At 40.9% G+C, this 110649-nt stretch overlaps 2 protein-coding genes and 1 long non-coding RNA gene across 13 annotated transcripts; 1 reads left to right on the top strand and 2 right to left on the bottom strand.

The window, feature by feature from the left end:
• Window positions 1-23316: 23316 nt before the first annotated feature.
• On the bottom strand, window positions 23317-46821 carry SGCB (sarcoglycan beta). 4 transcript variants are annotated; one of them, XM_039540381.1, is made up of 7 exons: window positions 46651-46821; window positions 45977-46194; window positions 32314-32523; window positions 30850-31035; window positions 30533-30724; window positions 27923-28054; window positions 23317-27267 (listed from the first exon to the last, which is right to left on the bottom strand). In XM_039540381.1, exons 3-7 carry the CDS (start codon window positions 32491-32493, stop codon window positions 27067-27069), a joined length of 891 nt encoding a protein of 296 aa, XP_039396315.1. In that variant the 5' UTR covers window positions 32494-32523; window positions 45977-46194; window positions 46651-46821; the 3' UTR covers window positions 23317-27066. The 4 variants fall into 4 exon arrangements, with proteins under 4 accessions (XP_039396315.1, XP_039396316.1, XP_039396317.1 ...); XM_039540382.1 differs by having other exon boundaries at window positions 45977-46035; XM_039540383.1 differs by lacking the exons at window positions 45977-46194; window positions 46651-46821 and adding an exon at window positions 39509-39593.
• Window positions 46822-46908: 87 nt separating this feature from the next.
• SPATA18 (spermatogenesis associated 18) lies at window positions 46909-81922 on the top strand. Of its 7 annotated transcripts, XM_039540374.1 has the most exons (14): window positions 46909-47564; window positions 54006-54111; window positions 54227-54342; window positions 56053-56171; window positions 61070-61165; window positions 64563-64646; window positions 71326-71460; window positions 72224-72461; window positions 73584-73742; window positions 74323-74498; window positions 76943-77066; window positions 77423-77512; window positions 80105-80150; window positions 81013-81922. In XM_039540374.1, the coding sequence occupies exons 1-14, from the start codon at window positions 47478-47480 to the stop codon at window positions 81018-81020; spliced, it is 1584 nt and encodes a 527-aa protein (XP_039396308.1). In that variant the 5' UTR covers window positions 46909-47477; the 3' UTR covers window positions 81021-81922. The 7 variants fall into 7 exon arrangements, with proteins under 7 accessions (XP_039396308.1, XP_039396307.1, XP_039396306.1 ...); XM_039540373.1 differs by lacking the exon at window positions 81013-81922 and having other exon boundaries at window positions 64584-64646; window positions 80105-80232; XM_039540372.1 differs by lacking the exon at window positions 81013-81922 and having other exon boundaries at window positions 80105-80232.
• LOC120406089 lies at window positions 58164-91363 on the bottom strand. Of its 2 annotated transcripts, none has more exons than XR_005599084.1 (4): window positions 91246-91363; window positions 85784-85975; window positions 72195-72422; window positions 58164-58190 (listed from the first exon to the last, which is right to left on the bottom strand). It is a non-coding gene; the product is annotated as an uncharacterized LOC120406089 (long non-coding RNA). The 2 variants fall into 2 exon arrangements; XR_005599083.1 differs by lacking the exon at window positions 58164-58190 and adding an exon at window positions 70873-70951.
• Between the last annotated feature and the right edge of the window lie 19286 nt (window positions 91364-110649).

Genomic DNA, 110649 nt, shown 5'->3' with positions numbered 1-110649 from the left:
GGGATATGTGGGTCCCAAGTAAGTGAGTTTGTTCCTTCATTCCATGTTGAATGCTTCTAAAATGAATACCATGTATGGTTTTCTTTCAATCCTCCAGAGTTTTCAGTGACACTTCAAAGAGCGGTTCAGTAAGATCATTAGCTTTTGTTTTAATACTATAGGATGAATGTTATCTGGACCTACTGATTTGTATATGGGTAAATGCATATTTCCAAGCATACCCTTCTTTTCTTTATCCCTATTTTTACAAGAGCTATGTTTTAATTGTACAAGCTTAGTTAACAAAAAACAAAACAGATTTTATGTATAAATAAATAAAAATAAAGATCTCTGTACTAAAAAGGAGGAAGGCAACCAAACAATGCTTTACACTTTGAGATTTTTGAATGAAACATACTAAGTGCTTTAGCAACTATTAATTAATCCTAATAGCAACCCGTAAGGTAGGAAAGTACCCTTTATAAAACAGCCAATTAAAGATGCCATGGAAAAGATAAGAGCTGAAAAAAATCATCTTTAATTTGTTTGAACTTATTTTTATGTTATTACCAGTAAAACTTAAAATTGCTATATTTAGAAAAGATTAAAGGGGAAAAAATACCTTCCCCAGTTTTTTCCTTTGTTCATTTGACAGCATAGCCCCTTCCACTGTTTTTCTGTTGGTTTGTTGCACTTCTTTCATGAACAAGGATAATATAACTTTCATACAGTGCTGTAGCCAGACCTCACTCTTGTGCTCTTCCCTAGGCCCTGCAATAAATTCACTAGTAGCAGCAGCAGCAGCAGCAAAGCTGTAAATGAAAAAGTAAGTAAGGAGGGAGGGAGGGAGGGATGAGCCTGAACATGCTTGAGCTGTTGCTTTCAAGCCTGCACACCCATGTCTCCCTCCCCAAATCCACCCAAAACCTACCACCCTAAGCATTAACCAGGAAGCAGAAAAACCCATGGTTGCAGCTCTAGCTGAGCTCCCTCTTGAGAATACTCAACACGCTGCTGTACTAGACCTAAATCCTTGGATCCCATGGGCTTTTAAGTTTGCTGAGTCTGAGCAGTGTTTATACATTCTCTCCCTGTCGGTATACAGGGAGAGAATACAGACTCTGTCATACTCCTCAGGGAATTCTGTGCCAAAAAATAAATTCTGTGCACAATATTTTAAAATTCTGCAAATTTTATTTGTCAACAAATAAGTGTGGAGGCTCCAGCATGGCAGTGGGGAGCACAGGCCACTGGTGGCACGAAGGTGGGAGATCACCCTGCAGCCCTCCCTCTGCCTCTGGGACATGGACTCAGCGATGAGGCTGCACCTAACCCTGACACAGTGCAAAGACTGGGCCTGGCCCAGAAACAGCCTGGGGCCCTGCCCTGCCATGCCAGGTGCACCAGGTGTGGGTAGGAAGGTTCAGCCCGGTAGGATCCAAGTGTGGAGCCAGGGGCTCAGTGTGGGGAAGATCCAGGTGTGGGGTGAGAGGGTTCTGTATGGAGAAATCTGGTTGAAGGCAGCTCACTGAGGGCACCAGTGGCAGAGGGATCTGGATGCACAAGGGCTTATTGGGGGGTTCTGGGTGCAGGGGCAATGGGACTGAATAGGGGGGTGGTTCAGGTGAAAGTGATTGAGGCTCAGCAGGGTGGTCTAGATATGGGGGCCCCAGGAGGGAGGGGCTGGGTGCTGGGGGAATTCGGTTTGGTGGGGTTGGGGGTCCAGGTGCAGCTGAATGGTGCTCAGTGGGGTGGGGTTCTGGATGCAAGGAGCTCATCTGGGTGGTCCAAGTGTACGGGGGTGGGTCTTGTCAGGTGGAGATTCTAGTGTGGAGGGGTCAGCAGGATATGGTCTGGGTGCAGAAATGGGGATCTGGATGCAGGGGGTGAGGCTTGGTGGTGTGCAGGGCTTGGTGGGGAGTCTGGGTATGGGGGGGGGGTCCAGATGCACAGGAGTTGGGAGGATGGGGGAAGCAGCTTCTTGTACAGTAATCTCTCCCCTTAGGTTGTGGAGCAATGATGGCAGGAAACGGGAGGGGTGTGTGTGTGTGTGTGTGTGTCACTTCCCGCAGCCAGGGGAAATTTCTGGAGGTGGGTCTGACCCGGCCCTGGCTGCTCCTTGCAGGGGAAGAGGAAGTCCTGCCTGCCCCCAGCTCAGCCACGACTAGCAGCTGAGCCCAGCGCAGAGTAGGAGCCACTGGCTGGGCCGTCCCCAGCCCTGCCCTCCCCCCATCAGTGATTTACCTCTCTGATGCCTACTTCAGGTGCCCAAAACGATATGCGCTGCTGGAGAGGGGGGTGTGACGGCTTTTGTGGTTCCCTTTGCTTCCCCATCAGAAAGTCATTTTTTTGAGGGGAAGCAAAGAAATCTACAGGGACATGAATTCTGCACGTGCAGTGGCACAGAATTCCCCCAGGAGTAACGTCTGGTACAGCTTCCTGGGATGTAGGACCCTGTTTGTCCAACTGCCCTATTCCCCAAGGTCAGTCCTGACCCACCTCCCCCCAAGTGTACCCAGTGGCTTTTGCACACATTCTCCAGCGCTACACCCTCATGTGTACTCTGGATTACTGTTTTACCCTTCAGGGACTTTATGAGAGTTAAAGCAAGAGCCACACAGATAAAAAGTAATTTCTAAATCAGGCATACTTTATTCATAGACAAAGCATACAAGATATAAAAATGTATGGAAACACAACTCCGTGCAAGCAGATCTAGGCCCATTACTAGATGGTAATGGTAAAATTGTTAATAACAATGCAGAAAACGCAGAAGTGTTACATATTTCTGTTGGTGTTTGGAAAGAAGCAGGATGCTGTACTCATTTCACGTAAGGATGATGACATACTCCAGCTGTAATGAAGAAGGATATTAAACAACATCTCACAGATTTCAAGGCCAAAAGGGACTTCTGTGATCATCTAGTCTGACCTGAATAACACAGGCCATAGATGGACTCAAGGAGCTCAGTCATTCTCATACATGTTTTCTAATCATTTAATCATTCTCTTGGCTCTTCTCTGTACACTCTCCAATTTATCAACTTCCTTCTTGAATTGTGGGCATCAGAACTCAACACATTATTCCAGTAGCAGTTGCACGAGTGCCAAATACAGATGTAAAATAATGTACTTGCCTATTCAAAATTCCCTTTTTAAGCATCTAAGGATTGCACTAGCCCTTTTGGCCACCATGTTCTTCTGGTTGTCCACCAAGATCCCCAAATCTTTTTCAGAGTCACTGCTTCCCAGGATAGAGTATCCCATCCTATAAGCATGGTCTACATTCTTTATTCCTAGATGTATATGTTTAGACTTAGCTGGATTTAAAAAATCTTATTTGCTTGTGCCCAGTTTACCAAACTATCCAGATCACTTTGTATCAGTGACCTGTCCTTTTCATTATTTACCATTCCCCCACAAGATTTGTGTCATCTGTAAACTTTATCAGTGATGATTTTGTGTTCTCTTCCAGGTCATTGATAAAAATGTTAAACAACATGGTGCCAAGAACCGATCCCTATGGGTCCACACTAGAAATACACTCACTGGATGGTTACATACTGAGACCTATCAGTCAGTTTTTAATTCATCTAATGTATGACATGTTCATTTTGTATTCTAGTTTTTTAATCAAAATGTGTGCTACCAAGTCAAAGGTCTTACAGAAGTTTTAGTATATTACATTGATACTGTTACCTTTACTAACTAAACTTGTAATCTCATTTGAAAAAAAAAAAGATATCAAGTTAGTTTGCCAATCTAAGAATACACATTTTAAAACCAGCAGGCCTGGATAACTTGCACCCAAGAGTCCGTCCTAAAAGAGTTGGCTGAGGAGATCTCTGGCTTGATGGTGTTAATTTTTAATAAATCATGGAGTACGTGGGAAATTCCCAAAGACTGAAGAGTGCTAATTGTGTGCCAATATTTTAATAGGGCAAGCAGGATGATCCAGGTAACTATCAGCCAGTTAGCCTGAAATCAATCTCAGGCAAAATAATAGAAAAACTGATATGGGATTCACTTGATAAAGAATAGGAATATAGTTAATGCCTGTCCACATGGTTTTATAAAAAATAGGTCTTGTCAAACAATCCTGATTTCATTCTTTGATGAGATTATAAAATTGGTTGATAAAGGTAACTGCATAGATATATTTAGACTTTTGTAAGGTGTTTGGCTTAATACTTCACAACACCCCGATTAAAAAATTAGTGCTATGCAACAGAACACACATTTAAATGGATCAAGAACAGGCTAACTGACAGAACTCAAAGTAGTTAGTTAATGGGGAATCATGATTGAATGAGGGAATTTCCAGTGGGGTACCTCAGAGGTTGATACTAGGTTTCATCAACATTTTCTCTAAAAGGGATTTAGGAGGCATAGTGGACAAGCAACTCAACTGAACACGAGCTCAGTACGATGCTCTGGCAAATAGGGTTAATGTGATCCCTCCGTACATAACCAGGAGTAGTGTGTAGGAGTAAGAATGTGATTTTACTTCTGTATGCAGCATTGGTGAAACTGATACTGTAATACTACATACAGTTCTGGCATCCACATTTTTAAAAGGAGGTTGAAATATTAGGGTGCAAAAAAGAGCTACAAAAATGATTTTAAGGCTGTAGAGAATGCTTTTGAGTGAGAGACATAAATAGCTCAATCTGCTTAGTTTATCAGTAAGAAAATGTGAGAGGCGACTTGATTAATATATAAATATCTTCATGGGGAGAAAATACAGAATCCTAAAGAGCCCTGTAATATAGCAGAGAAACACGTAATAAGGAACAATATCTGGAAGTTGAAGCTAGACAAATTTATATTTAAAAATTAAGCACAATTTTTTAACAGTGAGGGTGATTAACCATTGGAACAAACTACCAACGAGAGTGGTGGATTCTACTCTGTCTCCTCTTGATGTCTTCAAATTTAGACTGGGTGCCTTTCTGAAACATATGCTTCAGCCAAACCAAAGTTATTCTTTAGTCAAACACAAGTTAATGGCTCAATACAGGGGTAACTGGATTAAATGTAGTGGCCTATGATATACAGGTCAGACCAGGTGATCTAATGATCCCTTGTGGCCTTAAACTATGAAGATCCTGCCTCACTTTCTTTAGCTCTCCTGAAGTTTAATAGTGTTCTTCCAGGGAATCCAGAGAATCCTTCTGCCTCATTCACTTCTTGGCCAGTCCTATCTTCTGTTTTGGGTCTGCTGATGGATGGCTGGTGAGAGAGAGCCAGCTCAGAGCAGAACTTGTCCTTTTATAAAGTTCCAGTCTCTTTTGTCAGATGACCCTCACCCTGCACCTTTCCTTGAGTGGCTTCATGGCTGTTCCAGCCAATCTGAAATCCAAACTGGCAAAACTGGTTTCCCTGGACTGCACCCAACTCATTATTCTAGGGTGCTTTCATTTGAATGGAAGACCATCCACACTGATGACTCTTGATTGCTCTCTGTTGTTAGCCATCTGCTAGGTGCAAGGATCTCTCCTGACACCTCTTGGATGTTCCAGCTCAGGTTAGAGGCTGGAGGGCCAAAAGGCACAAAAGAGTTTTACCATCAAAATGACATTCACAGAACATATTGGGGTTTGCAGATTTATATAGAAATATGCTCTATTAAATGTGTTTTTAAAATTCTGTAATTGCTATTGAAAATAATGCTTTGAAACAGCTTAAAAAATCAAGTTGACAATGTTCATTTGTCAGGCAAAGGGGAATAAAGGATATTTTACAAGGAGACAATTTCCAGGGGGAAATATCTTTTTAAGGTGCCTTAGTATCTAAGCACCAATACTAAAGAGAAAATAGACCTACTAAAATGAAGCAAAGAGAAAATTAATCTAATTTTGAACGTTATTGTATAGTCGCAGCTACTGAGTGGCGTACATGTTTGAGAAGGCTATAGTATATTATTCCACTGAAACCATTTTGCTTACTAAAGCTGACTCTAGTTCTATTTGTTTTGAATAAGAATTTTTCTCAAAACACACTATTTTTGCCAAAACACATGGCTCTTTGGAGATTTGTGATTTTGAATGGACATAGCCAAATACTGGCAAATCAAAAGTGAAATATGGCTGCTTGTGATGTTCTGCTCAGGACCCACAGAACTGTAAGCCACTGTGTTACCTCACAGCTTCAGCAAGAGTCAGTTGTGAGGGGGGTTAGACTGTGTGTCAGCTCCCTGTCATGTCTGTCTATCTGCTTCACCAGCAAACTCCTCAAGCCTCTGCCAGTCTAAACCTTCCTTTGCAAGTAGCAAGCAGTGAATCCCAGCTCTCGAGTTCCACTCAAGATGCCTCTTCGTAGTGTCCAGTCCCTCTCACTAGACATTCACAAAAATTAAGTTTGCTGCCTCCAAAGAGACAATATACACACCAACCAGTTTGGTTAGCTGAAGACACACTTCACTTTAATACACAGCATTGAGATGGCTTTGTAATAAAACAAGAATAAGTTTATTAATAAAGAACAGAGATGTAAATGATACAAGGCAAATGAAAAAGAGACAAGTTTGGTTACAAACAAAACAAAATTTGATCTCTACTGTAAAATTTAATTTTAGCAAGTTATCTTTGCCTAAGCAGCTTTCTCAGTTACATCCAGCTACCAGCATCTCTAGACCTCCTGGCCAGGGGACCCAACGTTCACAGACTCAGAGGGTGCTGTAACCTATGTGCCCTAAGTGATGGATAATTAACATGTCTTTTTGTTCCTAAAGTCCATTGTCTCTGCCTTAAGAGCCCGGAAGACTTCATTGGGGTGTGGACTCTACTACTCTACTCTAACTACTGCTTGTTAGCTTGGTTGCTTTGTTTACCTTATATGTAAATGTGCTTTCATTTTCCTCTGCTTGTAATCAAGTCAGTCAGACAGGGGAATACATATTCCTTTGCTAGGGCATGTTCAATGTATGTACTGCCTCCCAAACACATTTTAAACAACATACTTCCAGCACACATAACTCTTTGTACACAATTCATGCATGTATCAGATACTGATTTTGGGGGCCAATTTACCTGCTTACATATGATACCTTACATGATACCTTTTAGATACATATTATGACAACAGTGTGTTGGGGGTAGTGAGTGTGTCAGGCTTGATATGAGTTACAATATAGCAGACTCTTAGGGTCCTACTACTGACATCCCCCTTCATTTTTAAAATAGTTCGACAGCATGGGTTTCCGAAATAATTCAGGGCAAATAATTATGCTGAGAAAACTGGGCACAATGGTTGAATGGTTGGGGTTGTTTTAAGTTTAATATTCAATATTTATCAGTATATATATAATTTAGGAACCATACTCCATCTTAAACTAAGCACATTTTGACATTTACTTGGGTACTGTGTAAGACTGTGTATCCTTAATAAATGTTGCAGAGAGTCTTAGTACAGTCATTTAACATCCTATGTCTTATTTTGTGGAATCCATTGTTCTGCTTTGTAGAACACTTACAAAACCATCAAAGGCTTTTTTCTTCTTAACAAAAAAGCTGCCCTCCGTTAAATGCCGCCCTCTTGTGGCTTCATTTTTTTTATCAGGTATTTCGCTTGAATTTTGGAGGATTGCATCTGCCTTAGAATTGTTGTCTAATTCTGCCAACGAAGTTTCATTCTCAATCTCACTGGAATTGGTTCTGTTGGTGATTGTATTTCCTTGAGCAGTCTGTGACACCTTATATAAACTATGTTGCACATTTTCATTAAAAAAGCTCTGGGGATGTGTTGAGAAACATACATTCTCTTCACTCTCATGATCAGGTTGTAAGTATTTTTCTTCACTGAAAACTGATTGCATTGTCTCAGAAGAGGTAACACGGCTTGAATCTGTGATAATATTGTGAAACTTCATTTCTGCTGTACACAAGCTAGAATTGACTTTATCTGTTCCAGACAAAACTTCTTGCTCTGTGTATTTATCACATTCCCTTTCATTAAAACCTCTGTGCATTCTTTGTGCACAAGTCCCAGACATGTCCATATGCTGCTGCTCTTGCATGGATGAGCCCTGTCTCTCAGTAACATTTGGAACAGATTTTTCATCTGTGCTCTCCGAATGAGACTGAAGAAATGGTTCACCAGTGGTTATACTGGAATGCAGAAGTGATGCTTCATTAGCAGCACAGTTTGACCCAAAATCAATAGAAGTGAATATAAAATTATTGTTCATATGAGGAGTGTTAATATTTGCTATATTGACTGTAATGCCATCTTCCCTGTAATTCTTCAGGGAAGAACTCTGAGCTATATGATTTTCTTCTGTATTGATCTCAGTAACATTTTCTTTTTGATCACAGGGGGTGGATCTGTCAAAATGCTGAGTTAGAGTAGAAAAGTCATAAAGCTGCAAATAAGTGTTTTTAGAAATAATGTTCTCTGTATCTGGAATAGATCTGGGAGAATATTTTAATGGTGGTAATGTTACATAATTCAAATTTATATTTTGTTTGCAGACAGGATTAGAAATTATATTCTGGGCTGGTGAATTTGGGCTGGTGACATACTCAAATGTACCAGGAACTTCACAACATGGAGGATTATTTGTATTTGAATCTGACAGGGTTACATGATCATCAAACTTATCAATATGAGATGTGTCAGATATATCAATGTGAGATGAATCTATATGAAGAACAGATGAATATGTTTCAGACATGCCAGTACCTGATCCAGAAATAATAGCTGTTTCAGAATATGTTTCATTCTTATTTTCATGTTTTTCCATAATATCTTGAATTCCAGTAGTAATGGTAGGACTCTGTAGCAATGTGGTGAACTTGCCAGTACCACTGTTTAAGCTAATCACCTGCGCTGTTACTGACGGGTTGGTCAGATGATGATCATCACCAGCATTAGATTGCCTCAGTTCACTGTCTGTTAAAGAACTAGAATCACTCAGTGCAAATGCAGACCCTTCATCTGTGGAACTGCTGTCATTAAACATGTCCACTGGATTGTCTTTATTTCTAGTATTTTCTTCTTTACAGTTAAACTCTTGAATACTAGCAGAATTTTTCTGTGTTTGGTAGGTGTGTGAATTCTCAATATTTATATCACTTTCACAGCTAGAAGGTAAAATAAAATTCTCACTGTTATTGAGCATATCTATGTTGTCCTTTACATCAAGCTCTTTATCACAGTTATGCCTTTTGAGCATAAATTGTTGAGTATTCAGTGGCTGAGTGTGGGAAGTCATTTGTCTCATATTCTCCTGAAGAGACGCTGCAATTTCAGACTGCAACAGATTAGATCTGTTGTTTACATCACTGTATTCAGAACTCTGTGCGTTTGTTTGTATTTGTGCTTCAGAAAATGGAAAGTTAGTTTCTCTTGCAAATAGTGAATTTAAATCTGAAGATTCAATGTGGAGTGAGTAAGAGTCCATGTTAAATCTATTCGCTATAGGAGAGAACCTGCTTTTTCCTGAATCATTAAAAAGGTATTTTGAATCATCACGTGATGAAATGTCATTATTTGATAACTCTCTTTGAAAGGCTTTATTGCTACACTGATGATCTGACATTGCAGAAAAAATGTCATTATTATCAATGTCTATATCTGCTTCACCAGCAGAATTAGTTGCTTGGCTATTCTGAGACACCTTTTCTTTCTTTACTTTGATATAGCTGCTGCTTTGATCTTGGTTTGCTTCTTCTGTATTTAGTGCAAGTACACTGTTGTGAAGGGCAACTTTCTGCAAGCTAGTAGCTTCCACAATGCAAGAGCCTACGTTTCTTGAAGAGTTTCTGCTACAAAAAGACAAATTTTGCTGTACGTTTGTTTGTGTGTTTGTAGTGTTCTCGCTTGTCAGGGTTTCAGCTGAAAATCCTTGATTAGAAAATGTATTTTCTGAAGCTGAGCTTTTCTTTCTGCATATTTGTCTCCACAGTCTGCCAATGTAAGGTCTAGTGAAAGCACCAAGACAAAAAGCACAAACAAATGTAATGAGTACTGAGAGACAGACTGCCAAGGTGAAGTCTCCTTCTGTTCTTCCTTGTCTAATAACAGCATTGATGTCTCTGGCATTTCTAACCAAGGATGGTGAATATTTTTGCTTCACATATATGTCATAGATGAGAGATTTCGTCTTCATTCTGTTACGAATACATGCATATAGACCTTCTGTAGTTTTCCCAATATTGTATATTATTAAGTTTTTCATTTCATCCTGTCTAATATGAGGAAGCCAGTTATCCTTGGAAATTCTGCCACGGGGTGTCCACCAATAGATTTCTTCATTCCCTGAAATTAAAAAAGATAATGAAATACATATTTAAAAATGTAAATCTGTTGCTTCTTAAGGCTAAATATTCTTCAGTGTGGTAGCCATTTCTATACAGAAACTATATCTGATATATCTTTAACAGTTTTAGACATCATTAATTCTTAAATATTAAATAAAGCCCATTTTCTATTTATCCCCCAACAGTACCCCAATACTCTGCCACCTCACTGTTAGACCACCATACCTACTCATCCACACTTCCAGTTTGGACCATAGTCTTTCAAACTTCCATACTGTAAATACTATAAAAATAGAGGGGGAAATTACTGGAGTTATATCAATATTCTTTTGGTTCATATTGGAAATACTTTACTATTGAACTATAGCAGTATCTTCCTGACAACCACTTGAAACGTCAACTGGTGCAGAATGTGGCTGCTTGCTAATTACTGGCATACCTTTCTCGGGATCTACTTATGCATCTGTTCCAGAACCTGTGTGGGCTTTTACTTTATCTTTGGGTGCAAGCCACTGTATTGATTTTGATCTATATACACTTTATGATTTGGGTTCTGCATGTTTTAGAGATGGCCTTTCTCTTTGTATCCAACCTTGGAAGTAGATATTGGCTGGCATACCTGACAGTTCCTATCCATCCATCCATCCATCCATTTGGGGTAAAGAATTTCAAAAGGAGGGTCCAGAACCCTTCAATTTACTTTCCCATTAGTCTGTCGGAACCCATCTTTGTTGAACCTTCAGGACCATTGCAAAACGTGTTTGTTTATTGGGCCCTATCTTAGAGAGAGGGCTAAGTGGGAAAAGTCTTAGCCCTTATGGATGTTGTTAATATTGAGAGGGGTTAGTGTTGATTAATGAGTCAAGAAGAATTTGTTTACAAAGTGAATTATTATGTGTTAAAGCCTGAGGTAGCCACACTTATAAATAAAAACAACCCTTTCCCTTTCACACACATGTTACAGACCCAAATAAAAACTCACTTTTACTTTACCTAGTGAGAACAAAAATCACTACAGTGTTACCTCTCATTTCTCTACAACCAGTCCGGAAACATTGTCCCATAGTCATCGCTCTGGTAAGGATGGCAAAGCTTATTCTGCCTCCACCATCCTCCAAAATATGTACTGATTTATAATTCACCACCTGTTCTTAACTTCCTGGTATGACTGATTCTACACCATACATTTCTTGGATGAAGAGATGAAATATGATATCAATATTTTAAAATAACTATTCAAATGTTTGAAAGTTAAGTTCCCAAAAACTCTTTTAATCACAACATTCTAACATTTTAATGTAACTGAAATCTATTTATTGTACAACTATTCTTAATGAAGATTTTATCTGAGGAATTGTTCCCTTTATTGTGAATTAAGCTTGATTATCATCCTACATATATTTCACAGGAACTGAAAATGTTGGATGGCTATAGTAATTATTACACATACCACAGGTTTTATCCAAGCCACAGTCTAGCACAGCTGTTTCTCCTATTGGGACAGCAATTTTCTTAAATGAAACATTGTTTATAGGCATTTCACAGTTTAAATGAAACCTTTTGAGAGACAGCAGAGGTTGACCAGAGTTGCTGACCAGTTCATTGCATAAGATACTCCCCTTTTTCCTCAAGGATTCAGAAAGAAAACTAATGAAATGTTTGAAAGCAATGAGCCTGCAGTCACATATCCAGGGATTGTTTGATAAATCCACTTCCCATTGAAGTATGTTCAAGTCAATGAATATCGCTTTTAGAAGGGTTGTCATAGCATTGTTGCTGAGGTTCACAACCTATTTGAAAATAAGTTACTCAAAATTAATTTATAAAGAGCTGTATAGAGCAGAGGTTCTCAAACTGTGGTCCGTGGACAACCAGTGGTCTGTGAGCTCCAGTCAGGTGGTCCGCGGATAGTTCCCTCTAAGATGTGTGCATGGGCAGCTGCATACAAGAGAATGAAGGGCCATCCACCTAATTAGTGGAGCCGTGCAGGCGTGGCTCCACTAATTAGGTGTCTGGACCCTAGAGAAGATGCACATGTAAGATGAGGTGGTGGCATTGGGGAGAACACGGGGTAAGAGAGAGGGGGCAGTGGGGTGTGAAGAGGGAGTGGGGGAATTTGGGGTGTTCAGAGCTGCAGTGGCTAGAGAAAGAGGCAACTTTCCTCAGCTCCAGGGCTGCGGCTGCTGCGGAGAGACCCCGCTCCTTCCCAGCCCCAGCTCAGGGGCTGCCATGGCGGGGGGGAAGGGCACATCCATCGCATTAGACAGGTAAGACTGCTGATATTAAAATATGAGTTGTGTGCTTTTATTTGTGGAACAAAAATATGTTAATTATTATTAAGGGTTTTTTTATATAGCGCTTTTATCCAAAGTGCTTTACAGTAGTTAGCTAACGGTACAAGCAACATTTAGAAAGATCATTAAGTGGTCCGCCGAGACCCTCAGCAATTTTCAAGTGGTCCATGGAAAAAAAAAGTTTGAGAACCACTGGTATAGAGCGAATGGTGTCCAACTTCTGCATCATTAGCAATAACAATTATTTTAATAAACCAGTTTTTATGTGCTAAGCATTTTTAAGGAAGCAGGCAAAATACCTCCCAAATGTTCTAGATGTAACTGTACTAAAGCACTGTTTATTAAGTGATTCAAAGATATGGAAAATTCCAACGTTAAATTAAGAATGAAGGTTTTTGCCCACAAAAGATGACAGTATCTTTAGAACTCTTTGATCCTCGATGTGACTAGTGCTGCACAGGGGCCTGGAAGCTTCATGGGGTTCTTTCCATGAAGTTTCTTCCATAGTGTAGAATTGTATCCCTCCTTTGGCAGGGAGAAGTCCTGTCCCTTCAGTGGTGTTAATTTCAGATGCTTCAAAGGAAGGTAGTTTTCCAGTATTTTCAAATATCTTCCTGATCCAACTGGTAAACAGTTTATGCTCTGAAGAATGAGTGTTAAGTAGCTAGGGTTAAAATTATAAGGGTAACTGTATGTTAAAAATAATACATCTCTGTTTTCAGTGTACAGTTTTTAATTTCAGAGGGCCTCTTTGCTGTTATGTTAGGGGGAGAAATAAGTAACACACCCTAGCTAACCACCCCCACCCTAGATACCATGGGCTGATTATTTTATCTATTTCCCTCATAGCTCTTTCTACTCGTCTCCTTTCCAAAATAAATAATCTTAGTCTTTTTAATTTCTTTATCTGTTCATGAAGCAGACATTGACAGGAAAAAAATCCTGAGATAATATATGCACTGAACTGAGGGCTTAATTCTGGAAATACATGGGTTGGCCACTAAGGCTACGTCTATACTACCCGCCCGGGTCGGCGGGTAGCATTCGACTTCTCGGAGTTCGATATATCGCATCTCATCTAGACGCGATATATCGAACTCCGAACGCGCTTCTGTCGACTCCGGAACTCCATCACCGTGAACGGCGGTGGCGGAGTCGATGGGGGAGCCGCGGACTTCGATCCCGCGGCGTCTGGACGGGTGAGTAGTTCGAACTAAGGTAGTTCGAGTTCAGCGTATTACGCTATTCGCGTAGCTGAACTTGCGTACCTTAGTTCGACCCCCCCCCCCAAGCGTAGACCAGGCCTCAGATGGGTGTGTGTGTACATATGCTGTAAAAGCAGTGTTAAAATACATCTATATTCTGGTCAATACTAGGCCCATGCACATTGCTTGTGCTTTTAATCTGCACCTCAGTGTGTGTGTACAGGCCTTTGCCATGGTTCATGTAGCCTAAGCAATGCCTAGTGAGGGATTCATACAGCAGAGAACCGGGACTAGGAGATCTTCTGTGCTGCATGCCCCCTGTTGTGCACAAAGTGCCAAAGCACTTTGCCTCCTGTTAAATTTGGTCCAAATTGCAAGTGAACCCATAAAGGCCCCTGTTCTGATACTTGTTTTCCACTTAATTTAAAAGGAGCTGTGTAACATGCACACTCATTTAAATTATGCAATTATTGATATTCTATCACCTTGAAATTGGTGTGTAAGCACATGTCTTAATAAGGGTTAGGAAATATATAAAGAGTGGAGTTAGCCCAAAAGAGAAGATGAAAGGCTTGCCCTTAAAAACTAGAACACTTACGAAGGTTTACAAGAAAAAATAATCTGCATATTTTACAACTCCCCCCATATAGCTATGGTTTAAAGCTGTTGTCACAAGACTGTTTGTTTGAGGATTTTTTCAGATATACCCCATTTCCTTTAGATTAACGTTTACACTTGTCTACTGATGATTGTGGATTAATATCTTATTGCTTAAGAGTTATGACACTTAATGTCCTTAATAAGTATTCTATGCACACCATTTTCATTTGGAAAATCATAATGTAACATTTACAACCTGCAAGTTTTTGAGATTCTTGAAGGCATCTGGATGAATTTTGGTTATCTTGTTGGTCTGTAAGTAGATGTTCTTTTGTTGGGAACAGTTCTGAAAATCACTGTGATCAATCTATGATATCTCATTGGATGACAGATGCAGACTTTGTAAAGATTGCAGCTTCTCTAGTCCTGAAAATACAAAAAAATTGTCTAACATACTTGTTTAACATACACCTAAAGCCCAAAGTGCTTTCTCAATGTTTCACCAATTTTGCCTGGTAAAAATGGTTTTCTGTTTTCTTGACAACTAAGTTTGTTTTAATTACTGGATATTACAAATGGTTGCTATAGTTTTTGGTTTTTCATGCATATTCTATTCAGCATTCTTGTCTTATTTTTAAACGGGTACAGAGTATCAATACCATCATTTTAATCTTTTGGCAAATCAATAACATCTGAAATATTCTTTCCAATGTGCGAGTTCATTAAAGTAGTAACATTCCTTAGTGCTGTCAAAAACATGCATATTTCCCATCTGCTGCCTGCTGTAGCTTCATGCAATTTATAATTTTTAATTTACCTAGTAAAACATAACTAGTTCTGGACCACCTGAGCTCCAAAAAAAACCCCAAACAACTTTTGTGATATCAGTCTTAAATTTGTGTGAGTGTGAATAGGTTACATGAGTATCTCTGGCTTCAAAGAATAAGCACTCAGTGGCTTCAAAGGGATGCTTAAGTTAAGATGTGCTCCCCTGCTTGGAGCACAGAAGGGATTTAGCTCGGGGTAAAACTTTCCAAAACACTAAGTCCAATTCTCAAAAGTGACTTAAACACTTAAGGGAAAGTCTACACTGGAGCCGGAGGTGTAATTCCCAGCTCATATATATATACCTGCGCTAGCTTTGATCCTAGCATGCTAAAACTAGAAGTATAGCAGCTGTGGCAGGACAAGTTAGTGGTTCGAGCATGAACCTGAGGTTTCAGATGGGATTGTACTTGAGGCAGCTACACTCTATTTTTAGTGTGCTAGCTGCATCAGAAGTAGATGGGTATGTCTACCTGAGCTGGAAATTATACCTCCATTTGCAGTGTAGAGACACCCCAAGTGTCACTGAAAGTCACCGGGACTTAGGCTCTCCTACATGCCTGAGTAACTTCTGAAAAATTCACCCCAGAGCTCATACGGCTCATTGGACCCCTACATGAGAAAACCCTTGGGCTGGATGAACAGTTGCTCAATCCCACCCTCTGGAACCATTGTGAAAAATAGTTCCATTCCTATCCAGGTGCTGACTTGTCCATTCCTGCAGTAAAGTCAACCAAGTCTTGTCATTGGTATCAAAGGCTCTGTCTTATTTATAATAATTAACATGAACATTTGAACCTTTGTCCTTTTGATAAGAGGAAATCTTCAAATGGAGAAACGTACATAGTTTCCTTCCTGTACTCAGGTCAGAAATGCAAGGCTTCCAGAAATGCTGCCTCATTGTCACTTTCAGTAATGTCCCTATAGGGCAGATTAGAATCAGGGCAATAACTTATGTGTTTTCTTGAACAAGACAAGAGATAGTGGGAGGTTTTCCTGAACAGAGCCTAACAGCTTTTAATTAAGCTGGCACCCTGCCTTCCTTAACGGAAGCATTAATGATGTCTCTAGCAGTAGACACTATATCTCCTTGCTCATGTCCACTAGCCATGAGGAGCATGTGTCTGACTTACAGGCAGTGGCCTCTACAGGGATTTTCAGCAGTGCTTAGGGTTGGCCTAAATCTGTTCCCAGTGAAGTTAATAGAAATTTTACCATTCATTCTATCATTGACTTCAATGAGAGCACAGTTAGGCCAACCCTAAGCACTGTTGAAAATCCCACCCGGAAGCTGTCCTACCACTTCTAGAACCTGGTTGGATGAAACGGGCCAAAACTCAACCAGAGAGAAGGTGGACATGGCATTTGTCCCCACCAGATATGAGGGGTGCCTCAACTGAAATGGCCAAATCAGTCTGATTATTATTTTAACTGGGAAGATAGAAAACTGTTCAGAGTAAGAAATGTTCACAATATGTTTCAAGGCAAAAGCAGCTCTGCTACTTCAGAATGTGCATCACTTGAAATAGTTTGGTTGAGCAAGATCCTCTGGATCAGTGGTTCTCAAGTTTTTTTTTTTAAAATTTTATTTATTTATTTATTTTGCAGACCACTTGAAAATTGCTGAGGATCTTGGTGGACCAGTTAATGATCTTTCCAAATGCTGTTTGTACCGTTAGCTAACTATTGTAAAGCTGGGGCTGGGAAGGAGGGGGGTCTCTCCCTCTCCCCCCCCCCCCATGCAGCAGCAGCCTAGCTGGGGCTGGGAAGGAGGGTGGTATCTCCCCCACTACAGCAGCCACAGAGCTGAGGCTGGGAAGGAGGGCCATCTCTCCTCGGCAGCTGCAGCCCTGGAGCTGGGGAAAGTCGCCTCTTTCTCTATGCAGCCTTGCATGTCCCAAATTCCCCCCACCGCCTCTTCTCACCCCACTGCCCCCTCCCACCTACACCCTGTTCCCCCCTCCGCCACCGCCTCACCTTACATGTGTGTCTTCTCCAGGGTCCAGGCACCTAATTAGTGGAGCCACACCTGCGTGGCTCCACTAATTAGGTGGGTGGCCCTTCATTCTCTTGTGTGCGGCTGCTCAGACACACATCTTAGAGGGAAATATCTGCGGACCACCTGAGTGGAGCTTGTGGACCACTGCTGGTCCACGGACCACGGTTTGAGAACCTCTGCTCTGAATGATATATTGAAGAAGAAAATTTTCTTTGCCTCAATGACAGTCACAGCACAGAATTTAAAATATCCATTCAAAAAGTATTTATCCTCTGAACCGCAAATCCTAATGACACTAGTGTTCTGAATTCCATCTGCTACATTGTTGTTACTATGCCAAATTGTAACGTCACTACACATTCAGTGCAAATGGTGTCAACCTGCAGACAACCTCTTATCTGTTTCTATCCAGAAAATCTGTAGGACAGCCACTTGGAATTCTCTGTGCAACTTTATGAAGAACTTTATTGTTTGGTTACCTCCTTGCGGCCATGGTTACCCTAGAAACTTTTCCCAGTATAGCACGTCAGTTAGGGGTGTGATTTTTTTGTGTGTCTTTGACATTGATATGCCTACAAAAGCCCTACTGTAGATGCAGTTATACTGGCATAAAAGTGCATTTGCTGATATATGCACTTTTATGCTGATATATGCACTAAACTAGGGAGGTTTTGGCAAAGCTTTTCTAGTGGAGACCAGACCTCTAATAAGAATTAACGCTTAGCCTCTCCTACTGCAAAATCTACTTATGAGGTGAGAGATCCCTAGGTCTACCCTCCCCCATTCACCAATTTTATTTTTAGGATGCCTTTATTTTGTTTTCTGTTTATTGAGAAGTTCCTTGGTCTTCTCTATAATTAAAAATCAATTTTTAATGCTTGTCTTTTTAAAAAAGAAGTTGTTTCTGTTTATGGTGTATTTACTATGTATCCCCTGCTACTTCCAGTGATATTTTCAATGTTCCAATATTGCTATTGTTTGGATGTTTATATTTACAGAGAAATATGGTGGAGCAATTCAGGCTCCAGGCTAGTCAAGGCTCTTAAAGTACTTCTCTTTGAAGAAAAAAATGCCTGTAACTAGTTCACTGATCACCACGTGCCCACCTACCTCTCCTTCAAGCCGAAGGTTCCATACCCACTTTTTGTTGCATCTTTTTAAACAAAGATTTTCTTTAGTTTGTATCCACCGTTTAGCTTGAAATGAACTGATGACAGCATGCAGTGTCCCCGGCTGAAGCTACTAGCTCAGAGATGAGCTATGGGACTTCCCTATCCAGTCTGTAGCACATTGGCCAAATAGCAATCTGCTACAGTTATGTATTTTTGGAGCAAGACAATTAAAGGCCAGTAGTTATTTTGTCTTGATGTCTTAAATATCAAGCTTTAACGCAACATTGTTACTGCACATTTATTATTTAATTCAGGGGTTCTCAAACTGGGGGTTGGGACCCCTCAGGGGGTCATAAGATTATTACATGGGGGGTTGCGAGCTGTCAGCCTCCACTCCAAACCCTGTTTTGCTGCCAGCATTTATAATGGTGTTAAATATATAAAAAAGTGTTTTTAATGTATAAGGGGGGTTGCACTCAGAGGCTTGGTATGTGAAAGGGGTCACCAGTACAAAAGTCTGAGAAACCTTGGTTTAATTATTTGTAATGCAGTAGCACGCAGAGGCCCTATTGTGCATTCACTTTGCATACACACAATGAAGACAATTGCTGCCCCAAAGAGTTTACAATCTATGTATATTCATATTTATGCATTTATTCATGTGGAGAGACTTGTAGCTTCCACATGCTTATCTGAAGGACACGGGCACAATTCCCCTTCAAATCACATGAATCAAGCAAGAGCCATGTGTGACAAACCACCATGTAGCCACATTCTCTGTAATATTAAATATTCTATTCAGGTAGAGGGCACCATCACTGTGCTCCTTAAGTGTGTGTGCGCTAGCTGCCATTCATTGCTGCTGTCCCATTGTTAGGACTGGGGGGTTAGGAAAGGGGAGAGGAGCTGGTGATACAGTGTGAGTTACTTGTTGCAAAAGTTGCAGAAAAGAGGTAATCACCCTCCATGATGAGTACTAAATTTGTACTAGGACAGGTCTAGTATCAGATCAGAAATACAAAACTATAGTTACACAGCCCTCTTCCTAGTGGTTATGTATGAGAGGGAATTGTTTTATCATTTATAATTTATGACCCTAGAAAGGATTTTCAGACAATAGAATAGAAACAAGTACATTTGGTTAGCCCATTTGCCAAACTTTGGCGCTCTACCATCAGTAATGTACAAGACGTGGTCAAATTTTACTCTCAGGTTCGCATGCATAACTTTTATTGAAGTAAAGGGTAGCTGCATGCATATATCTAAGGATATAATTAGTCAACAGTTACCTAGCTTTAACTTCCAGCTACTAATAAATTGCACAATCCTGTCCTTATGTAAGTATCATTAATTTCAATAGTTTTTGCAAATATCCCAGAAGTGCAAAACTACATTATATTCATGTAAATCATGACAAAGTTCCTCTCCTGGGCGTTTTGTATTTACCATACACTAAGAATCCACTATGATCTAATTCAGCGGTTCTCAACCTGTGGGGTTTCCATGGAGTCACCAGAGCTTGTGTTAGACTTGCTGGGGCCTGGGGCTGAAGCCTGAGCCCCACTGCCTGCAGTATAGAGACACCCTAAGTCTTACTGAAAGTCACTGTAGCTTCAGTCCTGGTGGCAGGGCTCAGGTAACAGCCCCCCATTTGGGGCGTTGGGCTTTGCCTCCCCCCCAGCCCAGGGTGATGGGGCTTGGCCAGGTTCAGGCTTCAGTCCACCTTCCTGGGGTCGTGTAATAATTTTTGTTGTCAGAAGGAGGTCGTGGTGCAATGAAGTTTGAGAACCCTGATCTAATTTATATATGTTCTAAATTGTAATTCTATGCTAGTGAGTTTTAGTACTGCATGCCAATATTTTCATCAAACCAGTGTTCCTCTGTGCAAAGGACAGCCAGAGCCTCTCTCCCATTTATGACAGCTTATCAGGCATAAGATTATGTTTACCTAGCAAAACAATCAGTAAATAAACCCAACAATGCATGTTCTAACACAAGCTGTGGCTTGTGTTTGGAATCAGTTTGGAAAAGAGAAGACTAAGGGGGGACATGATAGAGGTATATAAAATCATGAGTGATGTTGAGAAAGTGGATAAGGAAAAGTTATTTACTTATTCCCATAATACAAGAACTAGGGGTCACCAAATGAAATTAATAGGCAGCAGGTTTAAAACAAATAAAAGGAAGTTCTTCTTCACGCAGCGCACAGTCAACTTGTGGAACTCCTTACCTGAGGAGGTTGTGAAGGCTAGGACTATAACAATGTTTAAAAGGGGACTGGATAAATTCATGGTGGCTAAGTCCATAAATGGCTATTAGCCAGGATGGGTAAGAATGGTGTCCCTAGCCTCTGTTCGTCAGAGGATGGAGATGGATGGCAGGAGAGAGATCACTTGATCATTGCCTGTTAGATTCACTCCCTCAGGGGCACCTGGCATTGGCCACTGTCGGTAGACAGATACTGGGCTAGATGGACCTTTGGTCTGACCCGGTACGGCCTTTCTTATGTTCTTATGTACAGCCTTCACAGAAAAGCCTGATTGGTCCAACAAGATAACAATGCAAAACATCTTCCCACATGCTATAGAACTGTTTGGAGATAAAAGGGCAGAATAGTGGAGTGAAAATTAACACACTTGCTGCTGAGTAGTTGCTTCTTCATGTGCTGAAGGATTTGTAAGACTTTAGGCTTGTTTAGCCTTCTGGATAGGGACTTTTCCCTATGCACGTAAATCTTTTTCTCTGCAGACCATACACTGATTGTGGCTAAACTGCATGCTTCTTTCAGCTGCTGTGGTGACCATCCCTGGGTAGTCCCCTCCCCTTGCATGGGTGTGATTAGCAGTGTAGATTGAGGCATGGCTTTAGCAGTGAAGACGTACCTGAAGGATATGGGTATGTATTTGAGCACATCCTGTATGCAGCACTCGATTCGCACAAGCCAGGCCTCCCTGTCTACAGTATTTTTAGTGGTGTGGTGTCTTACTGCCTCCTCGCTGCTGGAGTCTTTCCCTGGAAAACTGGCAGTGGGGAGGCATCAGGGAAAGGCTTCAATAGCGCCTCATGCAGGGGCTCAGCAGCAAGAAAAAGCTCTAGCAGCAGGGAAATGTTTGGGATGAGGGCGGGGTGGGGGGAGAGGGAAGGAAGCTGCTGAAGCCTTTCCCTGCTTCCTAGCCTCTGCCAGAGGGTTTCGCTGAAATGAGTAGCTACACACCACAGCATGGATGCAGTGCACTTTTCACTGCAGCGTGTAACTACCTGTATCCTATACTCAGCCAAAAGTGTTGTGAAGTGTAGACATAGCCTTAGACACTAAAGTTTGTGAATCTGAGAGCATGATCAGAAAATTGTGTCCAAAAGACAGGCAAATTAATTTTTCCTTTTCTTCAACACACCAGGAGCATCATGAACAACAATAAGTATATATATTCTTCTTAGTTACTTGCTCTTGGGCTCTTTAGGGTGGGGGTTATTTTTGTGTCTGTATGGTGCCTAGCATATTTGAGTACTCGGTGAATAAATATAGCTGCAGTAAGTATCTGAGCATTAAATCCTTCCCCTCCTAACCACAGTTGCTAGTTTGGTTGAACTTTTTATTGAACTGCATTAATATACAGCTAAGTGTTTGGCAAAATATTTGTTTTGAAAAAAACTCACACTTTGCCTGTTTTTAAATTTGTGAAACTTTGAAATTATTGAACTATTTAATGCAAAATTTTCTCTATCTCTTAAAGTATTGTATTATAAAATTCCTCACCTTTCTCCACTGATGTTCTTGTGAATAAGGTACTGGACTAGGACTCAGGAGAGCTGCATATTGTTCCCAACAGCTTGCCTCAGTTCCCTATCTATAAAATGGGGGACAATAATACTTCTGTACCTCACAGCATATTGAGGATAAATTCATTAATGTTTGAGGCATTTAGCTACTACAGTGACAAGGACCATAGAAAAGCCTGTAAATCTTGTTCTGATCTCTTTGTGCATGAATCTTTCATGTCCACTATGTATAAGACAGAATTAAATCAGATTCAGATTTACATAACACAATCAACTAATTAAAACAATCTATAAAATTATATATTTGAAGTCAACTCTCTTAGGTACTACTCACCGCTTGGAATTGCAGTAAGATTATTTCTCTCAATGGACAAGACTTTTAAAGAAGGAAGGAGATCGTAAGTATGAACTTTTCTATGTTTATCAGTCCAGTGTGCAGGTTTATGTATATCCAGTGTGATGTAATGGATGGTATTACCACTGAGATTTAGAGTTTCTAAAAGTGGTCAATTTCTAAAGCTATTTAAAGATAGCTCAGAAATCAGGTTATTACTAAGATTCAGATATTTGATATTCCATTTTTCATCTCTCCAGTTAGACCAGAGTAAGGTAGTAATATTATTATAACTTAAATCAACTACTGTTACTGTTTGATATGTCTGTGGGGATAGTAGATTTTCCAATGAAAGGACAATTAATCAAGAACTTCCCATCCCACCAGCAGTCAGAATTGTAATAGATACCAACACCAGTCTGCTGTGATTTGGTCTCTGACAATCCAGTAAAATTCAGGCAAAGGACCACAACTATGACCTTCACATAAGGCTTCGCCATAATATCTAGAAATAAATATGCAAAATTATAATAATTAAGGACCAAAGATAAATCAGAAAAACCTTAAATGTGTTTCTTTAAAGAAAAAAAAACCCTCACTCCCAGTTCATATTAAACATTCTATTTCATTAAGAGAGTCACAATTACTTTGAAAAATGCACATTTAGTCTGAAGTTGTTAACAACTTATTTTCAAATTTTCTTACTTTTCTCACAGATGATCAGTCCATAGCGCAGCCACTCAGAAACTTGTGAACTACTAACATCAGGGACTTTTGAACTCCAATTTCCTCTGCTGTACATACTTATCAGCGAGCAAAGTCTACCAGTCATAATCTGACACATAGCTGTGGAATGATTCTTATGTTTTTAGTTAATAAAATACTTGTATCATCAGTAAACCAACAACATATTTTAATCTAGAGTCTAGATTTTTAGAATTTATTTGTTTCACTTCAAAAACATATGGATTAAAAACTCAACACTCTGTTTTACATATTGAAACAACAATCAATAGAAATGCTGAGAATAACTTTCTTTGAGAACAAGAGGTTTTGGAAGTACGTAACACTATTTTACACAGAGGCATGTAGTGTGTACAGAGGCATGTACTTCAATATTCCTAGAATCTCAAATGTATCTAGTAGTTAAATAAATACAGGAGCACATAAGATATCTTCAACTTAAACAAAAACATCCAGAAAATATAAAGGGATGCAGTTAGAAGTTAAACCACACATAAATGCACAACATAGGGTGTATATGGCATCAATATTTTTTCAATCTCTGTAAAGTTTATGGAAAGCAACTATTATTTTTGCTAATTTTAAATTACAAATGGACATTTTAAACAAATCCAAATACATAATTTAACACTATTACAGGTTTTGAGACAAGTTCTTTCAAATACAGTTTGCATTTAGTACCTCAGTGAGAAGAACTCAACATCCAGGTACTGTATGCAGCCATGTGGTCACGCACATAACTAGCCAAAATTATCAATATTAACCATATAATGGCCACAATGCGCCCATACAGATTTCATATATACCTTTGACAGAAAGTGCTGCTGAAAACTTTTTAAAATGAAACGTCTATAAATTGAAGCCCACAAAGTATCAATCTGCCCTTCGTAATATGGAGTGAAAATACTAAAAGCTTTTCATTTTGTTTCTTTGCCATGTTGAGCATATTGAGAACACACAAGTTCTATATATCAATACCTAACACAGCAAAGGAATTTATGTTTCAGGGAAATGTATATTTTAAAGAATATTAATAAGGATAACAAATATCCACTTCTGTAAAGCAATTTAAGCTCCATGAATGTAATGTGCTGTCTATGTGCAAAATGTTATCAACATTTATTCCATGTCTAAAGTGAGTGAGACAATTACTTTCATCACTATTATGTTTTTTTTTTTTAAACTAAACCCCTGGAGTAAAAATCATCTTGCTGTTGCCATCATTCATCCTAACACCATCTCCTCCCTCCTGTTTGACACACTCAGTTGTTGCATCATGTCTAAACTAAGGCCCCAATCCGGCAATCAGCTCCATGTAGGTACACTCCCGCATTCATGCAGAGTCCCACTGACATCAGCATGGCCCAGTGCAGGACTGTGATGATCTTTTGTGACGTGCCTACCACACCTTTGGGCACTGTCAGTCAATAAAACTAGTTTAGACTTTATTTATCTTTTCATAAGTACCACATTCAGTGGGGAAGTTAATGTGTAACATTTGTAAGCCTATTTGTACTAGAAATTCACTGTCTAGTACAGCCTGTTAATAACCATGCACAGGAAATCACTTACATGGCCTCCATTATTAAGATCACTAGTGGCTATTAGAAAACAACACTATTTCTAACTAACGGTAACAAGTATAAAAGCCTTATAATTAGCAAGTTTATCTTTTACATTGGAATACATTATTCTCTCTCCAAAAACAGTTAAGAGGGTTTTAGTAAAAGCTGCCATCATTCTCCAAGTGCAAAGGTTTCATTAACACCCCAATTCATCACGATACATAAGAACTTGCATAACTTTTAAGCATGTATTAATTTTATTGATGTTAAATTTAGGCAGATGCTTCCATACAGTGCAGAATTGGGACCTAGATTACTGTCATGTTTAGAACTACAGAACATTTTAGAATTTAAATACCAGTTTACTTAGTAACAAATTTATATTTCTAGTCATTGTAAATAGCTACACTTTTTTTTTATTTAGAAAAGTAATGGTCTAAATCACTATAGCCTACAATAGTGTTGTTACAGTGTTTTGAATCCTCACCTGTAGAATACCATAGAATATCTTTTATTAAGGTACCCGAGAAAAAACTGTGTTCCCCTAATATAGTAGAGGAAAGCTAATATCAATACACCTTTGAAACACCTCACTTCAGCAACATAAATAAAATATATTATAAATACCTTATATAATTTAAAAATGTAGCATAACTAGGTTGGTACTTAGGTATTATAATGCTGGGAGTTCAAGAAATACTTCTGATAAATTCCAATTTTCAGAATTGCCAACTCAATGTTTCAAACATGAAAAAAATGAATGATTCTGCTGAAACAATAAGTATGAACTAATGTTGATGTATGGAAATATATTTCCATGATAATTCTGAATCTAGAGAATTTTTTTTTTTTAAAAAACAGACACTGAAATGCATAGCAGAAGCAATTGAAAATTAAATAGGATTCTGCTGTAGGCGCTTTCATTCAGGATTGCATAGCATATAAATGTTTGGGGAAATGGTCAAAATGCAAGCTAGTATGATATAAGATTTTCCCAATCATCTACATCCATTGGCCTGCTATTGATACTGCTATTCCCAGTAGCAGAATTGATTCCATCCACAATTTTTTTTATAGCTACTTAATGGCTTTCTATTGCTTCCTAAAAGTTTAATTCCCAATTTCTTCTCTAAGCTTCTGGTTGAATAAAGTATGGCACATCCTTACAAAGAAGCAACTTATTCTCCTAAAGAAAAAAAATACATATCTTAACAGTTGGGCAGCAGCTGCCATCTTTACTGAGTCAAATTACAGATGTGCTCTGAAGCCAGAAAATGTATTATCCTTTGATTCCCATTAAGAATTTGTTACTTTTGTTTCTATCTATATGAATAGTTATTGTTCAGCTTTCTGCATTAATTTTATATTTACTACTACATGATCATGTATTTGAATACATGCTGCTTTGCTACCCTCCAAAAAAAAAATAAAAAATGGATCTTCAAAGTAGAATACAAGCTTCTAAATATCAAAGCAGATACAGTACAGTAATTGACTGTCCCAGTTCTGCCTAAAATGTTGGGCACAGATTTTTCTTAATGCCTGAAGGATCAAATAAGTCAGCATATGCTTGTCTCTAATTAACTGAAAACAATCAAAAGAAAATTGTCTAGAGTTCATATTAGAATCCAACTGCCAATATGCATCAACTGCAAATAAAAACCGAATCTATTTGAATAAAGATTTCACTGCATTTATAGGGCTACAGTTTTGAAAGCTAGCCTCTGTTTTTGCATCCAAAGTGTGAGTATGGCTATTTGGAGATGGAGAAATGGTTACTTGGATGTCAGGTACAGATTGTCGCTACAAAGCAGTTATTTAGATGACTGACCTTTACTGCACTCTAAATAATTACTGGTGCAAAAATGAAGGTCTGGCTGAGGGTGGGCTGAAAATCAGCATATAACATATCTATATAAAAGAAGTCAGACTGCCTTTTGGCCCCTTCCAGTAGGGTTTATCTCTAAAGAACTGGAAAGATCCTTCCCAATTATTCCTTTGTGGCTGGTTTCCTGCTACTGCCACAAAGCTTGGCTCCAGTGAAGCCATGTTGCCAGAGCGTCCCTCTTACCACAGTTATCCCATAGTCCACTTCTTAAAGAATGATCTGCACAACAAAAAAGAGGCTCTATGGAACAAGTAACAGAGATGCAAACAGTATTGCTTTTTCCAAGGAATCTCTGCAGAGCCAAAGGTGGAACAATGTGCATCCTCACAACTCTACACCTCACTCCATGCAGATTGCAGCAACTATAAATATTATAATAAACTGTTGTAAAAACAGAATTGGCATGCAATTGTTTTATACACACAAATGTAAAAACGTAAATGAACTTTCATGACTGCTCTTGTCCCAGTACTTTGCGTTTAGTGTGTGGTTCCACAAGGATTGACTAAGGTTTGACAACCCATGTTGCGGGTCTTTACTTCAACTCGGAACAGAGTTCCATCTGCACACATACAGAGCTTATAGCGCAGCCAGTCAATATTATTAAACTTTTCCCCATAAGAACTTGGCAGTCGAGATGTGCTGAGCATCACAGTTCCATTTAAGATAATGCTGTTTTCCTAATAAAAGAATAATTGTACAATTTGTTAGTTAACAGAAGTAGGATGTTTATTTCCAAAAGAATGTAAACCAATAGCTTATTTTCAAAGCTACCCTAAAGATAATAACAGGTTATTAATTTTGTTTACATCTAAAGTCTTTGCATAAGAACTTTATTTAAAAAAAATCACGAGTGAATGTAGTGCTCATACATCTCAGTTCTGACCCGTTGCATACCTTGCTATTCCACTCATAGGCCAATACTGAGTACACTACTCATTCTGTGGTAGTTAGATGTGGATGCACAATACAATGAGCCCACCAAGCTTATCTTCACTTGTGAACCAGAACAAACTAGACTTTAAACATCAATCTTCTAAAATCTACTATTTTTCCCTCTTCTCCACTTCACATCATTAACATCACATCAAAAAGCATACAGTATGAAATAATTACTAACTCAAAGTTTTTGAGTCACCATTTCAAAAGATGAATAATAAAATTATTACATTTGCTTTTATAATGCTACAAATTAACTGAACTGCTACTAAACTATATTTTTATACTGAACTTACAGATTTGAATCCATCCAAAAAAATGAAGAAGCCTAATTTTTTTCTTCTTGGTTTTAACATGGAACTATTAGAAATAATTTTGTCAATTTAAAATACGTACTGCCTTTAGTTCCATATCACCACCCATGCGAAACTCAATAGTTTTGCCCATGATGAAAACACCTTCATTTCCACGAACAATGGCACGTCCGTCAACCTTTATATTTAGGTCACTGGTAGCATTGCTGGTAATCTTAAAGGGAAAAAAATATGCAAGAAGAATGAAATAATGGTAAATACCGTTTTATAAGTTCCATTTTTGCTTGTCTTTAAGTAGTTTTGTTAAATTAGTTCCCTCAATAATAGCCACACTGCTAAAAATTTGAATATAACGCTGTCAATGCATGTTGCATATCCCTCTCCCTGTGCCTTTAAAGTTTCTTCGATTTTTTACCACTCTGAACAATCAGTCATGTCTAGAAACAAGGATTACCTATCCTGGAAAATTTGTGTCGCAGTAAAAAGTTAAACTTTTTAGACTGTCAGCTGACTTACACTTGCATATCACTTGGCTAGGATTAAGTACAATAAGAATTTCAACCATTAATACTAGAGCATGGGTTCCCAAACTTGGTTTACGGCTTGTTCAGGGTAAGCCCCTGGCAGTCTGCGAGACGCTTTGTTTACCAGAGCGTGCACAGGTACGGCCACTTGCAGCTCCCAGTGGCCGTGAATGGTGAACCGCGGCCACTGGGAGCTGCGAGTGGCTGTACCTGCAGACACTTTGGTAAACAAAGCGTCTCACGGCCCAACAGGGGCTTACCCAGAACAAGCCACGAACCAAGTTTGGGAACCCCTGTGCTAGAGAATTTAGAGGAACATCTAAGTAGTTTAGGTGCCAAATTTAATCTACCTTGTAAGTCTCTCTTATTTTGAAGAGTGATTATATAAAAATGATTCCTCCTTACCCATCAGATCTGTTCCTTGTGTGTATTCAGAGTTATAGCTGTTTACTTAGGTTCAAAAATAAGTTTACTTTTTATTCCTGTTAGTTCTGCAGAGTAAACATCACAGAGAGAGTGAGCTGGATTCTGTTCCTTCTTGTACATCATCAACAATTGTTCACTACATTCTAAGTACACAGCCAGTTACCTGTGTAAACCTACTGAAGGCAATGGGGTTTGTCTTAATGTGGCCTGCAGAATCTTTATTACAGATGGTGATGTGCAAGAAAGAAAACTCAGAGCTTGATTTTCAGATCCCATGTTGAATTTGTAATGCTGGCACTTGGAAAACATCATCTTTTTTTACTAATAAACAAGGCACATTTGATCTGGAAGTCAAACTGACAAACATGGAACCCTGCAATGCCATTGTTGTTCACTTTTCAGTTTAACTGCACATAAAAAATTGTTATGTGCTGGATAATGTCATCTGATTATTACAAATCTATTGCCAAGGAAAAGAAAGCAATATGTACAGCAGGGGCGGGCAAACTTTTTGGCCTGAAGGCCGCATCGGGTTTCGGAAATTGTATAGAGGGCTGGTTAAGGGAGGGGGTCGTGGCCCCCACTCCTTATCTACCCCCCCCAGGACTCCTGCCCCACCCCCCCATTCCCTGATGGCCCCCCCAGGACCCTTGCCCCATCCACACACCCCCGCGCGCTGTCCTCTGACCACCCCCAGGGAACCCCTGCCCCGATTGCCCCCGCCACCCCATCCAACCCCTCTCCTTCCTGACTGCCCCCCCCCGGGATGACTGCCCCCCCGGGACCCCTGCCCCCATTCAACCCCCCTGTTCCCCGCCCTCTGGCCACCCCGACCCTTATCCATACCCCCTCCCCCTGACCCCCCCCGAACTCCCTTGCCCTCTATCCAACCCCTCCAACCCTTCCCGCTCCCTGCCCCCTTACCGTGCTGCCTGGAGCACTGGTGGCTGGCACTGCTACAGCTGTGCCACCCGGCTGGAGCTGGGCACATCGTTGCCACCATGCAGCACAGAGCACTGGGTCAGGCCGGGTTCTGAAGCTGCGCTGCCCAGAAGCTTGCAGCCCCACCGCCCAGAGCATTGCGCTGGTGGCGGAGCGAGCTGAGGCTGCGGGGGAGGGGGAACAGCAGGGGAGAGGCCGGGGGTAGCCTCCCGGGCCAGGAGCTCAGGGGCCGGGCAGGAGGGTCCTGTGGGCTGGAGATGGCCTGTGGGTCATAGTTTGCCCACCTCTGAGGTACAGGTTGTGTGTTATGTGCACTCACGTGTGTGTGTGTGTGGTATTTTTAAAGAACCGAGTTTTTTAAGAAAATTTGAATTTCCCACAACCTCTGAACAGTAATTATACAACAAGCTATTTCTGGACCACTTACTGTAAAAATCAATAATGCTGGCGCATGAACAAACAGGAAAACTCCAATGGCAAACAGAAAAATAAATTTGGGTATTCTGGTCCTGAAATGTTAGGATGGTTAATTAAAGCATTTTAGTTTATCTTAACTTATTCTCTTACTTGCAACAGTGTACAACAAAAAGAACATAGTTACTACGACTTTTCTTCAGGATTTTACTGTTTACATTTTGCGACAGTTACTTCATGACAAAATACTTTTTTGGTTATACTTCTGTATTTACTTGAATATGACCAAGTCACAACACAAACTACATTCCTACTTTGCAATAACAAACAATTCCATAATCAGCCTTTATATAACAGAAAAAGTGAGCTATTAAAATAGTTCATACCCTCTCCGTAGATGCCTTCTGTACATTCAAAATTTTTACTCCATTTGGCAAATGAAACTCATGAGTCTCATAGTCTGTGCTGAACAAAGTATTTTGTGTCCTTGGGTCAATAAATTCCATACCAATATCACTGGTAATGGAGGTTTTGTCCTTTTCAACACTAAGTTTTGTTGTTCCTTGCTGAAATACAATCTACAGAAATAATTAAAATTATTTTAAAACATGACAAAAACGTTTCTACTATAGTTATGATTAATAATAATAACACAATTCCCCATATTGTTAACCACATATGTTCAACTCATGATGTAACTTACAGGCTGGTTATTTCCAGTGATAACCAAATCTTCATTACGCCTGCCTCCTACTGTACTTTTATATAATGGATGTATAACTCCCATGTCGGATACTTGTTTAAATCGCAGTAAGCCGCTCTCATGAAACTCCATGCTGTCACAACCATTGGGCCCAATACGAATCACAGCCCAGATGACAAGTGTGATCTAAAAGAGTAACACAAACAAAGTTTCATATTTACTGTAATACTACAGATGCAGGAAAAACAGAGTGGTCAAAATACTTTTTTTTTAAAAGGAGTGTTTAATTAGTTATTACATTTGAAATAACTTCAAGCATACAAATTATTTAAGTGCTAGAGATTTTTACAATGGGTGTGTGAAAGTAAGTTTGTTTTAAAATATTTTCCTTTGCTTTACTATGTTTATCCTTTCTTTCCACTGAAAACACAGAAATGCAGTTAATCACAATATATGGTTATTTGTAAACCATCTGAAATATGATCTAAAATAGTTTGTAAAATATTATAAAAACCTACATTCTCCTTACACTTGAACATTTTGAAATTAAGTAATGTGGATGATGGTTTGAGACATCTTCCTGTTTGAGGTACTGTCTGTATCCTAAGCTAAATAAACTCAAGGGGAAAGGTGTTTGTTAACCCAGGACAGGACACAGTCAATCTTGAATTAAAAGAAAGGACCCCTCAGTGTTGATGGTATACTGAAATGCCTAACTATGAGGAGATGAGAAGCAAAGGTGGGTATTAAAATAGTGAATTGCAGTAGCAAATCAAAGTGCAGATTGTACAGGATGAATTCTGAAAACTAATGTACAGTTCAGTTAGTAACTATACAACATTTCTGTGATCTGATGGGTTGAGATCACTTCATTGCATACATTAATTAAGAATAATTGTATTGAACATTGCACTGGTAATACTTTGCAATGTTTGTCATGTACAGCTCTGGGTGTGGGAATAACCAGAAGATTCCTGATCCTGATTAATATTGGGGGCACAGGTTCGGTTGTGGTAGTGATACATGTGGCCTCTTAGATGAGAGGATATAAAAATAAGATTTAGCATTTAAGCTCTTTGTGGAAGGAACTGTCTTTTTAATCTCTGCAAAACATCTTGCAATGTTATGATGCTATTTTTAAAAACAGAGAACTTTGGGAAAAAATGGAGAAAAAAATCATTGGTCTGTTTAGTCATACTAAGAAAAAGAAAAAAAAAAGATTAAGGACTTCTTGCTAATAAAAAGCCCACAACAAAACACCTTGAAATAATATTTTTGAGACTAAAAATAAGCAGGAAAGATAGAAAAAAAATTAAAGTAATCCTCCTTAATACATTTTAAGATTGTGCTTTCCAAAGTATTCTGATCTATGCTGGAGAAGGTTTATATTTATTTAATAAATACTCAATAAAAAGTAAAACAAGCATGCCCAAATATCACTTGCAGTCTAAGTGTTATACTCACAATCAAATTGATAACAGCCAAAATAAAAAGGAGAACAATCACACAAATAGCCAAGTTGCCTTTCCTGCCTCGTAAGCCTGTTTTATGGAGACGGTCTTCATCAATTGGGATATATCCAGCCTTAAAGTTACTGTTGTGTTCTTTATTAATGTTTCTCCTCTCCACAGCCTTCTCACGCATAGATTTCTTCACGGGGCCATTAGAACTTTGCTACAGCATGACAAAATGCATGGATAAACGGTTATTTTGCAGGTAATCAAAATTTATAACAAAAGTAAGAGTTTGAACCAGTGGAATATTTGTCTGCTATCCCAATGTTTAGTTTATCTATTTTTAAATAACAACAATACAGAGGTACTTTAAAACCAATTATAAAGAATTTTAATAACAGTATCTATCAATCAGTGATGCTGTTGCAGTAACCAATTAAATTTCAGTTGTAAAGAATTTCATTATGTATTTACATTTTGGGACTGATACAAGATGTGCTCCTTATATCTAACTGGATTATTTACAGGCACCCAAACATTTATTTTTTAGTTCCCTGTGAACTACATGTGAGTCTCAGTGGGTTTACCTAAGAATGTAGAAAAGAGTAATGGTACAAGCCATAAAGTTATCTCACTGGTTGTCCCTAAGACAGAAATCCAAAAATATTTAAAAAAAAAATGTAAAGGGACACCATCAATTTAAAAACATCATACTATTTGTTTATTAATTATATGTAACAAATAAGATTGCTCTAACTAAAAGAATACAGAAACAAATCTTTCAGGATTTGTATTGTGTACATTTGACAGCATTTTGTGCATAGTCAGTTTCTGTTTCTGGGGGTCTCACTTCAGGAAAAGGGAGGAGAAAAAACATTATAAAACCACAAAAAACTGGTAGGGAAACTCATGGGCATGTATAACTAAAAATAGTTTTAACTTATTGTTTTGAACTGACTATATCTCAAGGTGACAGTATCACTTTCATTTATATTACTGGAGGGCAAATTAACAGGTAGGGAATGCTTTCATATAAAGTATTCTCAGGGATAGAAAGTGGAAGGGTTATAAGACTCCCATATTTTTAGAGCTTTGTACAAAACCTTATGGTACTTTGTTCTTCCTATTTTTCTTCTCTTTCAATACAGCAAGATGCTATTTTGAGGTCTAATCCTGCAAACATTCTGCAGATCAATTTTACTCACATGAGCAGTCTAACTTGAACATAATAAATGTTTTACTGCTGGGGGCCTTCTGCACCTAAAAAAAAAAAAAAAAAAAAAAAAAAAATCAACACACATTTTTAAAAAAAAAAAAAATGCAATTTGTAATTGTATTTGTCAACACAACACTATCATAATTCATTTTTTTTTTTTTTTTTTTTTTTTTTTAAATAAATACAAGTATGTCTGTCTGTAACATTACAGACACACACACAAATTCCCCCAGGAGTAGAGAGTTAAAGAAACCCCTATGACAACCCTGTTCCTGTCTCTCTGCCCCCTTCCCCACCCCCCTCCAGAGCCCAGCTGGGGGGGGTCAGATGCTTACAACCCCTCCCCTAGAGCCCAGCCACATTGCCCAACCCTCCCCTCCAGAGCCCAGCCATGGGGACACCCAGCCCAGATACCTGCACCCTCTCCCCCCTGAGCCCAGCCGCGGGCCTCCCCCTTGCCCAGATACCCACACCTTCCGCCCCCAGAGCTAAGCCATGGCTCCCCCAGCTCAGACACCTGCCCCCCTCCGCCCCAGAGCCCAGGTAACCAGGGGGAGAAACAGCCTGATGCTTGGTTCCAAGTTTGCATGGAGTGTCCTGCATACCACTGTCTCCTTCCCTCAGGGCGTGCTGGGAACCCTCTAGCTCTCTCTCCCTCCCACCAGCTGTGTCTTGTATGTGTGAGCTGGGCTCTGCTGGGTCCAGCACATTGCTGTGGGGGAAAGGAAAAATATTTTTTTTTAATATTTTTGGATTTCTGTCTTAGGGACAACCAGTGAGATAACTTTATGGCTTGTACCATTACTCTTGTCTATATTCTTAGGTAAACCCACTGAGACTCACACTCACATTCTGCGTGTACAATGTTAATTTCTGCAAAATTCTGCATTGCACAATGGCACAAAATTCTCCCAAGAGTAATGTTGCAAGACTGGGCACACAGTGACTTCTTTCTCTATTCAGGCCACATCTAATGTTACTTCCATGGATGATGAACTATGAGGGCATGTTTCTCTCCCCTCCCTCATCCCCTTTACCTCTCAGAGACAGATGATGACACTCCTTAGATCATTTTAGCCTCCACTACACTGAGCGAGAATTCAGATAACCAGACTGAAACTTAGCCTAAGTCATATTTAAACATGGTCAACAAACCACCGCACTAGTACAAAGTAAATAAAATGAAGCATATGATCACAATTCTATTTACAATAAACTACATTACATAGCTGTATACTGATTTATAAACTGTGAGACTGAAAGACATTTTACTCATATGTTGAGGTGTTACAACAAATGTACACTTTATTAACAAAATTCAGACTGTGAATGGGAAAACCTCCCTTCCCTATTACATAAATATATATACACCATTCCTATAGGTGAATCTGTATTCCAATGTACATTTTTAATGAGTATCTAAATTTCTGTCATTTACCCCTACCAACAGCTGGCACTATATATAACGAAGTTCTAGTCTACCATGGCAAAAAGCTATTATTTTTCTTGGCTGCACACACTGTGAATGGTCATCCTTAGTTTTTCAAAGAAATTTAATGTGAGAGGCTTAATACAAAATGTAGTTCTTTCACTACACTTTAAATCAGTCTTGCCTGTGCAAGTAGATGGGGACCTTAGAGAACTCAGTAACCCAACTGCACAATGATAATCAAAACTTTTCAAAGAATCAAGATCAATTAAAAATAGAAGTGAAAACTTAAAAATGTGTAGTCCTTTGAAGAATATTTTACTACAAACTGGAGTCCCTTTATAAAAAATCTTGTATTTCTAATATTTTTAGAGGTATTTAAGCAAGGAGGTGAGGTGAGGTGCGGGGTGGGGTAGTGTTAAAAAACCTTCCAGACCTTTACACATAATAAAGAAGCAAAAATACCATTAAAAAAAAAACCCAAATACCGCTGCCAACTGCAAGCATTCAAAAATCAAGAATCAGGTCCTGTAAAATCATGAAATTTTAAAAATCTAATTATTTTAAGCCAATCAATTTTTCATTATGTTATTTGTCTTCTGAGTTCAGGTTTCCAAGCTATTCTCTGAAACCATAAGGACTAGAAACTTACTTTAAAAAGAAAAAAAAGATGAGATGCTCAAGAAATCAGAGGACTCCAGAAGCCTGGGCTTTTAACAAAACCCCCAAATATGGCAAGTTTGCCGTGTTATAACCCTACTGATCCCAGTATATGAGAGAGAGGTCATGGTTTTCAAGACTGAAAGGCAAACTTGTCCCTTCCATCAACAGGAAGATGGTCCAGAAAAAGATTTTACCTCACCCACTCTCACAACTCTGAAACCTTTTCAGATCACCTTGAAAGGAAAAGGCAACTGTGAAAGGGTTTGCTTGCAATGAAACTCGTCATAAATCTGGCACTCTGAATTTTTGTTTGATTTTAGTATTTGAGTAACAGAGAATCAATGTGCAAAGAAAAACAACACCCCCTCCAACCTCCCCCGACACAACCTCGCCGCCACCACCCATTGATCAAATGCCAAGGGCAGCAACTTTAAATACAGACAACTGTCTGGGCTGTAATCAGCTTCTCCCCTCAGCCGGTTGTCGCTATCCCAGCCCCGGTTTTTAACACCCGGGGGAGGGGAGGGCACAGTGCAGACGGGTTTCGGGCCCAGCGCCGCGCCCACGGCTCCTTCAGGCTGCCCGGCGCAGACCGTGGAGACAGGCGGCCGCTCGGCGCTGGCTCTTCGGCTCCCGCAGGCGCAGGGCTGCGGCCCGGTGCTCGGAACGCTGCGGGGGAGGCCGGGCTCGCACAGCGCGCGGGCGGAGCAGGCTCGGGGCCGGGCGCTCCTCTGCGGCCCAGGGGGCAGGCTCCGGGCCAGGCTGCAGCGGCCTGGGGGGTGTTTATGCCGCTGGGGCCCCCACCGGCACATACGGCCGGGCTGAGAGCTCGGGTCCCCGAGGAGCCACGGCTGGGGGCGGTGCCGGCACAGCCGCCTGGGAGGGGCTCGTCCGCGGCCGCTTTCCCTGGGGCCCGGGCTCCGCTGGGGCTATTCCGCCCATGGCGAGGGAGCCCTGGAGGCGGCTGTCCCCCGCGCGCCCCGCCGTGTGGGGGCCGGGCACAGACCTGCTCCGAGGCGGCGGCTGCAGCTCCTGCTGCTGCCGCCATCTTCCTCTCCTGCCGCTGTGCTGTTGTTGTCCCGCCCAGCGTGGGGAGACTAGCGCCGCGCCAGCCGCCTGTCGCCGCTCCCTGTCCTGGGCTCGGCGCCTCCCGCCGGGCTGGGCACCCGGCGCTGCTCGTGTCCGGCCTGAGCTGTAGGGGGCAGGGTCGGGAATTCACCCTGCCGCTCCCCCCGGGACTCCCAGAACAGCCCCCCCCGGGGTGACCCTGTCGGGGAGTGTGGATGAGTCTGGCACACACCCTGGCACCCCGAAGTGCAGCCCCCGGGCCAGTGACAGGGAAGACGCATGAGCTTGTGCTGAAGGGCTTGTGGAGATTGGGAGTCAGGAAGTGTGGGCCAAATTCCTTGGTCTGCCGCAGACATTGGGTCACTTTCCCTCTTTGAGCCTCAGTTCCCCATGAGTAACCTGCACCACAGATGGGAGATTTTCTGTGGCAGTGCTCAGTTGGGGCCCGTGTGCTCAGTAGTTGTCGTGCAGTGCCATTGGCACCTCATGTAGTGCCTGCACCACCCAACCCATTCAGTTCCTTCTCAACCGTCCTCGGCTGTAGACGGAGCTCAGTGGCAGTGCTGCCTCTTCCTTTTTTCTCTCTATAGAAATATTTAGATTAGTTGTAGTTTAGTAAGTCTAGTTTACTTAGTTAGATACTGTTCTTTCAAAAAAAATTATTTTTTATCTTCCCCACTCTGTTGGGAAACTTTTAACGGCCACGATGCCTGGCTCGCCTGGGTTTGTATGCTGTGACTCTTGCTGTGAGGCGATGCATGTCTCCGACAGCTACTCGTGTGTCTGTTGTTTGTGGGGAGATTCATATCCCTCAAAAATGTGTCCACTGTAGCAACCTGTAAGCCAGGGTATGACATGACAGAGATCATAGAATCATAGGACTGGAAGGGATCTCGAGAGGTCATCTATTCTAGTCCATCTCCTGCACTCATGGCAGGACTATATTATCTAGACCATTCCTGACAGGTGTTTGTCTAACCTGCTCTTAAAAATCCTCTAATGATGGAGATTCCACAACCTTCCTAGGCAATTTATTCCAGTGTTTAACCACCCTGACAGTTAGGAAGTTTCTCCTAATGTTCAGCCTAACCCGCCCTTGCTGCAATTTAAGCCCATTGCTTCTTGTCCTATCCTCAGAGGTTAAGAAGAACAATTTTTCTCCCTTCTTCTCCTTGTAACAACCTTTTATGTACAGTAACTCGCTTAACGTTGTAGTTATGTTCCTGAAAAATGCTACTTTAAGCAAAACAATGTTAAGCAAATCCAATTTCCCCATAAGAATTAATGTAAATGGGGGGGATTAGGTTCCAGGGAAATATATATATACATACACACAGTATAAGTTTTAAACAAATGAATACTGTACACAGCAATGATGATTGTGAAGCTTGGTTGAGGTGGTGGAGTTAGAGGGTAGAAGAGGGTGGGATATTTCCCAGGGAATGCCTTACTGCTAAATGATGAACTAGCACTCGGCTGAGCTCTCAAAGGTTAACACATTATTAATGTAGCCTCACACTCTACAAGGCAGCAGGAATGGAGGGAGGAGACGCAGCATGGCAGTGGCTGCAAACATTCCCTGTGGAAACTGAACGTAATGAACCCACGCTATCCCACTGGAGTGCACCACTACCTCCACTTTCCAAAATGCGTGGGTGGCATGTGTGTGTGAGATGGAGACACACTGTGTGTATATGTGTGTGTGAGAGAGAGAGAGCCAGACACAGTGTGTGTGTGAGAGAGGGAGGGAGAGACAGAGACACATACTTTGTGTATGAGAGAGAGATATGTGTATTGCCTCTTTAAGTATGCTGACCCCACTCAAATACACTGCCTTTTTAAGTAGATCAGCAAGTTGAGACAGCTGCTGCTGCCAGCAAGCTTCCTCTGTCCTGAGCCCTGTCCTGTCCCCCCCCTCTGTGGAGATGGGGTACATAAGCGGGGGGCAGGACTCGGGGGGAAGCGGCACACCCTGACATCAGCATCCCTTTCCCCCCCACCCCCGCACAGGAAGCAGGAGGCTCCTGGGAGCAGCTCCAAGGCAGAGGGCAGAAGCAGCACATGGCAGTGGGGGAAGGGATACCTGAACTGCCCCACAATTGATAGCCTGCTGGGCGGCTGCCACACAGGGAACTAACGGGAGCTGATGGGGGGGCCGCAGGGGGGCTGCCGGTCCACCCTGGTTCCAAGCCCCCACCAGCTAGCTCCAATGGGCTGCTCTTTCTGGACAAAGCATGCGGCTGCCAAACAACGTTATAAGGGAGCATTGTGCAACTTTAAATGAGCATGTTCTCTAATTGATCAGCCATGTAACAATAAAACAATGTTAACCCGCACAACGTTAAGTGAGGAGTTACTGTACTTGAAAACTATTATCATGTCCCCTCAGTCTTCTCTTTTCCAGACTAAACAAACCCAATGTTTTCTAGACCTTTAATAATTTTGTTGCTCTTCTCTCGACTTTCTCCAATTTGTCCATATCTTTCCTGAAATGTGGCGCCCAGAACTGAACACAGTACTCCAGGTGAGGCCTAATCAGTCCGGAGTAGAGCGAAAGAATTACTTCTTGTGTCTTACTTACAGCACTCCTGGAGATCTCTTATGTCTTGGTCTTTTAGCCTAGCTAATCATTAACTGCTAGGAAATATCTAATATTGAAGTAATGATTTATTTTATAAATGATTTATATTGAAAAGGGGCATAGGTTAAAAAGAATATATTTTAAAAAAACAAATGCCCTTTTCCATGTAACTAGTATTTTAGAGGATTAAAAGTGAAATAATTTTAAACAATCTAAATTGCTATTCCCAGTCAATACTGTTAGCTCGCTTTTTGTGCTTCACTTTGGACAATGAAAATTAGTCAACCCTTCAAACAGCTCACTGATGGATGGCTGACTTGGGACATCAGAGGTAAACTGCTTCAATTCCATTAATATCTCATTGGACAGTGGGATTGTGACATCAGAGGTAAATCAACCAACCATCACTCTTCTGTCCTTTTGTCTCACTCTCCCCAGTGAGATTGTGATAGCAGAGATAACAAGACATCTTCCTTTCTCTTCTCTTTTCCATATTCTTTATCCTTCTTTAGCTCTTCCCTTAATACATTTGCATAGTGATGTTCAGACTGCATGCCTCATTTGCCTGCTTCTTCCACAACCACCTCAGGGCTTTCTTCCATCATTCATTCATTCATGCCCGTCACCCCAACCGGGGTATGGGCCGCCAACCACAGATCTCCATAGTCTTCTATCCTGGGCCATTCGCTCTAGCTGGTTCCAGGTATAGCCCATTTTTTTGCTATCAACCTGAAGGTCGCGTCGCCAGGTATTTCTTGGGCGGCCTCTTTTCCGCTTGCCTTGGGGGTTCCACTGCAGTGCCTGTCTGGTGATGTTGGTTGGCTGCTTGCGTAGTGTATGTCCTATCCAGCCCCACCTTCTCCTTCTAATTTCTTCCTCTGCTGGGAGTTGATGGGTCCTCTCCAAGAGGTGGATGTTACTGATGGTGTCTGGCCAGCAGATCTGGAGAATCCTTCTGAGGCAGCTATTAATGAAGGTCTGGATCTTCCTGGTGGTTGTTTTGGTTGTCCTCCAGGTTTCAGCTCCATACAGTAAGACTGATTTCACGTTGGAGTTGAACAGTCGAATCTTTATTGCCAAAGACAGCTCTCTGGAGCTCCAGATGTTCTTGAGCTGTAAGAAGGCTGCTCTTGCCTTACCAATCCTTACTTTGATGTCTGCCTGTGCCACCCTGCTGGTCGATGATGCTACCTAGGTAGGTGAAGGACTGCACTTCTTCCAGGGGGCTTCCATTCAGTGTGACTGGGTCGTTGCTGATGGAATTGATCCTAAGGATCTTGGTCTTGTCCTTCTGGATGTTGAGGCCAACCTGTGATGACGTGGCTGCCACTACGTTGGTCTTCTCTTGCATCTGCTGTTTACTGTGCGAAAGGAGTGCAAGGTCATCGGCAAAGTCCAGGTCATCAAGCTGGGTCCACAATGACCATTGGATTCCATTCCTACGCTTGTAAGTGGATGTCTTCATAATCCAATCGATGACGAGAAGAAAGAGAAGTGGTGACAACAAGCATCCTTGTCTGACTCCGGTTCGCACCTGGAAGCTGTTTGTGAGCTGCCCTCCATGGATCACTCTACAGTGTATGCCGTCATATGAATTCTTGATCAGGTTGACCACCTTTGCTGGGATGCCATAGTGCGAAGGAGCTTCCAGAGGGTCTCTCGATCCACGCTATCGAATGCTTTCTCATAGTCAACAAAGTTGATGTACAACGAGGAGTTCCACTCCATAGACTGCTCGACTATGATCCGGAGCGTTGCTATCTGGTCCGTGCATGATCTGTTCTGCCGGAAACCTGCCTGTTCATCTCGTAGCTGTGGATCGATGGCATCCTTCATTCTCTCTAAGAGGACTCGGTTGAAGATCTTCCCTGGCACCGACAGGAGTGTGATTCCTCTATAGTTGGCACAGTTGCTGAGGTCTCCTTTCTTGGGGATTTTGATGAGATATCCTCTTTCCAGTCAGCCGAATCACTTCTTCTTCCCATATTTTCTCAAAGAGGGGTACAGCATTTCCACTGAAGCATCCAGGTCTGCTTTCAGGGCCTCTGCTGGGATATCGTCAGGTCCAGCCGCCTTCCTGTTCTTCATCATGGTGATGGCTTTTCTGATCTCGTCTCTGGTTGGTTTATCGCAATTGATTGGGAGGTCCTCGTTGGCTGGGTCGATGTCTGGTGGATTTGGTGGTGCTGGTCTGTTCAGGAGTTCCTCAAAGTGCTCCGCCCATCTGTTCATCTGTAGTTCTATTCCTATTATAGACTTTCCCTGCTTGTCTTTAACGGGACGTTCTGGCTTGCTGAACTTTCCAGACAGTCGCTTGGTAGTATTGTACAGCTGTTTCATGTTACCGCTGTATGCTGCCTGCTCTGCTTCTGCTGCCAGTCCATCCACATAATCTCTCTTGTCCTTCCTAATATTCCTCTTCACTGCTCTGTGGGCTTCAGCATACTCTTTTTGAGCTTTGGCCTTTGCTGCTCTAGTCCTGCTGTTGTTGACTGCTGCCTTCTTCTTCTTTCTGTCTTCTATCTTTGTCAAGGACTCTGCTGTGATCCACTCTTTCTGCTGGTGTTTCTTAATTCCAAGCACTTCCTGGCATGCTGACCTAAGTGTGTCTCTCACTTTCTGTCATCTGTTGAGTACACTGTCTTCCTCTTCCTCAGACCGATCCTGTAGTACTGAAAACTTATTCTTCAGCGTCAATCCAAAATCTTCCTTGGTCTTATGGTCCTTCAGAAGGTTGATGTTGTACTTCACTCTTCTGTCTGACGCGTCTATCCAGTTCTTCTTCAGCTTCAGCTTCAATCTGGCCACCACTAAGTGATGGTCGGACGCCACGTCTGCTCCTCTTCTAACTCTAACGTCCTGCAAGGATCTTCTGAACTTCTTGCTAATGCAGACATGGTCGATCTGGTTTTCTGTCATGCCTGCTGGCGATACCCAGGTACTCTTGTGGATCCGCTTGTGAGGAAAGATGCTGCCTCCTATGACCAGGTTGTTAAGTGCACACAGATCCACAAATCTCTCTCCATTCTCACTCATCTCTCCCAGAGCATGGGTCCCCATGACTTGTTCGTATCCTGTGTTATCAGGTCCAATTTTGGCATTAAAGTCTCCCATAAGGATGGTAATGTCTTTGTCTGGGAGAGTCTCTAATATTTTCTGGAGTCTGTTGTAAAAGTAGTCTTTGTCCTCCTCTTCACTGTCATTGGTTGGAGCGTAGCACTGAACAACATTCATCTTAATCCTCTTCATTTTAGTTCTGAAGGATGCTGTGATGATCCTGGGACCATGTGCCTCCCAACCAATCAGTGATCTCTGTGCCTGCTTGGACAACATGAAGCCTACTCCCTGTGTGTGGTGTGCGTCGCTCTCTTCATGTCCTGAATACAGCAACAGCTCTCCTGTCAACAGTCGTCTCTGTCCAGCTTGCGTCCATCTTGTCTCGCTAATGCCTAGTAGGGTCAGGTTGTTGCTCCTCATCTCTGCTGCAACCTGCGCCGTCTTTCCTGACTCGTACATGGTCCTCACGTTCCATGTGCCGATGGTAATCCTCCTGGCTGCAAGAAGGGTGATCGGCTTAGTGGCTTCCTCACGGCTTTCACCACCCAGCGTCATGCATCTTCGAGTTGAAGACCCTTCTTTTTCTAGGCTAAAAGTCTCTGTTAACTCTATTGTTGGCGTTTCTGTAGCAAGCTGATTTTTACAGGGTGGAGTTGCTAGCCCCACGCCCAACCCTCCTCCTTTACCCTGACTTGGGACAGGCAGATGGCCCCAAAGGACCTCTCTGGTGGAGTTCTTTCTTCCATAGCCTTCTCTATTCCTGGATTGCCCTTCCTGAGCTGGTTCACCAAGCCACTTCTCCTAACTTAGATCTAGGCTCCTCATTCTGTCCACATATCAGAAAAAAAATTGTTCTAGCATGCTGTGCAATAGTTTTACTGAGCAACTGCATAATCATGCTGATGTTGTCCCTATTCACCAAGTCAGTGCATAAAGGCCATCAAATAGTAAGTTTTGGTCATTACCAACTTGGATCTGATTTGAAATAGTTGCCTAGAGATGCCATTCTGCCCTTTTTGAAAAAAGAAGTGTTGCCGGCTCAAAGAGCCCGAGGCGGAGCAACAGCAGGTTCGTTGCCCGGTGTGCGTCGCACTAATTATCACACCAGGGTGGAGAAGCAAAAACCAGGTTTATTTGAGCCCAAAGAAAGGTGCCAGGGAGAAAAGCATTCTCAAATCCTGCACACCCACGCGCAGGCGGGGTCCCAACATTTATACCCCCCTTGTTTGTGTAAGCCTTTTGTTCGGTTTTCCCCCTCACCCCTCCCTTCCCAACAGCAGTTACATTAGGCATTACATTTCAGCGTGTTAGAAAAGTTCTCATCCACAAGCTTATCTTTGGCCTTCACAGCACAAACGCATACAGATTTTCCTCCCCCCTCTCCCCCTCCTCCCCGCCGCTTCTGCTGTTTCAAACTCCTACATTTGCAAGCTGAGACAGCTGATAGTTACATATTTTGCTTGCAGTCTGTTAACATCTTAGGCTGGTTAAAGTTCACAGCATGTAAGAACTTTGGTTCACTTCAGGCCCAAAGTCACAACTTTGGTTTACTCAGGCCTAGTGACACCAACAGAAGTGTATAAAGCTAAACTGTTGTCTGTCTGCATATGCTCTGCTGGCAGCTGGGTTCAGAAACTTTGGGTCACATGCTGTCCTCCTAGGAATAAGTCCATGGGAGTGTAAAACATGCCCCAAACTCTGGTTTAGCACCCACAGTATTAAAGGGACATCTTAGCCTTTGGGGAAGGATGTGGGTCAGGGCAAGGGAAAATGGGTGCCTGTAAAACCAATAGATCCATTAGAATGGTGATACTCAGACTGAGGATCCAAAGCTTTGAGTGGTTCTTTTATGTGTCTCCTGCAGCTCCTTGCAGCACATGATATTAAAACACTGTGTGATTGGTTAATAATTAAATCAGGATGCTTTTACTATGTTGTTAACCAATTATAGTTGATAAAATAATATTTGGTCAGTCATTTTTCTGTGAGAATTATATATATATATAAATAGCAAATGAAACAATGAATTCACTCTACCGATGGCTCTTTTGGGTAATGTTGATTGCTAATTTGGCTCCTGAACCACTGAGATCTGAGTATCACTACATTAGAACTACTGGGAAATCTATGCAGACCCACCAGGATCTTAGCCCATCCCTGTAGTAGGCCATTTAGGGCCAGAATTCCCTTTCCTTTAGTGGTATATAGCTGTTAGCCAATGAGAGCAGAGTTTGCCTCTTGCACTTTACTCTCTTTTCAGAGAGTGGTTTCAGAGACAGAAGAGAATCACACAGAGACAATTCCTATGTACATTTTTGCTGGAAAATCCATGCCCTAAAAAGGGAAGCATGTTATGTCCATTCTCTTTTAGACCTCACAGATGTGCAAACCAGTTTAGGAGACAGGGGGCACATGTTTTGGAGATACAGATTAACGGTACTCTCTTTTTACACAATGAAGGCTTTTCTCCCCCTTTTTACTCCCTTCCACATCCCATAACAGCAAGAATCATATGGCTCTTTATTTTCATATACATTACATTTTATTACTGCTCATAAGTGCTTATCTTTTTTAACTTTCTTGGGGCTGAGCAAAATGGATACAAGTTTTTTAAGTAATATGAAATTTAGTGGAACAACATTGTGTGTCCCAGATTAAAACCAAGTAATATTTATCTCTATTTTTAATCCCATTCATTGCTGTTTGTATCCAAATTCTCTGATAAATGTCCCAAATCTGTATGATACAGTACATCTGTCCTGTTTCTGTTACTATTTGCATGTGAATAGCTGAATTAGTTGAAAGATAAGTAAAATCATCTCCCAATTGACTACACATCTATAGAGACTTGAGAATGCTAGTAATTACCTCCAATGTGTGGAATAAATTACACTTAAAAAGTGTGCTCTAGATATTTTGCAGGTGGAAAAATAGATAGAATTTTTTGTGAATGAGGTGTCAAAATCTTCCACACCCTGTTTTTAAGCTATTCCATTGCAAGGACAGTACACATAGTTCTGTGTTAGCACACTTTTTGAAGGATAACAGGATTCTGGCAGAACAATAGTTTAATGCAGAGGCTACTCTAAGTTATAATAATAATTAATATAAATATAATTAGGAAAGCACACATTCCTCCATTTCTCAGATCTTTAATGTGAAGATCTCAAAACAGAATCTGGCTCAATAGAATAGCATTCAACTTGATTCAAATGGATAATTGATTTGTTTCTGATGCTACTCTGCTCTCCCAAATACACACACATACTAATTCTTTGGTGAAGGCACACCGATTGTGGAAGTCTGCCATTCCAAGTGCAAATCTACTCTTTATTGTTCATGAACAGGAAAATGCTGTCTGATGGAAGGCCATAAAACATATTTCATTCTTCCAAATGTTGAAGATTTGCAGTGTGGTTCTCAGGGATGAATTTGGCTCTTGAAATAGACTTATTAAAAGCTGGGTTTTGTTTCATTTAAATCTGTATATGTATAAAATGAATGGAGAAGATGGAAATTTACATGAGCCCTTGTTTTCTAGCCCCTTCATAACAGAAGTGTTTCATTTAGTGTACTGAATCAAAGACGATGGGGTTTCAAACTTTTTCATATTGTAGACCACAATTTAGAGAGATTGTTACATGGAGGATATTACATACATTTGCAATTGTGGATCACCTCCTGTCTCATTCAGGCTTCTGTGACTTTCTAATGGCAACTACAATTAGGGAAGTAATATTAAGACAACAATTAGCTATTTTAGCTGTCTTTAAGTGCAGTAGGATCTTGTTCTTTCTGAAGAAAGTTAATCACAGGTTTACTTTTGCTCTTCATTTCATTTCCCCTCCCATCTGCTCTGTTTTGGGTTTTTTTTCTCCTGGTGGAAATAGGGAGGAGAGCCATTAACACTGTGACCAGAAGTGCTTTGCAGACCACTAGTGGTCCAGTGACTACAGGGGTGTGTGTGTGTGTGTGGGGGGGAGCTCTGTTATATCCTGTCTGCTTAATCTGTGATCCATTTCCTGTGTGTCTGAGCTCAGTTTTAAGCATCAAAAGCACAAGGGAGGAAAGTTTTGCAGAAAATTTTCTTTGCCATGAGAGGCAATTTCACAGTGTTCAGAAAGCCACCAGCAAAGAGTTCTGATACTTTTCAGGCAGCGAGTCCTGTCTGGAACACTTTTTGAATGAGCTGATCCTTTTATTCTCAGTCTCAGGAGATCACAGTTTAGGTTAGGGAGATAAATCCTGAAATCCTTTGGTCAAGTTAGAGCGACTTCAGGGCAATTTAAGTGCCAGGCAGCGGAAGCAAAGGCAGCAGCTGCTGCTCACTTACTTGGTCTAGAGGACATACACATAATTGACCAGAATTCATTCTTTGGGGAATTTTCTTGCCGGATCATCCAGGCCGGGTGTGAATGGGAGATCTGCTAGCGGAACGAGGGGACAATACGCCCATTAAAAAAAGGCCCCAATAGGGGTTTGTTTATCAAAATGAAATTGCATCTCTTATGCGTAATAAAGGCCACTTTGTTGTCTTGCTGCGCCTTAAAGGCGCCTTGAACTGAAACAAGCGAGAGTGTCTCCGCGGGGGAAAAGAGGCGAGGAGACAGGCTGGGGAGGGAATGGCGGTACCGGGTGGGTCCTGAGGAAACTCCTCGCCTGCACGTCTTTGACCTGCCCCTTCCCCAGTGGAAAACATCCTCCTCCTCCTCCTCCCGCCGCGGAGTTAGTGATTAGCTGGAGCCCTCCCGAGTTAAAGCTTCTCCGCGGGAGGGGCGAGGGCTGGGCAGAGGCAGGCGGGTTTACCGCGTTGCTACAACTAAAAAGTGCCCCCTTCGCGCAGTCGTGGCGTCCCTGGCATCCGAGCACAGCAAACGTCAGTTTGTTTAACAATCGCGGAGTATAAATGCTCAGATTAGCGAGGCGGCTGCAGGAGGAAGCAGCGCTGAGCCTCGGCCGGAGGCGGTGGCACCTGCAGCCGCGGGGATCCCCTCGCTGCCCTCTCCCTGGTTAGTGCCCTGGGGCTGCTGATGTAGAGTTCCCAGGGGGAGGATCCATCTATGCTGTTAGTCCCGTAGGAAAAGAAACAACAGCTTCCCCTTCCCCTCGCTAGCCCAGCCCCAGCCACGGTCAGCCTCGGCTCTCCGTCGCTGGCTGACCATGGCCGACAGCTTGCGGAGATTAATCAACAACGAGAGCTGCAGGATTTTGCAGGAGAAGCTGGAGAGCTGGTATAAAGATTACCACGTGAGTATGTGTGCGATTCCTCACAAACGTCTTCTCGGCGTTCGCCGGCGCGAGCCTGTCAGCGATTCGATTCACCCGGGTTTGTTTTGGGAGTCGAAAGATGCTGCTCAAGCCTTATATCATCTACTCGCCTAATGTTCCACCAACGGTGTTTTGCCACGAAAAAAAAAATCTTCCACCCACCCCAGATACTGGGGTGAAAACGTGCTGCTTCTTGTCTCTACTTTTGTGTTTTCAAAGGGATTTTGTAGAGTGAGCCAGCTCAGGAACTGACATTTCTACTTTGTCCAATTAATGGGGGAAGAATACATAGTATAATGGTGGCTGTTTCGGAGTGTAAATTTAGGCTACGGGAGAAAGACGGAATCTGTGTGAAGGGGGCTCCGCTAAGTGTTGGATAGCTCGAGTGATTTCCCGGGAAAGCAGTAACCAAGGACGCTGGTTTCCAGACACTGTTGTGGTTGCTATAGTTACTGACACCCATTGACACTATAAATGCAACATATCAGGCCAGAAAGAATTTGCAGCAGAGACTGCTGATTTCCCTCTCATCTCCTCTTGGTGTTTTGATACACACATCTGATCAGATTAAAGTAAAAATCAGTTGCCAAAATGCAAGTTCACATCTCTTTGCAAACTCACCAGGGCCACCTACTCTCTTTCACAGTGAATAATACTCCATCAAAAATATATATTTTCCCAGAAAGGATAACAGTGGCCTCCATTTGATTTTATAACTTCTTATATGTGTAAATATTTTTGAAAACACTTTGTGTTAGATATCCAAGCACAATAGCTGTACTGGAAACTGCTGAGTATCATAAACATCAAGGAAATAAGAAGACCTTTAAATACAGAGAAAAGTTAGACAAGAAATATTTTATTGCTTGCAACCAGACTGTGCACCAAGATAATATAGCTTGTACTGCTAAGGTTCTCAAAGGGCTCTGGTGAGACTCTCCCCATCTCCAGTTGCTGCCATGGAAATGGAATATGTGGTGGGTTTTTTTTTTTTTAGTTGTCTTTAAAATTTCTAGATATTTTTCACTGTTCCTGATAATAGTGTCACGCATTTGAGGCATATCAGTTTGAGAACTATGAATGCCTATTTTAAAAAAAAAATCAGACCCATTAATAATGGTTAGAAATTCAAAACTAGAACAAATTACTTATTTTCTGAAAGCAAATTCAGTTTACAGCTATTTCACGTTTGAAACATTTTTGTTAAACTGCTTTTGTTGTATAACTGAAAAGTTACTGCAATTATAACTTAGTACCAAAATGAAGTTATACCTTGCAGATAACATAACTGTTGAATATGGTACTGAATGTTCTTTGTAGCTGTTCTATTAAATGTTACCTGTGGTACTGTGACAAGTTTTGCATGTAGGTGTGGGGAAATAAGATACACCAAAAGAAACATTTGTTGACCTGCATGGCTTTTTCTTTTTTCTTCCTAAAACTTTTTTATTTTATTTTTATCTTGAATGGAGCCATAATATTTGTGGTTTTATTTTATTTCAATATTGTGCATTCTATTTTTATTATAGTACTGTCTGTCTGAGAATGGAGTGGCTTAGAGGGTTGCTTTATTTTATTTTATTAGTACAGAACTGTGTTTGAAAGCTGACTCTGTACAATAACCACAGCTGACTGAAGTAGCTGACAGGGGGACAAGGGATTTGACTTGGTCTCTGGTCACTTAAAGTGTGTGCAATTTCTTTTATCAAATAGAAACAATTAACCTAAAATATGTTACACATCAGCAGAAGAGCAAAGAAACCACTAATCAAGCTCAAATATTTAAATACAGATGTTTTTGCCCTTAATGTACTACAACATCTGATCTTGCAACATTACAAGATATTCTAATTGTAAAGTTACATATATTACCCAAACTAAGAGGAATATGTGTGGTTCTTGCCTGAGTAAGGGTGGTGTGACATAGGAGAGCAATTGTGAAAATCTACTAACTGGCTTAAATCTCCCAAACTATTGACTGGCTGGCTGGCTTGTCATTGGCAGAGATGGAGCAATTAAAACTGTGATATAAACTACAGAAACCTTAGCAGATGGTAACTACTGTTTGTAGCACATTTGAGATAAAAACACATTTTCAAGGAAATAGTCAAATATAGGGTGAAATACATTCTTCTTGCTGCTAGTGTTCTATATTCTAATCTCTGGTCTGTTCGTCTGAAAACCATTTATTTATAATTTGTTTTGCAGAGGAAATATTTATACATACCATAATTTAGTGCTTATGTACCAAAGTGATATATATGAGCTTAAAACAGATAAATGCATGGTGTGGTACAGACATTAAAAAGGCAAATTAGACAAATATAGAAGATGAAAGTAAGACAAAGGAGGTGGACAAAGAAAGTAGGGCTGAGAGTTAAAACAAATACAAATAACATGAATTATTATAGCCTTTCTGTAAGGTCTAATATTTTAAAATATAGACTTGAGAAAAGAAGGAAGAAGCAGATAGCTCATGAGTTAACAGTGAGAAAGCAAGGTCAAAGAGAGAAATTTGGAGGAGGAGAGTGAGGATACTTGGTGCACAGGAAGTAGGATGTCATTCCAGGTGCTGGAAATTGTTCATTATGACTGAGCCCTGATAATGTGCTTGATACAGAACACAAAAATGAAGATAACCCCTGCTCCAAAAATGTGCAAATCTTAGACAGATGCAGAAAAGTAATGTTGCTTTGGGAAACCCAAAGAAGAGGGTGGATTTCTCCCCCCCTTCCCCATTTAATTAATAACTTACTTTTTTGTGGGCCTCATCGGAGGAAGTGAGTTTTTAGGAGTTTGGGGAAATGCTACAGGGTAGTAGTTTGGTGAATCATGATTGAGAAGACATTCAATGCATAGGGGGCTGTGTGGGGAAAAAAGGCATGGAAATAGTGGCAGGAGACAAATGAGGCTGGTGTGGTTGGCAGAACAGAGGATGAGTGGGCATGTTTTAAGAGACAAGGCCGAGATGCATATTGCAATAGATTTGAAGGAAAGAATGAGAAATTCAAACTTACGGTGGTGGACAAGTTGAGGACACTGAGGAAGAGGAAGGCTGCTGAGGGAATCAAAATCAAAGAAGGAGGAGGGAGGATTTGGGTAGGGGACAATAACATCCACATAGAGGAAGAGGGGTGAATAGAGTCTAACAGTGCAGCGTGAAGAAGGCAGTGAAGTTGTCAGGGATTGAAGTGAAGAAGGCAGGGAGGGAGGGCTGGAAGGAGGAGGAATATGAAAATAGGATGTCAGTGCATTCGAACTTCTCTAAATAGAAGCCTAAACTGATTGGTGCCGCAAACCTGGGAGGCGGGAGAAGTGAAGCAGCCGTGGTGTTCTCGGGGTGGAGGCGGGGCAGGAGTGAGCTGCTTCATTTCTCCCACCTCCCAGGCTTGCAGCGCCAATCAGCTTAGGCGCCGCAAGCCTGGGAGGTGGGAGAAGTGAAGCAGCCACGGCGTGCTCGGGGTGCTCATGCTCGTGCGCGGAGCAGGGGTGAGCTGGGACGGGGGTGTGCCTCAGGGTGGGGGGTGGGGAGCTGCCATGGGGGGGGGCTCAGGGTGGAGGGGGGGAACTGCCATGAGGGGGGTGCCTCAGGGTGGAGGGGGGGAGCTGCCGTGGGGGGGGCGCCTCAGGGTGGGGGCATGGGGGGGGCGCAAGGTGGAAGTTTTGCCTAGGGCGCAAAACATCCTTGCACCGGCCCTGTCAAGACCTCTGTATTTTTTCACTTCTGCATTCAGATGCTTGAAGAGGAGAAGGAGGTCATGATTCCAGGTATCCATGTATGCTTGGCAATCTGGTCTGATCACTTCTGGCTTCATAGCATTCTTTGTCTTGGTTATTGGGTGCAAGAAATCTCAGTGCAGTTGCAACTCTGCACCAAAATGTACTCTTGCATCGCAAGAGTCAGTGCTCCTTGGGCAAGTAGCTCTGGCCTTCACACTGACACCTCTTGCATTGGGAACTCTAGTGCCAACAGTGTCCGTCCTTCCCAGAACTCTGATGATACTCCAGGCTCCCTGATTACCTGCATAGTTCCAGCTATTGGGGCAGAATCAAGCTAAGGATCAGAGTGATGAGATCTGGTCTTTGCATTTAGATTAGCCAGAGGACTCTCCTGATGCCAAATACATCTCCACTATGAGAATACCAAGACAGTGACTTTGCAGCAGAAGATCCTACTTTTTTCTCAACTTTTAATGAAGTTTTCCATGACCTCTGATTATTTCTGACCTGGTTTTAACTGAAAAATATACAAAGATCATGGTTATACGGTAACTGGACAGGAAACTGCATCCATCCAATAGTGTTGCTATACCCTTGCATCCTATTTTTGACAAGTTGGTGATTAAGCTGTGGCAGATCCCTTACAGAGCTGTCCCAGTCTTGAAGAAAGTTAAGTAAATAGTACACCCTTCCCTAAGACTGCCCCGGGCTATGTCTTCCCCACTCCCACCCCCATGCCTCCTGGAGCTTGGTGGTGGAGGCTGGACACACTTAGGGTATTGTACCCAGAATCCTCAGCTGCAGTGCTGGGATTCATTTAAAGAGAAGGTGTGACTGCAATCCTCCAAGTCATTCACTACCAGTCCTTCATGACTAAGAGTCAGGAGGAACAATGGTTGCTTTTTCTTCCTCAGTAGAAATGCCAGAAGCTTAAGAAGCTGATCATAAGGGCATCAGGTATCATCTGCAACTTTTGATGCAGATGATACAATGGTGAGGGTCACTTTCTTCAATAGTGGATGCCTGGAGATCCAGAGAGCTTAAGGACTCGTCTTACTTTATAGACAACTTGTTTGGGAGCAGATAGTGGCTTCTATACAGAAGACAAAGGAGACAAAGGCCACACTGCATTATCTTGGGCCTTTATCTTGTTCCTTGGGTCCCTCTTTCGAGGGAGGGAACAGAAAGTCTCCATTTCAAAGGCTGGCTTTCGTGTCAAGAGCTAGCTTTAAGGGAGCTCAGTATCCACCATGCACTTGGTGTTTGGCCTCAGAACCCCAAGAAGGTAATGGTCCTTTCAGCAAACACCAAAAACTGAAGGATTTGAAAGGTTTATTAAAATCCAGAACATTTCAGTTATCATAAAAATCCATATAATCAATTTTGGTAATTAATTCATCTTATTGGTGTCCAACTCTTAATTTTGGTTCACAGACCCCTACCCCAATCTCCTACCTCCATGCTAATTGCCATGGAGATGGGAAACCTGCATGACAACTTACGGATATGAACATGGAACATTGTGGGGAAAAACACTCTTCTCACTGATAACTTTTTTCTGAGAGAAAATTGAAAAAGAGTCATACCACTCCAAGGTGACATCTTATCAGATCTGAAAATATAGGTTGGATCAGTCCAGGTAATTAATTGGTTGGAGAAAGCCCTTGCACTATAAAAAGGGAGGATTCTTCTTTGAATGATTGTGCACACATACATTCTACGGCAGGCGTAGGTTGCAGCTTGCATGCATTGGGCACACATACACCTGCAAAGGAATGTGTATATGTGCAACACATCTCAAAGAACAACAGTTAATACATAGGTGAGTAGCCATTTGTTTTCTAGTACATTGTAGTCCTCTTTCTGAGGCAGTACTGTACCAGTACCCCAGTATAGTGTTGGGGCACTGTACTCGTGGAGGTACAGTTATTTCAGATTTGATATGTAAACAGAAATTCTGATCACTTGTCATTGTTGGTAAAGACACTTTAGAGCTCTTCCTGACAGATCTAGCATCAGCGGTAATGTCCTGGACAAATTCCAACTCCAGTAATTCCATGAGATAGCTGATAGTTTTCCGTAATTTTTTTTTCTGCTTTTTTGTATCACGAACATAATGCTAGTTTCTTCCTGTTCTTGAACACTGTTTGTTTCAATATGTATTAAAAACAGATAAAATCACATGTAAGCTATGTGTGACTATTGACGGTGCAACAAAGTTACCTTATAAGTGTGGTTTATTTCAGCTAGTCTGTAGAAATATATTTTGCACTTATATTGGACTTTTCATTCAATGATTTTATATCACCTTTTAAACATTAATGAAGTTTCATGCCACTTCCATGAGGTAGGTAAGTGTTATTGCATCTATTTTATTAATGGGGAAAGCTGAAGCATAGAGAGGGTGAATGATTTCTTTCACCTAGTAAGTCAATGATAGAATTGAAAATAGAACCTTGAATTCCTGACTCCCAGCCCTTTGGTGTAACTATTAACATCTTGTGTTATTTTTTTTCACCCTTTGAAAGTATCTGAACATTCCAATGGCGGTTTAGGAAGCTGTAATGAAGTCATAGACAAAATTATAGAAAAAGCTTTTATATCATGTTCAATGTACATCATAAACATCATCATTTAGAAAAGTCAAAACAAAATAAAACTAAACCCCCAAACATATGTTTTAATTCTTCTGATTTACAGATTAACTCATGTGATCAGAATCTGAACCGATGTTGTGAAATCATAGAAATGAACTCCATGATTCAGGGGCAACTCTTCACAATCCTCAATCAAACAGCTAGAGAAGGTGAGAATTTTCCATGTCTCTATGGTTTGTATCACCTCCATTTTCTTTATAAGTGCACTCTAAGGATTTATCTCTGCATTTTTCTCACATGTACCTGGTTTATGTATTCTCTTAGGTGGGCATTATGCAGGTGTAGAGACAATAAAATCTCGTCTCCTGCCCTGGCTGGGGACTTGTTTTTCCAGTACTACTTCGGGAAGGCCCTTTGAAACCAGTCTTTCTCTCATTCAGGTATGCTGAATGCTATTTTTAAGATGATAAAAATATATAAATCAAAGACTTCCTGCAATTAAAAATCAATGGGTTTTTTATTAACTAACAGTGTTTTCTGACCATTTGCCATCTGAACTATTTCCATCATTGTTAACTGTGACCGGTTTGTCATTCCAAAAAAAAAAAAAGCTTTAAAAGGGGAATGAAAGAAGTCATTGAAGTTAATTTGACTAAATTAGCTTAGCAAGCCTAAGATCTTTTGTCTTGTCCAAGAAACTAGTTTCTTATATAAATTTTTAAATCAAGGTAAAGAAATTTGCTAATTATAAGTTTGCTGTGATATCACCCTAAGACTTATGCAAGACCTGCACTGGAAGAAACTTAGTGTTGTGTGAAACTCTTCATGTGAACTGAGGGGTGCACATAAGGTCCCATGCCCTCTAACTGTTAGTTTTCGTTCTTCTGAAGCTTGGGCTCTAGTACATGTGTTATGAATTTTTTTTACAGGAAATAAATATAAATCATGATACCATCATGCACCTAACTTTGAGGACTAGGATAGCAGTAGTGTGAGTTCCTTTTTCTCTTCCACTGCATGATTCATAAGTTTTACAGAAGGTGCTGTTTACAATATTTCAGCTGGAGATGCAGACCTTCTGTGACACTCTTGTATGTTTTGGGAAAAATCAGTAGTGTTAGCTAGTGAGGAAATGAGAGGAAATGTCTTCATGCTCTCCCTGATTTCTCACTTTACATTTTTTTTTTCAAAAAAAAATCACTGTTTACAGTTTAAATAAACTATTTTCCCCGGGTAAAATGACATCTGACCATATGGACTAGGATTAATCTGACTAGGGTCTGTACTTGGTACAGGGAATAGAGCAGTTTTCTCTTAATTTGTTTTTACAAATGACAACATTTTAAAAAGGTGCAGTGAAAGAAATAATCTATATGATAATTTATGGGTTTTCAACTGCATGTGCAAATGAAATGAAAGCCTTCAAACACTGAATTGAATCCCAGTGCACAATTACTAGTTTGCATACCCTTATAAAATTGTAAATAATGTGGTATTAAAAGCAGAGTTGCTTGTGCTGTTCTACTAGTTGTTTAATTTGCTCTTATGATTTCCCCCCATTATTTTGCATGCCCAGTAATGTGTAAAAAGTTAATACAGGAAGAATTGTTGCCATATTTAGTTCTAAGAGTTTACTAGAAAGGAAAAAATATGGACAAAAGTAGTGTGTGTTTTTGTGTGCATATCCATATGTATATCTATCTATCTTACAATGAAATAGTAAAGCACCATTATATGTAACTTTTCCCACAGTGTAATTTTAATCTCTCTCTGGCTGTTTTGTGCGCTCTCTCTCTATTTGAACAAGTACAATGTTTTCTTTAAGATCAATTTAGAATTATTCTTTACTGCATCATTTCAGAAATGAACAGCCTGTCATGAGACATTCTAAGGCAGTGGTTTTCATTTGTGGACCCCAAAACATTTTGAATGGATGTGTGACCCCTTTGGAAATCTTAGACTTAGTCTGCGGACCCCAAGTTGAAAACTACCATTCTATGGTAACGACAACCTTCCACAGACTCCTTAGACATAGTCTGCGCACCCTCAGGGGTTTGCGGACCACGGGCTGAAAATCACTGTTCTAAAGAAATGTTGTATAACTTTCAGGCATAACATTCAAAAAGTGTGATATTTGTATTTCACTGTAGGAGTCAATTGAGAAAGAAAGGCAGCTGAGGGAATTTGCCAGCACTCGGAACCATGAACTACAACAATTGGAGAAAGAACTGAACTCAACTCGTTTACAACTCACCTTAGTGCAACAAGAGTAGGAGAATTATCTGTGTATTTTTCAACAACAAATTCATTTTTCTTCTCACACCTCACTTCTAATAGAGATTTGCAAAATGTTTCACTTCTGCTTTGAAATAAGAATTTAAAATGTATCTAGACTCTGGATTTTCTGAATTTGAATGATGTGGGACTGTATACCCAAGGCATTAAAAGTCTTCTAGTAAGTAAGTTAAACCTTGGTTGGTTGGTTTGTAAAATTAAAATTAAATTAAATTAATTTTAAAAAACCATATTGGCTGCCTGAAAGACAATACGCCTGGCAGAAATTAAACATTTTGCCCCGAAAACTTTTTATCATAATACCGGTAGCTTATTTAATACAGATTCTGTACTGCCAGTTGCACAGAGGGAAATTTTCATGCCACATATGGCATTTGACACATTTTGGATATATCCAGATATGTGGTTGTTTTTGTTTGTTTGTTTGTTTGAAGTGTTGTTGTAGTTGTGTTGGTCCCAGGATATGCGAGACACAAGGTAAGTATGGTAATATCTTTTGTTGGACCAACTTCTGTTGGCGGAAGTAAACTTTCGAACTACACAGAGTTCTCCAGGACTGGAGAAAGAAATCAGAGTGCCTGAGCTAAATATAAGTTGGGACAGATAATTAAGCAGATCCACAGGATCTCTGCTGTGTCCCAGCTTTTAAATAGTCTTTTGGAGGAACCACTCTTTTGTGACAGACCTCCAGGAAGCCCTTCTTTTTAGCTTCAGGGTAGGCCACCCAGTCTCACCATCTTCTAGACTGAACCTCTGGGCTCCAGCACTCCTGCTTCATATTGTGAGATCTGTCTAGTGAGTCCAATTGAGATAGACTCGTGGTAGAGACCTGTATACTCTTCAGGGACTAATGCACCTCAGCAAGTATTTGCAGTGACTTCAAAGCACAGTAGGATTTATTACACAGCATTGGAAGTCCTTAGGCTAGCATAGTGAAATAAAGGTTCAAGCATAGTTCATTCCGGTCAAGCCAGAGTAAACCACTAGCCAAACTGTAGTGGATTCCATCTTAGGCTCTGTCTCTTTCTGACTCCTTAAGAGAGCTTAGCTATCTGTCCCCACTTGTACTTAGTTCAGACATTCTGATTTCTTTCCCCAGACCTGAAGAACTTGGTATAGTTTGAAAGCTTGTACCTTCCACCAATTATAGCAGGGTTCAAAAAGAACTAGGTAAGTTCATGGAGGATAGGTCCATCAATGGCTATTAGCTAAGATGGTCAGGGATGCAGCCCCATGCTCTGAGTGTCCCTAGCCTCTGTTTACCAGAAGCTGGGAGTGGATCACAGGTGATGGATCACTTGCTGATTGTCTGTTCTGTTCATTTCCTCTGAAGCATCTGACATTGGCCACTGTCAGAAGAGAAGATATTGGGCTAGATGGACCACTGGCCTGATCCAGTATGACCGTTCTTATGTTCTAACAGAAGTTGGTCCAATAAAAGCTATCAAATTACCTACCTTGTCATATTTTGGATTATGAGAGAGACATTTCATAGATAAGATATGGTTGAAAAGTTCTTATCCTTCCAATTACTTACAAATATGCTTCTTAACAGCTAGGAACAGGTAGGTCTAGCTAGCAATCAGAGGTATGACTGCAGCATGTGTAGATGTACCAGAGCTAGTTTTGATCTAGCTAGCTTGAATAACAACAGCAGTGAAGCATAGTTTATACAAACCCATCTGGAACCCTGGATATCTACTATTGAGCAGCTAGCGTGTGCTTCTTCTCATGGTGCCACAACTTCATTGCTATCATTATTAGAGGTAGCCAGATCAAAGCTAACTCAGGTATGTCTACATGTGCTGTAATCACACCTCTGACTGCAGTGTAGTCATACCCAAAGAAAGGGAGAAAAACTTTGCATAATTGTGATCTTTATCTATTAGAAAGATTTCTGTCTTCCTTAAGTAGAGAATGAGGCCGCTCCTGTACATCCAGTGAGCTATAGCATCCAAGCACTTTTCTGGGGTAGATGCTGAGGTAGCGGGTTCTGCAGGGCAAGAGATGTATAGTTATATATCACCAGCACACTAATACTCTAGTGTTCAGAAATTATGACTGCAATCCTGCTCCCCTTGAAGTCAGTTCCCAAACTCCCATTGAAATCAGTGGGACCAGGATATGGTCCTGTCTCACCCAGGGCCTCCTTGTTTGTATCAAACAGCATATGGGTAACAAAATAGATGCTTGAGGGACACCATATTTTAGTTCCCTTAGTAATGACATGTAGCCATCTATTACCTCCAGTTGTCTCCTGCCTTTTAAGTGTGAATGGGGGACAGTCATAACAGTAACATATTTGGATAATTAAATTAAGCAAATAAATAAAGGTAGTACATGAAGATTAATATCTTAGTGTTAGCTAAAACTAAGCTATTATATTTGCTAAATATAGCAACATATTATTTAAAAAGAAAATAGCAATGAAATGTGTGTAGGAACAGCGATATATTTCCTGTAATGTTTTCATTGTTGTCATAGGCAACTAAAACTTTAAAAAAAGCTGCTAGGAGTGAAACTCTCTGCACATTTATGTTTTAACCGCTTAAAAGTTCTTGTTCCCTTTAACTTGAAAGTCTGTATTTCACTATGAGCTGTGCTCAAATAGCCATTTTCAAGAAGAAAACCCTCAATATTAAAAGCAGCTGAGTTTACCTCATAAAGTTCCTTTCTCATTGTCCCTACAGTATATCAGAAATGTTTCGTAGGCCTGCCAAGATCAAGTGGCAGGAGGAGATGAAACTACACAGATTTTCTTAGAATTATGTGGTTGTGAGACCCCTTTGTTATACCTCATGCCCCCTTTCACTTCTGGCAGTACAGTAACTCCTCATTTAAAGTCATCCTGGTTAACGTTGTTTTGTTATGTTGCTGATTAGAGAACATGCTTGTTTAAAGTTGTGCAATGCTCCCTTATAACATTGTTTGGTGGCTTTGTCCACTGCTTGCAGGAAAAGCAGCCCATTGGAGCTAGCTGGTGGGGGGCTTGGAACCAAGGTGGACTGGCAGCCCTCCTATCAGCTCCCCGTTCCCCTAAGTTCCCTGTGTGGCAGCCGCCCAGCAGGCTATCAATTGCCAGCAGTTCAACTGTCTCGCTCCGACCTATGCCTTTGAGCTGCTCCTGGGAGCCTCCTGCTTGCTTTACAAGGGGGGAGGGAAGACAGGAGCTAATGTCAGGGTGTCCCCCTCCCTCCTGCTCCTGCACCCGGCTTACCCCCATCTCCATAGAGCGCGGGGGAACGACATGACAGGGCTCAGGACCGAGGGAGCTTTCTGACAGCAGCTGCTGTCTCAACTTGCTGATCTACTTAAAAAGGCAATGTACTTAGAGTGGGGTCAGCATACATACAGTGTGTGTCTCTGTCTCTCTCTGCCTTCCCTCCATTCCTGCTGCCTTGTAGAGTGTGAGGCTACATTAACAATAGGTTAACCCTTGATGGTTCAGCTGATTGCTAATTCATCATTTAGCAGCAAGGCATTCCCTGGGCAATATCCCACCCTCTAACTTCACCACCTCAACCAAGCTTCACAATCATCATCGCTGTGTACCCGTATTACATTGTTTGTTTAAAACTTATACTGTGTATCTATATCTATATAAAATATAGTCTTTTGTCTGATGAAAAACATTTCCCTGGAACCTATCCCCCCTCCCCTCTGTCCCATTTACATTAATTCTTATGGGGAAATTGGATTCGCTTAACATCGTTTTGCTTAAAGTCGCATTTTTCAGGAACATAACTACAACGTTAAGCGGGGAGTTACTGTACAGCTCACTAAAGAGTTGTGCTGACTTCCTGTGGGCTGACCCCAACACTGAATAACAGAGGAGATTAATGCTGAAACTGTCAGCATTGATTCTTGTCGGTTTGCAGCGGGATGATGCCAATTAGAGTAGTTAGCCTCCATTTTTGCATCCTCAATCCTCAGGCTCATATGTCCACCCCTTATCACACTACTGAGCACAGTGATTAGATATGGTCGACATTTTTCATCCGGAACTTTGTCTCCCCAGAAAAGGCAGATTTGAATCAACCAAAACATTTAGGGAAATTGTGGAGATTTTGGTGAATTGTTTCAGTCAAAACGAACAAAGAAAAAAAAGTTGGAAATGTTGAAACAAACTACTTTTCAACCAATTTTCAATTATGGTAGACAGTGAGGCATAGACATAGGGAGGCCAGATAACAGGCATTTCAGCAAAAGCTTCTGTATGAACAAGAAGAGATGAGAAGGGAGTGAAGTACAAAGAAAGGTCCATTATGTAGGCTGGAGCAAATCTGCAGAAGACTTAATACAAAAGAAGGCAATTTTGAGCTGGATCCTGTAATAAATGGGGAATCATTGGTAATGATACAGGATGATGGTGGTGTAGTTGCATTTCTTTGTACAATACATGTATGAAAGTGGGCAGCAATATTTTGTACATGTAGGAGTCTAGAGAGCAGGGACTTGGGGACAGAGATGTGCTAATTAAGTTAAGAAGAAAAGTGAAGGAAGATTTTGGCGATGATGCTATAAAGGCAGTGGAAAACAGGCAGTGTTGTGGAGCTGGAGATGGGCAGGTTTGCTCATGTTTAGAGATTATGCCAGATTATGATTAATGGAGACAAATTGGGGCATCTAAATTAGGGACGGAGATGGAGTAACTGGAGCTGTATAAGATTAATAGTAATGGGTTACAGAACAGTAATTCTGCTGGTATAGTTTAGTCAGATATGACTTTTGCAGACTATGCATGCAGGTGACCTGCAAAAAAAAAAGAAAGAAAAGTCTGCTAAAATATTTGCTTTGTCATGCAAAATTCAATGTGAGAATCTGTACCTTTTAATTTCAAGGTATATTTCTGGTTATTAATTTCTCTTGCAGTCTGGCAGAAGCCCAGATGGCTCTTGAAGACACAAAGACCAAATCAGCCACTACCCTTTTGGCAGCAGAGGATGAAATTGTTCATCTAAAAGCGGCGTAAGAAAAATGTGATGTACTGTAGGGCTATTTGTGGCAGTAAGGCAGCATGCAAAGACACAGTTTGTGATTTGTTTGTGTTTTGTTTACATTTTTATAATGCTCAATTCCCCACTGTCCTATGCTACCCCAAATAAAGGGGAATAATTCCTCCTACTAACACATGAGACCAGGCAAAGCTTTTGTGATGTGTTGTTCACCTTTATAAAGTTGACTGGCTGATCCTGATCAGTTGTCTTCTAGACTCTAGCAGTTGGATACAGCTCTTTTGGCTGGATAGGCTTTGAGGGTTTTTTTCCCCTCTGTGTTCTTCTCTTCAGTTGTCTGGGTTTAGTTACAGTTATTTATGCAGGGCTACTTTACTAATAATCTCTCTTTTCTTTTTTTTTTTAACCTCACTTTTCTCTGGAGCATTTAGAGATATGGCCCATTAGTTGCAGTGGGTTTCATTATCTCTCTTGGCCAGAGAATACCCAACAAAAAAGGCATGGTTTGGACACATCTGGCTTTCTCTTAACAGCCAGCTGGTTAGAGCTTTGGCTCTGTGTATAGAGAGGCCCTGTGACTTAGTGGAAGTAGATCCAGGGTGCAAGGTCCCATGTTGATTGTATGTCCAGTGTGAGTAAAGCATGTGTGAGAGGTCCCAGGAGTGTCATTTACAAAACCTGAGGTGTATTAACAGGAGTGTTGTATGAGAGACTTGGTAGATAATTGTTCCCCTCTACTTGCCATGGGTGAGGTCTCAGCTGGAATACTGTGTGCAGTTCTGGGCACCACAAACTAAGAAATATGTGAACAAATTGGAGAGTGTGTCCAGAGGAGAGCAGTAAAAATTATAAGACCTTTAGAAAGCATGACCTCTGAGAGAAGTTTGAAAAAATAGGACCGGTTTAGAGAAAAGAAGGGACATAGGATCACAGAATATATGGAAGGGAACCTCGAGAGGTCATATAACCTATTCCTGTGCACTGAGGCAGGCAAAGTATACCTAGATTATCCTGGCAGGTGTTTATCTAACCTGTTCCTAAAAATCTACAATGAAGGGGATTTCACAGCCTCCCTTGGTAATCTATTCTAGTACTTATCTATCCTAATAGTTAGAAATATTTTTCTAATTTCTGACCTAAGTCTTGCTTGATACGGATTAAGCCAATTCTTGTCCTGTGAACACAGAGAACAACTGATAACCATCCTCTTTATAAAAGTCCTTAACATATTTGAAGACCATTCTCAGGTCCCCCTTCAGTTTTCTTTTCTTAAGACTAAACATTCACAGGGTTTTAAAAAAAACTTTTCCTCATAGGTCAGGTTTTCTAAACCTTTTATCATTTTTATTGCTCTCCTCTGGATTCTCTCCGATTTGTCCACATCTTTCGTAAAGTGTGGCTCCCAAAATTAGACACAGACTCCAGCTGAGGCCTCAGCAGTGCCAAGCAGAGTGGAACAATTACCTTCCACATCTTCCATATGACAATATACTCCAGAATGATATTAGCCTTTTTCACAACTGCATCACATTGTTGACTCATATTCAATTTGTGATACACTATAACCTTCAGATCCTTTTCTGCAATACCACTGCCTAGCCAATAATTTCCCTTTTTGTGTTTTGATCTTTTCCTTCATAGGCATAGTAACTTTGCACTTGCCTTTATTGAATTTCATACTGTTTATTTCAGATCAGTTCCCCAATTTGTGGAGGTAATTTTGAATTCCAATCCTGTCCACCAAAGTGCTTGTAACCCCTTCCAACTTGCTGTCATCCACGGATTTTATAAGCATACTCTTCACTCATTATCCAAGTCCATTAATGAAAATGTTGAAATGTACCAGACCCAGAGCAGATACCTGTGGGATCCCACTAGATACCTCACCCTAATTTGACAGCAGAGCACTGATAATTACTCTGAGTTTGGTTATTTCATCAAGACCACATTTCCTTAGAGGTGACAGCTTAGTTGACTAGGTCAATTCATCCTTCTTATCTCCAGGTCAATGCAATCTTTTCACTAGCAGAAAAGAAGTTTTGATCTAACAGGATGTAAGATTCTTCTGATATTTGGCTTTTCAAAAGAGGTGATTTAGTCATGCTTGTTAAGCAAGATGCCTGCAATTTAAATGTAAATGGCAGTGCTCCACTGCTTGAAAAGAATGGGGACCTTATATGCCTAATAACACTGTAGGAAATGGTGTAACTTTTCTTCAGTTCCTCTTTTCATTCAGGACATTTAAGATAGAGAGTGGACTGTTCCTGACAAGAAACCAGGCCATAAGCTTTTAAATCATGCCCTGCTCCCTCAGAAGAAAAGCCTGGTGGGGTTTTTTGCAGCCCAAAGAATTGATCCAAGTATTTCAGGGATGATTAAGAAGTCCATTCTTCCAGTTAACTGGTCCTTATGCAACTGATGTACTGGGAAAAAAAAGTAGTGTTCTTGATCTTATGAACATTCCAACATTTCCATGCTTGGGTAGGTAAGATTTACCCATATATCTTAGATAATTATAAGACACCTATCAGCATGGTATGTAAGTACCAAGAGGGACTAAGGTGTTCTTTCCTAATCAATGGATTGTGCGGCTGAGTCATGTTTCTGCCTTAATCCAGTTGGCTGTGTTTATCTAATATATAATCTCACCTGATGCTTGCAGGATAACAGTAATTGGCAGAACTCAGCGATGGATTCCCAAATGGGTTCTGGGAATAGATTCTCAGATACTAGCCTTTTGAATGGAGTGCCAGCTTGGGGCACAAAGACACCCATGCTTATGGTCTTTCATAAAGATGAGCTCCCTTCATCTATTGGATAGAGTCTAGATTAGGCAACTCATTGCTTCAACCTGGAGTTTAAAGGCCAGGCAGTAGGGATCCAGATATAGCATACCAGCGTCAATTGAGGTTTGAGGCTAGAAAGCATAAAGATGAATGTGTGAGGACCTAGCCCACCAAATCCTGTAGCAAGAGAGGAATTTTCTACCATTCTCAGTCATTCATGGGTATAGTAGCCCTGAATTTCATGGCAGTCTGGCTCATTTAATCAGATCTAGTTAGAGGAATTGGAACTGTGTGAGTCCTTATTCTTAATATGTTTTAAATGACCTTATAGGTTCCTAAATAAAGTGCAAAGTAGTGAGAGTACTGTTTTTCATATTCTGAGAATCATTGCCTCTGAGGCTGAATACTTTCATCTACAGATACTTCTCTCACCTATGAAAGGATAGCCTATTCAGCAGTCATCTCAGATGGTCACATATATACACTCTGAGACAGATACTTTGTTCCATAAACCTGATGGTCATGAGGCTCCTGGTCACCTTTGACTGTCAGCCTGGTTCTGGAGCAGGTGGGCAAGAGGAGTTTTTAGGATGGTTATCTTGCTTTTCCCCTATGTGTAAGCAGGTTATATGTTCCACATCTCAGGTCCTGTGACTCTTTGATCAAGGCTTACTCCACACAAAAAATCAACATCATGATCTCTAACAGGTGATACTTGTATATCTTTCAGATCATTACAGATTTGAGCATTCCTCCTTTGAAAGACAGGTCCTGTATGCTGTAGTTCATCCATTTTCTCATAGAAACCCAGACATCCATTTGCTGTTATTGTTGTGTCTGGATTTCAGATAGTTGTCCTGGATTTTTTTCTTAATTTTCTTTGTAGGTTTTTTTAAGCTGAAGTCTTATTGCTCAAGAAGATCCTAACTGATCAGAGCCAGGCAGCCCATTTTTAGCGAGAGTGATGTCATAGAATATCAGGGTTGGAAGGGACCTCAGGAGGTCATCTAGTCCTACCCCTGCTCAAAGCAGGACCAGTCCCTAACTAAATCATCCCAGCCAGGGCTTTGTCAAGTCTGATCTTAAAAACCTCTAAGGAAGGTGATCCCACCACCTCCCTAGGTAACCCATTCCAGTGCTTCACCACCCTCATAATGAAAAAGTTTTTCCTAATATCCAATCTAAACCTCCCCCCCCCAAAAAAACGTTGTCTTTTTTCTTTCTCCATCTGCTGGAAGGAAGTACTTGTATCCACTTATCTGGTTTGGTATAGTGGAACTTAAACAGGATAGAATCCCAATTGAAAGCAATGGGAGTCTTTCCACTGACTTCAGTGGGAGTTGTATCATGTCCTGAGACAAATACATGATTTCCTCCTTTCTTTCCTACCTTCACTGCACTGTGGGTTGTTTTTTTGTTTTTTGTTTTTGTTCTGTTTTTGTTTTTTAATGATATTGAGAAATTATGCATAAAAGAACAAGAGAAATTTGTTCTTTGGTTTTATGGCCCACAACAATTGAACACATTCAGCAACTGAACATTTTCTAATACATTCATATATGGTATATTACTCTGGGTCTGGATTTTTCTTTAAAAGAAAAATGCCAGAATATATCTGAAAGGACTTAATTTTTAATGTATATTTTCAGCCCTATGAAAGAACTGAAACTGCTCTGATCTCAGCATGCTTTCATCAAAATTTTTCTCCAGATACCCTCTTATTATCACTGTGCTTCTATGTCAGTAGAGTAATAATTAATCTGGATTCTGGCATTGTGTGTCTGTTTTTGCGGGCTTCTAAAACTGTATTTTAATCCTATTCAGTCTGTTATTCTTTTCTTGAAATTTTATTGCTGGGCTATTTATTATTTTGTTCAATTGATCGTAGTTAAGGCTATTGACTGTTTAGTTTGGCCTCTTTTCCAATTGTATTCCTTTTTTATTTAAAAAAGTCTGATTATTTCATAGTACAACTTTTAGTTCTTAATGTCCACTCATTCTCCCACTCCAGAATTGCCTCTCATGCTGTAATCAGCCAGGCACCATTAGTATGTGTCTTAAAAACTCCCTCACTCGCTGATGCACTTCTGGAAATGACAGAATTTGAATGGGTCATTTGATGAAAGTGGAACATCAATAAAGAGAAAGTAAAAATCTTACAAATTAAGATGAAATGGTCAGCTGGAACAATTTACAATAAGCAGAACAATCAAAAGAGCAGAGGACATGCATCCATTAGTTAGAGGTAGAGGCTACCTAGTGTGCTCCATCTAAATAGAAGGGAGTCAAAGTTGGTTAAAAGATTAATGGGTTTACCTTAACAGGCTTGAATAAAACTGAATGAAGGAACAACGTGCTAGCCTTTATAATATGCTGTATTTTTATATAATAATTAATCATTGATTTAAATAATTAATTTGTAAGATTTTTAACTTTTTCTGTATTGATGTTGCACGATTCTCCTCAAATGACCCACTGAAATTCAGTCATTTCCAGAAATGCATTGGTAAGTGATGGAGTTTTTATGACTCATATTAATGGTGCCTGGCTGCTTACAGTATGAGAGGTAATTCTGGAGTGTGAAAAAAGAAAATTCATAACATTCTTTACAAACTAATTTATGTGAAAACTTAAAGCCTGAAGGAAGCTAAATACTAACAAAGTGTTAAGGGGCCAAAAAACTGATGAGGTATTATGAGTGATTAAACGATGATGATGAAGATGAACTATTTGTAATGCGGAAGCACCAAGAGGCCTCATCCCAACGATGCTAGGGGCTGTATAAACATATAAAGAAAAGATGGTTGCACCCATGTACACCAGTGCTGAATTTGGGCTACTGATACTACAACAGAGCATGTTTGAACTGCTGAAATTGACATTTGTGGCCTTTTTGATTAAACACTAGTTTTCTGGGTCTTATAACTCTGGTGTTGTAATTTGCATTAGCTTTAGAAACTTCACACAGAATTTCTTAGGCTGTGACTTTTTTTTTTAAAATTAACTTCCATCAGTTTAAGTTGTCCATTTTATTTTTAAATAACATATAGAAAAGTTTAAGAATCTATGGTAATTTTTTTAACCTTTTAACTGAAAAGTTCTTAAAAACTGCAAATTAATCAGCAAGTAAGCATGAATGTGTGGTAAACTGGTACCTTTTTAAAACAGATGAATTTTTAAGGCATGCACATGGACGTCCATAGCTGCTTTTCAGAATGTTGTGATTTTTCACAGAACATGTTATTTACCACCATTTGTTCCTATTAATGATTTAGGAACACCCACAGACCCAATATCTCCTACAATCCCCATAATGGTCAGACCTTTTTAGTGTCAGTGGGAAAACTGATAATGTTCTACTGATTTTTGGATCAGTAGTTTTATAGAGACTGTATGATATTTATTAAATAAAAAATTTAAAACAACTTAATTCTCACTCACGTTAGACTAGCAATGAAAGGGGATAATGTCAAGGCTTTCAAAGACTAGAGGTTGGTCTACTGTATATGTCCCATAAAGAGGGTCTTTTCTTCTAGTGCCTTGTTTTTCTTTTCTATATCTTTAAAAAATTAATCCAATATGTGGTGGCTTCTCTTTTAAATTTGTGATTTAGTGTGGGATTATCAGTGAACATAGCAGGGTACATGTACTCTAACTGGCTTTAAGCTAGAACACATGTGACACTGTTTTTTTTTTTTTTTTTTTTTTTATGAGCAAGGTTGGCACCTCTTTCAGTAGGTCTCTGAAGGTGCAATAATTATTTGCAATTATTATCTGCAGTTGTGATAGTTATTTCTGATTAAAAAAAGATGGAAACTCTTCAGCTCTATATAGAACTACAGATGAGGATCATCACATTTTGTACTTAAACATCTTGACGGGTGTGCTTGTGAATAGTGTTAATTGACAAAAGGCAGGAAATACTGAATTACTTTTTCCTTGTCTGATTTTGTTGTTATTGCAGACACCCTGCATTGCCTAACCATGGTAATTGTTAAGGACAGTGTGGTAGATGAACTGCATGGCACTGTGTTCCTTTTTACTACTTATCAGAATATAAAAATGGCCTTACTGGGTCAGACAAATGGTTCACCTAGCCCAATATCCTGTCTTCCAACAGTGGCCAGTGCCACATGGTTCAGAGAGAATGAACAGAACAGGGCAATTATTGAGTAATCCATCACCTGTTGGCCACTCTCAGCTTCTGGAGTCAGAGGTTGTGTCCCTGACAGTCCTGATGAATGGACCTTGATGGACCTATCCTCCACAAATTTATTTAATTTTTTTGAACCATTATACTTCTGGCCTTCACAATATCCCCTGGCAACAAGTTCCCCAGGTTGACTGTGCACTGCCTGAGGAAGTACTTCCTTATGTTTGTTTTAAACATTCGGCCTATTAATTTCATTGGTTGGCCTTGGTCCTTGAATTATGTGAAGGGGTAAATAATACTTTCCTATTTGCTTTCTCTACACCAGTCGTGATTCTACAGACCTCTATTGCATGGGTGGCAAGTTTGTAAAAATGTTAGTGGTGCCCAGAACCCGCCCCCCAACTCCGCCCCCCCCAACTCCGCCCCCACCTGCCTAAGGCTCTGGGAGGGGGCTGGACGGGGGAGGTCTGGGGTGCAGATCCTGGTCTGGGGATTAGGGTGCAGGAGAGGTGCAGGGTGCAGGCTTTGGGATGGAGTTTGGGTGTTGGGTGCAGGCTCTGGGCTGGGGCAGGGGGTGGGTGTGCAGGAGGGGGTGAAGGGTGCAGGCTTTGGGACAGAGTTTGGGGTTGGGAAGGGGTGTGTGGGAAGGGGGAGGGAGTTTGGGGATAGGAGGGAGTGCAGGGTGAGGGCTGTGGGGCTGAGGATGAGGGGTTCATGATGCAGGACGGGGCTAAGACAGCAGTTCTGCTGGGAGCCCTCCGGCAGCACAGAGCAGGCAGGGACGAGACGCGGCGGGGGGGGCAGGCAGGGGGGCGGCAGGCGGGGGCTGAGACCTGCTCCAGGCAGGGTCGCGGCAGCGCGGGGAGACCTGCGGGGCCCGGGGCCTGATCCAGGCAGGGCCAGGGGAGAGACCCAGCTCCAACTATTGCTGGAGCAGGGCACCCGGCCCTGAATATTCCTGGAGCCCGGGCACCGCACAAATATATAACCTGCCGCCTATGCTCTATTGTACTCCTCCGTAGTCATCTCTTTTCTAAGCTGAACAGTCCCAGTCTTTTTATTTTCCCCTCGTATGGAAGCTGTTCCATACCCCAGTTCCTAATACACCTGAATCTTCCCTCCCAGAACCATTGTCTCATTCATGCAATGAGACCCTGCAGTTCTAACTGGCACTGCGTGTGGAACTGGGTGCATTTCAGAGAATGTTACCATGAAGGTCCTGGACTTTAGTCTCTTACCTAGGAGCCAAAAGTTGGCCTTCAGGACCCCTCTCCTGCCTTCTCAATGTCATTGGTACCTACATGTACCATGACTAGGATTCCGTGACTTTCTGTGACCTTTGTGACTTCTGCAGTGGCCAGTGTGGCTGACCTCAGGCCCACCCAAGCAGCTGGCTCCGGGGACAGCTGCTCAGGTGGCCCTGGGGACAGCCATACCAGCTGCCCCTGGAGTGGCCCCAGGGATGGCCAGAGCAGCTATGGTCCACAGCCCCCGGGCAGCAGTCCCCGCGCGGACGGATGGCGTGTCCATGGCCCCAGGGCAGTGGTCCCCAGGTGTCTGGATGGAGTGTCTGCAGCCCTCAGGCAGCAGTCGCTGGGTGGCTGGCCGGAGCAGCCGTGGTCCACAGTCCTGGATGGCCAGCCGGAGCAGCCATGGTCCATGGCCCCCAGCAGCAGTCCCCAGACGTCATCCCCCAGAAACCCGCTCCCCCACAAGATTTAGTCACAAGTATTTTTAGTAAAGTCATGGACAGGTCATGGCTGTGAATTTTTTATTGCCCGTGACCTGTCCATGACTTTTCACTAAAAATACCTGTGACTAAAACATAACCTTAACCATGACCCACCAGCTTCTCCCTGCACTGCACATAAGTCTATCTGGATGTCTTGAGAGGTCTGTACCTTTGCACCCAGCAGGCAATTCACCATGTGGTTGTCCCAGGCATCACAAACCCAATAATATATATATTTCTAATAATGGAATCCCCCATCACTATTATCTGTCTTTTCCTAATAACTAGAGTCCCCTCCTCTGGAGGGGTATCCTCAGTGTGAGAGGATACCCTGATGTCATATTGGCCTAAGTTAGGAGCATGTTTGTTAGGCGTATCTGCCTCTCGCATGCCCTTGCAAAACTCCCTGGTTTGCTGCTCCTGTTTGTTAGCTCCTTGGTCAATTAGCAGCTGGCTTTTTAAACCTCTTTTCCCTCTGAGTTAGCCATTCCCCCTGTCAAGGGATTATGATGCATAAAAGTTTTCCTCCTCCACCCATCTTCAGAAAAAAACCACTAGTTTTCTTTCCTGATTATTTATTTAATTAGAAATATCTGCTCCCCTCTTGCCTCTCTTTGCTGGAATTCCTTGCTGTAGGAATTGCAGGACTTGACTAGTGGTCACAGGAAACTAAACACTATGGGCAACTTGTCCTCATTTGAGGCAGGAAATTCTCTTGCCTTTGCCACAGTGGCCATTCTTACATTACATGTAGATCTGTCCTCCCTCCAGTGGAGGGAGAAAGATCTGCAGCTCAGGTGGCAGCCTCATTTGGTATCTCTAGTCAAGCCCTCCAAAGATCTCACCAGTAAAGAAAGGGAAGGAAGGACATAGAAAACATTCAGAGTTTTGTTTGTTTTTTTGGAGTGGGGAGAAGCAAAGGGGGAAATTTTGAGACATCTCATATATATAGTAAAGAAGCAGTAAAGGGCAATATAAATGTGTATAAAATTGCTTTGCAGGGCATCTAACAATGTTTAAGAATCATCATTATCTCTCCCTCTTTTGGGGTGAGGGAGGGCTTCAGTAAGGTTACAGCCTCATGTGACATCATTATTCAGGGCCTCCAAAAATCTTGTCAAGGTACTCCTGCAGAGAGAGGAAAAGGAGGAACTGAAAACAACCCCCTTTTTTTAGAAAGTTTGAGACTCTAATTAATTTGTGACACACAGGAAAGAGACTGATCTTGTTCACCTGACATGGTCCTGGAATACATAAGAGTAATTAATATCCCATGTCACATGACAAGAGTCTGTATACACAGAGTAGCAATTAAGGGGGGAAAACAATTTTGGGCTGGTTTTGCAATTCATTGCTAACTATGGAGTTCCCTGTGTTTCTCTCTAGAAGTTAACCACCCCATTATTTTTACAAAGCTTTTTGTATTTAATATGGATTAATATATAGGGCATTTAGATTGGTAGAAGGGCCCCTTGTCACCAGTTTTATGTTGTTTGATTAAGTCTGAAGGCTTCTCAAGCACAGGAGGAGAGCGCTTTGAGGAATCTGGATCGTCTGAATGATTATGAGCAACAGGTTCAAATACTAAAGGATGAGATTGCCATCCTGGGTGCCCAAAAATCTGTTCTTCACAGCAGGTATGAACCCTAATTTGACAAATCTTTAAAACACACATAGGAAGCAAACCAAAAACAGAATTTAGGATCTCCCAAGCTAGGACAACATATGTTGAGCTGCCACTGAAGAGGAAGAGAAATTGCAGATACATAGTTTTAGATTGAAAAGAAAACATAAACTAAACCTCCCCATCCTATAATGAAGCAACATAAATGTTTTCACCACATTTATTTTGAAGGAAGAAAGGGGGGTAATGCGCGCACACATTTTCATTTCAGCCTGTTATGTTGAGCTTCAGGAAATGTACCAAAAGGACAGCCTTGCAGAACGTACTGAGAAACTTCTTATGGGCAGAAGCAATATGTTATTTCTTGCTGTAGGGCTTTTGGAGCACCGCACCACACCATTCCAGTACAAGACTGTTTGCTAAATGTGCCATTAAGTCACTGTACATTGGTAATGGAAGAGGTACAAATTCCAAAAGTTTTACTTTTTAAAATTCTGTTTCTCTGGTACAAAGTGCTTCCCTCCACACACTTTTGGAACTGCTTTAACTATATTTATTTAGAAACCAATTTATGGGAATAAGCTATACTGGGAAACACAACTTTATTCTGGTATAACAGCATCCATACTGGGGCTTGTACATCTTTAACTATATCAGTATTAAACCACACCCTTAAGCAGAATAGTTAAATTAGTATAAACATTGTGTGTAGACCAGACCAAAACTTTCTAAAGGTAATGAGGTGACCTTAAAACGACTTTTCATCTCTCTTTTAGACTTGCACGGAGTCGCTCTCCTTCTCCAAGGCGCTGCCAAAGTAGATCACCTAGTCCTCTTCCGCTCAGGAGCTGCTCACCTGGCCGGGCCAGGCTTACGAATGCTGCACGTCATGCCCACCTGGTGGCTCGCTTTAGTGAGATTTATACTCAAGAACGCTTGGATGCACAGAACCTTCTGAGGACTTACATCGATGATCTGGAGATAGTGCAGAGGATAATATATGTTGCAGCTGTGGTATGATATGTTTACAGTATTTTTTTCCATTACAGTTTGTGCACATACTTTATGTAAAAATAATATAACCTGGCTGGATTACAACTTGCTTCACTTGATACATTTTTGTTGTTGCTATTTTTCATTTCAATTCCCGCAATTTAGTATCCTTTTTATCTTTTCCCTAAAACATGTCAGTTCCTGGCTGCCGGGCCCATTGTTATTACTCTGGATCACATCACTTCATTTAAACTAGTTTTAAAAATGAATATTTACAAGCCACTAAGACCTGTCCATATGATGCTTCACATTAAGTCACATGAGATATCTAGATGCATGTTTTCTGAATGTTCTGGGTATCGTATAAGAACCTAGGTAGGTAGGTAGATAGAGCAGAAGACTGGGAGTCAAGAGGAGTCCTTAATTCTATTTATGGCTTTGCCACAGCTCACTTTATGGCCTGTGGCAGGTGGTTTTACTTTTCTGTGCTTCATTTTCTCCCTCTATAAAATTGATGTAGTACTTAGCCATAGCAGAATCTTAACATCCTGAGAGGGGTTGAGCACCTGCAGCTTCCGCAGATGTCACTGGGATTTGTGAATGCTCAGCACCAAGCCTTGATGGCAAGCATTGCTGTGTAAATGCAAAGTGTTATTTTTCCCTAAACTAGCATTTTTCAACCACATTATACAATCAAACTACAAATCCTCTTACTAACAGACAACGTGTACTGCTGTAGACATGTTATGCTATAGAGCTTAAGATTTTAAGTTCAACATCCTGTCCACTGACATCTTTGAATGGGTTCAACTGCAGTACTTGATTTTGCAAGTGTTGGAATCTTATGGAAAAATAGAAAGTTCTAGCTAGAAAGTCGAAGCATTCTAATCTGATTTGTCATCTGGAATTTTAAAAACAAGTGTGTTGTATCTGAGAATACCCTCCCTAAGGTGTAGTGTTTCTAAACACCTCCATTTTAATATGAGAATTTTTCTCCCGAGGAAACTATAAAGACATTTGGCCAAAGTTATCCCTTGATATCAGTGAGGTTACTCTGGGAATGTATCTGGACCATTGTTTGAAAATCAAACCTATTCTCTTGTTCAGGGTTATAAATATAACTGGCTGTTTTAACATTTGCAGGAGTCTTTCCATGCAGCGAAGATGGCCTTCAGACAATTCAAAATGCGTGTGAGAAAGACTCTGTCTCTAACTTACTCAGGGCCTGAATCACTTGAAGACACTGTCCTGGATTATATAGTTCGCCATGAGGATCTATATGATGTTCAAGCCAGTGTCAATGTAAGTCAGAGGCAATGTGAAGCCAGACTATTCATATTTTGTACAAACCTGAAATTCATCTTACTTTGAAGTAGTTTTACTAGAGAGAAGTTAACAGCATTAATTTCATTTTGTTGTAGCAATACATTTTCTCATACAGTAATATAACATGCTAGTATTTGTTTCTGTTTGATATACTTTTATTTGTGACTGTAGTGTCTGTGTTTGCAAAAGTAATGCCATTTGCAAAATAAAAATCTAGCTACAGTAAATAAGACAATTGTATGATGCTTTCAGTGGTAGTCTAGGAAGCACTGTACTGCACTCGAAATCAGTGTACCAGTCATAGGACTGATGCCAGCATTACTGCTGATATTGTGATGTCATTTCATAAATACATCTTTTAGAGGTAATAGTCCCTGAAATAACATAAGACCGCATCTTTGGTATTCTGTGTACCTTTTATTAAAGGGGGTTTTGTGGTAGTGAAAGTTAGGAGGGTCAAGTGTTTCCGTATCGGCCCATCTGTAATTACAAAGCTTTGGTAAGCTCAGATTCATCATCACTAGTGAGTAACTAGATATGTTATGTTTATTTTCAGGAAGTAATTCGTGCCATGAATATCAATCCTAAAATTTCATTCCCACCAGAAGTTGACTTCATCATGATCAGCAGTTTGATTCGGGAGTTGTGCCGTGTAGCTTTTTCAATGCAGACCTTGGTTCCTCCCCTCGATATTGCATTTGGTGCAGATGGAGAACTTTTTAATGAGAGCAAGTAAGAACTCTGAAATATTCAGTAATAGACTCCTACCCTAGAAATTAGAGATGGAAAAGACCCATCAGGCCACACAGTCCATCCTTCAGCCAGTTCAGCCTATTTAAATTAAGGTTTAAGATTGCTGGTAAACGTTACTTGTTTAGTTTGAGTTCTATTTCCCTACTATGTAGCACATTTAGTAGATAATTCAAGGGTTATAGTGGAATATGTATGCAAAGCATGCAAACTTTGGGCACTATATTTCACTTATTAGTCACTTTTTCAACCAACAGGAAAACAATTTTATCCATAAACTCCAGTCTCAAATGTGTATTTGATTATAAAACCTTTACTAAAAATATCAAGAACAATCTTCCTCTCACTGCCAAATTCCCCTCTGTCTCCAGTGTTTTAAAAAGATTCTTCTTGCTACCTCCTCCATTGTTACTTGCCCAATTCATTAGAAGCAAAGCTCCAGTGAGCTCTGACAGATGGTGCCTGCCTTCGAGGGTCTCACAAATCTCAGGATTCTCTGCACATCCTTTCTGGCAGCTGTTCTGTGGATTCTGAGCTCTTTGGTGCCCCATCATCACTTGTTGCCACAGCTCAGTATGGAAGGAGAAGCCACTTCTTTGAGAAGTGAAAATCCTTTGTAGAAATGGGATTTTCTTTAACATTTTGTGAACTAGGGTTTAAGGGCTCTTTCAAGGCTCAGAGTTGGCTGCTGTGTGAACTGATAGAGAATCCTAGAGCATTTCTGAGGTCTTCCAAGCAGGCACCAGAGGCCAGAGCTCAAAGGAAATTTGCTTTCAAGGAGAAAGAAGTTAAATAAGGGGAAGAAAAGGAAAGCAACAGCAGCAAGAAGGCTTAAAATAATTACTTTAAAACTGGAGGGAGGCAGAGGGGAACAGGTGATGTAGTCATGGGGAGAGAGGAGGAAGGTGAAGCTTCAACAGGACAAAAGCAAAATCAGACATGATCAGAAGATGTGGATTTAGCCAGTTGCTGACCAGCCAGCTGTTTTGGCTATACTAGAAGGGCAATGGCCCCTAACTGTCTTTAGTGTTCTCACCCTTTCTCAGTCAACTAGATGTGTTTGGCCTTCAAAAGACCAGGGAGTGAGACAGAAGATAGAACCAATACATTTAAAAAAAACCCTAAAAAGTCCAAAAATAGTTTTTCTAGACTTAAAAATATCACTTTTATAGGCCATTATCTCAGGATCTTTAAGGGCAAGGAGGAAGTCATGTATCCCACTGGAAAGGTGGAACTCTCCAGTGCCTAAGGGTAGATAGCTCCTGTTTCTAGCCCTCATGAATCATGAGATACCAGACCTTAAATATGTTTTTAGTCAGGACTGACCATTGCCCATCCTGCACCTAAGACCAGGGTAACTTTGGGAGTGGAAATGTTTAAATTTTAATTATTTAAAAAGGAAGAATTGCAGCAGTTTGAAAGTACTCAGAGGTTTTAAGGTACATGAAAAGTGCAATTTATAACATGGCCCTGCAATTTATTATATGGCTATCACCAATAGACATGTGATGTAGATAGCTGTGTATGTGTTGATACTATGCAAGTATCAATAAACAAGTGTGCTGACAAAACTGTTTTAACACAATGATAAATTTTCTCTTGTGGCATAAAATGAACAGCTTACTGTTGCCATCTGTGGCTTCTGACAAAACGAAATATGGAGGGTAACTTTGTGATGCTACTGTGATTGACCTACCTGAAACCCATGACGTTGGGGAGACTTTTGGTTCATAGAAGAAGGCCTCAAATTGAGGGAAAGTCCTATGTTTAACATGGATCGGTGGGGAACTGACTGTGGGCATTGGTCAGGGAGGGAGAAAAAAGATGGAAGGGATTTGTGGGGGATGTGCAAAAGAGCAGCAATTACTGGGAGGAGGAGAGATTGAAAGGATTGGTGTCTCCCAAGGTAACTTTGCTGGGCTCTCAGAATCCTAAATCTGGCCTTGCTAACTAGTGTGCCCCAAAATCCTTTAAACTGGCTTCTTTGAAGGAAACCGATATTGTCCATTTAATATTTATTCCTAATTCATTTTTATTGTTGTATCTTTTATTTAATCTTTTTTTTTTTTTGACAAGCAGTCCCAGGAAGATGCAATATGCATTGATTATCCAAACACTGCACTTCATGTTGCCTGTCAGTGATGGAAGTGCCCTTGCTTGCACCTGGGCTAAGCAGGTGTGCAACTGATGTGAGAGATTATTGTAACAAAATTTCTATTGGTACTGGCAGACCACATGTGCCTATGTTAGATGAGTTTCACACAAGTACATTCCTTTTTTATACTTCATTTTTACCCGTACCTTCGAAATATTATTATGAAACATATTTACAAGCTATAATAAATATTCTGGCCTTATCAAGTGTAGCCATCACTAGTTTCTTTTAGCATTGACATGGTAATATTCTCTTTGCTGTGTTTGAACAGATACCGTCGCAGCTATGACTCCGATTTTACGGCTCCCTTGGTGGTCTATCATGTGTGGCCTGCTCTGATCGAAAATGATTCTATTATTGTGAAGGGAGAGGCAGTCTCAAAGAGAGGTGCTCTGGTACGTATCCTTGGACTTGCTAAGGAAAGTCATCCTATTTAAATTTTCATGCAACTCTACTACAGGCAGAGTTATTGTGTATCAAATCTCAATATTTATTTAGGGCCTGATCTTGTCAACCTTACCATGCATTTAATTTTGCACATATGAGTAGTTCCATTGGCTTCAACATGCTGCTCATGTGCTTAAAGGTTAGCATGTGAAGTATTTGCAGGATCATGGCCTTAGTTAGGGAAATATTCTTCTATTCATATAGTTAAGCCTTGACTTCAGCAAAATAAGGCTGCTCCCAAATTTAGTTTGAATGAATGCACTTTTCTTAATATAGATGTGTGTCATACTGTGTTTTATCGTAGTGGTCTCGCAGGAGCAGGAGTAAAAGCAGAAGCAGAAGCCGCAGCATGAGCCCTATTATGTCTCATTCTGCAAGCCCCAGCCGCACCTTGGTACAGTATAACACATCAGTCATTTTACACTCAATATCATTAACAGAATCTAGGCATTCAGTAACATTACAAGCCATACGCACTTGTTGAACATGGGAAATAAGCATTCATATTGACAATCTTGCATGGAATAAGATGAAGCATTATACTTACATCTGCTACATACATTATACTGTACATTATGTACATCTGCTTCTGCATGGTGCAAAATAGGTGTTGTGTTACCATTTTAGTCAAATATGTAAAATTTGTTGATAAATAATGTGGTCAATTGCTTGACCACACTTTGGTTTTTTATGAAATATATTCAAGTGGCCAAAATTAATGTCAGTCAGGTTTATTGCTCTAAGCCAATAATGACAGAGTAAAGGAAAATGGTTCTATGTGATACGATTCTCCAGGAAGTCGTCTTGTGCAGCAATGTTACATTCACCTTATGCAGAAGGTGGGCTTCCAAAGTTCCATGATTCTGTTGGCATTATTTATATGATGATTTTACAAGTTACACATCTCTTGATATATCACTGAAATCCAACCCATATGTTCCAAGCTCCTTAACTTTTTGTTCTGTTCCTTCCTTATCTTTGTTTTGGATATTAGCATTTGAGGTACTGGTCCATGAAGGTACTTCCCTAGCTTGTACTAAGACACACAATAAATGTATCTTGATTTTTGACAAATTTCCTATTTGCTCATGGCAAATGTGTACTTTAGCAAATGCAAGGAGTTATGGGATACTTACCATAATCCTGTTCACTTATGCCAGGAATCTCCAACGCGGTGCCCACAGGTGCCATGGTGCACGCTGGGGCATCTAAGTGTGCCCACGTACTGGCTGGTGGACGAGCATCCACCGAAATGCCGCCGACAAGCTGCATCATCCAGAGGCATTGCCACCGAAATACCACAAAAAATCAGCGGTATTTTGGCAGCGACGCCTCTGGATGACGCTACTTGGTGGCATTTCAGCAGGAACACCTATTGACGTTGCTGCTTGTTGGTGGAATTTCGGCGGATGTTTGTCCACCGCCACGATCCTCCGTGGCTCGTTGTCTGGCTCCCACCAGATGGAAAAACGTTGGGGACCACTGACTTGTGCTATAGGTGAGTTTAGGCTACCTCACTATTACAATATTTGTACATAATGTTATTGGTGCTTAATATATACTTATATGGTGTGGTATGTGTCTGTGTGTGTGTGTATATATATATATATTGGGGGCTCACCTTCTGCATAAGGTGAATGTAAAATTGCTGCACAAGATGATTTCCCAGAGAATGGTATTACTATTACATTTTCCTTTACTATGTTTGAGTATTGTACATGGCGTGTGTGTGTGTGTGTGTAAAACTGTATGGTAAACTATATACTGCAGATCAAGTATAGACTAATGAAAGTATTGATAGATTGTTGGTCTTATGTATATTATTTGCCGTCCTCCCTGTCCAGTTCCAAAAGTCTCCTCCTTCTCCGACTTCCAGTCTCTCCTAAATTATCAAGTACAACCACCCAGAAGAATTTTAGGGCTCTCACACTATATATAAATAACACATTGTCCCTGCTTCTTAGAATTAGAAGTCTAAATTTACCCTCTAATGGAAGGCAGGAGCAACAAATCAGTGAGGTGGGGATAGGTGTCTGAGCTCACAATAAGAAGATTATGGGCGTGAGCAGCAAAGTTTTTATGCAATTTTTGAATTATATTTGAATAGTTATATATCTAATTTTAAAATTGTTTAATCATACTATATATTTTGTGTGTGTGTGTATCTATTGTTAAGGTATTAATATTATATAAATGGAGTGTATTGGGAGGTGGTTTATTTTTATATATAAATACACAAACACTGTGTGTGTGTGTGTGTGTGTGTGTGTGTGTGCGTAAAAATGTGTGGGTGCATTTAATAAATAAATACCTTATCATTAACAATGTCTTGATAGACTCACTACTTGTGGGTGTCATGAAAGAAGAATGAGAGGAGGTAATTTGCTGAATTAAGCTTGAAGGTGGTATAGAGAACCCTCCTTTTAGTTGCCTGGCTGGTGGGTCTTGCCCACATGCTCAGGGTCCCACTGATCACAAGATTTGGGTGGGGAAGGGATTTTCCCCTAAGTCAGATTGGCAGAGACTTTGGTTTGTTGCCTGCCTTTGCAGCATAAGGCACAAGTCACCTGATAGGATCATCTGGGCTTATCCTACTTAATCAATTCCCTATCATTGAGGGGCTGCAGGCATTGCTAGCATCTCAGTCTCCCCTGTTCTCTGCCTGGGGCACACAATGATTTAGTCTTCTGAGGACTGAAATGCTTTAGTCTTACCCGTTACTGGGCTCAGTACAGGGTATCAGGGTGAAATGTAATGACCTATGACATACAGGAGATCAGACTAGATGATTTAGTGCTCCTTTCTGGCCTTAAACTCAATGAAATCTCTGAAATCCATGCCAGTGTAAGTTCCACTTTGCATCATTCGTGTAGTTACATCAGTGCAAATTTTCTGAATGTAGATAGACCCTGAGATGCTTGTCTGGAGCATAATGCCTTTTATTGAACCTGGTCTGCTGACTTGCTCTTTGCTGTTTGCCTTGCAGTTACCTCGAAGTCGCAGCCCTTCCCCAATAAGGAGCGGAAGCCCAAGTAAGTGGGCGTGTTCAGTATACAATGCCTCTTGGTTTTCACATTAAGTGCTTGAAAGATTGAGTAAAGAGATCAAATAACACTGTGCACGTCTTTGTCTCCGACACACTCGTGGTGTTTTTAAAATGAGTGGCCCTTCACTTTTTCATTTTGTGAAAAGGCCGATGTTTCAGACTTTTGTAGGGCGCCTTTTTTCTTATCGCTTCCAAACCATTATCACAATGTCTCTGACTGCTGGTTGCCTTTATGCTATGGCCAGCCAAGTACCTCCACAGCCTCCTACAGAACTGTCCTATAGTAAGTACAATTTGGCCCCTCTTCCATGAGGGGAGCAGGCAACTCTGACTACTGGCGCTATACCTACAAATTCCAAATGGACTGGCTAACTGGCCAGGGTGAAATGAGGAATTTTTCAAAATTTCAAATGAAGTCCCTTCTTGATTCCACTCAGTGTAGTTACACCACTACCCCGATATAATATGACCTGATATAACATGTGTTTGCATATAGCATGGTAACCCGGGGCTCCGGCAGTGGGGCTCAGGTGGCGCTTTAAAGGGCCCAGGGCTCTGGCTGCTGCTGGGAGCTCTGGGCCCTTTAAATTACCATCGAAGCCCTGCCGCTGCTGCCTCGGGGCTGCGGCAGTGGGGCTTGGGTGGCGATTTAAAGGGCCCAGGGCACCCTGCAGCTGGAGCCCCGGGCTCTTTAAATCACTGTTGGAGCCCTGCCACCGCCACCCCAATATAACTGGGTTTCACCTATAACGCGATAGGGATTTTTGGCTCCCGAGGACCGCGTTATATCGGGGTAGAGGTGTACTTAGAAAAAAAGTCATACTGAAATGTGTATTTTTCTCCAATAGGACTTTAAATTAACTGGATATGTTTCTGTGATTCTGTACATCCGGATCAGTCAACTTCAGTGGTGCCTCCTCCTGTTCCAAGAGTACCTCAAACCTCACTTAAGATAATGTGAATGGCAGTTTTGTGTTACTCCAAAGGGAGGGTTAAATGTCGTTTTTGCTTAGTGTGTTTTTTATAAGTTTAGTAGGGTTTTTTTATCATTAGAGAAATTAGTTGAACCAATTTGATTAAAAAAAAATTGCGTAGACATTTAGGATCATACTCCTATGGCATAGAGTTTACACAGCTCTTAGCAACCCTTGCAGAAATAGAGCAGTAGATGGAAGGATCACATCTAGAACATTTTTTACCTGAAACAAAAGTGTGCCATTTATTTTGACAACATATTTAATATCACATGAACATTACAACTTGTTGAGATTAGCTGTTACTTGAAAACAATGTCACTAGATGGTGCTTATTTACATTTCTAGAAGGCAGCACTAATCTCAGGATGTGAAACTCTTACCTACGTGAATAGCATTGTTTTGTCACTGATGTATCAACTGAAGGTGGTCTCTGTTGTCTGACTGATGAAATACCAGTAGTTTATGACTGGCACAAGTGACTACTGCATTTCAGTCTCCAGATCTTCAGTTACATTGATTTATGAAAGCACACAGCTAATGGGTTGTATGAAGTGTTGTGCTGGTTTTGGCATGGAATTCACTATGCTTGTTAAATTCAGTCTGTTACTGAAGAAAGGAATCTCACTAGTGGTTGCGATTTGGACCCTTATTGATATTTCAAAAGTGTGTCACTGAACATATTGTGGTTTGAAATACTTGCTTGGGATGCATTAACTATTCAGTATCTCCTCCAAATACATACAGAACAAGATTAGAGCCTCCATTTGAACACAGTCACAAAAGCTTGGCTATTAAAGACAGTAATTTGCTGCATTCTGAATTAAATAATTGATTATTTTGGTCTCAGAAGTATATTGGTTCTTCTGCCATTTTAAAGGATTTCTTGTCCATTTGTAGAAGTTCATGTTAATATCAGAATGTTTGTTTCTAAGAGAACTGATTTTCTTTTTTCTCTCCTGAACCTCATCTGTAGGGCCAGCCTTAAATACAAGCACCACAAGTGACTGCTTGGGGCCTTGCGCTTTTACATAGGAACCTAGGATGTGTAATAATGGATCTGACCATTAGTTCATCAAGTCCAGTATCTTGTTTCAGTCTAATATCTGATGCTTCAGAGGAAAGTGGAAATTTCCCATAACTCAGCTTCCTAGTTGTGGAATGTAAATGGCTGCAGGCAGGAGGAATTCCTTCCTGTCCCCTGTTGCAATCAGCTTATGCCCCGAAACATGAGATTTCCTTTCATTGTAACAAAATCCCGAGTTGTACACGCTGTTAGTCATGAAGTTATTTAACTCTTTAAAAATTCGCCTACATTCTTTAATTCCATGACCTCTCTTAGGGGGACTTGTGCAGACCTGGTACACTCCCTTCTTCCTCCCCACAACTGCAGGGCTGGTTGAGGCTCTACAAACTTTAAGACCAGCCCACCCCAACTTCACTATACACTACTCTAACTATAATGTCACAATTGGTGCCTGTATACACAAACTTTGGGCCTGATTCAGCTCTGACCCTGGTTTTATACACATGGAATGTAAAAGTTACTCCTGATTTACACCAGGGTGAGAGCTCTGTGAGGGCTGGTATATGCAAAATAATTTCCACAGGTCCTCAGAATGAACTAAGAGATGCACCGAAATGGAAAAGGCACTCAAGTACATGGTGGGCTCTCTTGTTGTCTGTGAAAATCACTGCATATATGGCCTCTGAAATGAACATTTAAAATAGTTTGTTCTCTCTCATAAGCTCTTATATTGTTAGTTACAGCCAGGGAGCTGGGGTTACGGTTATCCTGTATACTTACATGTCAATCCCATTATTAATATCTCTAGATAAATGTCTTGATTTTGAGCACTTGCAGCACTGAAGTCACTCATCATAAGAATAGCCATACTCGGTCAGACCAAAGGTCCATCTAGTCCAGTATCCTGTCTTCCAACAGTGGCCAATGCCTGGTGCCTCAGAGGGAATGAACAGAACCAGTAATCTTTGAGTGAGCCATCCCCCGTCGCCTGAAATAATCAGGCCCCTTCTTCAGGTGTCTAAATATGGATTTAGGTGCCTAAGTAATCAATATCACAGAATCTAACAATTGTTTCGGGCCAAAGAGAGATGTTTTTGTAATATTAGCATTTACGTTTTATATATTATGACTTCCACGTGTTCACTACAAAGACACACTAGATCACAATCTCTGTCATTTGACACATATTGTTCTGACAAGAAGCAGATTTTCATAACCAATTTTAAGAAAATTAAATATCTTACAAAAGAGGCACAAACATATTTAATGGCCTGGGATCCATGATGGACCCAGAGACACACCTCAGCAATATCTTTAGATGAAGTAACCCACAAAGAACTAAAAATGCAAGTTCAGAAACAAAGATTTTTAAACACTTGAGGACCACATCATATACCAAATTGACCAAATGAGCTAACTGAGCGCTCCGGTCACTTGTCTCAAGGTAATAAAAAAGTTTTAAAAGAATTGAAGTGAGTGCACACTAGATTTTGCAGGGAGAAAGTGGCTTCAGTAATACCTTGCAAAATGTAAAAGTTAAATAAAAAAAATAAGCTTGATAGAACTGTTTATCATGTGGGTCTGTGGAGCCAATAGCATTTAGCAAGGTGCATGATGTTATTAAGAGAATGATGTTTTTTACTGGGCTTCAATTCAGCTCATTTATAGTCATTTAAATTAGTGAGTAGGTCGGCCAAGGGATTTTTTTTTTAGTGATGAGTCAGACATTAACAGGCTATATACTGCCCTTTATCTACATGCACAACTCCTCCTGACAACAGTGCAATTTGTACATGCTGATCAACGTCGGTGTATGACCCTGTGTGATTGACTTACATGTGCAATAAAGCACAGTGGCCTTATAAAAAGGGAGTGCTTACATGGAAGAATCTCTCAAGTGCTTAAGTGGAAGAATCACCAAACAGGAATTGTATAGCACACATACATGTAAATAAAGTATTAAAAACCTTCAGGGAGAGCAAATGTCTTATAACAAATCAGTGTAAATGCCACACCAGTAGTCGTAACAAAATAATACAGGTGGCATAAGTGCAGAAATGTTTGCTGACATGATTTATGTAAGCTGCAAAATGAATGTCATCAGTGGGGTTTATGCTACAAGATTGTTCCAATACAGTGTTATTCATGATGTCAGTGATAATCCTGAAGTGTTGGGCCAAATTCAGATCTGATCCAAGCCCTGAGATAAATGAGATTGCCTGGGATGTAAATCAGCACTTAATATGGACCAGTGCATTTGTGTGGACATAATGTATGTTTTATATAAACATTGTAATAGCTGAAGAGTTTCCCATGCATATCAGCACTGTCAATGCTGATTTTGAATGGCTGAAGAAACGATCACCCTGTAGTCTAATCTAAATCTGATATCTTTTTTATTACCTATTTCTGAGGAGATACTGTGGCATCAACATAAGGATTCTCCTTCACTTTCCCTTCTTCTCTATGAGCAAATGATTTTAATATATCCCAGAATATCACTATATACAATCAAGAGTTACCAAGATGGATGGCTCAGCTTACTACCACGCAGTGGGAGATCCAAGTTCAGAAGCAATCTTGTGCTGCTTTTCCACCTATCTTGGGGTGGGAGTTTGCGATGGTGATTCTGGGCCAGGGTAGTATACATCACTCTAGGAGGACCTGGAGGAGAAGCTTTTGCCTCCTCTGCAAAGTACTATCCAATTACCCAAGGTGGTAAACACCCTTCCATCCTCCTGGACCAGTTGGTACCCTTTAATCCTTCTTTTGCATTTTTGACAGTCTGTTTTAAATGTATTGCAAAGAATGACTTTATATAAAGTGCCATCAACAATTAATTCTCTTTTTTAGCCTTAGATAACATAGCTTTGTCATAAGTCATTCATCTTTGATTGCAGTTGTCTAGAGAATTATGTTCTTAGTTTGGTTTGAAATAGCCTGGCTTTGCATTAAAGAAACTTGAAAAATGAATTTATTTTGTTTGCATTTTAGCATATGGTACATTCGGGCTGAGTGCGCTTTCTATGTTTCTGGATTGTACTGTATCTCTTGTTCATGCAGTATGGCTCAATTACATTTAAACAGAAATATCTGCATCTTGTTTCACAGCTGAACTCAAATTTTCTGCTATTGAAAAATGATGTGAGGAAATCTGTCAGCATTTTCCTGACACAGCATGTGTATTTCCTGACTAAATAACACATTTTACTCAGTACATTGTTATACCAATTCTTGGCACTCTGCTTTTTGAAGTGAAAGTAGAAACACAAACCAGGTACATCTGAAAACTGGCTGTTGACTTTTAAGAGTGCTGATTGTGCAAGCAAGAAATGCTATAACAAAATTCTCTATGAAAATTAGAACTGATTTGAAACAAAAAAAAGTCAGTACGCAGATGTTGTTTAACTTTGTGTCACTTTCTGTGAAATAGAGCATCTTATAGGGCCTCATGCCCAATAACCTGTATACGAGACTTCTTTGTTTAAAAATAAACACTTCATAAAAAAAGATGATTGTAAAGCTAATTTGAAACTAAAGCTAGTTCTTCCTTTTCACAGCATTACATCTTAGAGGAAAATATTCCATTTCCACACTTGTAAGATGAGGATAACTTACCTTTGTAAAATGCTTTGAGGGCTTGGATAAAGGATTATAGGTTAGATGATCAAAATATCTGGAGATTTCCTATGATGCTGAAAAAAATATTGGGTGAAGAATATTTTCTCTTTTATTACTGAAAGTCTGTTTTCTGGAAAAGAAGGTGAAATGTCTGTATCACTGTGGGTTTTTTCTGTCAATGGAAAAAGACTGTGGAACAAAGAAAATTGAAAACCATGGAAGATAAACACAAATGGGAATGACTCAACTGTATCTAACTAGTTAGCACTGAGATGTTGAATAGAACTTTATTTACTTTCTAGAAATATGTATTTTAAAATTTTGCAACTCTCATAAGAACTGGCTTGCCACATAGTTTTGTAAGATCATAACAACAAATGATCAGAAATTAAAAATGTTTACCAATGACAAGGGTTTGCAGTAGCAGGAGATTCATTTGCATTTATTAGGCCTTGGCTTTATGACATCACTCCTGGTGGCATGAACATGTTGCAATGCCACATTTAGCAGTTGGGGGTGGACAGTTTCCTTCCCCTTAAGTTTTATGTATAATTCATTATTGGCTTTAAATTTCAATTATAAATTTAATTTCTTGAGACTTATGTATTGTACTAAACCAAACTGAAAAGCAGTTTCCAAATAAATAATACTTCTGGGGGAATTCTGCACCACTGCGCAATGCAGAATTTTGCAGAAATTAATGTTGTGGGTGCAGAATTTCCTTTTCCCCCAACAGAAATGGGCTGTAAAGATGTTGACTGCCACTAGGGGCAGCTGGACTTGGCAGAACCCAGCTCACAAATAGAAGACAAGGCTGCAGGGAGGAGGGAACTGGAGTTCCCAGCATGACCTGAAGGAAGGAGGCAGTGCACAGGAAACTCTGTGCAAGCCCAGTACCAGGCTGTTTTTTTCCTCTGGATCCCTAGGATCTAGGAGGGTAGGGAATGTGAGGGTCTGGGCTGGGTGGGGAGGGGCACAGCTGGGCACTGGGGAGGTGAGCGGGTGTGAGGGTCTGGCCCCCAGCTGGGTTCTGGCAGGAGGGGGCAGAGAAACTAGAATTGGGTTGTTCTAAGGCAGGGATGGGCAAAGTTTTTGGTCTCAGGGCCACAGCTGGGTGGGGCAATTGTTTGCAGGGCCATGAATGTAGGGCTGGGGCTGGGGCTGGGGCAGGGGCAGGGGTGTGAGAGGGAGTGCGGTATGCAGGAAGGAGCTCAGGGCAAGGGGTTGGGGTACAAGGAAGGGTGTGGGGTGTACAAGGGCTCAGGGCAGGGGGTTGGTGTGCAGGAGGGGTGTGGCAGGGGGCTCATGGCAGGGGGTTTGGGGAGCTCAGGGCAGGAGGGGTTTGGGATGCGGGCTCCAGCCCTGCGCCACTTACCTGGAGTGGCTCCAGGGTGGCAGCGGCACGCAGTGCCACCCCCAGGGCCCTGTGCTGCACTGCACCGCTCCCAGAAGCGGCTGGCACCACGTCCCTGTGGCTCCTGGAGGGGGGGGGAACAGAGGGCTCCATGCACTGTCCTAACCTGTGGGTACCTCCCCCGAAGCTCCCATTGGCTCTGATTCCCTTTTCCCAGCCAATCGGATCTGTGGGGGTGGTGCCTGCAGGCAAAGGCAGTGCATGGAGCCCTCTGCCCCCTCCTCTTTCCCCAGGGGCCGCAGGGATGTCGTGCCGGCCGCTTCTGGCAGCGGCATGGGGCCCGTGGCGCCACGGGGGTGGTAGTCCCGTGGGCCGGATCCAAAGCCTTGACAGGCCAGAACCAAAGGCCTGACGGGCTGGATCCGGTCCGCAGGCCGTAGTTTGCCCACTCCTGTTGTAGGGGTTTCTTTAACTCTAACTCTACCCCGGGAAAATTTTTTTGTGTCTCCATTTTTACAGACATACCTGCTGACAGGCATTTTGAAATAAATTACCAAAATAATTGAAATTGGGCTGATATGTTATTTTGTAGAATTGCAGCATTGTAAATTATTGTGCACAGAATTTTTAATTTTTTGGGACAGAATTCCTCCAGAAGTAAAATAAATTGATGGCTTCCATTGAGCCTTGGAGGCAACTAGATCAGGAAATGAGTTACTATCAGATATAATATAAAGTTCTCATAGGTGCACTGTCAAAGCCTTCAATTCCAACAAGAATAACTCACCTTTGTAAGAAAGGAAAGTTTATTCTTCCTCTGTGCTAATGTAGGTCAGTCATGGACCTCTCTAAATTCAAAAGCATCAGATTGTGTCATATTAAATCCTCTTTCTTTAAGGTTGTGCTGTAACCACTCCCATCTTATTCTAGAAGGAGTATGACCAGTGTTCTCAGTGCATCCAGAGTTCCTGCTCTAAAGAGCTTACAGTTTAAATCAGCCTCTGATTTCAAATGCTTCAGAATTTCAAATCAGTGGTGCTCACTTTTTGTGTGTGTGCCTGTAATGAAACTCTATCTGTCTTTGGTTGATTAATACCACTTAGGACCATATGTTTGTCTCATTCAGACTGGAATTTTATAGATGACTGACTATAGTCTAAATAACATGTCAATTCCAGTTGTTCTTGGCAAAACACCAAGATTTCCATGTTTTCACTAGTACCTCTAAAATTGTAATTAAAAACACTAGATTATTTTGTTATAGAATCACTGACCACCTACCCAAAACAGTAATCCTGTCTTACACTACCAAGGTCTGATGTAAATTAAACTTTGTAAAAGAATAATGCATCTAGATTAAAATGCAAATCTAATCCACATTTCAGTCTACTGTTATTTTAAATGGACCAGGGCCTTAGCAACAAAGAACATGGCCCCCTCCGAACATATGTCCGGGGCCCCTTACAATGCAGAAACATTTTTTTGCCACTTTTAGGGGCCCCCTTCCTTGCGGGGCCCCCTCCGGTCGGAGGGTACGGAGGGCGCTCGCTACGCCTCTGTTGGACAACTGATTGTGCCCCTCAAAAAAGAGGTTTATGAAGAGTAGATGACAACATTTATACTCCCTCTTGGTGAAGCTGTGAATAGGCTAATCTCACTGATGCAAGAGTACACAGACCCCAAATTAAGGTCCAGTCTGACCCCTTTCTTGGCATAGACATGTTGCTTTACTGGTAACTCAAACAATAACAACATAAATATCGGGCTAAGCTTCCTCCCTGAACTTGGCTGTCCTTAGGCAGCAAAAGCAAACTAGCTAAGAACATGGGCTCCAGTTCAGTTTCTATTCACAGCTAACTCAAAACACAGTCTTCATCTGAGGACCAAGAAGAAAAACTGCTTAGCTATGCTGTGAATGACTCCAATGAATTATAGTATAATATGTTGGACTGCAGCCCAAATCTGGATTGTGGCCTGCTTTAATTTTGGCCATGGAACACTTACTCAATTTGGCCAGCCTTGCCTGTACAGCATGGTAGTAGCAGCAGAACCATTGCTCCTCCCAGCTCTTTATGCACACAGCAGGCTCCTGTGTAATATTTGCTTAATGTAAAGGAAAACTTACTCAGAACAATCAATTACCGTCTACATCAAGGGCCTTATGCTTTCTAGATCTTCCACAGGTGTGTATGCTTTTGCAGGGAGGGGAGGTAAATGCAGATTGCATTTCCTGGGGTCCCACTCAAATAGGTTGGTTTGAAGGAGACAAGGGTGTCTGCCCACACCCCAGTGCAACTGAGAAATCTTACTACAGCACCCTGGAAAATTGTATCTCTGCATAATTTATGTTGCATATATGGCAGCTGAATCAATATTTGCCTATAGAGAGGTGAGTAGTTCATGTGCTAACCAGAGGGAACCAGCATTGAAGGCAATAATCCCTCATAACATTTCCTGTTGGATTTTGTTTGAACACGGCCCTCCAGTCACCATGACAAATATACATTTTAAAAGAAATTTTAGAGCATGGTACAAGGTTTGGGGTTGTGAGGTTAGATAATTGTGGTGAGATTAGATAACTGTACTTTCTTATAAACTTAGTCCCTGGAAAAACTTGTCAAGAGATAGCCGTACTGTTTCCCACAAGATGGCACTGTTGCTTTATAAATGGAATTTGTGTGTGTGTGGAAGTAAAACACATAAAATCGGACAGCTGACTGATGTGTTAAACATAGACCATGAGTAACAAGATAAAACATGAGGAACATTTGTTGAAAATTTAATTTTGGCCATCATTTATGGAGTTTAATGAAAAAAAAATTTTTTTAAGCTTTTGGTAAAATGTTCAGTTTTGAAAACCAAAATGTTTTACTGAAAACTGAACATTTTTTAGATGTTGGATGACTGTTTTTGTTGAAAAATCTAAAAAAAATTCTTTGAAAATTTTTAAAAATTTGCATTTTCAACCAGCTCTCCTTTTCATCACCAGAGATAATATCATAGTTTTCAAAGGAAAACACAGAGATTTGCTATAATGCCTGTCAGATCTTTGCCAGTTTCTAGGTTAAGAAAGTGGCAACTTGCAGTATTGATCTATTTCAGCTGCTTGCCTAACTCTCTGATTAAGAGCTGGATGATCAGTTTTCCATGTTTTTCCCTTCTCCTATGATTTACAGAGGTATTTTCCCTAAAAAAATATACAAAGGCTCTTTGCTTGCCATTACCCTGAATGAACCTGAATAGTGCACCCTGTTACGGAGCAATCTCTGTTTTTCACCTTCTGCTGATTTCTACCTCATGGACAAGGGCAAATGCACATTTTGAGTCATCTAGCTTCTTTTTGTCTAAGGATGTCTTCTGCTGCTGCTGTGTACAGTATGGATCTTCAGTCATTTACAACTGTTTTTCTAGGGTGATCGTTTGTTTGGGAACGTTGGTTGCCTCTCTAAACTTCTTTTAATTATGGAGCTCATAGGTATCAGAGGAACCCTATGGCCCTCTTCCCTCCAATGTTTAGAGGGGGAGAGTTGGTACATGGACATATAACAACCATAATTAATTGTTAATAGGTGTCACCTCAGTTTCTGCAGAAGCAAATGACAATGCCATCCGTGTAGAAATACATGTTATCAGGGTCCTGGTGTATTAAGAAATACCATGAGATGGCATCTTGTATGAAGAGCATAGAACAACCCTACTCACAGCAGCTCAGTAGCAGTAAAAGTAAATCCAGGCTGTTTGAAATCATGCAGAACAATGTTCTCTTTGACAACCTTTCTATTTTACATGCAGACTAGCCTTTTCCAGTAAAGGAAATAAGACTAAGAATTTTATCATAAAACTTGAAATACAAGGCATGGTACAATGAAAATATTGCATATAGTGTGGGCCAAACTTCTGGCCAGAAAACTGTGGACTCAGCATTTTTAGCGAGTTTGTATAAGGCTACTTTATGATTTGTATATTAGTGTTAACATAAAATACTAGCCAAGCTACACCAAAATAATGTATGCTTGCCTATATGTTACCTGTGTGTGTTGTTAATACTTTGTTGCAGGGGTCAGAGGTCAAATAAAATATCTTATTGCAAATCTAAAAATATTACCTTTTGTATGACTTATGGTATGACCTTCAGCTCCTGCTGGGACTGATTGCATGACCACTCAATAGTTTTTTTTCCTCAAGAGTATCTGTTCCTGCTCCTTATTCACGGCTTAGACTCATCAGTTGTGTGAGATCATAATCATCTCCACAACACACATATAGGACTGATGTCACAAAGAAAAAGGCCTCCATGCAAATGCCTTCTGCAAGTCCAGAGATCTGTGGGACCTCACTGTGGCTCTCAGGACACCCTGGGCTTTCAGAGCAATGTTCCCTGCCTATTCTGTGAAGGACATACCATGCCTCCGTATCCCACTTGATGGAGTAATTCAAAGGAAACTGACTATCAAATTCTGGAGTTTCAAAGCCCTTCTGTGGGGTTTCTCAGATGAGGGATGATTTGACCCTGTGACTTCAAGTGAGAAATATGCAACTGATAATGGCAAGGCAAGCAACCAGAAAGGATAATTGGTGTCGTTATTATCTCTTGTTAATTTATATCTCTGTGCAACCACTTGTTCCTATTACTGTTGCCTTCATTCTCTCCCTGCCCACTCTCCTCTGTGTATTTCTTAAATCCATTCATTGCATCTTTTCTTAATTTAGATCGTACGATCTTCAGAGGACTGTCTCTTATTTGTACAGCACCATGGTGACCCACCTGATTTTTAATACAATAATAATGATCCTAACGTGGGCAGTTAAACCAGAGTTTTAATGCATGTGTTCCTAGCAATGAAATACAACACTGAGGAGATAGTCTCTCAGTAGAATGCTTTCCTAAGATTTCCATGAAGCCTCAGTGACCTTTGAGCATTCTTGCAAATAATCATATACGTACCCATCAGCCTTTATTCTTCAATAGTCTTGGAGGTAATCCCCCCCCCCCAATATCAGTGAAACACATAGCACATTTAGCAAATGAAGCTGTTTGGGAGAGCTGAATGAGCAACTTCATAGGATTAGCTTCCCCCCCAGCTGCTGCCTAATACACTTTTCAGAGCTTGAATAAATGACTTGTTCTCATCTTAAAAAACAAAACAACCCACTCCCCCACAACCCAAACCCAGTAATTATATCCAATAAATGAAGGCTTCAATGAATGGCAAAAGTTGCCTGAGAGAAATAGCTGTTGGCAACTGTTCCTTCTAATTAAAATGTATGTCTGAAAAGCCTCAGTCTTTGGGAATATTGAACAAAATGCCAGCACTAGATAAGGTACAGATAATGCTTTGTGTCCATTAACCGCTCCTTACAATTAGGAACTGTGGGTCCAGCCAAGCTAAGCCTGACTGTTTTGTGGTATGAAGGACGATTTGGGGTTAAAAGTAATGTAGCACCTGTTGCTTGCCCTATTGAATAGGCTGGTTCTTTAAAACTTTAGAGTAATAATAATAATTAGTAAATAAAATATTAAAAGCCCAAAGCCGCCCCTGGTTGCAAAAGTGCAAACACTCACCAGCAAACAAATCCTGCTTAATTAAGACAGATAAATAAGAGGAACTATAAAACTGATGCCAGGTTGGAAAGTTATACAGACTAAGTTTCAGAGACTCAAGTCTGTTGGTGGGATAATAGTGAACATTTTTCTTTACTGTACATTCAATCTCAGAGTCAATTATGTTTTTTAGTGAAGCAGTGTTAAAAACCACACTCATTACAGAATTGTCAACCTCCAGTGTTCAAAAATCATGAGTCATGCATAAAAAATGATGAGAATAACTTAAAATCATGACTTAAAAAAAAGCCAATAAATATTAGTTTATTTTTATTTGCCTTCTGGTTTGTGAATCTTCAAGGTGCTCTCGGGTCCTGTTTTCAAGCTTTTCTCTTCCAGCATGAAGGCTAGAAACTTGCTTTAAAAAAAATAAAAAGAAACAGCTTTTGATGAAATCTCTTAATTCAGGAGCTGGAGCTTAAAGAAAACCATTAAATATTGTGAGAGTTGCAATAAAATTGCCAGAATTGGCAATGCTGTTTTGAAAGCCTCTTTTTGACATCTTCAGAGAAAAATAGCTGGTCTGTTCCCACCCCCTCTCCCACACATACATTCAGGGGCACCTCACTCATTCACTCTCCCCAGGAGAATGGTGGGCCCCCAGGTTTCTCTTCTTTCTCTCTCTCTCTCTCATTCTTCTATTTGTCTCCCAGTGCATTCCCCACCTCCATTGTGTCCCCCCTCCATGTCTGTGTCCCAGTGTGCTCCTCCATCATCCCCACTCTGTACCACCACAATGTGACCTCCTATGTCCCAATGTATGTGCCTCCCCCCTCCCAGTGACCACTTCTCCTATTCTGTCTCTTCCCTAATGCATGCCCCAAATAGTGCCATCGCCGAGGCAGGCAGAAGTCTGCTCAAGCAGCCTCGGGCCCACTGCCTGCTCTCTACAACAACACTTATTGGCAGGAAGCCTACATTGGCTTTTCATAAACTGATCTGGCTTTCTGGGATGGTGAGCACCTAAACCAGAGGTTAAAATTCCAGGATTGTCCTAGCCAAAGCCAGATATTTGGCAGGTCTCATTAATTTAGCTTCTCAACATCCCTGTCAGGTAGGTAGGTATTATTAGTCCTATTTTACAGAGGAGAAAACTGAAGAAGAGGGAGATTCTATCTATCTAGCCAGGTACTTGTATGGCCTTCGTCGCTGAAATATCTGAGCCTTCAATACATGTCCCATTGAAGTCCAGTGCCCAGATGCTGGGAACAGAACTCAGGTCCTGACTGCCAGTCCTGAGCCTTAACTGTAAGACCATCCCTCCTCTTTACTTTTTAATATGACTGCTATATACATACACTTCTATTAGTGAATATTTGTAAAGCATGTGGAGCTGTCTGGTTGGAAGGCAGTATTTTCCGGAGTAGAGTGTTATTGTGAGGGCATTTTTAAAAAATGTAAAACATTGAAAGATGTAAATTTTGGCATGTGGATACGACAGGAACTACAAGTGAAAGCAAATATTTCGGTATCATTTCCAGTCATGTGAGAAACATCACTTCAGTACATTAGTGTATTTCAGTGATCCCATCAGTAAGAACTAGGATCAAGGGATTCTGATAATAATAGTTGGAACCTGTGTTTCAATCACTTCATCCCACTTGTTCCATCATTCCTCAATTAATTCAGTCATTAGCTTAACACAGGGACTCAATCTTTTTATTTCCCTTCAGGCTGGCTAACTGTTTTGCAAGAATAACATTTGATGTTGTGCCCCATGAAGTCCAGGGGAGATTTGTTACTGACTACCATATGATCAGGGACCAGCCTGTGGTATTGAAATAAATAGTTCCATGTGACTGTAATCATTCTATCTCCATATCTTCTGGGAATGCCATAGTCCTCTCTTTAAAATGATTTCTCACACCAACATGGTCCCACAGGTCCTATTGATATTTGGAATTTGATTACATCATAGTGCTCTGCTTCTAGCTCACCCATTGTGCAACCAGGAAACCCTTCCCCTTCTGCTCTAAATACACCAGCTCCTCCTAGATTTTAGTTCCTTTTAAGTTTAGTAACTAAAGCTGTGAGATTCAGGAAAACCTGCCTGGTGGGTAAATTCTCTTTTTATTAAAGTTTCTGCACCTCTGTTCACCTGGAGGGACTTGCTTAAGTCAATGTTAAATCACAGTTAAATGAGCTCTCGAATTGTGTCAAAACATGCATGGAATGGAGTTGTAGCCGCTACTGCAGCCTGGAGACTGCAGAGTGCCTGTGCAGCTACTCCACACTCTGGCTCAGGGCAGGGTGTAGCAAACCCATCCAACCCATAAGTTATGTCCGTTGTACACATTTTGTTTGTTTCAGCTTTGTGTGGAGGAGTGAGGATTTGGCCCTATGCCCCTCTCTGATTGAGAACAATCTCAGGACAACCTCCCCAAACAAAACAAAACTCTGATCAAATTTATAAACACTGGCAGATTTCAGGTTTACATTTCTTTCTGAACCCAATTTAAATGAACAGCAGACAATTTATGGGCTTTTCCAAGTGAACCTACAGGGCTTGTTTGCTAGAGTCTGACTCTCAGACAGTTCACTACAAGTCTAATCAAAACCAGACTTATTCTAATATGAAGCAGACTAATAAGTATTGATGGAGCTACAAAGGACCAGGTTTAATGTGGTAAACAATGAGCTGCTAGCAGGGCAGCAGTCAGTGTCGCTGCTATTTAGCACACTCAGATTTAGAATCAGCAAATTTGCTTTTGACTTCCCTCCATTGTCCAAGGAAAGTTAAATTGTTTGGGGGCCAAGTATAGAAGGGTTCTCGCTAGAAGATGCCTCACATCTGTTATGTGGAGTTTCTAGTCTTAACACTGAGGAGAATAAGCCTCTTGTATCGACCCCTCAGAGGGTGATGCAGAATAAAATATTCCCCAACATTGGTATCCCCAAATTCTTCAGGAAAAGCTGCAAGAATCAGTCCCAGGCTGTGAGGAATGCTTCTTTCCCTTCTTGTTGGCCAGTGTGCACTCTAGGGCCTTGTAGAAATCAAACTCTATAAAGCTGGCTCTGGTTTTGATGAGATGAAGTTGGACAGTTGGGATCCACTTACCTTGACTCAGAATTAATTCTGAGATGATGCCCATTGATAATACCTAGGATTTCTATACTGTAGTGTTTTACATGTTCAAAGCAATGCAGAAATATAAACTAATATTCAACAGCCCTCTGTCCCTCTTCTACAGATTGGAAAAATAAGGTAGAAGTTAAATGATTGGTCCAAGGTCACACAGCAAATTAATGGTAGAGACAGAATTAGAACTGGAGAATCCCTGAGTCCTCCCACACATGCTCTATCTATTAACTCAGGCTGCTTACTGATTTGACAGAAGTATGACCACCAGGGGCGGCTCTACAAATCAGGCTGCCCCAAGCAGCGCGAGCGCGCGCGCGCCCCCCCCCCCCAGTCCCGCGGTCCCCTTCCTCTTCCTCGGGGCATCCTGGGGAGGCGTTGTTTTTGCTCTGGAGAGCTCCCGGCATGCCGCGCCTGCGTCCCGGTCCGGAGGACGGACCTGCCGCTGCGAGCCCAGCGGAGGCTGCTCAGAGGCGGGGAAGAGCGGGACCGCACCGGGCGCGACGCGCGCAGGCAGCAGGTCCCGCCTCCGGACCTCCGGACGCATGCCAGGCGGAGCTCCACCAGAGCCACCACCAGAGCCAAATGCCGCCCCCGGATGCCGCCCCCCCGCGTGTGTGCTGCCCCCCCTGGCCGCCGCCCCTGATGACCACATACCCAGAGGGATCAGATACGTTTGTGAGGTGGGATATCAATGTGCAGTACATGATAGGCATTTAAGGAAGAGAGTGTAAGCACAATATGAGCAGGGGAACACTAGTACCCCAGTAGGAAAGCACTCAATAATTGATAAGCCAAAAGCATGATTTGACCATTGTTACCTCCAACAGCTTTCAGTTTGATTGACTGGCCCTGGTGGTGTGACTTTGTATCCAGTTGAAGATTTAATTGGTAATGTCTGATGAAATGGCCCACTGGGTGAACCCCTGGATCCTCCTTACATTTTATTTTAACATCCAAAACAAGGTGCTAAATGACTGAAAAGCAATAGATTGTGAACTGATGCTGGAGAAAAATCTGGCATTAAAAGTAGGTGTGATAAAGAAAAGCTTCCAGAGTCAGCAAAAGAAATAAGTAATCTACATCAGTGCAAGAGAGCTGGCCAATCTCTGAAAGGAGAGAATACAAGCATATTTTACAGACACTACTTTCTTTTGTGGAGGAGGTTAAGCTGTTGAGCTATACAGTAGATAGAGCTATCTTCTTTCCTTTGTAAGGCTTTAGCTGGGGTTGGCATTAAAAATCTTACTAATTTGTCATTTTCAGATACACTGCAGTGTTCCCAATATTCCCTCTCTTTAAATAGGACAATATTGGAGTAGATATTTAGCACAGAGAATGCTGTGGTAACATTCATTACTTGCTAATGCATTTACAGATTGTAACCATGACCATTAAATAGGCTCTTCTTTCTTTTTGTTAATGTTCCTAGTGCTTAGGTTTGAAATATCAGAGAGGTAGCCGTGTTAGTCTGGTTCTGTAAAAGCAGCAAAGAATCCTGTGGCACCTTATTGACTAACAGACGTTTTGCAGCATGAGCTTTCATGGGTGAATGCCCACTTCGTCAGATGCAAGAGTGGAAATTTCCAGGGGCAGGTAAGTATAAGCAAGCAAGAAGCAAGCTAGAGATAACGAGATTAGATCAATCAGGGAGGATGAGGCCCTGTTCTAGCAGTTGAGGTGTGAAAACCAAGGGAGGAGAAACTGGTTCTGTAGTTGGCAAGCCATTCACAGTCTTTGTTTAATCCTAAACTGATGGTGTCAAATTTGCAAATGAACTGAAGCTCAGCAGTTTCTCTTAGAAGTCTGGTCCTAAAGTTTTTTGCTGGAGGATGGCCACCTTAAGATCTGCTATTGTGTGGCCAGGGAGGTTGAAGTGTTCTCCTACAGGTTTTTGTATATTGCCATTCCTAATATCTGATTTGTGTCCATTTATACTTTTCCTTAGAGACTGTCCAGTTTGGCCGATGTACATAGCAGAGGGGCATTGCTGGCATATGATGGCATATATTACATTGGTGGACATGCAGGTGAATGAACCGGTGATGGTGTGGCTGATCTGGTTAGGTCCTGTGATGGTGTTGCTGGTGTAGATATGTGGGCAGAGTTGGCATCGAGACCAGACTTCTAAGAGAAACTGCTGAGCTTCAGTTCATTTGCAAATTTGACACCATCAGTTTAGGATTAAACAAAGACTGTGAATGGCTTGCCAACTACAGAACCAGTTTCTCCTCCCTTGGTTTTCACACCTCAACTGCTAGAACAGGGCCTCATCCTCCCTGATTGATCTAACCTCGTTATCTCTAGCTTGCTTCTTGCTTGCTTATACTTACCTGCCCCTGGAAATTTCCACTCTTGCATCCGACGAAGTGGGCATTCACCCACGAAAGCTCATGCTGCAAAACGTCTGTTAGTCTATAAGGTGCCACAGGATTCTTTGCTGCTTTTAGGTTTGAAATGTCATTATTCTGTGGGGTCCCTTCATATAATGTCACCCCACTTAGTGCAAGGACCCGCCCATTTGCAGCGCCTGTCATCTGGAGCCAACTTTCTTGATCTCTCCTCATGTGTTTTCAGCTGAAATGTGAAATGAGGCAGTGAGCTGATGATACAATTGGGATGTTCCAGGTGGCAAGGAGATGAAAAGAAGAAAGCTCATTTGCCTCCAGTGATAAGACTGCATTGTAGAACAGAGAGGAAACCAGTGCTAGGTGAACAGAGATAAAGGGTGAAATCCTAACCTGGCCGATTTCTTCACTGGGGCCAGGAATTCACCCAAAGTCTGTAAGATGGGCCAGGTAAGTCCACACAGAGCTTCAAGGCAAGGAGAGTAATTTTGATGTGGCTCCTGAAATGAATGGGGGAGCTGTCTGAAGATAGGGCTGAGATAATTATGCTTATTTTTATGTGAGGTGGGCAGCATCATCTCATACATTCTGGTGATCTGGCATTGAGAGAGGCCAGGGGAACAGAATTGCTCTATGGAGAGGGAGGAATGAATGAGAATGTCCGCAAAGGTGGAATCTAGATAGCTTCAGACCTGGTCAAGGCTATAGAGATTGTGATAGGCAAATGTACAGCCCTGTGGGATTATGGGAAAAGAAGGAAAGTTCACAGTCAAAGATGATGCCAAGGTTATGGACCATGGGTAAAAATCCTGGCTCAATTGGAGTCTTGCCATTGACTGTAGTGGAACCAGAGATTTGACTCAGTGAAGGCATAAGCTAAGGAGAGAGAGAGAGGATACAATAGAAGTTTTTGGATGAGATTTTGTCTACACATCTTAATCTCTCGCTCTCTCTCTTCTCTAATTCTGTAAAGCATTTTGAGATAGAGGGCTTGATTCTTCTCTCAATGGCCTTTACATCTGTGTAACTCCACTGACTCCAGTAAAGTTATTTATTATGTACCAATGTGAGTGAGGGTTTGTGTTCCTGCAGACCTCAATGTGAGTGCTGCATGCAGAGCAGCTCTAAGATTAGGCCCTGAAGTTGTACTGTCTGGGCATTGCAGTCATTTCTGTACTGCTTCTGGCAAGATGTTATAAATATCCCCTTCTTCTATGGCCTCCATCACCTCCGTATCTGAGCACCTCACAATTTGTAATGGAGTTATTCCCACAACACCCTGTGAGATAGGGAAGTGCTATTAGTCCCATTTTTTAGATGGGGAACTGAAGCATAGAGCCTCTAAGAAACTCGTGGCAGGTCACCCAGGAAGTCTGTGGTGGAGCTGGGAGCTGAACATAAGAATGGCCATACTGGGTCAGACCAAAGGTCCAGCCAGCCCAGTATCCTGTCTACCGACAGTGACCAATGCCAGGTGTCCCAGAGGTAACCCTAACAGGTAATGATCAAGTGATCTCTCTCTTGCCATCCATATCCACCCTCTGACAAACAGAGGCTAGAGACACCTGCATGAATTCATCTAGTTCTCTTTTAAACCCTGTTATAGTCCTAGTCTTTACAACCTCCTCAGGCAAGGAGTTCCACAAGTTGACTGTGCGCTGTGTGAAGAAGAACTTCCTTTTATTTGTTTTAAACCTGATGCCCATTCATTTCATTTGGTGGCCCCTAGTTCTTATATTATGGGAACAAGTAAGTAACTTTTCCTTATTCACTTTCTTCACACTACTCATGACTTTATATACCTCTACCATATCCCCCCTTAGTCTCCTCTTTTCCAAGGTGAAAAGTCCTAGCCTCTTTAATTTCTCCTCATATGGGACCTGTTCCAAACCCCTAATCATTTTAGTTGCCCTTCTCTGAACCTTTTCTAATGCCAGTATATCTTTTTTGAGATGCAGAGACCACATCTGTACGCAGTATTCAAGATGTGGGCATACCATGGATTTATATAAGGGCAATAAGATATTCTCTATCCCTTTTTGAATGATTCCCAACATCCTGTTTGCTTTTTTGACTGCCACTGCACACTGCGTGGACATCTTCAGAGAACTATCCACAATGACTCCAAGATCTTTTTCCTGACTCGTTGTAGCTAAATTAGCCCCCATCATACTGTATGTATAGTTGGGGTTATTTTTTCCAATGTGCATTACTTTACATTAATCCACATTATTTTCATAATTTCATTTGCTATTTTGTTGCCCAATCACATAGTTTTGTGAGATCTTTTCGAAGTTCTTCACAGTCTGCTTTGGTCTTAACTATCTTGAGCAGTTTAGTATCATCTGCAAACTTTGCCACGTCACTGTTTACCCCTTTCTCCAGATCATTTATGAATAAGTTGAATAGGATTGGTCCTAGGACTGACCCTTGGGGAACACCACTAGTTACCCCTCTCCATTCTGAGAATTTACCATTTACTCCTACCCTTTGTTCCCTGTCTTTTAACCAATTCTCAATCCATGAAAGGATCTTCCCTCTTATCCCATGACAACTTAATTTACGTAAGAGCGTTTGGTGATGGACCTTGTCAAAGGCTTTTTGGAAATCTAAATACACTATGTCCACTGGATCCCCCTTGTCCACATGTTTGTTGACCCCTTCAAAGAACTCTAATAGATTAGTAAGACACGATTTCCCTTTACAGAAACCATGTTGACTTTTGCCCAACAATTTATGTTCTTCTATGTGTCTGACAATTTTATTCTTTACGTTGCATCCGACGAAGTGGGTATTCACCCACGAAAGCTCATGCTCCAATACGTCTGTTAGTCTATAAGGTGCCACAGGACTCTTTGCTTCTTTACTATTGTTTCAACTAATTTGCCCAGTACTAATGTTAGACTTACCAGTCTGTAATTGCCAGGATCACCTCTAGAGCCCTTTTTAAATATTGGTGTTACATTAGCTGTCTTCCAGTCATTGAGTCCAGAAGCCGATTTAAAGGACAGGTTACAAACCATAGTTAATAGTTCCGTTATTTCACGTTTGAGTTCTTTCTGAACTCTTGAGTGAATGCCATCTGAGTGAATGACTTGTTACTGTCAAGTTTATCAATTAATTCCAAAACCTTCTCTAGTGACACTTCAATCTGTGACAATTCCTCAGATTTGTCACCTACAAAGGATGGCTCACGTTTGGGAGTCTCCCTAACGTCCTCAGCCATGAAGACTGAAGCAGAGAATTCATTTAGTTTCTCCGCAATGACTTTATCATCTTTAAGTGCTCCATTTGTATCTAGATCGTCCAGGGGCTCCACTGGTTGTTTAGCAGGCTTCCTGCTTCTGATGTACTTAAAAAACATTTTGTTATTACCTTTTGAGTTTTTGGCTAGCTGTCCTTCAAACTCCTTTTTGGCTTATTACATTTTTACACTTAATTTGGCAGTGTTTATGCTCCTTTCTATAATCCTTTCAGGTTTCAGGCTAGTACCCGAACCACGAGGCCAGTCTTCCTCTTTCCAGGTTATAAAACCATTATCATGTGCTGAGTTTATCCATACAGGCAAAGCCCCTTTTAACTGTAATGCCTTCCTATGTCTTTCAAAAAATATGATATTAATTTTGTTTAAAGTTGGAGAGAATTCAAGCTGCTTTTGAATTGTGTGCCTGTTTTTCTTTCTAATTTAGTCCTCTTATATTTCCTAATTCCCTGCTGAACTGTTGCATGACTATGGAACTCTTACCAATGGAAGCCGGCCAGTATTGATCATAGTCTCTATAGTATGGTCCACCTGTTTTCTTTAAATATTTGCCTTCCATTAAAGATCAGTCTCTGGCTTTCCATGCTGTACCCAGAATTCACCATTTCCTGTAACTCTTTAGTGATTCTAAGGTCAGAGGGTAAATAATAGCTTCTGCTGTGTCCTAGAAACTTATTCACACTGACCTACTGCAATTTCTCGTGAGCTGAATGTTACTTAACATTTCCTTTCAAAGAAGAATTGGACTTTTTGTGTTCATCAGCCAGCTCTTGACCGAAAAAAATGACTATAAAAATGGCAATATGAGATCCCATGTTTATTGTGTCTCAGTGATTTTTGCAATCAGATGTGTTTATTTCTCAAGTAACAGCTGTTTTTATGAACTCTGAGCCCTGCAAACTCAACTCTGGTTCTGACAGTCAGATAAAGGTTTTTTTTTATAGCATGATAATCACCATTGTCAAATGAATGTTAAATTGTACTGTTCTGATTGGGTAACATGTTACATCCATTTTGCGCAGGTGTAAATAACAACATAAAGTGTAAGGCAACTTGTAATGGACAATCAAGTCCATTATCATGTTGCCATTTATTACCTACAAATATCAAAGTGCTGACACTTTTAAAGTACGGTATGTGCTATGGGCTCAGTTTTGTGGGATGGTAACTGGCTCCTGTGAGATCCTCCACTTCTACTGACTTCAGTGCTAGATAGGGTGTGATCCAGCCAGAGGCTGAGTGCCCTTATCATTATAGGATCTAAATAACTAATAGTAAATATTGATTTTTTGTTTGTTATTGTGAAACATATTCACTGATACTGGGTAGAAAGTGGAGATGAACTTGATCCATGTAGATTAGATTCTGATTTTGCCACCATGCTTCCAAATTTCAGGGTGTTCAGGTCTGGAATTTGGATTCGTGCTGAGTTTCCTTGATTATCCTTTTACTTTGTGCAAAGACAATGCCACCAATTTTATGTATCAGCTGTTTGCCTTTGATGTTGTTATTTTTCACTGCTCTCTGTAGAGTGTTATCAGAAAATTTCTTCCTCTCCATATTTTAGCCAGGTTTTAGATCCAGCTGGACATCATTTGCAGCTTAGGTGTCTTTTGATACACTACATTACAACATGATGGCCATCTTCTTTTAGGAGGGCAGAGGCTAAGAGATAAATTATTCTGTTTTGGAGATGTAGAAGTGATCTTTTGCTCTCATTTTGTGAGTAATATCTAACTTGGTGCTAGAGTGCCCCATCTAATATAAATCAAAATACTTACAGATACTTAAGCTTTTCATCTTCATCAAATATAGATGTGTTCACATTTTTTGAAATCACATTTAAAGAAAATTCCTTTTTGGATGGACTATTTATGCATCATCCTTTTTAGTCTTTCTTTTTAATCTCTCAGCCTGTAGGTTGTCCCGTAGCAGCACTGTGACTTTCAGAAATGGAATTTTCTGCTTCTATTCATGTTAGAAATGGACTGAAAGATTTTATTTCATTCCCTGACTGAAAAATATCAAAAATTCAGTAGATAGCCAAGGTAGGTGAGTTGGCATCTTTTATTGGACAACTCTGGAGAAAGAGACAAACTTTTGAGCTTAAACAGAGCTCTTTTTCAGGTCTGGGGATCAGCAGATGTTCTTAGCCCTTATATGCAGAGGATGAAATAATTATAAGCCTTCTGATCCAGATTTTAACAGGAATACTTTTCAGTTAGGCCAAGGAATGGACTTCACTGAAACTGATAGACAGACCATAGTGCTATCTCTTTCATTCTGCAAACCTTCAGAAGCCTTGATGATGGTTTGGTCTAATGCAGTGGATTAAAATTCAATCCCTTTTCTATGAACCTGAGTCATTAACATTTTAATAACCTATTATGCAAGTATTTGGTTTGTATTTGAAAGGTCTTGTCTGATCAGACAGTGATTCACATCCCAGCTCCCCATGCTCTACTAGCCACTTGAGTACCTTGGCATCTATGATGCACTGAATGTTGAATGGAACATTATACAGCTGTGCACTGAAAGTCACACCCTACTGGTCCATTCACTGCAAAAGGCTTGCTTTTAAAACAGTTGTGTCCCAAACATGTTGGAAGGGTGGCCTTCAACAGATTAATAGTTTGATTTACAAAAAGCCAGTTACCTGTGGCTGTGCACAAAGATGTGTGCACAACTGCATTTAATTTGTTCATGCAACCGTGTGCACTGAATTTTGCCCTTGACTTCAATAAAAGCAGGAACAAGCCACAAATTGAGTATTTCACAAAGACATGGCCAGGTAGGTCTTGCAGTGGCAAATGGCTATTGAAAATACTAGATTTTACTTGCGTTAACCAAATACTCAGATTATATGTACAATTGCAGGAAACCCTACATTCCTTTGAAAAAGAAAGTCCTTAGGAAATAGAGGCATAATCTAAAATGTTAGTAATTAAAACAAATAATATTACAGCAAGTTACATGGAAAAAAAATCAGATTTGTATGTGTTGGGAATCTTACCAGGATCCAGCATTGACTACAGGTGTGAAGTTATTTCTAAGAGCCACATCATTCTCACCTCACTGGCAGGGGCAGTCTCACTGACTTCATTAGGCAAAGGGAGCCAGGCATATCAATTTACAATCTCAAATCAGTAAAACCACAATTGCATGGAGTGGGTCAAATCATTCTCACGTTACTCACACAGGTAGTCCATTGAAAATGCTGATCCTAATGAAAACAGTGATACTAACCACATGAATAGGGTCTGAATGAATTGGCCCTCTGTGGTTGCTGATTTTATATATTTTAGTTTGAGCCAGATTCTGATATGCTTACTGATGTTGATTAGTTTCTTATCCTGTGAGTGGTGCCATTGATTTCAATGGGACTGCGGGTGGAGTAAAGTACTAGTCAACCTTAGTAAGGATATCAGAATTAGGAGTTTTATTTTCCTGTAAATGAAGTGAATTAACATGTCAGATTCTGTTTATTTATAGTCATGTAAGTGCTGCTTGGATTCTATGTCTTGCTTTGACTCACAGTCTTTCAAATGACCTAATAGCTGAACTATATAAGGGAGACAGTTTGTAAAGAATTACTTTCCAGAGAGAAAAATTAAATTAGTCTTCAGTTTGAACGTAGAACTTTCTAAAGCTATCAGTTAAAAACTATAAAGTTAATGCAGATGATTCCTCTCTTTTCAATATTTATCACAAAAAACATCCTAAACTTGTTGGCCTCTGGTAGATGACCTTTGCATTCTTCTGCTAATACCATGAAAATGATAATGCACCAATTTCCTGTTTGAAAATAAGAAGAGAGGCAAGGATGTCCTTTCTTTCGTCTCTTAATAGTAAAAATGTCCATCTCTTGCACCTTTTTTAAAGAAAGCACACAATCATACATATGCAAATATATTTTTACAATTCTTTCTCATTGCCAGAAGATAACACTGAGGTTTAGTTTTCTTTTACACTATGTCTCTTGCAAAAGCCTGCATAGTGTGCCAAAAGACATAAAACCACCCCTGAGAATATATAAAGAGGAAAATTCAAGTTCTCTGTGTTTCCATTTATTTCTTGCCAAGACTTTTCAGCTGCAGCATACAGCAAAGGCCAAATCGCTTGAAACTTATTAGGACTGTCGGGACAATCAAGGGGAATTGCATTTGTGATAAAGATATGGATCTGTGCCACAGAACCCTTATGTAATTATATATATATATATATATATATATATATATATATATATATATATATATATATATAGATTTAAATTATATTTAGAAACCTCCCCTTCCCCTTTTGTCTAAATTCTTTGAAGGCAACATCTGCTCATAATGATGTGGCATCCCCCAGGCAGATGTTCCAAAGCTGGAGTTAAAGATTTTACACGACTATCAATTGATATTTGCTTTATATTTTGATAAGGCACTTTCAGAACAGCATATATTTTAACTTAGGAAAGATAAATTTAACCACATTTATTTTTCAATGGGTTTTGACCCAAACAATTGTTTTCTCAAAGCAATGAATTCCGGTGTCTTCTTTTTGTAGCATCTAGGTTCTATGATATTGTCCAAGGTTCCCAATGGAAGAAGGAAAGTGCAATACAAACCGTTTGTTTAGACTAGTGAATAGTTAGATTGTTTCACCACTAGATGCTATGTAGAAGGCATTTCAGTCCCTAAAGAAACTCCTGTCAATGTTTTGAAGTTATCAGGAGGAAGACGTAGTTGCAGCACAAACAAAACACTTAACATGATTCATACCCAAATCAGCTTTTGTTAAAATGATGTAAGAGGTCTCATTTGTATCAGAAAATTCCAGAACTCCTGGTTAAGTCTAAAGCTCAGGCTGCATTGTTTCCTTTGATTCCACAGAAGGGGATGAAAAGAAGGTAAAGCCACATGTGGGAATGGTAAAGAGGGAATGCTGCCTCCATTAAATTAGCTTCCCTTCCACAATGGGAGCCACCTTGTGGGAACATGTGGACACCAGACTTCATGCTGTGGAGAGGGGCAGGCCAGGGACAGGACCGGGTTGACAGCTTCTTTCCATGGTGTTGTGCTCTCACCTTTGTCAGACATTAGCAAGTAAGTTATTGTTCTGCTCCAACATCATTAACTTACTTGCTTTTCCCTGCAATGAAGAATGTCTCCACAAGCCCCAGGTTCTTGGGCCAGTCACTAGAAAAGGAACCCACCATGCAGGAGCTGAGGGGGCTGGGGCCTGTGGAGCTGGAAACTAGTAATTAAGCATAGTGGATGTGTGTGATTAGCTGGTTTCAGGGCAAATCTTTTGTTACTATTTGGGGAGGGGGACATATCCATGCTCCCCAAAGGAAGTCTTGGAAAAACTCAGTTCTCGCTTTTTGTTTGGGTACAGCAAAATCAAATACTTTATTACTTTCTCTAGTGATCACAAGAGGGAGAGAGTGTCATCGGAAACTGGATTGCCCCTTGTCCCGGACGGATCTCTCTCAATTAGTAAACAATCATAGCAATTATTTATACCTTTGTTACAGACAATAGCTAGCAAACCTGGAGACAGTAAAAAGAAAACATTTGCATTTGTTTATACATAAGCCTATTCGCTATCTTATTTGTCTTCAATACTAGAACAAAAACAAGACTGCATTTTACAAGGGGGACATATCCATGCTCCCCAAAGGAAGAATTTTGAAGGAAATTCCTTGATTGTAAGGTCTCAGAGCTTCCTATCTCCTATGCAAGTTCCAGGTGTACCCTATATAGTGGATGAGATGGTCTCAGTTCTCAGCCTCCTTTGCCCCCATTGGTATTGCAGAGCTCTCTGGGCAGTGGATGATCACTGATTTATATATACTGTATGCCATGTTTTGGCAGGGCAGACTTTTTTATGACTTTGGGGCCTAGGTTCCCCTTTACTCAGCTCTGAAGAAAGCAAAGGAACAGAATTTGTTAGCAAGTGCCCTAAACCCATTGAAGGGAGGTGCTGGACCAGTGAGGCAGGATCTGCCTCTTTCCACAGGTCTCCAGAACCCATTGTGCCTACTGTGCTCTACAGATCTTCAGGGCTGGAGTGGAGTTGGTGATCAAACAGGGTGAAACTAGTAAGCAGCTTCACTTACTGGTTTGCTTCACTCAGGACCCAAGAGATTTCCAAGTGGACATCTTTGTGGGAGTCAGTGCTACAGTGTTCCCTCTACGGCTTCTATTGCATGGGACCAGAGGAGTGTGGAGGGAAAAACCCTCTGCACAAAGACCCTGGGAGCTGAGGAGTTGATAATAGGGATCTGACTCCATGAGTTTAAAGAGCACCTCCATGGCCCTCCCCCGAAAAGGAGGATTTGTTGGACTGAAGCTCACAGTTTCCTGGGCTCTCATTTGCCTTCGCTTCAGGTTTATCTTGGGAGTATGTAATATAGTCCCAGATTATCATCACCCCTTCACACCAGGGAGTTATTGTGGAAAGGTTGATAAATTCTAGTTTGTTGCATAGAACTATTGTGCTTCTCTTTTGAAGTTTGACTTAAAATGTAAACCACAGACAAATTTGACATTGCTACTTTAGAGCTATTAGAAGTCATTAGTGCCCTATAAATTAAAGGGTGTATATGGCTATAAGGTCTCAGTTTTACAGCCACATAATACACACAGGCTTTTATACAGAGTACTGTACAATGGACCCTATTTATCTGGGTTAGGTCCAAAGTGACATTTTATTTCTTATTGGTAATTAAGTTTGCTGTAGACTATACTAAAAACAAAAACCAAACTCGGTGAACTTATCACCCTGGGAGGGTTGTTCATAGTTAAACTAAAGATATATAGAGCCATTAGATTGTTCAAACAAATACCTCAGAAGCTGGTGTAGAAGCAAGTGAAATCAGCTGCTGCTGAATTGAATTTCCAACTTCCATAGCTATTGGTCTGTGTTAATGGGTAAACATACTGCTTTCTGCCATCAAAAATATAATTGAATTCCAGACAGTGATGTCAGTCTCCTTGATCTAAATGGTGGATATTAATAATACAAGGATGCAATATGAAACCAGTGAAGACTTATCAGATTCTATCAATGAGAAGAGCAATTCCACTGACCTTGATGGACAGCTGTTCCAGCTGTGTTTTAGGGGTGAGGATGTTTTGGTGGCAGTTTGAAAGAGGAAGAGAAGGGTGAACAGAGGGCCAAGGAGCAGGGAGAAGAGATAGAAGAGGAGGTGGAGAGAGAAGAAAAAAGGGGAGAACAGAAATAGAGCCCATTTAACTGAGAAATGCAACCACAGTGGTCTCAGTTGAAGGATAGTTATGTTGTGCAGCTGTTATTAGCTGTGTCCTTGAGCCATGCCAAACCATAGAGGGCCCAGTTGTTTAGCATATCAGGTTCTATATTCACTAATCTGTCCCCTGAGAGGCAAGTTCTTGGACTGTTCAAGACCTCAGTACAGTTCAATGACACAGTTAACATAGTCTACAATACAAAGTGAAACTGTGCTTTTATTGTATTGGGGACAACTGTATTGTATTTTTTGGTGTAAGCAGACCAAGAGTTATGGATGACATTACATACAAAAACTACATTAAAATAATATTAAAGTTGCAAAGTCAAGCACTGAAAATCTAGGTGATGCCAGTACCACCGTAATTCAGCCTCCTTTTCAAAGATTTGTAACTTGGTCAGATTTGGGTTTTTTTTAATGAGGATCTCAAAAGGCTTTTCCCTAGCACCCTTGTCAAAGGAAGTCCAGCTTCCAAAGCCATGGGGGAGGGGGAGGGGCTAGAGCTTCTCAACAAAATAAGTGTAAGAATTTTTTAGCATGGCAAAAATAATGTATTTTTTCCTAATCTCACCTGAAACTGGTTTTTCTGAAGTTTGCCCCCCAAAATTCAGCCTGAGGCAGATATCCAGCATAGAAAATTTCAGCTCAAATGGCTAAAGTTGGCAAAGTAATAAGCAACTGAAAACAGGGTCTTAGAATGGGAAGAGTAAGAAAAACCTTAATTACAATCATTGCTACCAGCGTCACATATAATAAAATTATAAACATGCATAGTTTGAATTAGGAAGCTATAATTCCATTTGGTACTTCTGGTGGCTGCAGAAAAATAGTGGAGTTTTGTTCTCCTGAGATTATTAGCACCTTTCAGTGGAATTATAGTCCCAATCACAGTTGCCCATTTTATATATATTAAATGAGTAGAGAAAAAATTCCACTTCTAGCTAACAAAAGAAACTCTCTTAAGCAAAAAGCTTTCCAAAAGATTCAGTTCACTCTGAAGGCGCCTGTACTCAGTTGGTACCCTTCTTTCATGCTTATATTTAATTTTAATTTGTTGTCAAAATAGAAATACTGTTGAAACTATTGTAAAATACTTGGGTAGTTGACATCAAGCCATTTCATTGCTCTGTGAATGTTACTAAGTCAGTCAGCACAGAGTGATATTTTATTTGCATACAGCAATCTTTTTGATTAAAGTACTGAAAATATTATTTGGAGTTTTTCTTATGTTTAAATAATTACTGTTACATACACACACATTCCCTTTCTATGGCATCTGTGACAGACTGACCATTTCCTGCAATATCCTCAATGAACTGTGTTGAATTAGGTTTATACCTTTGGGGTCCATTCTATTAAAAATGCAACTGTATATGTGTTGTTGTGGAATTGTCTGTCTGTATTTCCATGGGAGGAGTAAATAGGAGAACAGCAGAGGATGATTAGGTAAATTCGCTCCTGTTGTAACATCTCCAGTGAAGCCACCTCCCTGGAAAGGGCCACGTATAAGTCCAAACTGGATTCTCTGGGGACTAACAAAGAAAGTTTTGGGGTTTTTTTTTTGATAAACTGGCTCATGGCCTTCTTCCTGATCCAGCGAACGGATAGGACTTCCGGTCCATAGAGGGCCCCAATCCTTAGGGCAGGGTTGGAAGGACTTGGTCTACTGAGGCCACATAACACTGTGTGTTGTTCTGAGCTGAAGCTTTGATGAACTTGTGAACACAAAGGAATCCTCTTGGGTGGGACGTTGAAGGACTGCTGCTGCAAGAGCTCATGTTGGAGTTGGGGGTGATCTCTGGTAAATTTATTAGAGTGTGCGTGTTTTTAACATGTTTTCTTGTAATGCTCTTACCCCAAAAGTAAAATAGGCTTGCCCAGGAAGTGGTGTGATACCTTTTAACTGTAGCAATTACACCTGTTAACTATCTCTGAAGAGAAAGCAAGCAGATGTCCTTGG

The sequence above is a fragment of the Mauremys reevesii genome, linkage group 5 (assembly GCF_016161935.1).
Source record: "Mauremys reevesii isolate NIE-2019 linkage group 5, ASM1616193v1, whole genome shotgun sequence".
Classification (NCBI taxonomy): Eukaryota; Metazoa; Chordata; order Testudines; family Geoemydidae; genus Mauremys; species Mauremys reevesii.
The sequence above is the reverse complement of the archived record's forward strand: the minus strand, read 5'-3'. Positions and strand labels throughout refer to the sequence as shown.

Coding starts and splice junctions, on each gene's coding strand:
- SPATA18 (XM_039540372.1), top strand. CDS start 47,478: ATGGCCGACAGCTTGCGGAGATTAATCAACAACGAGAGCTGCAGGATT. Junction 54,343..56,052: donor CCAGTCTTTCTCTCATTCAG/GTATGCTGAATG, acceptor ATTTCACTGTAG/GAGTCAATTGAGAAAGAAAG. Junction 77,513..80,104: donor CAAGCCCCAGCCGCACCTTG/GTACAGTATAAC, acceptor TTTGCCTTGCAG/TTACCTCGAAGTCGCAGCCC.
- SGCB (XM_039540380.1), bottom strand. CDS start 36,659: ATGGCGGCAGCAGCAGGAGCTGCAGCCGCCGCCTCGGAGCAG. Junction 32,524..36,617: donor CAGCCGCCGCCTCGGAGCAG/GTCTGTGCCCGG, acceptor GTCATGCTGTAG/CAAAGTTCTAATGGCCCCGT. Junction 28,055..30,532: donor AGAAGGCATCTACGGAGAGG/GTATGAACTATT, acceptor TTTCCCTTTAAG/ATTACCAGCAATGCTACCAG.